Raw genomic sequence first — 114,603 nt, 5'->3', positions numbered from 1 at the left:
CTTCCGGTATCTTCTCTCTCTGTCATCCATAGTGCGGGGGATATGACAGTAACGGTCGACGAGGAAATATCGCCAGGGTACATGACAGTGAACACTCCTCCTCGATATTTTCAACTCTGCTTTCAATTTACGCTATCGGTTAAACACAGCATCTCCACGAACTGTTTCAATTTTTGTGCTCCGAGAGGCTTAGTCAATACATCGGCAATCATGAATTCCGATGAACGATAACGCAACAATACAACATTTTTCTCACAAAGATCTCTGGCATAGAACATTCGAGTGTCTATGTGTTTCGAACGCCTGGACTGACGATCAATTCCAGCAAACTCAATACAACTATTATTGTCTTCGTAGATTGTAGTCGGTCCTTCCTGTTTAAGGTCCATTTCATCCAAAAGCCTTCGTAGCCAAACGGTCTCTTTACATGCCTCTGAGAGAGCAATGTACTCTGCTTCCATGCTTGATAAAGATATCACAGACTGCTTACGACTCGTCCAGCACACTGTTGCTTGGCCCAACTGAAACACGTAGCCAGTCACTGACTTCCGATCAGTAGGATCACCACTCCAGTCTGCATCGCTGTAACCAACTAGCATCATCCTCTGCTGTCTATTTACTAAAAGTTTCAATTTATAATCACTAGCCCACAGCAAATAACGAACGACTCGTTTTAGCTCTGTCCAATCGGCTTCCGATGGCTGGCTTATCTTTCTGCTCAAAATTGACACAGATACTGCCACATCCGGCCGGGTATTAATCGACACATACAATAAAGCTCCGACTAAACTGCGGTATTCACTGTTATCCGTAAGTAATTTGCTACCTTCACGATTTCGATAATATCCAACATCTAACGGTATTTTAGATCCTTTCGCTTTATCAAGCCCGTATCGTATTGCTACCTTCGTAATGTAAGAGTGTTGATCTAAAGCGTAGATACCGTCGTTGTCTTTTGTGACGCGAATCCCGAGGAAATATGAAATGTCCCCAAGAGAAGTCAAACTGATACTGTTCATTAGCGATTTTTCAACATTATCGACTTCGGCTTTGTAAACACTCGCAACTATCATGTCATCAACATAAATCAGGATGTAAACCATTTCACCAGTCGACAATTTCTTGCTAAATAAACACGGATCCGCTTTGCCTTGTTTGAAACCCAGTTTTCCAAGAATTGCACATATGGTATCGTTCCATATCTTAGCTCCTTGCTTCAAGCCATACAAACTGCGCTGAAGTTTACAAACGAGGTGTTCCTTTCCAGGGATTACAAAACCTTTCGGCTGCTGCATAAATAATTCCTCTTGTAAACGCCCATGAAGGTAGGCACTTTTGACATCCAGGTGCCGTACAGTCATGCGTTTATAACCCGCAACTGTTAACAAGATTCTGAAAGTAGTCAGTGTTGCAACTGGTGCGAAAACGGTGTCATAATCTATGCCTGGTTGCTGGCTGAAACCTTGTGCAACAAGGCGCGCTTTAAACTTCGAAACCTTTCCATTAGCGTCCTCCTTACGTTTGTATACCCATTTGCAACCAATTGGTTTGCGACCGATGGGTAGCTCCACAAGAGTCCAGGTATTGTTCTTCATAAGTGAATTATACTCTTCTGTCATGGCTTCCTGCCATAAATCTTGTTCCGATCCTCGAATAGCTTCATCGTAGCTAACCGGCTCCTGCTGAACCACCTTCGCAATGTCTATCACATAATCTTGCAATCTTACTGGTAGAAGACCTTTTGTGCTTCTTTGCTCTCGTTGTCCAACTCGTTCAGTTTCCTGCTCAATGTTGATATCACCTGACGAGTCTAATTGCTCGTATCCCAAGAAATCATCGTCAGAATCGTCGACGGCGTCTAACGTCTCATTTTGTTGTTGGTCTACAACACCATTATTCTCCTCCTGCGTTGCATATTCACACTTATACCATGTATCATCACCTATAGTATCTACGGTTGAATGTGCATCGGATATTGCATTAAGCGAGCCATTGTTTAATTCGATAAAACGAACATCTCGACTTATCACTATTGTATTGTTTACCGGATTAAGAAAACGATATGCCTTGCGGCCTTCACAATAACCAACAAAAGTGAGTTTCACCGCCTTATTGTCAAATTTTAATCTTTTCTTGTCATTTATATGCACATAAGCAGTACTTCCGAAAATTCGCAGATGACTCAAAATTGGTTTTTTCAAGAACCATTTTTCATACGGCGTTCTATCAATCGAACGAGAGGGGAGCCTATTCTGAAGATAGGCAGCAGTCACAACAGCTTCACCCCAAAATTTTTTATCAAGCCTTGCATCAGCTAGCATGCACGTTGCCATTTCTTGCAACGAGCGATTCTTTCGCTCGGCGACCCCATTCTGCTGTGGAGAGTATGGCGCTGTTAATTGAGATTTTATTCCTTCTTTCTCATAGAATGACTTGAGCTCTGCATTAACATACTCCCCGCCGCCGTCAGAACGGATAACACAAGGTACTTTATCGTATTTTGTCTTCATTTCGGCAACAAATCGCTTAATGCAACTGACTGCATCAGATTTATGACGAAGCAAGCATACAATCGTGAATCTGCTAAAATCGTCGATCAAGGTCATCAAATATCGGGCTCCGCCGGGTGTTATAGTCGACATTGGACCACAAACATCAGTATGAATCAGCTCAAGAATACTGCTGGTTTTGCTATCAGAGGTGCGAGGAAATGGAATACGAGAGGATTTTCCTGCGAGACAGTGTTCACATACTTGTCTCAAACCGCAATCGTTTAACTGCAATCCGATCCCAAGCTGCTTCTTTGCCATTTGTTCCACAGCAGCCGGATCACGATGCCCGAAACGCCGATGCCATGTATGCTGGCAATTCGGCAAGTGTCCAATCTGCTTAGTTAGCTTCACGTATTCCACCGTCTTCAATACGAACAAATTTCCGTATAGTTCACCGAGAGCCACTTTTTCGCCACAAGCACTTACAATATCACAGTGGGAACCAGCGAAATTCACTTTTAATCCTCTTTGTGTCAGTTTCCGCACTGACAATAAAGCACTGTCCAACTTTGGAATGTACAATACATCCTTAAACAGGATTTTCTTCACATTTCCGGCACTATTCACACAGTTCACGTATCCATCACCGATTCCATCGGATTTTGTTGTAGAACCGTCTGCCAGAACCACTTCCGTTCTGACTTCTGCATCCAGCTTTATGAAGAACGAACGATCATTTGACATGTGGCTGGAACAACCACTGTCAATATACCAGCAACTGCGATTACGGACACTGGCAGCCGAAAAACACAACTGTGTATCTTTATCAGCATCCTTCTTTTCATCACTTTTTTTCTTTTCTTGCTTACCACCTTTTGAAACTTCATCACTTTTCTTTGATTGCTGCTGTTTCAATAATCGGCAATCCTTCCGAAAGTGTCCGGGTTTTTGACAGTGATAACACAATCTTTTATTCTTTCCTTTGAACTGCGCTTTTAGGACTTTTTCTCCCGGATCAGTGCATCGTTCCGATCTTCGTTGATATTCATCCAACACTCTTTGTTTTATGAACGGCAATGTTAAATCAGCCTCCGCTCGGTTCTCAAGGGCGGTTACCAGGTTGCTGTACGATTCCGGCAAGCTTCTTAGCATCATAGCGATTTTCAGCGGGTCTTCCAAGGCTTGTCCGGCACATGTTAGACGATCGAATAGTTCTTCAAGCTCAACTAAGTGTTTTTCAACATCACCGCTTTCATATAAATTCAGGCTACAAATTTTCTTTAACAATGAAACTCTAGATGTTATTGTTGCCTTTTCGTGGTAAATTTTAACTTTCTCCCACGCATCTTTTGCCGATTCCGCATCTTTAACCAGATTTAACTGACCATCCTCTAGGTAAAGAACAAGTGTTGCGTGACACTTCTGGTCCATTCTATTCCAATCTGCGGTCACAGGTTCCGGTTTGGGATTCACTACAACATCCCAAAAACCTTCCCGTTTCAGGAGCATTTCCATACGAAGTTTCCATGTCTGGTAATTTTGATTAGACAGTCGTGCGAAAAGAAACTTGTTATCTGACATTCTCGTTATCGGTTTGGCTTCCAACCATACTCAAAATTTCACCTGCACTGAAAGTATATTTCAACGATATGGCTTTTACCACCAACCGAGCCGAAATCCGATTGTTAAGACGACTGTTCCGTCGATTCAAGAACCAGCTCCAAGTAGAGGTTAGAATGCCTACACATTCGATAGCGTGGTCACAAAAGCACGACGCGTTAAAACTTCTCTATCAGCTTCTGGGCCCATAACCTGTGGGACAACGAAACAGGTTACGCAGGGACAGGCGAACAATAAACAACTCGAGGAAAGAACTTCGGAACACGCGACGATAAGAAAATTACACACGAATAGATTAACTGCGTCTTTATTAGCGAATGGTTACATGTGGAATAAAAGAACAAGTTTGTTTCTTCCGGTATCTTCTCTCTCTGTCATCCATAGTGCGGGGGATATGACAGTAACGGTCGACGAGGAAATATCGCCAGGGTACATGACAGTGAACAGATTATCGCTAAAAAAAATAACTTTTTCGTGAGAAAATTATTGTAACTCACTTACTCGCCATTATATATATTTCGGCCTGTTATGCTTCGGCTTTCCGAAATTTCGGCTTTCCGAAATTTCGGCTTTATGTGGTAGATAAGAACATCGTCGGCCTTATGTATTTCGGCCTTTCGTTATTCCGCCTTTCGTACTTCGGCCTTTTTTTAGACTCCCGTTTCAACCTCTTTGGTTATTGTGTAAATGCAACTACAATAAACAAACTGTTCTCAAGTTGACTTTTATGATTATGACCATTTTTCCATCACTGTGCATCATCAAAGTATTAGTGAGTTAATTTAAACAACATAAGTAACCGATCCCACACTTCCTTCTGTGTTTCAACTATTCCTTGTTTAGTATGGATTTATCAATCAACCTTATCGTTTATGGTGTGAAAACAAGTGGTTTTGCGATCAGCTGATGAACCGATTAGACCAGAACAGTTCTAATTGAGATAGAATTTTGGAAGTTTCTTATCGAATTTGTGACACACTTTTGTTATCAACATTTCTGATTGTTAGAACATACTACCTCATAGCCAAACTGTGAATGTATTGGCTCAGTGTCCTTCCGCGCATATAAAATAAATGCAAAGCTGATACGCATCATCAGTGCTGGAGTGTTTTTCTATAGGTTGTTTACACTTTCGTCTCTCTGTTTTGAATCGTTGTGTGTGTTCCCGAGGACAGTGCAGGGGAATGTAGTATACCCCAATATAATTTAGTAATTCAATTGATTGGATTGCGCATAGTGTCAGTATCTTATCTTAGCAATGCGTTGAGCTCCTGCTTTTTCTAAATACTGAAAGTCGATAATATTTAATTCAAATCAGCAGTGATTACCATTTTTGTCTATCGGAGTAAATCGCCACCGACCGTAGAAATAATGACGACGGAACAAAAATTAATCCAATTTCGAAACTGTCGTCTTCTGCGTAATCATCGATTAGTGGTGGACGATCTTTGGGTTCGCGCTGGCCAAATTATTGATCCGGAAAAGGTATTTTTCGATGAGAAAAGGCAAGCCCACCGACAGATTGACTGTAACAATGCCATTATCGCTCCAGGATTCATTGACTTGCAAATCAATGGTAGGTATCATATTTAAACTGAATTGAACATTTTGCTCTTATCGTCAACGACATCATCCCATTTGTAGGTGGTTATGGTATAGACTTTTCAAACGATATCAGAACGGTTGAAAGTGGTATTCGTAGAGTGTCCAAAGGATTGCTGACTCACGGAGTAACGTCGTTTTGTCCAACACTAGTCACATCGCCGCCCAGCACGTATCATGCGGTTTTACCGAGAATTCCCAAAAAAGCTGGTGGGTACCATGGTGCCTCGATTCTCGGTTGTCACGTGGAAGGTCCTTTTATTAACAGTAGTAAGAAAGGAGCACACCCGCAGGAATGTATAAAGGAATTTGAAAATGTAAATAGCAATCAATTCCGGGGGAATAGAATAATGAAGGTAACTTTTTCTCTAAAGGGAATACAAACCGTATCGGATATGTATGGTTCATTCGATAACATCAGCATAGTCACTTTGGCACCCGAAAAAGAGGGTGCTTCTGAAGTAATACAAGAGCTAAGTAGGCGAGGAGTTACCGTGTCCGTTGGGCATTCGATGGCTAATTTGCATGACGGTGAGATAGCGGTGCAACACGGTGCAAGATTGATAACGCATTTATTTAATGCGATGTTACCAGTAACTGAATTAGCAAGCCTATATTCAATCAATTGAATAAAAGGATTTCATTTTAGTTTCATCACCGCGACCCGGGGCTGGTGGGGTTGCTTACTAGTGACAACATTCCGTCGGATGCTATGGTTTACTTTGGTATCATTTCCGATGGGGTACATACACACCCGGCGGCGCTGAGAATTGCCTACCGAACGCACCCGGAAGGGCTTATTCTGGTTACGGACGCAATATCAGCGATGGGCTTGACGGAAGGCAGACATAGAATAGGACAGATGGATATGGAGGTACGCGGAGGAAAGGCGTACATAGCCGGTACAAATACCCTGTGCGGTAGTATTGCACCAATGGATGAATGCATTCGGTTCTTCAAGAAAGCAACTAGTAAGTTTGGATTCATTAGAAAAAAATGTACTCTCGCTTGAGCTGGATTAATTTCAGACTGTTCGATAGAATATGCGTTGGAGGCGGCCTCTCTACATCCCGCACTGTGCCTCGGAATAGAGAAGCACAAGGGAACATTGGAATACGGTGCTGACGCTGATTTCGTTATTCTTAACGACTCATTGAATGTTTTATCTACCTGGATCGCTGGCGATTGTGTTTTCGAAGTTAACACAGACGATAAACTATCTGCCGAAATTTTTAACTAGAAGATCTGATGTTTTCTCAATTCTGTAACTTTTGAATACCATTTAAAACAACATAGATTGAATTGATATTTTTATTGAAACGTTGTTTTAATGCATTTTTTTCTGTTTTGGCCTACCGAATGATATCCTCCGATGTGATCATAACTGTTTCCTCTTCATCAGTGCTAGAAATATCGATGTCATTCATACGAGAAATGGCTTCTTTAGATTTTTTCTTTTTCTTGTTTTTCTTCTTTTTGGCCGATTTTTTCTCCTGTTTGATTTCCGTCTCGAGTTTTACGTCATCTTCTGGAATCCATGCGTTATTTTCACTGCTAGTTTTCGGCAACAAAACTGCCGCATTCTCCGATAGCGACACAATCGTTTCATCCATGTCCATCGGCTCATCCTGCTCGGATTCGTTCTGGTCGACTTCTTGTTTCACTTCAGCATTTTCCATTGATTCATTTTGTTCCGTTTCTTCTTCTTCTTCGTCTCCTTCATCTTCTTCTGACTCCGTTCCGTCATTTTTGGCGGTCTTGTCTAATTTGAATCGCTTGAGACGAATAAAAAGTCTATCCTGGGCAGATGCGGTAATTTCACTAAGCCGAATGCACTCGCTGAAACCGATTGGGATATTTTTCTTACGTTTATCGGCATCTTCCTGAATGACGTCCTTGATCTTTTGAACAATAGTTCTAGCCCGCTTGGCAGACTTCGCCGCAGTTCTCAGCAATACATCCGAGCTGGTTAGCGTGATGCCACCCAAGTGTATTCCGCACAGTTCACCGTATGAGTTCATACCAAAAACGATTTTAGCTTCGGCAACACGCTCTTCCAGGTAGTTTGGATCGGCGATAGCCAGTTTTCCTTTGTTGAAAATGCCATAGCTAACACAGATCGGAAAATGATTAATTCCGATAGGAATAGGATCTCGTTCGTAGATCGTATGAATAACAACCTCCTCACCGTTCAGACTCACATCAGGTCGTTTGAAGTGTGCCAGAGCTGTCAATGCTGCAATCGAGGCACAATCGATCACGTTCCCCTCGTGGTTCAGCACATTTATGTCCACCCTCAGATTCCACACTTTTTCATCAGCGACCAAGCAAAGAGACTCCAAATCGACACAGCCGGAGTCTTTGATGGCTCGTTCTAAAATTCTGTTTAGCTGTACACCAGCCTCGGACTGGCGACCGGTTTCGAAATGGGCGGCTGCCATCGGACCCATTTCTACATTGATGAAGAGAGTTCCTTCGTTGGGCCGGGTTGCCCTGGGAGTCACCACCTCGCAGCTGACTTGTGCCAACACCCGGGTCTCTCCCAATGACACATGTACGCTTCCCCATTCAGAGCCAAAATTAATTCGCAATTTGCGGAATTCATCCAGGGAACGGCCATCCACGCGCTGAAAATGTATGATACGAATTCATGTTTGCTGATGCATTAAAACAGCGTCTCTTACCGTTGACTCGAGCACAGCTTTTTGAACAAAAGTTTTTTCACTAATAGATATCAAACGTTCTTTCATATTTGAAATATTCTTTTAACAACAAAACTTTTGCAAGTAATAATTGCGCAAAGTTATTGACCTACTCACGAGGATTCTGTTTGTTTTCAAAACAATATGACAGTTCGATAGAGGAATGGAGCAGGTAAATTATGCCGAATGAAATTATTCCGAAAGATATATGAATAGTGTCGGTACAATGCGGGGCTGCGTACACGAAAGTTCATACACTCTAAAATGAAAATAATATCGACAATGGATTTACGTGAACGAAAATTGACTATTCATGGTCATATCCACAAGTTTTTTTTTATGTTTCGTGATTCGTCCTGATCCGTAATATACACGAAATTGTACGAATGCATTGAGGTTGAGATGGTTACACGTTACAGAGAAGTAAAATTACTCAATTCATGACTAAGAATGAATTGTTATTTATCAAAACCAAAACAAAGGCTTATCAAAATCAAAAACGTCAGAGACATAACTGGAGGACGCGGATACGAATTAAACTGAAATGCTTCTTTCACACTTCCAATTCTATAATCGTTCGTATTAGTTTATTGATTGTGGTAATTTTGCAACTTTAAGTTTTTCGCTTCCAAAATTCTAACGGTGCAGCTATACTAAAGTACGACGAACATATTTTACCACATCAGACCCTGTCAGCTTGGAGCGATATCAATCTTCAGTTCAGCAACGCCATCGCACGGCATCACATTCAACATATCATGTCAGTTGTATGGGTGCGCAGTGCTGCTATTTTGGCGCGCATGAATTTGACATTTCTCTTCCCTACTTCTATGTACTAGATTCGATGCGGACTCGCCTGAGGGCGCCATGTTCGCAAAAAAGGATGTTGCCAATGATTTGTTCGGGAAATGTGAGAGCTGGCTATCTTGTTAATATGGTGTCTTTGACCACATGCTGATTGTAAACAAAACAACAAACAATGTTATTATTATTTTTTTTAAATTTTTTTTAGAGGAAAATTCCACATATTTCTCTGGGAATATTTAGATGGTTATAAAAAAACTAATAAGTAATCCTTGCCACCATTCATTTATCTACACTGGAACCTTCTAAACATTCAAGAGCTTAAACTGAATTAAAGAATTAAATTCGGAACCCGCGATAGACTCCGAATTCAGTTGAAGTATTCAGATTCGGAATCCAGATCAAGAATTCGGTTCATCAATTTAGTTCTAGAATTCTGGAACTAAAATGAATTCCATAGTCCAACAGGTTTCGAATTTAATTTTAGAACTGGATTCTGAACTTGAATTCCGAACCTGAAACAAGAAACTGAATTCAGTTCTAAAATGTAGTTCCAGAACCCAAGTTACGAAATCATTACCAACATGTAGGTTCTGAATTCAGGAAATGAATTATGATATTGAATCTAGGAATTCAATTCTGGTACTGAATTCAAGAAAAAAAATTCTGAATTTTGGTTTAGAAGTGATGTCCAAAATTATGGTTCGGAGTTCAGGTCTAAAATTTTATTCCAGATCTAGAATTCATATCTTAAAATTTGTTCCAGAATACTGAAGTTGAATTCTTGAATAAGAAATATGGACACGAATTCCAATAATAAATTAAGGCACTAAATTAAGTTCCAAATTCTAGTCAAGATACCATTTCCAAAGATCTAGTTTCGGAATCTAGAATTAGTATTCACTTCCAGAGTCTTAGCTTTAACTTTTGAAACTGTATTGTGGAACTAAATTATGAAACTGAATTCTGAAACAAAATTCCAATTCTTAAATTTAGCTCAGAATTCGGGTTTTGAATTCTGTTCCACAACTCAGCTCTAGAATGAAAAAGAATTCAAATGAGGCTATACAAATAGGAATAACCCTAAGCAATTTTAATTTCTTAGCTCAAGAATCACATGGATGTAGCATGTAGCAATCAGACGCTTGTTGTTTTGTTTCAAATGAAATGATGATTGAATTCAAACTGACAGTGAACCGAGTTCATCGAGGGGTCCTATTCAAACAATACCTGAAAATCGCAGACAACTCTATCTTGAGTTTATCTTTATTGAAACTACTTCAAAATAATCGTCCGAGTGCTAAAAAGGCATACAAGGGTTATGGATTTTCCACATTTTTTGCCAAAAGTTTGAGAAGCAATAACTTTCGAGTTATTAATGGTACTCTCACACTGTTGAAAATTCAACCATAAATTGCTGATCATATTTCTGACAGCATTGAGAAAGAATTATGTTGTTGCGTTTGGTCAAAGACATCATATTAACAAGATATCCAGCTCTCACATTTCCCGAACAAATCTTTGGCAACATCCTTTTTTGCGACCATGGCGCCCTCAAGCGAGTCCGCATTGAATCACGTATATAGAAGTAGGGGAGAGAAATGTCAAATTCGTACGCGCCAAAATAGCAGCACTGCGCACCCATACAATTGACATGACATGTTGAATGAGACGCCGTGCGATGGTGTTGCTGAACTGAAGATTGAGATCGCTCCAAGCTGACAGGGTCTGGTTTGGTACAACTCCAGATATTCACGATTGAATTCTATCCATTTTTCCACAGGACGAATTTTGAAACAGTGCACCATAGTAAAGAAAGACGTACTCACATAAATAAAATATTCGGACCAGCACTTCAAATGGTTCAACCGGAATTTATTTTCAAACCAGGATATTAAGTGCAAGCGATATATTTCGGTTTGTATCAATTTGGTACAAAGAACCGCGTTGAGAGCCAACATTGTATTAATACTGTATTTTTAATGATAACTTGTTGAATCATCATTTTGACGAAAAAAATCCAGAGTGGTATAATTGACAAAATGATTTGCCCAGATAGAAAACTTTTTTCGGTAACTTTTTCGCTAATTTTCATTTCTGCTGATTAATTCGCCGTCATATTTTTTGGTAACAATCATAATATTTAATCGACGTAAACATAATCGTATAATAATCATGTAGTCTCGTAAGCAAATGACAGTTCCTCTTCATTAACTTTGTTATTTTCAAAGAGAAAAAGACAGTACAATATTTCAAATAAAAATAACTCTTGTGCTAAAATTTTAAATTAGTAGCTGTAAAGTAGCTTGAGCCACTTTGAACTGATTTCTGCTATCATATCATTTATGCATAAACTTTATCTAAGCATAGATAAAAATTACTAGTGAATTGACAACAGAATGTGGTGATATTGGTAAATGAAGATGATGAAACTGAAATTTCTACTGTTATAAAATTGTATTGATTAAGTGTTCCATTCAAATATTTTTCTTTATTTTGAAAAATCCACATTAAACATAGCTCGACAGAAGCGTACAAAACACTCACTATGTTCACGCATTTCTCACCTATATACATTGACAGAGACGAAAAATTTATTTTGGGCGATTCTTTTCGGCTAGGAAAACTGTCTTTCATTATATATGTACGGTATTTTCATTTAATTTTAGAATTGCCTGCTCTCTTAGTCACCATGCAGGAATGAATGTTCTTTTCCACCGAGCGCTGCTCGTACGTCATGCACTCGGCCGTAATTGAGTTCGATCGAATCGTTTGGTTCGGTTGGGTTGTTTGTGTTTTTTCCCGTATATTGAAGTAAAGAATTATCTTTTCTTTCCGATCAAATGTTTACATTTTGGGTGGGCACAAAATTCACGCTATTTAATTTAGATTAGTGCTCGTCACTCTGACAAGACTGTCGCAAAAATTTGCAATGCTCATTTCGATGGGATGGGGAAAATTACTAGGAATGCTGCCAATTTGAATATTAATCGTGTGTGTGTGTTTTTTTTTATTTGGATTCATAAGTCAACTCAAATGAAATGTTAAAAAAGCGGGAGTACCAGTGTAATGATCTATGGACCAAAGAAAAAAGATTTAAAATATGCGAAGGGCATGTAATTTGATGTACGTTTTCTACAATCTTTATGTGGAAAGTTACCAGTAAAAGCCTATGATATTCCGAAAAATATCATTTTTCAACCCATTGCCGTTTTAGCAAAGCGTTTGAGCGAATTTGTATTTGTAATTTGTAATTTTATAGGAAAATGTTGAAAACATGAGCTCGTTTAAAAATTTCATGCCGATTTTTCGGATGTGAGCGGCGGCTCTGTAATGTGAGAGTGTCAATTGGTGTTGATAAAATATACGACTTTTTAAAAAGGGATATGCGAAACAATCTAAGAAAGTAATTACCCAACGTTTACTCATTTACCACAGATTTCTGGAAAAATTATGATGAATTCGTAGATTGTAGGACGTTCATCCGTAGGTCCATAGAGCACAAAGAAGTCCGTAAATCTACGGAAAATTCCGCAGAGTTGGCATCGCTGATTGCGGACGGTTAATTGTCATGTCTTCAACAAAACCAATGGTTATCAATGCTTGAAGTTTATGACCAAGAAACAAGTTTTACTTTCAGGCCCAATCATTATTGCAAAGCCAACAAGAGAAAGTGCATAGATTTTCGACAATTTTGATCAGAATTTTGACTTTTAACAACAATATTCAAAACTCTCGAAGTCCGTTATATTAAGTTACAGGTGGTAGTAAAAATATACTTTGTTTCAAGTGATGGCCTTAAAAATAGGGATTTTTAACCATTTTTTAAAACTTGAATGCAATCTAAATACCTGTCCATCAGATCAACTTCTGTAAAGTGAGAAAAACAGGACAGACGCAATTACGAACCCGGTTCGTAGTCGATAATTGTTAGAGCAAGTCTAAAAATATACCAACAGACTGTGTTTTTTAATTTGCACCGTACGATAATTTGATTTCATTCGGGGAAAAAAATCGACCGATTGTATTCGACTCCAATCGTTCCCCCAAAAAATTTACTGGCGAAAATTGTTCTGGTGAAAGACTTCGAACTTTTGAACCGTTTTGTTTGTCCGTGTGAAATAAATTTTCTTTCCCTGGCTACCGCACGCATCGGTAGGCACCGCTCCGAGTCCGTGATGTCTGTGGGTGTCGGTTTCAAGAAACGGCATCTAAAAATAGTGATAATAAGGATTTGCTGTGTCCGTGTTATCCGCACGCAGTGTGTGTTTCGGGGCCTGTTATGACATCATGCCTAGGTCTGGATTGAAATATAGTTTATGCTGAAAAAATCATAGTATTTATAATGTTTGCCATGTATTCGAATTGTCAGCGGTATAATTTTTGTGTTTTTTTTGTAAATGGGACATATTATTTCTCATAATCCATCCTGCGATTAATTCGCTTCCTTCAAAATCACGTTTATCAGAATTCTTTAGAAGGAATTTCAATCTGCATGACTTGCAGCTATCTGCGCAAAAAATCGAAGAAGAAAACCGGAAAAATAGGGAATAAGAAACGTATATTCAACTATATTTTGAATAGGTTTTGAAATAACTTTTCAGTAATTTTACACGAAGGTCGAGCTTCAAATACTTCACATTTAAAAAGGATGTCGCGCACGTAAAAAAATATGGTTCAAGTCCCACAAGAATTTACTCCAGATGGTCACAAATTTTTACGTCTATATGCAGTGGCGTTTGTTTTTTGCTCGCTAAATCAGCGAAGGGGGCGGCAAATCTTATTTTGCCCTGGACACCAATTTTCCTAGGTGCACTACAATAAGTTCTGTATGTATCTATATGTTTCGTAAGCTTAGATGACAGCGCTCGTAGGACTTCGGAATGACACTCAAATCGATTCATTTCCGGAATTTGGAAAATTCCAGGTAACCGACTGCCGGGAATTCTGCTTCATCATTTATATATTGATTGACCAAATTCGATAAATAATCGTAATTTTCACCAATTAATCGAACAACAAATGAAAGTCTTTTCCTGACAGCCCAACCATCATTTATCCATGAAATGCTACTCGATATAGCTTCATCCTAGGATTGTTTCCAGTTAAATATCAACATGAAAGTATCTAATACTAGCTGAATTACCCGGCGTTGCACGGAAATGTTTCATGAAGGCAAGGCCTCGAAAAATTCTAGAAATTGTCCTGCCTCTTGAAATACTCCGATTATAGTGAAACACAACCCGATTAAAAAAATACTTTCTGTGTCCAGTTGGGTTGCTTGCTGACCCGAAAAGAGCGAAACCCGCAGACGAATCCTTCATTGCAATATCATAAACCGACAGTCCAGCGAATTTGCCCTAATCGTTATCAACACCTTCAAATGCAGCTTCCGATTCTTATTTCCAAATTAATTTTCGGTAGCAGCTTTCAGGTATAACTTACAATAAATACAAAATGAATCGTTACAAACTTAAGCTGAAGCCGATTGATGGCACAGCAGATTAGGTTGAATTGCCAGTTAGTTTTCGTTTATAGTCCAATGGACTTTCTTTTCACTAGACTATCAACAAAAACTCTCGAAATAGGGTAACAGAGGTATTTTGGCCCACTTTAGGATTGATTTTATTTTGGCCCACTTTGTAAAAATATCCACCAAATGCTGTAATATCTTTGAAAACCCCTTCCGCAATAGATAATTTAATGTGATAAGCTTCAAATTGATGCAACATGGGTTACTTAACATCGATTAAATCCATAAAGTTTGGTCGATAAAGTTAGGTGGGCCAAAATATATGAAGTGGCCAAAATACCTCTGTTACCCTACTTGAATATCCATCGCACCAACACGAGCCGACGTACTCACTGAAAAAGGAAACATTTCAATCCAAACTTCTGCCAAAGCCATTCTAGATCTGATAACTAGAAACGTATCAGTAAAATAATCAGTGTGTCCAGATATTAAACGACCCAGCAATACCCAAGTAACCACAACGCATTATATTAATTCAACCTTATATAAATTCAGTGTGACTCTCTATAAATGTCATAAAACATTAAGAACTGGAAATGGGCACTTATACGACTAACAAAAGATTTTACGTGTATAACATGTTAATTGCATTCATAATGCTGAAATACAGTATATAATTCTTCTTTATCGATTTAATCATCGGATCCCAAATAACAATCAAACCTTTTATATACACTGCGAAAATTGAGCCGCCCATATTTTACTTCCCATTACACATGTGAAGTATTTTTTAGGATCGAACATTTAACTTTGTATATTTTTTTTAGTATATACTCATTTTCTGGAGTCACGGTATCATGCATTTGTAGTCCGGTTGCCTATACACTCTTCTCCGTAAATACATCAGTATGCTATCTGCGCTATTAGGTTTTTTACCGTCACTGCTAACCTCAATCGGATGAACACATTTTGACAGTTCAGCAGTACTGTTTGTAAACAGAAATTTCTTTTGTTTGTTTATTGACAAATTGGATCAGACCATTTACGATCCGTATCACCTAAATAAAGTTTTAAAACATTTGTTCACGATTGAATACGTTTCGTTTTTGATATTTATTAAATAAAAAAGACTAGTTGCAAAGTGTAAAGATGATTGTTTTAGATGTGCTCTTATATTTTTGTTTAAGCTTGTTTGTAAACAGTACCGCTGAACTGTCAAGGATAAATACTTGTTCATTTGTGTCGTCACGATAAAAAACCTAATGTAAGTGAATGTCGGTAATACATTTTACTTCTGTTTTACCGACAACTATTATATTTGTAAACAAAGCTAAATTTAGACTAGCTTTAAGTTGAAGAATTTTTCTACTTTTTTCAACCCTAATGCATTGATTTAATGTAGCAATGTAGTTTCTATGAGCTGTTATCGATAATGTTTGATTGACATAAAATATAGCATTAAATGACAATATTTAGCATGACCAAAAGCTGTTGTAAGATAATGCTTCATTATATTTTGAATGCAATTTTAATGCACTCTGCTTTCAACGATGTTATACTAAAGTTGTAAATGTGCAATGATATAAAGCATAAGGTTACTTGGGTAGATCACAGTTTTAAGAAAACATGCATTTTTCATCAATAATTTTTCAAACAAAGTTATAACCAAAAATTGGTCTGAAAGTCTGTTGAAAAAAAGTTTAAATTCCGTAATGGCCTGAGTAAATTTCTTGAACAATTTTGAACACTCAGGTATCGAAGGCTTCCTAGGGCATTAATTACAAATACATTTTGTATTACGTAAACAATTTATAAAGAACGTAGATTCCTGGATTTGATCCGGATCTAACTTCCGATTCCAGAATTAAAGGGTGATGCAATATCAGGCCATCGTATAAAGATTGTCCCAGAAAGTATGGACGCAACCAAAAACCGCTGCCATTTCGCAATGGTTCAGAATCTGTCAATTTCTATGGCTGCGTCCTGTTGTTTACACTCTTCTCTAATCACTTTTGCAGTTGTTTATTCGTTTTCATTAGTTTGTTTCGAAATGCTTGGACTTTCAGCAGAACAACGTCGAAAAATGGTGTTCAAATGGTGCACAGAACGCGAACTGTCACTGAGAAAGATAGCAAAAATGGAAGGAGCAAGTGAAAAAGCCGGGCAAAATGCAATCAGGAAGTTCGGTGAGGATAACACCTTTGAGGATAAACCGAAAACGGGTCGAAAAAATGGTCCTGCTAACCCTCAGTTGGATAAACGTATACTGAAGGCGTTCGAGCAAAAGAAGGAGGTTTCTGTTCAGAATGTGGCCAAAAAAGTGGGCACTTCGAAGTCAAATGTTCTTCGTGCTAAAGAACGTTCGAATATTCGCACCTATAAGAAGCAGAAACAACCAAAACGTAGTCCTAAACAAGAAGCATCGATCAGGCCGAGGGTTCGAAAGCTGTACAATACGATTCTTGCTGGAAATTTGAACTGCATAATCATGAACGACGAAACCTACGTGAAACACGATTACAAATCCTTGCCGGGACCACAATATTATACGGTGCGAGAAGGGCAAGTGTTACACCAGTCCGAGACATCGATTGTAGTCGAAAGAAGGTGGTAAGAAAGCTATGGTCTGGCAAGCAATTTGTAGCTGCGGTAAGATTTCGAAACCCTTCATCACCACTGCTTCAATGAACAGCGAAATATACATCAAGGAATGTTTACAAAAACGACTTCCACCCATGATTCGAAACCACATGGATCCTGTTGTGTTCTGGCCAGATCTTGCTTCTTGCCACTACTCGAAATCAACGGTAGAATGGTATACTACCAAAAATGTCACTTTCGTCCTAAATACATGAAACCACCAAATTGCCCACAACTTCGACCAATTGAAGAATTGTGGGCATTAACGAAGGCACATCTTAGGAAACATGTCTCGGCAGCCGAAACCATTCAACAGTTCGAAAAAGATTTGAAAAAAGTGTCAAAACTTGTCACCAAGAAGTCTGTACGGAATTTAATGAGGAACGTTCGCAAGAAGGTGCGCCAGCTAGTCTACAATGGCTAAGTAGTAAATGTTGAGAATATTATTCTGTTGTTGTTGTTTTAATATTATCAGTATATCGAATAAAACTTTCTGGGACAGTCTTCAATGCAACGATGCAAAAGTGGGAAAAAATATTCTAAATCGGACTCAAAACTGTTACAATTTGTAAGTCATGAAAGTTACTGACCATACGAACCGACTTTGACTATATCGGTCACCTGAATCCGGGGCCGGAAGTACCTACTATCACGTGACTACAAGTGACTACTATTGAGAAACTTAAAATGGAACTAACTCACTGTTCTTCGCGACGGCTCAATCGATTTTCCCAAACTTAGATTCAAATGAAAGGCCTTACCGGTCATTTACCAAATTTCTTAATTTGATCCGGATCAGAATCCCGATGCTAGAATTAAAGGGTTATGATTATTTGATAGTTCAAGCCATCATATGGTGCGGCGATGCAAAAAAGGAAACATTCTTCTAACTTGAGCTTAAAACTTCCAATTGATAGGTCATATTAGTTGCTAACCATACGAACTGACTTCGGACCAGAGACCGGTATTCTGGTCCATGGAAATTATGGCCAAAAATTTAAATATAGAATAAACTTACTTTTCTTCCCGACGGCTCAAACCATTTTTACAAATAAAAGCCCAAGATAAAAGGTCTTCCGGATCTACAGGGAGAACTGTGTTTGAAATTTCAAACCGTTGTTTGAACCAATGCAGCAAAACGTGAGCTGTTTGCTCAAGAGAATACCACAGTAATATTGCTGAGAACACCAGTCACATAAGAAAAGCATCATCACACTACTAGGTGGATTGAAACAGGTTTTATCGCTTGAGAAATATAAAAGAGTAGCTGAAAAAGGGCAGGTTTCTTCAAGAAATCAATTTTCTCAAAACTAAGTAACGGGGGTGTGAGCGAACTTAATAGAAATGTCAGGATTTGAACTGACCTGAATTTAAGAATAATTACGTAGAAACTAGGAATCAAACTGAAATCAACCGAACTGTTTGACAGTAGTTAGAGCTGGTTTAAGGCTTGGCACTAGTAAGTTCAATTCATGTATTAATTACACCTATGAGAATTTCCTACAAATACACAAAAAAGAAAAGACAAATTTAACCTAGAAATTGTTATCTTTTAGGAACCCAATTAACAACCAAACATCTCCGGTGTTTACAACAAAACATGTTTTTTAACTAATTCAGGGCCAGCTTGGATAATTAAAATAAATGAATTATAATGGTTAAACCGAGGGGGACGACAGATCTGGTTTTTTCAAATAAAATACAAAAAGTCAATGGAAAGTGAAAAAAACTACATCTATCCAAACATCTAGATCGATCCGTTTAAAAGCTTTTCTAACCGTGTAAAAGAAAGTCAAAGAACATGTGATCTCTTAAAAAGTTTCTGTTACTGGTCTTGACATTCACTGAGTGTCAACATTGATTCGTCAGCAGATTGGTAAAATGAAATTAGGGTTAAACAACATTGAAAATTTGTTTTCTTGGTAGCTGGGAGCATGAAGATGGAATATAATAATTTTTGGTTCGAGTTGAATATAGAAACTGTGGAAAATGACGCAGATATTAAACGAGAATGGCCAACATTCCGATAGGATATGGCAGATAATCCGGAGCATACGCTCTCGGTGTGTGGGTTAGCTATGCACCAGAATATAACAAAACTGATTTTACAGGACGATAGTTCACAACTTTCCGAACTGTCTGCATCTGGCATCTTCATGTGACATTTGCAACTTTCAGGTTTCATGGCCTATTACGATACATCATATCTCCATGATTATGTGTTTAACCAGCAAAAATCCATGAAAAGACGATCGATCCATATTCAACCGTTACTATGTGTAGCAAAGAGAAGCAAAGTGTGCATAATCGTATGCAGCGTGAAAAAGTCTAATCGAAGCGAAGTGCAGTTTTTTAGTGTCGTCCCCCTCGGGTTAAACCAGAATCGATTTTCTGACTAAAGTGCATTCGAACAGAAGGATTTAGAAGTAATGCACATCATTTCTTCGCTAAGGATGAAATTGTAGTACATACCATTGTCAAAGAAAATCGACTATCATTGAAGAATAACGAAGAAAAGTTCCACTGGCAAAACTGTATTTCGCGAAGATAAATTTGTTCAATTCAAAATTGTATAATATGCCACACACGCAACCCAATAAGCGTGGGTATATGTCCTCACTCCGAGAAACGGTGTCGCTTACGAGTGGTGGCGCATTCACGTTTTCCTCTCGTTACCTCACCGGTCATCCCGACGGCGCACCGGTCACTCATTGCGAACCACTGCAATGTCCTACGATCGCTATGTACTACATCGGTGCGATCCTTATTTACCGCACATGATCCACATACCAGCGCGATGGTGCTCTCTTTACCGTTGTGTGCGTGTCGGGTTGGAAAATTAAGACTTCAGAATAAGGCAGCTGGGTTTCCTCGATTCAGTCATCGCTGGCAGCAACACTGACTTCGACGACGGTCGACAGATCAGTGCGTGTTTTCATTTTCTTTTGAGAGCAGTAAGTTCCCTTCTTTGTACTAGCATTACTTGTGTTACTTGTTCGATTGGTTGCTTTGATTGTTCGACTGAAAAAAAAATGTTTTTCGTTTAACTTATAAGTTGCGATCGAGAAAGGAATAGTAAAATTTATCGAAAAAAAAACGAGTTTCAAGTGGTTGGAATTGACCCAATAATAGAAGAATTCGGGTATTTTCCTTGTCGTGAGTAATAATCTTGATTTTGAGAAAGATTTGTTTTTTTTTTGTAAAAGTGTTATGTAACTCAATAAGAGTTAGGAAGATCAAGATTGGGAATAAGTTCTTTTGTGAAAAATTTGTCGGAACTTTTCATTGTGAAGTGATATTGCTATCTCGAAATGTGATGTACCACACCAAGGAAATGAGGTTGATGCGACCGATTTTAGCTACAGCCATTACTAAAATTGGTTCCGATTTTCTGGGATCGTCTGCAGGAGACGAGCTTTTCACATGGTTTGTCGGTTGAAACGCATTTCAGGTGTTGAAATGTTACATGGCTGAAAACTAAACAGTAAAACATGACTTCTGTCGATTTGAGTAGTTGAATGCTATAAAAGAAATGATTTAGGAATAATTTAACTACCTCTAAAAATTATCCATATTTAACTACCTCTAAAAATTATCCATATTATTTCAAGTAAGGATTTGTCTTTTTACTAAAATTGTTTTCTTTCAACATGTTTTTCGACACTTTTAAGTCCTTCTCATAAGTGAAATAGATAAACAATTTCCAGTATTAAGAGTAACAAGCTCGGATTATACAATACTGTTAAAAGCAAAGCTCTCATGGTTAATTTAGATGATTACTTTAATCAAGATGTTTCGCTCTTATCATTCAATATGAAATTAAGTGTTATTCAACCGAAAGCAAGGAATTATCGAAAACAATTCGAATAAACAGTCAGTCAACCTCCCATGTAAATCTTTCAACAAATTTCACTTTTCCATTCCAAACGAACGCGCTTCGTTTTGAAAATGGCGAAAAATCAAACGAATATGCTCTAATTTCGCAAGATCTTTCGAAATCGTGGTTTCCGACGTCGAGTAAAACCAATATTTATAGCACGGTCGATCGCCTGCACCTACGTAGCAAACTGCTCAACTCGGAAAATCTAGGTCCGAACGATCTCCGTGTAGTGTCTTTCGCAGTCTTGTGTGACTGTACAGCAGAAACACATCCCGAACGTCTAACCACGCTCTGAGCTCAGTGGTTGAAATTTCTTCAGCATTGAATTGAATACTCTAAAAATAAACCTTTGGCACACACTAAGCCACCTCTGCAACAATAAAAAATCCTTCATCGCTGAGCGCGTTTCATTGCAGCAATCGGCCGAACCTTTTTTCGGATTCACAGTAGGCTGGGCCAAAACGCCTGCGCATTATTTTAGAGTGAAAAATGTTAACGGTGTAACAGAAATCACCATAACGGCACCGGCTGGTTACAATAAAAATAGTTTTGCTTCTCGGAATTGCTGCGGGTGTCCTATATGGCATGGCTTAGTTAATCTATGAATGAAACATTTCGAGGTTAAAACTTATAGCAAACGCCACGCGTAGGTGTAATGAAAGGTAAATACTGGCTGCCAGTGGCGGAATTTTTAGAAACCTGTTTGTTTGAAGAAAATTAGTTCGAACGCTTTGAGTATTAAATGATACTCCTATAGATTAGATTAAGCAGTATAAAATACCATGCGTTTGCATTAATTCGGAAAGAGAAAGGAACACCTGATAAATGGCTGTTAAAGCTGTACCTACACTACACATGCACATACTTCAACACTTCAGAATTAAATTTTGATGTTCAAAAACTGTTAGGAAAACCTAAGGCTCTTAATGTTTGGAATTATTAATAACAAATTGTTTGTGGTTTATGAGTAGTAATGAAAACGTGATATCAGTGTCTAGAACAAACAAAACTGGAGTAAATCCCACTTGTAACTAGTATTCATTCTCGTAATCCAAAATCTATTGGCTATTCTTTGCTCGCAACAATCAATACGGAAAAGTATGACTAAGGAAAGCTCTGTAATAATCATGAGTTGATTTTACAAAATTACGAACATATTAGAGTATTACTATACATTTGCTGAAAGATATTTGAGGATTTGATGAATTGGGTGAAACATTACTAAAGTAAAGGGTTATTGTAGAATCGAAATCCCCCATACTGTATTTATTTGAATTGTATTGAGGATGGATTTTGTTGATAATAATACGATAACGGAACGTGGGATAGGACAATTTTTGAAATTATATGATAGAATTGATCAAAATATTTGAAACAAATTGTTTTTCTCGCGCGATAATACGCTGACTTTACGTATGTGTTGTTCGTCAAAAGTAGTAGGATTAAAACCTACTGCAAAAATTATTTGCATAATCTCCATTAATGCTTTACCCAGAACCTCAATCGCTACTGGTCTGGAAACATTTTCTCATACACGACTCTTATCGATAAAATTGTTTAATATGTCGAAATATATTTTCGGTTTGCTAACAAAAAAATGGCATCGAAATTTCGAAACAGAACTGAAATTACTTTTCAAAAATCTTTCTAGACAAACTATCTTCACCACAAAACAATAAAACCTGTCTTACGCCCAAGAAAAAATCAAATATGATTATTCTTTCACTGAGACTCGAGATTTTTATATGCTTACACACTTAAATTCTATTACTGAATCTCTGCAAAAAAAAATGCCGAGATGTGCATAGCTCGGTAATCGTCTCGAAAAATATATAATTACTGAGAGTCTCTGCAATCCTAAATTTGTTAACTGTCAGTAGCAATTTTGTGGTTAGCTCGGCAAAGGCGATCAGGATTGAATCATGAATTGCCGAGTCATCAGTAATTGAACATACAAAGGATTTTTCTTTATTATTGAATGAAATGAATATCACAAAAGCTAAAGTTGGGGAGATCGGGTGTTTTATTAATGTTTATCTCAATCCAACATACGAATTCAGCTCATGATTTTTAGTGCTTCTCAAAGCCTATACCTGGAAACAAGCAGATATTTGTGAGTGTATATGAAAAAATAATGTTTTTTTTATTTTACTTACCTTTTCATAAAATATAAAAATCTTTTTCCTTCACTCAATTTATATGTTTTCCACTCGACAAACAATGGCGACGTGGTGCTTTGCGAAACCGGCAAGAGATATTAGATGACAAGTGTCTTACCGAGTTTCAGTGGAAGCTACCACACTGTTCGAAATCTCGGCAAACGGATTTGCTGATCTCGGTATATTTGTTGTTTGCTGACAAGTTCAGTATAATATTATGCCTACGGTAAAACAGACGCTTTACCGAGATATAAGAATATTACTTTGACGAATTTCGGAAAAGAGCATGTGGGCTACTGAAGAATCAGTAAAATGTCGTGTTGCGGATATATTTCGGCATTCCAATATGCCGAGCTCGAGAATCTGTTTTAAGTTTGTAGGACTCCAATCAGTTATTTATTTATTGTTATTTATTCCATGTATAATGTTGCGCTTTATTTCTTCAAAAAAAACTAGTTAATCTAGGAAAATGAGTGAACAAGAGATCTTCAAAAAAGAACACAAAAGAATGCACTCTCTATTATTGAATTTGGTCACTATAAAATATAACTTATGGTTCTCATATTTTTTTCAGAGGAACATACAAAATTTCATAAGAACGAAAGAACGGTTCAACAGCACTAGTTCTTATGGTAGAACTATCAAGTTCAGAATGGTTCTTTAACACGAACGGTTTTGCCTCTAGATGTAAACATTTTAAAAGGTCATATAAGCAAATAACAGTTTCTTTTGATTACTTCTGCGTTATTAAGGAGTGTATCGAAAAGTAGTTAGTATCATTGATTATTGAATAAAAATGCAAAAAACAACATATTTTGACATCAGTTTTCGATATATTGTAGAAAAACTACATTTTTATGCATTTCACTGATTATATTGAAGAAAATCTTAGTTTCTGTGAAACGCTCGCACTTTGGACTTGACATTCTTCATGAAATTCTGCACAGTTAATTTTGTGACTTTCCTGGTGGCAGCAGTCCAGTTTTTTTAAATCCTGCATGTTTTGGCACACTGTACCTTCCTTCCGAAAGTGCCGCTCGACAATTGCCCAATACCTTTCAATTGGCCGAAGATCCGGGCAGTTCGGTGGGTTGATGTCCTTTTCCACGAATTGTACATTTTGTTTTCTCTTCTTCAAACATTCTTCCTCGTACACCTTGGCGTTAATTGTGCCTTTCGTGAAGAAAATCGACGACCGCAAACCACAGGTACAAATTGCTTCCTTCTGCCCAAACTTTTCCATCGCCACCGTGGTGTCAGCGTCGTCCAGGTCCTGGTACACCGATTTCGTATAATATTGCGGTCCGGGCAGCGCTCGAGAGTTTTCCTTGGCGTAGGTTTCGTCGTCGATCAGGATGCATCCGTCTTCATTCTGTAGAATCCGGTTATAGAGTTTTCGCGCTCTTGTTTTAGCCTGAACTTGCTGTACCAGGGACTTTTTCGGCACCTTCTGTTTCTTGTACGTTTTCAGGGAGTTCCGAACTTTGATCCGTTGAATCATCCCGATGCTGGTGTTGAACTGCTTGGCCAAGTCCCGCGTCGACGCCGATGGGTTTTTCCTGATGTACTCAACCACTTTTAAGTCCCGGACGGGCTGACTGGGACCCGTTTTCCTACCGGATCGGGGCAAATCCTTCATGGAAGGGGTCTTACCGAACTTCTCGATAATATTTTTGCCACTGGTGTGGTGCATTTTCGCCCGTTTTGCAATTTCGTTGTACGTGACACCACGTTCTGAGCACCAAGTGTGCAGAATTTTCTTTCGCGTTTCCGAATCAATTCGACTCATCATTGAAACGATAAACCGTACCGAAACCAATCGATTGCGCAGCTGTTATTGACATGTAAATAAACATGTCACCGCAAAACACGCTGCAAAAAATTAAGCCATTTCAGAGTAATAACTGTTTGAATGTTGCTAACTACTTATCGATACACTCCTTATACAATCGTTCGTTAACTATCTAGTACTGATTGCAAAGTTATGAAAGGATCCAATTTTATAATTCCAGTCCAAATTCCAATTGTTTAAAATTATAAATTCAGGACAAATTTTCTTTACCTTTACTTTTGAGCTGCTGTGCACCATACCGCTTGGTAGTGTGACGCTCCCACTTACTTCCTATCTGTGTTCATTTTGTTCTAAATTGACCATTCTTCAGCACGTGGTTTGCATCGCTTACTGCGATGTTCTTCGTAGCCCGAAAATTTTCTGGTCTGGAATGCAATTGTGGGAAAAGCTTTACGCTTCTAAAAGAGCTTTGAAATAAATACGATCCAGTAACAAGCCTTGTTTCCATCCGGGTATTTCACTGTAGGTAAATTTAAGGTCTATTCATACCATTTCAATGCGGTTCAGTACCGGACATACTGCGAATATTCATACTTGCCCGCACTGTTTCGTGTGGGTACTGAGTCGGATAAAAAGTAGATACTGGTCTGCATGAAAATCCTTTCCCCAAAGATTTGCGATTTTTAAACAACTTTTAAAACCGATTTTTGAACAGAGATGGAGTATCATATAACATTCGACTCTGCTCGTCGATATAAGAAAATATTCGTGCGAGTATCTGGCAAAATGTGCAATTGAGTATCTCGGAGAAGGATTAACCGATTTTTACCAACATAGATACAAATGAATGGTCATGTGTTCCCATATACTGCTGTCGAATCATATCCGGAACCAATTCCGGAATAGAAGGGTGATGTGCAAACAATTTCCTCGAAAATAGGTGAACCAATTTTCACTAGGATTCAATTGAAAAATTCCTTTGCTTTGAAATATATTATTTAATATCTCACTTTGCGATGATATCGAATAGCTGAACAACACCAAATATTACCAACCATTATTATTCTATCAATTCAATCATTTATCGTTTTATTGATATTTTCTTTCGATTAATTTCCTAGGTTTAACCACATCCCACCACCATGTCTGATGATGAAGAATATTCGTAAGTATCGGGCGCTCGAGAAACAGGCCGTTCTCCCGACCTAAACATTTTGGAAAATGATTTAGTCGATTTTTTTGGTTACATATTTTTGATAACGAAATCGTTAATTTTTTGTAATTGTTTTTGTTAGTCAATTTTTAATGTTTACTCAGGACCTTCCGAACTCTTGTCGTTCGACATCCATAGTCCATAGTCCGTAGTCATGTCATCATGTTCCATGATTTCCTTTTTGTATTCAAACGTCACTATTCTTTGTTTCTTGTTTCCTGAACTTTACACAACTTTTCACTGTTTAGCCATATACGAAGAAAAAAACTACAGGACAATTTTACACACTGTTGTTTTGAGTGCCAGTTTTATTACAATATTTGCTTTGTTACTTTGTTACTATGTTATTAGTCATTGGTGTGAGCCATATTCCTAGCTTTTTGTTATTTTGAATACCCCGACGCTTCCATCAGAACATATTTTATCTCTGATACCATTTTAAATACCAAACAACGCATCTAGGATAAAACCGTTAGTTGGGTTATTTTTGAATTACACCCCACTATAGTTATTCGACCAATTTCAATGGCGCGTTAGAAAATGAATTGATCGGTACTGCTCACGGGGGTGTTGCAAGCGATTTCAGAAAGGATTACTCGTACTCAAAGAGACAATTTCATAGCGAAATTGGGCCCGACCGTTGAACAAAATTTTATGCTCCTGCCCCGCTCGTGTTAATCTATTTCTAAACATTTTTTAGCTCTGAAGAGGAGGTCGTCGAGGAGCAGCAGCCGGAACAGCAGGAACAGTAAGTGTGCTTGCCATGCCAACATACTATAGATTATTAGCAAAATAAATTATTGACAAGAAGCACTCTACTCTTTACGGCTATGTTACTTTCTATTCTAATACAATACGCTGAATAAATGCTAGTTTCAGGCGGATAGATGTTTAAATCGATATATTTGAATAAAGTAGTATTTTGAATAGTTTTTGTATAGATTCGATAGTTGACGTTTAATTGGCTGTAAATCGCGATTGACTAAGATTTTCTTTGTAAATAGACTTTTTTTTAATTACATTAACAAATTATTCTAAGTCAATGTAGGTTGTGCTTTTTCAATGGTATATCCGTTCTCCAGTGATACAGAAACACATTTGTAAAATTTCGAATACCATGTAGTTAAAAACGAACAACTTCTCATAGCTGCTTCTTTCAACACTGCCACCAAGTCAGCTCATAGACAATTCAAGCTCATCCAGTTCAGCACTGTTATTATGAAATTTCGCTCGCCTCTCCCAAACAGTTCGTCAGTCGCTAGCCGCTGCAAGCAGCATTATCGCAGTTACGAAAAACTAGCACGACATTGCTTCTAATTACCTATAATATTTTAAACTAACCCTTGCAGCCTGAGACATAAACTCTAAATGTAGAATTTTCTTTTCTTTTGCAGGAAGTAAGTGCGATTTAGTATCTAGTCCCATCCCTTATTAGTCATGTACAGAATAAAATGATTTACCTTAGCGCCAGATACAAACCATTTATCAGCTAACCAAAACAAGCGAAAAAGTTTTTTAAAAAGAAAGGGCAACAGCGAACAGTTTTTTTGGTTCTTGCAAGAAAATAGTAAGAATAAGTCCGAGCGGAGATAGATATTGAGAGAAAACAAGAATTTTTGTCGGTAACACTTTACTATTTAACTACAATTTAACAGTATTCTTTTTTACGACATTTTCCAGTAACAATGAGCGATTGTCGTCTAGGATTGTATGGACGAAAATCGCTCACCTGGACAAATGTTATTGTTTTTTCGAACAGCTTACTAGCTTTTTCCACCATTGAAAACACTCCAGCGTTTGCTTCCTATTAATGTTACTTAAGTCGTTACTTGAAACCAACAACAAAACAACAATATCTTTTCTTTTTCTCTCAAATATGGACACTTGTTTCGCCTTTTCATTCGGATAAAATTTCAAACGATAGTTTTTGTTGTCGCTTGTCTCTGCTTTACGACTAGTTTTTTTTTGTTCTTATCTCATTAATATCTTATTTTGATTGCAACAGGTTAACAGTGTTGCAAGCTTTTCGTTCTATGTTTATCTGTCTTCCGTCAAATTTAGTCAACATCAAATCTCATTAGCTTCTATTTAGTAAATGGTGCTTTTTGGTTTGTTATTAGCACTGGTTACAAGTAGTGTTTTGATCATCTATGCTTTCTATCAGTGATACATCTGCTTCTAATTGTTTGACCTTAAGATATTCGTTAAAACTTCTAATTATTATGTATAACAACAATCATATTTCCAAATATCATATCTAAAAAGGTTTATGACTGTAAACTAGACCAGTAACCAAACTATCATACTCGTACTTATTTCTGGAAACGTTAACGTATTCTTATACATACACTGCTTCTTATAACCACCTTAATCTATATATAATAAAACTGACGATTTGGCAATCGTTAATATTTTGTACTTGCTAGAATATGTGTAATTCTTCTTGGATCGCTACGATGGAAAGTAGTTTAAAATATGGCAATCTAAATCGTTCTGGAATACTCGGTTATGATGATCAAATGGTTTCCTTATCCCAAATTCTTACGGTTATCCCATCCATGGGTGCCAATGAGATGAATTTAACCACTGAATACTGAGTGATACAGAATGTTTGATGTTTGTAATTTATTTGATATTTCGCCATATTTTGAACCTTTCCTTCAGAATTCATGAAAAACCTGTGAATTATGTCGAACGATTTTTTTCAAACACATTATAAAAAAAATTTGTTTTTGATTTTTTTTTTTCATTTTTTTGTGTTGTTCGCCGTCAACCTTCAAAATTGGACCGAAAAACTGTGAAAACCCCAACAACTATTTTGTTTCTACCATCAACCATTCGTGCGCCCGTGATTTCCCCTGGCAATGGTCCATGTTATGTAAAAAAAAACAAAATCCATCCAATCATCACCACCAAACAACTCAAATCGTGTGTTAATTTTACTGAACATAAATCCACGTCACAACCCATACAAAAAAAAATACAAAACCATTATCCGTAACTGCGTAGGCCTGCAGCTAAGCCCGAGTAAGTGAAGAAAAACTCAACGGTTATGCCGTTGTTCACACACCCACACGCAGATACACACAACCCCCACTACAACTGTATGCAACTATTCTATTGCCTAAACAATCACTTTTTGCGCCAAAACTAATCGAATACTTCTCAGATTAGCACATACGTGAAAGCTAGCGGAAGAGATTCCTGTTATGTCTGTGATTTAGTGGCAACGTTTTCGTAAAAAAAAACAGATTGGAGGAACTAACCACAATTTATGAGTTTCCCGGCGTCTATTGCTAAGCCACTGAACACAATCGCTCTGTCCTACTGGTTGATTATCTATTAAAATCTAATAAAATTTCCCTAACGGTCGTGAATGATAGTAACATACTACCAGTTTCGAAAGGGCCGACAAACCGATGTGACGCTAAGGTCGAATTTGTACTGTCAGTTTCGAAAAAAAAATTCAAGCAAATCTCTTTCATCGGGTTCGTCGGTTTGTCGCTAAGTATCCCGCCATATCGCAATTTCGACGAGCCTATCGAAAAGTTCGAAGTTTTCTTTGTCCTATCGTAGGAACGGTCTGCTCAAAAACTAATACTGTGTGGTTGCAAATTTTACAGGGAACTGCTAGTGACACGATGATGATATGATGTTTGATTTCAATCCAAGCAGTCAATGAATTTGAAGACGTGGAGAAAACGTTAACTGCAAAATGCGAACCTTGATAGTATGATTTTTATCATATGTTAAATCTGTCTCTTTTAATCAGACCTTGTCAATTCGAAGCCCTTCAATTAGATGGTATTGTTTTTTTGTGTAAGTGAAATTATTGATTGTGATATTACAACATTTGATGAAATTTTCCATTTTGTCAGAAAATGTTCAAGCTGATGACCACCTGAAGATTTCTACCAGTGGCGAAAAACTTGTATCATAAAATAGAATAGGGTTTTCGAGCAATCAGCGGATAGATTTGATAAATCAAAATTAAAATTTGTGAGCTGGATTGTAAAAATGCTTCATCCTTGAACACCTGCTCGCAAGGGTTGCGATTCAGATTTACAATTCTTGTTACTAACCAGAAGAGTACCGTCATTTTGAATCATTTTGATCAATTAAATTAGAAACCGCAAAATTCCATTTTCTTCAAATGGCACTTCGAAGTGTTTTTTTTAATTTGTGGGCATGGAAAAATCATCATATCAAGAGATTTTTTAATACATTAGCCTCACAAAATAACTCACATCCAAATGATTTTTTAAATATTCCTTCATTATGAAGGCCCCCTGAAAAAGTCCGGGCCCTGATGGACTCACCCCTTTTCCCCTTCACTTTCGACGGCCCAGAAACTGATTACCTCAAGTGGAATATACCTTCAATTTTTTGTCCTGTTCAATTACTATTACTTTCATATGTAAAGCCACACAAACGAACGAACATGCAGTTCAAGGGTAAAATATGCAACTTATGTAGCAGTCGAATAATGCACGTTCCCCTGTCTTGTTTTGACGTACCATTAATAGATTGTCTGAATGTTTGTATCACTCTATCGTTAACTCAGCAAAACTCTATGCTTTGAAATGTTGTTTGAAAAATCGTGAATTTTTGTATGACACTTGAATTGAGTCCATGAATTGAAAAAAAAAGTTATTTTATGTATACAACTCTACCAAAATTTCATACAAAATTTCGATTCAATTGTATTCAAAACTTTACAAAAAAAAATACCAGTGAGTTGAGCTTCAAAGTGTTTCAAAATCGTCGAATTTTGGTCCCATACAGTTTTTCTGTTAATGGATTTGTTGGTTGTAGGATCGAAACGATTCGCCACTGATCCAATAAATTACTCAATTCCTGAAACTATATGAGACGGAAATTGAACGGTTAGGATACGGTTTTGTAAGACTTCTTACTTACTCTAATTCTTACGAAAAAATTGGCGCTATCTGTGGTTTGCTGCACTACCCGTACGAATACTCGGGCATTTGTTACATCACATCCTGTTCCAACCTAATCCCAACTTTATTCAATCCCATCATTTTTCACCGGACATCATATTATTATGAACTCAAATTTCCATCCACGAAAACTTCAGGAACAATCTGTAAAAAAAATCTGTTTTTTGTACGCCGAATACAACACACTTTCCGTGTTTCTGTTTTTTGACTAATTTTTGTATATCTTTGTATTTTGTACTGTAAGCATGTCTTGAATAGATGTTATTTTTTTTTGAATCTGTGCGTGCCTGCAACCTGAATGGAAAAACAGACTATTTTTGTCGATGATGTGTATTACTCCAGACACTATTAATCGCTTCTGAACAAACTTTCTAGGAATGTTGGGTACACGTGATCGAATCCTAATCTATTGTTTTACTTCATCTTTTCTCTTTACCGCCATATTCTTTCCCATGTCAATGAAAACCAATTTCCGTTTGGACTGCGTTTCATGACCTTCTAGGGGAGACGATCCCGAGTTCATCAAGCGCCAGGATCAGAAGCGTTCAGATTTAGATGAACAGCTGAAAGAGTACATCAACGAATGGCGCAAGCAGCGGTCCAAGGAAGAAGATGAACTCAAGAAGCTTAAGGAGAAACAGGCCAAGCGCAAGGTTTGAACTCGTCTTTGATTGACCATTTCTTTGAACAGTGAGACTTAATGTGCTCCGAATTCTAGGTTTCCCGAGCTGAAGAGGAACAGCGTATGGCTCAACGCAAGAAGGAAGAGGAGGAGCGTCGTGTTCGCGAGATTGAAGAGAAGAAACAACGCGAAATCGAAGAGAAGAGACGACGTCTCGAGGAGGCCGAGAAGAAACGTCAAGCCATGCTGCAAGCCATGAAGGACAAGGACAAGAAGGGACCCAACTTTACCATCACCAAAAAGGATAGCGCTGTAAGTGATTGAATCGTGTATGCTTGTTTGTTGTTGCATTGATAACCATTGTCAACTATCTTTTCGACAGTTTGGTATGTCTAACGCCCAGATGGAGCGCAACAAGACTAAGGAACAACTCGAGGAGGAGAAGAAAATCTCGCTATCTTTCCGTATTAAGCCCCTAGAAATCGATGGTTTGAGCGCCGATACCCTGCGGGCCAAGGCCACCGAGCTGTGGGAAACCATCGTCAAACTGGAGACGGAAAAGTACGATTTGGAGGAACGGCAAAAACGTCAGGACTACGATGTAAGTATTTTGACTGATGGTCTAGTAAATTCAAGCATGATCGCAATGACGCCGACTAATGTATGGTAATTTTTTTCTGTTCACAGTTAAAAGAGTTGAAGGAAAGACAGAAGCAACAGCTCAGACACAAAGCCCTGAAAAAGGGTCTTGACCCAGAAGCCTTGACTGGCAAATACCCGGTAAGTAGTGCTACTGGTTTACTGATGTTAGCCAAATTTCTTACAATTTATCATGTTTTCTCCGTAACAGCCCAAGATCCAAGTCGCCTCCAAATATGAACGTCGTGTCGATACCCGCTCCTACGATGACAAGAAGAAGCTGTTCGAAGGTGTAAGTATTTGATAATTTTGTACTTTCCAGAGTAGATCCTTGGTTTACGCGTATTTGCCAATATGCCCATGAATGGACAATTCTAATTTATTTTTTTCTGGCATCCTGAAGGGTTATAGCACGTACTATCTTGAAAAATTAAACAAAAAATGGTCGCAACGCCAAGAATTGTGGATGGGACGAACCAAATGTAAGAACCCATCGATTAAATTTTCACTGAAAGTAAACCCACGCAGTAAATAATGCATAGTGTAATTTCTTGGACAACATGTATTGTGCTACCATTCTTTGAATAACCCTAAAAGCGTCTTTTTGAAATAGTATCTATGTCGATAAGTACCTAACGACTTATGTTCATCATCTTTTGAATATTTACTTGTTTAGCTACAAACCGTGTCTCAATGGTTTGGCTATGATAGATTTTTTTTGTTCATTTCAAACAATATTCCACCAGGTAACTTTACTGGTGATCATTTGCACGTTACATCATGTACAACTCATGTGTGTTTTTCTGTCCATTTTTTGTTCTATTTCTAACAACCGATGTGTGTGTAGGGCTTTGACACTCTGAACAAAGAAGTCCTCGAGAAGCAATGGTCTGAGCGGAAGGAACAGTATGTTGGCCGCCAGAAATGTAAGTACTTTTGCTCACTAGTAGTAATGATCATGTGTCAAGAATTTTGGGAACCCCTGTAAAATCCTAAATCAATGACATTTCGTATGAGCAAAGAAATTCCCATCTTGATAAGTGTTCTGTACTAGGTGCAATACTCACACATTATGAACCAGTTTGAAATCAAGCAAAAGTGTTTCGAAATCGTTCAGTTTCTTACATTTATATTATATTCTTTAAATTAATCCATAATTTTGTAAAAAAATTATTTCCAATAACTAATTTTATGCGATCTAGACTACTATGTGAGCGATTGAATGCAAAAATCGACATAGCGTAACTTAGTTGGGAGAAGCAATTAACGTATTTTTGAATTAAAAAACCTGATATCAACATGGAGTGTAAAAGTCGGACACGGGCGAAAAAAAACATCAAATGCATAAAGCGTATGAACCCATAGCCGGTTCTTCCAGAGCAAACGTTTTTATATCTGGCTTTTATATTCAAAAATATTGAAACGGGGATTTTAAACTAAGTTGCACTTGTCCGGTTTTTGAATTCGGCCGTTCATGTACTTGGATACCGCAATAGCTTGAACGATTGGAACACTAAACTCAATTCTATCCATAGATGCACCAATTTCAATGTAGTTATCTGTACAATTGTACATAACCTGTTCTGCCGACATTCATTTTACCATTGCGGTCTATTTTATGATGCTTTTCTATTCTCATGCCATCAGCGAAACTGCCAAAATGGTTCGGTGAGCGACCTGGCAAGAAGGCCGGCGACCCAGAGACCCCCGAGGGCGAGGATGAGGTCAAACCAGAGGACGAAGAGATTGAAGAAGTCGAAGAAGAAGTCGTCGAAGAAGTTGTAAGTTTTGGCTGAGTAGCATGTAGCAGTTAATTGCATCTAATCCTAAACTATATTTACAATTCCATCAGGTTGAGGAAGAGGAGGAAGAAGAGGAAGAGGAAGAGGAGGAGGAAGAGGAGGAGGAAGAAGAAGAAGAAGAGGAGGAGGAGGAAGAAGAAGAAGAATAAATTCCCTAACATCAACGGTTTCCTTTTAGAACTTTTGATTAAGTCGGAAGCATTATTTTTCTACTACCATTTCCATACTATTCTTCCAGCCGGCAACAAAAGCAATTCGTGAAGATGTGGACGATGTGCACCAGTATCATCGAAACCGATGTTTGCAGTCAAAATTGGGACTATCCAATACACATCCTTCATGAATTATATTATTTATGATTATTTTATTATTTAAAGTCTCAAAACAAATAAAATTATTTATTAAAAACAAAATATTTCCTGGATCAAAACCACGCATTTTATCTAAATTGATTAATTCAGTAACAGTTACAGTATCTGAAACCCCTTGTTCGACCTGCGCAAGACCACAGGAAAAAAGAATGTCAGAGAAACATTCTAATCTAAGTGTGAATGGGCGTCATCTGACGCGGAGAATTTTAGCGAAAAAATGTCGAAAATAAGAAAAAAAATTCAGTCATGAAACATGCGATACAACTCAGAAAATGTTCTACTGTTTGTCTTTTTTAGATGTTTCATGATTTCTTGTAATCCGCGAGCTGTTGATTTTACGAATTTAAAAAAAGGAGGTTAACATTGGATTTCGGTTCGCACACATTTTTATTTTTTCATATTTTTACTGCCACGAGTCTTTGGTATCATCTCAAATCTACGGTTAAAGTCTCTTATTCCCATGTTGTGAGGTAAACTGTGTAACTAAATATCTAAGTGTGTACTGTTTCGTATAAAATGGATTGACGTTGATATTGGAGCTTTCGAGATATTTTATCACAGTTACTGTTTCAAACGGCGCATATGTTCTTTGATTTTCTCTCTTATTAATTTCCAAGCCTGTTCCACGTTGACCTCTCTGTATTAAGTTTTTCATCATTACAGTAACTGGCTATTGAATAAATAGTACTACTCTTTGTTTACTTTCTCTTTCTTCGTGTTGCAGTGTATAGCATCTGATGTAATTTCATGCAAAGAGTTAAAAGATAAATAAAATGAAACTGGTACTTTCTGATGCGACATTCAAAAAAAGTCACGGATAAATGAATACATTTTCAATAAAACTGTGACCACCTTACACTATTGCATTGTGTTAGCAATCAGTCATTTGGCCGATGAGGCTATAGCAGTCCTCACCAGTGTTACCATATTCACAGATTTTTCTGTAAAACCACAGATTTTTGTGCCTAGTTTGCCACACAGATTCTGTGTCACAGAACACAGATTTTATCAAAATACACAGATTTATGCAGTTTTTTTTATGAAAATTTAATAAAAATGGCAGATTTTCAAAATGTTTTCCACAGATTTCTGCAGATTATGATCGAAAATATGCAACACAGATGGTACACAGATTTTTCAAGTTGAAACACAGATTTTAAAATGGCAACTCTGGTCTTCACACGAGACAATTTTATCAGAGATGCTAGGTTAGCTGATTTGTTTGTAAATCTAAATGTAATTCTTTGTAAAAAAAGCAGCTTTCATTTTAGTGCTGAAGATATTTTTCCGTCTTCAGATTTGCACAGATTTACGTGTATTTTTGCAGATATTCTGCTCGTTGCCGGAGCTTTTTACTGGTATTCATTAATAGTGGCAGAATTTCAAATCTGTGGACCGTTTGCTTATTTTTTTTCTGCTCCCTACAGCTACAAAGTGGAGTCGATCTTTGGAGCATTTCGTTTGACATTTAAAAATTTGGCCTGTCATCTGTAAATAATGTTAATCCAAAGTATTAAAATTATCATGAATTCAATTGGCATATTGTCGCAAAACCGAAATGTAGAGGCGCTGCTTGTTTAGAGATGATAGATTTAGCAAGAGCTGTCAAATCGGAAGGAAAATTTCTAATCACTCCACCTTTTCAACAATTTCTTATGAAAACGGGCAAATTCATCTGAAAAATCATAGTAGAAGTTGAAGAAAAAGTTTTTACTCTGAGGTGGTAATGTTGACCTTAGTTTATTGTGCAAAATCGACCGTTTATTCGGAATAGAGCATTAAACTTAGTTTGATACCATTTTTCAAATGCCTGGAAATAACAAATAAAGTATCCAAAATAAATAGTAGTCGATCGCTATACATTCTAGTACTCGAGAAATCAACATTACACTGGTTTCTGTTTAAAAAAATGTTGATAAGAAAAAATCTAACCTTACCCAATTTCACACATTTCTGAAGATTTCCCATGTTTAATCGTAGTTTACACTAAAAAAAGTAGTAGTAATCACTTTGAAATCGATTTTCTTCTACTCCTAGTGTACTTTTATTACTGATATCTATTTGTACTACTGAATAAACGATAAAAATGTTGCAAATCACTACTGCCGATATGAAAATTTCCGAAAGAATCCTCCTTTTCTTGGTTCCATTTTTCATTGGCAGGTGTCGCTACCGGCAAATCAGCTTTGCGACAATGTGCCAATTGGCTAGGCAAGATTTTCTTTGCTTTTTTTTTTCGAACAAATAAAGTATTTGAAACATTTATTTCTTGTTAAACCGTTTACTCATTGGAGAAAAAATCTTCATTATTATTTACGTTTCGACTTCGATTTAGAGAAAATGTTATAGAATTGATAAGAACAAATTTTATCTGTACTTTGGCGACTCTACGTAGCCACAAAGCGAGATTTTCGCTTGTAGTCCAGTGAAAAAAAAAGTCCAACCAGAAGGAAGGAGGAATATTTTTATCAATCCGGTAAAGTTTCCACTGCACGATCCAAGTATTCTCAATAATATTATCTGTGTAGGACTTCAAATTCAACTGCCATGTACGTACTCCTGCACTCACGAGTTGAAGACGGAACGGAAAGAAACAAAACTTTGTTTTTGTTGCATGCTTCCAGATTCTGCCAGATTTTTTTTTGTATTTGGCATCTCTGCACATGACCTTGCTTAATTTACAAAGCACGTACACCATGAAATGAAGCAGGTGGTCTGAGAAAGGATGCCAGGTGTGCAGATTTGTGTGTAAACATGTTTCACCTGTATACTTTTTTCAGACTCGTGAACTTGATTTTTTTCGAAACATTCGTCAAAATTGAATGGAACTGTTTTAGAGCTAAGCCATAAAAGTGACTCTTACATTTTTTCGGAAATTTCTTACACCAAGCACGTTTCAGTGAGCGTGCTAATTAAATTTGTTTATCAATTAGATTTTCATTTTGTTTTTTTGTGTATACACGAGAAATATCAACGTCATTAGACTGATGATGATGATGAAGTATGCGACGACGCAGTGTGGCCAGTGGCATTTAAATAGTCCGCACGTTGAACTGAGCTTTCTTTTAAGTCGATTCTTGTGTAAAGACCAGCTCGTTGTCGAGTCTATGTTTGAGACTATGATAGTATCTTTCATCAACTTCTTATATCTTGTTCTATAAAACTGGTCCCAAATCTTTACCTAGCAGTACTCCAGTGTAGATGCTACCCACGTCACTTTCATGTTTTCCAATTAGTTTTTGGAGTAAGGTACTATATTTGAACATTTTACACGACATTCCTGGCAATGCCGAACTTGAAGGCAAACATAATAGATTTACAGAATTCTTCAGTCACGAGCTGTTTTCGCAGCAGCTCTAATAGGTTAGCAAACTTGAATACAAATGAAACTAATTGTTTGTGTAAATTACGGTAGATAACAAACAACTTGTTTTTTTTAAGAGACGGCTATTCGAGACTGTCATGACATTATTAACACAATTTAGAGTGACAATGCATACCACCTGTGCATCATTGAACCGTGTATACTTCACAGTGAATATAACGTCATGAATTCAGATAAGAATATTCCATACATGTCATTCCCTTCTTTGATCTCGTGAGTTTTGCAGAGAAAAATCAAAAAAAATATTTTTCATGAATTGGACTGAACTCGGATCCATAATTTTTGCAAAACTTAAATGCAAGGGAAGGTAACGTCAAAATTAATGCACGAATCAGAAAGCATACAATCCGAAAGTAACTTAGCTGTTGTATGGTAAACTCATGCAGTGGAAATCTAGGATTGCTCAAAGTACTTGAATACATTTGTGAAGTTTTATGAACAAACCAAGCCCAGTAAAATAATCAACGTTTCTATATTTACACTGCAAATATAAGTTACGCCTCATTGAAAGAAACGTGTTGAAATTATACGATCCGTGTCATACACTGATAGAAATTTACACGTAAGCATCATGTGCAGAGCATTTAAACTATCACTACATGTAAACCCCGAAACTCGTGGGCAATTCGAAACTCGTTCCACTCATGAACTGAGTAAAACTGGATTTCTAGTGTAAATCATGTTACATTTATTTTAAATGCACCTCAAAACCATAAGACATATCGTGGCCGCTAAATTCTGTATGAATTTTTTTGTATTCTATATAGGCTTCAATTGAATCACGATTGGCTGCAACTGAAATATTTAACACACGTGGTTCAATTCAATAGCAAAACACATCACATTCAAAGGCAAATTACATCTAGGGTAAGTGAAAAAGAAACTAAACTTGCAGCTTAGTGAATTTGCACATGAAATCTTAAAATAAATCGGATTGAAACGGAAAAGCACTATTTCTATCAGTGGACCACATTCGTCCCACGTATTGTAGTGTGCGTGTTGTGTTTTTATTTGATAGCATATGTGGCGATGAGTACGAGGTAGTAAACAAAAATGCAGTCTCTTTGGCCATCCTTCATTTCGCGGCAGTCCATTGATAAATTTCGTTGTGAATGGTTGGAATTGTGTTCTTGCTAGTGTTAAGATTTGTACAGTAGAACAAGTCAATAAATATTTCTTCAGTTTTGGTTCAACTATCGAGAAACAGTACTCAATTTAAAAACTTCATTGCACAAACAATTTAACTGAAGTAAAATAAATTGCAACGAAGGAAGAAATCTTTAGTTGTGAAAATGAGTAATCCTTTGAACGAAATTTGCGAAATGCTAGATACTTACACGGGACGGGATAAGGTAAGCTACACTCCTCGCAGCGGCTCCAGGAATGGCTTTCACTTTCGTTGACTTAACACGTCAGCAAACGAAACAAGACAGTTGGTTCAAGTTTATGGTTTTAAGCATAACAACAAAAAAAATCCGGTTTATGAAACTTGCATTTCCGTGTTCGAGCTTTTGATCACATTTCCGCGTGTATTGATGGTACATCGTCGTGTGCATTTTTCAGATCGTAAGGACACTGTGTTATACCGCCAAACTAGCCTCGGGATTGTCGTCGTCTAGGGATCCCGAATTATCTAAAAAGTTGGCTATATTCAGTTCCAAAATGTCACAGACGCGAGCAACGTTGCGACTGCTGGACGATCTCCCTATGATCAGCTACTCTCTCAACTATGGGCTTGGGAACAAGGTAAGTAAGTGAAAGTCTCGTGCGAATTGGATCTAATTCTTGATGAATTTTCGTATAGGAACCCGACCGCATAATCGGCCTCATAGGTTTCGTCACCAACATTATCGACCATGTGTACTATCCGGTGGACAAGATCTGTTGGATGGTGGAACATAAGATACTCAATGTGGAAAACCCGACCAAATGGGATGCTGCAAGTTCAATGCTTTGGCTTACCTCCATCTACCTGAACCTGATGAAGTAAGTCGTTCTCGTTTTATTTTATCTTGGTTACTGTCCAAAGCCGCCAGTGTTATCAGTTGAAATTGGTTAAATTTTTCAGTGGGGATTTAAGCTAGCACTAAATTTATCTATATCATATCGGTAAAGCCGGAAAAAAGATACAATTCTGGGTTATCTATCAACAACAAAAAATTTGCGAGAAAATAGGATTACCGGTGTTAGCCTAAGGTGTGCTTCGTTTGGCTTCTTAGCCCTGCAGATCGTATAATATAACTTAACATTGAACGGTCTCCAGTGCAAAAATATATTCGAGGTGACGAAGTAAGATGCACTGTAGACGACGGTCTTTGCCCCTTCCTTACGAATCGTATCTTATCGTATGATTATCTAAAAAAAAATGTTGATATGGGATACTCGTATAGGTGGTCTGAATATATTAAATATGGACAGTGAATTGACTATTATTCAACTTTTGAAAATGTTTCGATTGTTTATGTTTAAAATGTTTGATATTTCATATAAAAATGAATATTTAATTGTTAGCAAATGTATTCATAATGAAATATTAGGTTTTCGAATTCCACACCCAATGTAATAATTTTACAACATTGTCTTCGCTCAAATCAAATGCGCTGTGAAAATTGGTTTACAATACTTAATTTTTTCTTCTAATTTCAAGAACCGCCCGGAACTATACCGTCATGGAACAACACAAATTACACATGAATAAAACGGAAAACGAAACCAGGTAAATGGCGATTCGTTCAAATAGAATCTCGTTTTTTGTTATGCGTATCCAAACTAATCTCTGCTTCCATCTCTAGTCAATCATACAAAACGCTAATGCAGAAGCAACGCATGGAGTTAATCTCGATTGTTCGACTATCGTTGGATTTGGTGCATGCTGGTAGCACACTACCGAAGGGACTACTCTGGGGAGGCAAGTTCGAATCCTGGCAGGTCGGTCTAATAGGAACCGTCTCGTCCTTCATCGGTCTGTATCAGTATTTTGCGAAGAAAAGGATTGTAAGCCAAAGTTCCTAGTGTTCCGTTGTTAGAGTAAAATTATGAGTTAGCTCACAAACGTGTCTTCAAAAGACACCGGGACAATCAAAATCAAACGAAAAAGTGCTACTGAGTAAAACTATTTTATCGACAAGTTCATCAAAACTTGTTTGTAAGACAAACTGGGTTGAGGGAAAAAAATGTTATTTCTAGACTTACCTGTAGATAGAAAATAATAAATCGAAATTCTAGTCAGATACAGTTTTTACTCTTTCTAAACTATTACTACTCTTACTAACCCAACAGCCATAACATTAATTAAATGTAAATTTTGTGTTCTCATTATAGTTTTGCTTGTTATTTAAGTCCCCGCTATCGGAAACGCCGAACAATAGTTATGGAGGGTGCATTGATTGTGGTATCATCCTATCATATTCTGTCAGTTCCTTTAAGACACTTCACTTCACTTTTACAGAATTTCAATTCCTTGAAAAAGCATTCGTGAGGGCTTTTAAGGCATCGTAAAAATGTTTCAACGATATGCTCAATAACCCTACAACAACCCTACATAGCCCAGCAGGGTCCTTCAGTTAGACCATTCCGATATATGATTTAGAATGCTCAATGAGTTCCAAATTCCGTGTCGGATTATGATTGTCACTAATCCAAGCATTTGTTGCACGTGCTTCTTATATAAATTCTGCTTTTTACAACAGTACATCGCCTAACTCAAACACGAAAGCATGAAACCTTTGTTGATAAATTTATTGGTTTAAAATTTTTGCGCCCACCGTAAACGGATTAGTTTTTTCTTTGTTCGATGAAAAAGATAGTATACATTCTTGATAAAAGTATATGACTCTTGAAACCTGGGGCAGCATTGAATTAATGTTCAAAAACAACCACTGATAATCAACGGAGACAACAATGCGACAAGGTAGCACTAAGATGATGTGAAGATACCAACTCGGAATCATTTCTCGACTAAGACGCGTTCCGAATTCTGCAAGTCGTATCAGAACGCCTAAATACTATGGGAATGATTTAGAAGACCTAAAATTTGATCCTGTACGACTTTGAATCAAGAGATGTCGAACGCCGACTCTTTGCTAGCAAAACATTGTCCGAAATGTAAATGACACGCCAAAAAAAGTTGTTTTTATTGAACGACTTATAATTCCATGAAAAGTATAATTATATTTTCAATCTCCAGTAGGCATGTATCAACAGACTTGTATCAACAGACTATTTGCATTTTTGTGCTGGAAGTTATCTGTTGATACCAAAGACGAGGTGGTTATATGCCTGTTGTAGATAGAGATCAAATGAATTTGAGCAACATCGTACCTAATTAGGTTTTGCACGATGACGACACAAATGAACTGCCGATGAATCAAGTTCATCTTTGACAGTTGCCGTGTACTTGTTTTGTTTTGCGACTGCAAGTTAAAAATTGAAAAAATGACGAAAAAGTGCCTGTTAAAAGCGTATTCCACAATGAAAATAACTAAAAAGATTACGCTGTATGTGTTTCCAGCATCAAGGAGCGATTTATGTATGAATCTGTTGAGTGTGAGGCGACTTGCAATTTTTACATTCGAACGATGAACTTCTGATGAACTTTTAAACTGTAAACAAGTACACGTCGACTGTCAAAAAAAGTTCATTCTGTTCATTTTTGTGAGGTTATGTCATGTTCGTGCAAAACCTAATTAGGTTTTTTACCGTCACTGCTAACCTCAATCGGATGAACACATTTTGACAGTTCGGCGGTACTGTTTGTAAACAGACTTTTTTTGTTTGTCTGTTGACAAAATGGATGAGACCTTTTACGGTGCATATCACCTAAATATAGTATTAAAACATTTGTTCACGATTGGATACGGTTTGATTTTGAGATTTATTAAATAAAAGTGACTAGTTGCAAAGTGTATAGACGATTGTTTAAGATGTGTATTTCGATTTTTGTTTAAGCTTGTTTGTAAACAGTACCGCTGAACAGTCAAGGATGAATCTTTGTTCATTAGTGACGTCACGATAAAAAATCTAATTAGGTTTTACACGAACATGACATAACCTCACAAAATGAACAGAATGAACTTTTTTTGACAGCCGCCGGTGGTTTGTTTATAGTTTAAAAGTTCATCAGAGGCTCATCGTTTGCAAAATTGCCAGTCGCCTCTCACTAAACAGATTTATACAAATATCACTCCTTGATGCTGAAAACGCATACAGGACAATCTTTATAGTTCTTTTCATTGTGGAACACGTTTTCAACAGACACTTTTTCGCAATTTTTCGATTTTTTATTTGCAGTCGCAAAACAAAAAAATCCACCGGCAGCTGTCAAAGATGAACGTGATTCCTTGGATGGAGATGTTGGGAGTGCGCCTCTTTTTTCGACAGTTTTGCGACATTCGGCGTTTGATTTCAACCCCTCCCGATTCAGTCTTCCTGGCGATAGACAAACGTTCTCCGAATACTTCTATTACATTAGTAACAGTTAGTTTTGCCACATTTATCAAGGTAGACTACCTCGCATGCGAATAGCGCAGAATTTTGACACGCTACTACTCTTGCTTCGATGCCATTTCAACAATCGAGGAGTGAATACAAAATTAATCAGTAGACACGATGTTTGCAGGAATTTGCAAACATTTGTTGTGAACACTAACGGGATATATGAAACTGGCAGCTATTTTTGTCTCAGTCTTATGCCAAAATTTTAGAAAAGTACAATACTAGGAATATAATACACCGAAAAGCATATTGAAAAATGACTAATAAAATAAAAATAACAATATACGAATCCTAGCGACACCAATTCTCGAAGACAGTTATTAATTCGCAACCTTCTCCGATACGGGAAAATCGTTCTACCAATTGAACTACTCTGGATGTGATGAAACACAACTTAGAAGACTCCCCAGTAAAAAGAACTTGACATATGATTTGACAGTGCACGGCCGGTGTAGTTCAAATATTAGTCTCAACTCGATGAACTAATGCCGCATGCCAAAACTTATGAATCACACACCAATCGAATCTCTTTTTGATTCTCCGGCTGGGCTGTATGTCGCTATTATCGTCTATTTTTCTTACACATTGTTTGCTCGGAAGGATTTAGAAATAACATTCAATTTTAACTTTGTAGGATTGGATAAGAGCTAGTCTTTTTTACCATTTCTCTCTATTTTACATTGGAAACTCCAGCTCATGTGATTTTTCAAATGAATGTTATGGGATTTCTTGTTCCAGTGTACGATAACGTTGTGCGAACATGAACACGTGTTCAATGCGCGGTGAAGCAACAGTGACCTAATCAGGACTAGCGACCAAAAACTTTGCTTTGTATTTTGTGGGACTGTAAAGTAATAATTTATTATGAAGACTTGGCACCAAGCGATTACCTACTTTTTCTTGAATTGCAAAACTTTTTTAATTATATAAAATTAACATCAAGATTGAACTGTCAAAATTAATGAGTAGAGTTTTCGTCAATATGGACCAAGATTTCAAAAGACAGATATTGTGAAGCTATCTTAAAAATGGCAACAGATTACAGGAAAAAACTAATGATTCGGAAATCGTTCATTGAAATGATTACTAATTAACTAATGGCGTTTTGAAACTGAACACTGGTGTTGTGGATAGCTCTGATTTTGCATTTTCGATCTATTCGAAAGTGCGAAACGACTGCAATTCACGACACCACTATTTTCAGGGAAAAACGCCATAGGAGGTGATATTACTGACTACGCCTAGGACAACACAGCTTTTGAGAGAGTAGCTTTGATTGAGCTGTTTTGATGTTTAGTTGTTGCTTTATTCGGTATAATCATAGTAGGCATATGTTTCACAAACGTAAATACCCACAAATTCTGCTCTTTAGAATAGTTGTCATGTCGTGAAGTACCTAGCTCTAGCAAAAAAGGTCGCTGCACTGTTGCTGCCTTTACTGTGTGAATAATTCAGTTATGTTGTGGCGTATGAGAATGTAAAACAAACTGCAAGTTCTACGTTTACTTCAAAATATACCGATAAAAGTCGTTCCTCCAGTGTTGGTCTAGAGCTTTATTGTCTCGTGTATCTTTTCTCTCTAGTAATTGTTTTGTTTAAGTTTGGAATAAATTGAGTGTTAATGGTAGTTTGATAAGTCGAGTTCTTGGCCTCCTGGATGCACTATAAACGAGGTTTTCATGTAGTACTGCTGTTTATTGTGTCATTTCGTTTACGTATGTTCGGTTTTTACTGTTAGATTTGTGGGTGAGTATTTTTTTTTGCTCTTTAGATATTAACTTGTTCGGCTATATATGAATTATTATAAATAGTTTTTTTGTATATGTTTTTGCATTTGATTATCGTAGCTGAAACTCGTCCGTTTTTTTTTGTTTAATATATTTCTGCTGTCTTTCATGTTAAACACGTTTGTTGAATAATGCCTATGGGGAAAAGTTCTCTGCACACGTACTGTTGCCATTAGAACGTCCGAATCCAACCCGTGGCTATTGGTCCTACGTAAGTTTGTCGCACCCCGTGCATACATTCCCTTTTTTTAAGTGTTAATTTGATTTCAGCAATAAGCATATTGTAACATACATCAGTAAAAATATTAAACGTGATTATAATATAGACTTGCCAGCGTAATCGCCTTTAGTCAATATTCATACCGTATGTTGATCAATTCACGAGGCCTAAGTTTAGCCTTAAATCGGTTATATTGCTTTCATGTATAAAATATAATCTTTTCTATCTTTACTAATTTCAGTTATTAAGCATTGAAGCACTGGAATTAAAACTGTTGCCAGTGCTCTCAATGGGAGTGTTGATCTGAATTTAGTTTCACGATGCGTATGTAAATTTACTAATTAAAATGAGATTCAAACGCTATAAAAATTGTCTCTTAAAAAAATCTCATCCTTTTCCTAGCACCACAAACAAAACCCATAATTGTAATAAAAATTATGCACCTTAACGCTACTGTATTGTTAAAACTATATAAGTTAATTATTGCACTTTTACACCGGAAAATGATTGCTTACGATTTTCATATAAACTATACAATCCAAACCCAATCGAAGGGTTTCAACCTATGATTTAAATTAACTGAAATCTGTTTTCGGTCTAATATTTGCGATAAAATGTACTGGTTTTATAGTGAATTTTGAAAATATACACAGATTACCGTAAGATTTCATCTCAGATTGAATAGTAATAATTTAAATAATTCAAAACATGAACAATAAAATTTATTGTATTTCACCGATTTTAAACCCCCTCAGTCAAACATTATAAGCTTTCAGTTGATATACTGTTCGTTTGCTAAAATTTATTTACCGCCGTTAAAATTAACACTGTTAAAACAACATTAAAGGGAAATCGAAGATTACATTCACTGTCTTCCGTGTTTTTTTGATTTCTATTTTTAGTTAAAATGACAAGTAAGATTTGTTTTCCGACCAAACGAAATCGAGCTACAGATCATTATAGGGACTGACGTCGAATGAAATGAGTCACTGAGTTTTTTGTGACCACAAAACTGAACGCAATGCCAAGGTCAACTTCGTACGATTTGCCGCCAATCCACTGTTAAGTTCCATTCACCCATCTTTCCAGTGATATAGTTTCTAGGTTACACTAAAGGTTTGTGTTAAACGCTCTTTTCTTTTAAATACTCCATTGAACAAGAATCTGACAAAAAACTAGGCATAAAAAACAGATTACTTGGCCGTCGGTTGCTGCAATTTCAAATGTTCACTCTCATTTTGACAAATATTGTAACCTAAGTAAATTTTAATCACTTTATTCCCCATATAATGGTTCCTAGTTATCCTTGGATTTTCTATAGTGATTCTACGGTTTCGACCAAACCATTTCATTGTGAGGGTCACCTCATCGAAAGGGCCACTTCGTCGATTTCCCGTAAGTCATTTCGTCGAAGGCCATCCCAACTACTCAGCTGGTGTCTATGATATAGAAAAATAAATAATTTCGATAGATTAGTCGGCAAAGTGTTAGTTTTCAGCAAAATGGCGCATTCGGTGAAACAGCTTTCGGCAAAACGGTTCTTCCTGATTATTCTTAGTTAGTTCTTGGATTTTTGGCTTTCAATGAACAATTTATTGATTGTTTTTATACATATCTGTACATCATGAAAAACGTATATGAAAGCATATTATTTCTCTCAAATAATTACCCTGTTACTAGGAATGAACAGTCGAAATATTCTTCGAATGGGAATGAACTTTGAAGCAGGCAGCCTTCGACGGTTAAGCATTTCGTTAAATTAAAAAATAATGAAAAAAAAATCTTCTCGTCATTGCTTCAGTAATAAAAAAAAAGTTCCGAGACCGACTGGTTAAAATACATTTGCAACTTTTGTTTTTTTTTGTTCCCGCGAGAGCTGGTCGATAAAACATCTAAAATAATACAACTTTCTGGAGTACCAATATTGCCACCTAGGCGTTCTCGTGTTCGGTTTGCTAACTGCAGTTATCAGAATCATCCCAAAATGTTGTTTGGAAATAATGTAATAAAAACATATTAGATTGATGTTATTTCCTTTATCGAAAACTTTTGGTGTTGCTTTGTAGCATTTTATATGATATTCTGGTAGCGATTATTGCAACTTCGCGACTGTATCTCTTAGTTCATCTACGTTACTCTAGTTTCGATTCACGTTTCGAACGGTCCCATAAACTACGGACTGATTCGTTGGAATCATTCTAATGATGCATAGTTTAATAAATAGCATATATCTGTTTTTATACATTTTAAACAGGCTAGGCACATTTTCTTCATTTCAATAGTTTAAATATTGATAAATGTAATGTATTTTTTTGTTATTTTTAACTTTTTACAAACTTTGAATCATTGTCCTGCTATTATTGTTGCCAATTCAATTTTGTAACGATTTTTTTTTCAATAAATCAAGCTCGATTATTTTCACTATGCTTTAGTAACGCACGATTGTTCAGCGTCAAAATTGATGAAAGCGCTCAATTTTTTTTATATTTGGTTCACTTTGAAAAATTGGTTGTGTTCCGCCTTTTGATTTCATTTAACAATTTACTTGACATGATTTTAGAATGTAACAAAGTTCAATGTCGATTTTTCTTTTATAAATAACCTTGTCTGTAAAAAACGTACTAAAATGTCACAAACCGTAGAACTGGTATACTTTGGAAAAGGAATGTAAAAGGTGTATTCGATTTGGCTGCCATCTGCAATTATATGGCGCATCGTCATCATGGCTTGGTTATTGCAAAAAAAATCCATCATCTGAACTAGGCTACAGAAATGCTTCAATAGAGTAGCTTATTGTCTTTATTTATTGGTATTCTGCTGCATTTCTCAGTCAAATCTCAAGCAACCTGTAAGTTTTTGACATTCCTTTATGCTATACTGTGTTCGCTTCACCTATTGTTCCTGTTTCGTAATCCTTCTACAGTACTTATTACTGTACTTATATTATGTAAAGGGTGATTTTTTAAGAGCTTGAGAACTTTTTTAAACAATAAAACGCATAAAATTTGCAAAATCTCATCGGTTCTTTATTTTAAACGTTAGATTGGTACATGACATTTACTTTTTGAAGATAATTTCATTTAAATGTTGACCGCGGCTGCGTCTTAGGTGGTCCATTCGGAAAGTCCAATTTTGGGCAACTTTTTCGAGCATTTCGGCCGGAATAGCCCGAATTTCTTCGGAAATGTTGTCTTCCAAAGCTGGAATAGTTACTGGCTTATTTCTGTAGACTTTAGACTTGACGTAGCCCCACAAAAAATAGTCTAAAGGCGTCAAATCGCATGATATTGGTGGCCAACTTACCGGTCCATTTCTTGAGATGAATTGTTCTCCGAAGTTTTCCCTCAAAATGGCCATAGAATCGCGAGCTGTGTGGCATGTAGCGCCATCTTGTTGAAACCACATGTCAACCAAGTTCAGTTCTTCCATTTTTGGCAACAAAAAGTTTGTTAGCATCGAACGATAGCGATCGCCATTCACTGTAACGTTGCGTCCAACAGCATCTTTGAAAAAATACGGTCCAATGATTCCACCAGCGTACAAACCACACCAAACAGTGCATTTTTCGGGATGCATGGGCAGTTCTTGAACGGCTTCTGGTTGCTCTTCACTCCAAATGCGGCAATTTTGCTTATTTACGTAGCCATTCAACCAGAAATGAGCCTCATCGCTGAACAAAATTTGTCGATAAAAAAGCGGACTTTCCGAATGGACCACCTAAGACGCAGCCGCGGTCAACATTTAAATGAAATTATCTTCAAAAAGTAAATGTCATGTACCAATCTAACGTTTAAAATAAAGAACCGATGAGATTTTGCAAATTTTATGCGTTTTATTGTTTAAAAAAGTTCTCAAGCTCTTAAAAAATCACCCTGTATAAACAATGTACATAACCTGCTGTAATATATTTGGATTTGTATTAAATATAAAAATATAGACAACTTGCCGAGGAAAGCTATCTGTAGACGATAACACTAGTCTAGATTAGGTGCTGTTATAATTTTAAAATCAATTATTGGGTCCCTAGATATACTTTCTTTGAATGATTTGTTTTAGATAGTTTCTCTCTGTTCAGACAATTGATAACAAACAAACGGCAACAAACATATAACACTCGGTACTAAACTCAACGTTTTCCCAAACATATCTTAATTAACGCAAACTACAAACATTTGGAATGATGTGACGGCTTAGAGAAATGGTGCGTTGTTTAAGTACTGAGCTACTCAAATTACGAATCTTTTCGATGCTCCGAAATAATGTTTATGCGAATATTTCTTTGTTTTTCAAGCATTTTTAGGTTTGGTTGATCAATTTTGGAAAAACATTCGTTATTTTGACGTAGGACTATGTCTTGAATTTCTATATAGGGTACAAATCCAAATCACGGAAAATAAAACAGTACCTACAGTGGCCAACTTTGATCAGATTCTCGATGTCAGCACTGCTTTGCACTGCTTGGAAATATTTCGACGTATCCATTCATATACACGCTCGTTCAATGTTACTCTAAAGTGAGTAAAATTTTACTCACTTACGTTAGAAGTGGAACTATTCTATAGAGAGTAAAGCTTGTTTACTCACTTTTTAGTAAATATGCTAGTTGTCAAATTCTAAGTAACATTTACTCAGTGCTACAAATGGGAAAATTAGCTCGAGTGAGTATATATTACTCAATATCATTCGAATTATCTTAAAAATTATGCGTGTAAATTAAAAACAATGCAACTTTTTTTTAAAATATTGTCTCAAAAATTCTCTTATTTACATTTTGTAGTTTTTCCATAGAAAGTTGAAAATGATCTTTAAACTCTCTCACGTATCCTGGAACGAAGGTTGCACAAATGTGGCAGCAAAAACCTTTAATCATGGAAACAGCTGCACAAGTTTTTCTTATTAGGAGGTATGACAATATTACCTTTTTATTTTCGATAGACTACTTCTTCTACCATGTCTCCAACCTACTCCATTTTCCTTCAAATTCCTTTCAATAGATATACAAAAATCATTAGACGTAAATTTTCACCCAACGTTTTCAAAGCTCTGTGCGTAAAACTTGTTGTCAATTTAGAAACTGAGTAGAAGTTACTCAGTCTTCTAAATTAATATTACTCACTTTTTTGACATTTGAACTAAATAAGCAAAAGTGAGTACAAATTACTCACTTGAGAGTAACATTGAATGAGCGTGTAGATAGAGCTCTATATATCTGACGAGCAGTGGTCACTAATTCATCTAAACGAAAACAATGTCTTATTTTCCCTGCCTACTATCATGGCTTCTTCTAACAGAGATTTCGAGCGAAAAGGTTCTCTTAAAGATAAAATTTAAACTAGAAAGGCTGTTTTACGCAACGCAACACTCTGTGCGGATCGTTACCGTCATGGAAAAGGTTTGAATGATCCCAAAAAATGATAAAAGGTCATCAGACTTCACATACCAAGATTCGGATGTAACTTTTCATACATTTTCAGTATAGCACAGCACTTGTTTTGCACAAATGGAGAGACCGATTCGACTCAAGACTAAGTTTTCAAAAGAGCGTATGTGTTTTTGCTTTCACTTCCTTCATATCATTGTAACTCAAAAGCTATTAATTTTATCATATTGGTATCTTAGAAAAAGGAAATCGTGTGGGTACTTTAAAAAAACACACAATTGAAAATGTACAAAAAATTTTCAAGATCAAATTAAAATCAACACGAATTCAAATCCATTGCCGGTACCATGATAGAAATTATGAAAACCATGAAACATTCCTTCTAATGAAATCATGCCTATTACTGATAATTTTATGAGCAAAATGATTCATGTCATGAGCGATAACTCTGACTAAGAAAAATTGAATCTTAAAAAGGCGGAAGGGTAATATTAACGACATTACTGGCCGACGTGAGTACGAGCTCCAAATATCGATAATCGTTCTCATTAGTTGATGGATAGTATGAATCGTGTGACCTTTACTTCTTCGCTTCTAGAATGGTACCGGTGGACCAATATTAAAGTACCACTTATTCTGCCAGCCACTTGAATAAGAAGTAAAAAATTGCCCGGCCACTAAATTACAGATGGTGCTTATTAAAATAACTAGCATTTCATCAGAAGATAATATCGAATAGTTCTTCGGAAGTGATTTTGAGTTCTTACAACAATCTAATTGTTGAATTTCCTTTGCATATAACAAATTCAAGTGCATTTTCATTGTATGCATTGTATGAATATTGTAGGAAGTTATTGTCTGCGACTCGATGTCAACGGCGCTCAAAATACATTCTCAATGGAATAGCGATGCAATTGTCCAGCCATCGAACTGCACAATACTGACCCTAACTGAATGGAAAGGCTCTCTTTAAATATTGCGTTGTAATACGATTGCAGACAACAAGGCGGAACAAACGAGAGTAAAATTTTCTTCACATGTGAGACGTACGGCGCTCAAACAAATCGCCATAATACCTGTTTTTTTCTTTTAAACGGAAGAAAATATTGCACTTAAGTAGTTATTAAGTAATTGTTCAGAACGATTTAGAAAAATAAATTGTTTGCCCTGCTTGCCCCATGTAGGGGGCAAAGTGGGTGTACTTTATAAAACTTCATGATAATGCTGTTTACATCAACTAATATTTATGGATCAATGTTTGGGGAAAACATTCTTTCAAAAATTAAAGATTAGGAAATTATTTATTTTATTTGAAACCGTACCATTCTGTCGAAAAAATAAAATTAAAAGAAACAGTTACATCGAATACAATGAAAGTTAAATTCTTTTATGCGCGTCGGAATTGTATCAGTAAGACATACCAGAGTTTGTAGACGCACGGATAAGGTAAGGTTACTCGTTGCTAAGCACTGTGCAATACACCGCTTCGCCCCGAGAATACAAAAGAGAGCTCTTTTTTTTAATATGAATTGAGATAACTCACGTGCGATTCCAGATTTCGAAGGATTATGAGGCACCGAAACAAAAGCCTCGTATCATAAATATAATATTTCTACTAGAAAATTGATTGCGCTTTTTTCATCTCAATTGGTTTCGCAAAGTTGCCAAGTTATCTCATATTGTTACAAAAAATAAATTGTTTTTCTTCTTCAAATTACCATAAAAAAATATGTTTTTGGTATCCGTGACATTAGTTTAATTATATTATTGATATTAATATTTCAATAAAACTGTTTTTGCTTCGAATATTACCAGAAAGAACGTGTTAAATACTAATGAAATAACCATTGTGGCAAATCTAGTAGCACTGGTTTCATTCCGCTATACGCCAACATAACGCTGTGAAGTGTGTGTGTGTTTCATCGGCTGTGCACAGAGATGCCAGGTATTTTCATAGAAAATATGTATTACTTTGCATAGAAAGTCTATATCTGTTCTATCTGTTTTCACTAATAAAATGATGTTAAAAGATAGTTCTTTAAATCTCCGTAAGTCATTGCCCCATTAATTAGATAATTCAACGAGTAAAGTACGGTTGTATCGTTTGAGTTGTATATCTGGCAGCGGTAAGGCAGTCGGTCACCAGAATGTCTGCAAGCCATATTTTTCCAGCTGGCAGCGTTTAGTCAGCCATCTGGCAGCCATGCGAATGCGGGTGAGAGTGTAATAGTGGAATATTTTGTTTTGATTGCTGTCGCCATTGCTAATTTATAGGATGAATAAAAGATCAACGATAGGATGGATAAAAATCCATTGAGATGAAATTAGGAGCAGAGTAGTGAAAACATCATTAGTGTTTTTAGCTGTTTCATAAATATTAGTTGAATTTTCAAGAAATGTGAATCAATTATCAACGTGGAGCAAGGCGAATGAAGCAGTAATATGAAATAGTTACAGTGATTTTAGTGGCTAAATCGGGGTTCGAAGGCGACGTCCTTACAAATGAGATGAAATAGGGAGCCCTTACCCTATAATATTTCTACTAGAAAATTTCCAAAAGCAAAGTCTTGGCATTACATGGAATTTTGTGGAATTTCTGTTTCTGAAGCTGAAGTTTGGATCTGGAACTGAATTCTGGTACACAGTCAACTGCACAAACTTGAATGAACGGAACGTATCTAATATCAAGTTCGAGAAAAGTGAACACGAGTCATGAGTTTTCCTCTTTGATCCTCCTCAATACAAAGCATTCTATAAACTTGAATTTTGAGGTATTTCTGTTGATTAAGTACTACTGAAAATTTTATCCCAAAATTGTTGACCATTTTGCTGAAGGCTTCAATGAATAATTTCGTTGTTGAACACAAAAAGAAATATTCACGATAAAGTTTTACCCATTCTTGCACAGCGTAAATCTCTACTTATGAGATGACTATTGGTGCAATATCTATAGTTTTATTTAAATTAGAGTAGTTCTGAAAAAAGGATATTATTTAGGTGACGTGCATAGAGTAATGAATAAGACGTTCGCTTCTCACACTGCCTACTTGGATTTGATTCCCAGCCCGGCCAAATAACGGGTGGCAACTAAAATTTTGGAATTTTTTCGAGGCCTGTATGCTTAGCAACAAACGAGCTCAGAGAAAAATAAGAGTGTGTATGTGTTAGCTCTCTTTCTCCTCTTTCTGCTAGTATTTTTCGTTTTGTTCATGCTTGCTCAGTTTTACTCAAAATGCGGTCGAAACAAGAAGTATTTCACGAGCGCATTGTATAGTTCTACGAACTGCACAGAAATCTCGGCAAATAGTATACGGTACAACATTTTAAAAGCAAAAATGTAGCGGCTTCGACAGTTTAGAATATCCTAAGATGCCCAACAACTGCTTCCCTCTTTCGAAGACGCCTATTCTACTGTACATCCGAACATAAAATATTATTTTAAACATAAGTTTGAACAGAAAGTGATGCTGTACATTGTCATTTCCGAGAAAGGCATTTCTAAGCCATGGTTCAAGCCATCTGGGTTGGCAATCAATCAAGATGTGTACTACCAGAACGAATGTTTGTAGAAAGTTTTGATCCCGTTTTTTCAAATACATCATGCTGATGGACAATACGTGTTTTTGCCAGATAAAGCGTCATCGCATTGCGCCAAAAACACAATCGTTCCTGAATACCCATTCGAACCCATTTGTACCCAGTGTCGCCTAATCGAAGATTTCTTCGGGGTTTTGAGCTCCTTGGTGTACAAAAATAACTGGAGAGCCACGAATTGTTAACAGTAGATTGGTAGAATCAAGAGATGCATTCGCAAAGTTGACATGAAGGCCGTACAACGCTCCTGTTCCGACATCAAACGGAAGCTTCGCCGAACATCCGATTTCGGACCGTTTTCAAATGTTCACTAATTTTTTTTCAACAACGAACAATGTATCTTTAATTTCAATAAATCAGATCTTCTCCAAGTATGTTTGTCTTTTTTGACAGCTTGAGAAAGAAATTCCAAAATTTTAGTTTCCACCCTGGTCGGACAGGCGAATGTCCAGAAAACTATTTGTGTCGTTCCTAAATTACATTCAATAGCATTATACCTTGTTCGTTTCCTGTTCGCAAATTAAAATTATTGATGTGTTCAATGATACTCCAGCTAAGCCACATGATCAACCAGTTTGTTCCGGTATTTTTTGTTTTTGTCGCACACCATTATTTCACAAACGCATCCGGTTCATTACCTTCTCTAGCATCGATGTAATTCCCAATAACCAAAATTTCTACGTATAAAACAAATCCACCTCACTTCCAAATGGATGGTAAAATTAATCGTGGAATATTTAAAAACACTCAAACACTAAACTAAAATTCCTCTAGTTAAAATGCATGTAAAATGAGAGTAAAATATGTCAAAACAACAATACATTTAAAAAGAACAAAACAAATACGGTTGCAATTAAAATGCCCACTGAAAATGATTAGTGCCTCTATAAAACAGTAAAAAACAAGTGTGATGTGCTGGTGAACAAAGTTTATGCAATAATAAATATATGTATACTAGAAGTTATCATTCTGGGAATGTATGGTTCACAAAAAGAAAATAATAAATAACATAAACACAAGCCAAGCAGCTTCTATCGCGAATCGATAATATAACATTCGATAGATAGAGAAATTTAAATGCATTTCGAAGTGCGTAAATGCAATTTAACGAAATAGTGAGATAGCATGTTACCTTTTCTCGGTAATTGTACAATAAATCACTCTACAAAAAAAAGCTCATCTAGAGACTACCAAATTCCCTATCGTTAAACAAAGTCTGCCGAAGCAGTGGAAATAAATAAACAATAAATATAAGAGACGAAAAGTATAAACAATAATGTAGAATAATACAACTGCTGGTTGAGATTACTTTCGAAAAACAACATTCCTCAGAAAGTGTTAAAAATCTAATTCTGCATTCACTCCGGTAGCCATTCTTTCTTTCTTTCTTTTGCGCTGATGAAGGCAACAGCGTTGGTTTTTTTTCACCCTAACTAAAAACGACATTTTTTTTGTTTGGTTCTGCCTTCTAGCATTACTGGCATTCGACGTTTAAAATTTTTATGTATAAAAGGAGCTTTCCCTCACTGTGTGTTCTTTTTTTACTTTTGTTGGCCTGTTATTCACCTGTCTTGTTGTTTTTATTTTAATATTTTGTGTGTGTGTTCTAAACGGGTTTTAACTGCTTTTAGCTTAAAAGTAATCAAAAACGTATCAGTTCCTAGCCTAGTGCCACGTGCCTTCCTTCCGTTAGATGCTGTATACGCTTTTTCGGTCTAACCTATGGCATTAACCAACTATTTTTTTCTCTATTTTCCATCGCCTGATTTTTTTTGTGTGCAATCATTTAACAAATGCCATGCGCGCCTATTGAACTGAAATCATCTTAAATCGGTGCAATTTAAATAATAATAGCACGGTATTAGTATTAAATTAGCCCATTCAGTTGAGTCTAATGGAAATATTGCAAAATAGTTGTGCATGTGTAGGAGGATTTTTAGAAATCCAGACCCATCTGGCGGAATTCCTTTGTGCATAGGAAATTTCTAACGAGGAAATATCTCAAAGCGATTCCGTGAAGATGTGTTTCTTTGCCCCACGTACCAAAATAGCATCTGACGGAATGGTTGGGCTGCCGCAAGCTACTTACTATGTATTGATAAATATCTAAAAGATGTGATAAGGAGGTTGCAAACAATCAACAATTGCATCTGGGAGATAACAATGATCGAAGTAAACTTTGAGCTCGCAGTGTCGGCAGAATGACAGACACCCCTGTATCCGATTACCGTTGATAGGGAAGATGTTTCTAACGTGTGAAGTTTCGAAAGGCAAATAAAAGTAACTCACGAGTTGACTTAGAGGCTTCCAAACTGTTGCTGCAGCTGTTGGTGCAAATTTGCCGGTCCATGGCAGGAGACCGGTGATGAATCTGCTGAACTATTGCTGCTAGTGCACGGCGGAGAAGGCGACTTTGGCGAACTGTGCAGCGAATTGTAAGAATGATGCTGATGATGGGAGTGACCATGGTGATGTTGCTGCTGTTGTTGTTGTTGTTGCTGGTTGTGATAGTTGTGATGATACTGAATCTGTAACTGTGAATGATGCTGCTGCTGCTGTTGTTGCTGCTGCTGCTGCTGAGGGCCAACACCCACGATCGCCGTGGATTTCGAATTGCGCGTCAGTGGTTTGTGATTCTGGAGTGAGCTGTCCCGATTGTGCTGAAACTGCCAGCAAGATCGGCAGAAATATCTGTAGATGAGATAAACGGAATGTTAGAAATATGTTAGATCCGATCTCTCTGGTACCGACTTTTTTCTGCTTCAGCCGTAACCGAAGCAGGGTGACTAATTTAAGAGACATAACAGGATGACATGAATACAAATAAAATTAAAGTGTGTTTTTCACACTTCCAAATAGTAATAATCATACGTACTAGTTTTTTTTTTCAATCATATAATTTATTAAGGCACACTGCTTAAGCTCTAAGATGCCAAGGGCTTTTTCTAATTTTAATTTACAAATAACTTAAAACTAGGATAGTATATTAAGATAATGTAATGACTTTGGCAGATCCCGCCTTCAGCTAGCAATCGGCACCGGCCGGCGTACTGAATGTAACACGTTGGTAAGTATCTTGGTATTAGCCGCTTCTTTCTGTCCGTGTGGGTTCGCGGAGGACACCCCCAGGCTACGAATACCAGGCGGGTAGCTTACGTACTAGTTGATAAATACAATACAAGAAATACATTGTTCAAATTCATTCACAAAATACATTTAGATTAGAACAATCCACAACAAAACGTTTGTGGCCATCTAGGATTTCCAAATATGAATTAGGAATTAATACGACATTAATTTCAATAACATACTTATCAACCCCGTCTCGAAAATATTCGAAAATGATATATTCAGTGGATACACAAGAAAAGTGGGAAAAAAGTGTAAAGTTAAAAGATAAACCAACAGTTCATCGAATTATCTAAAATTGATCTGAAAATATACGATGATTTCTAAATAAGAATTGAAACCAAAGTCGAAACATTCATCGATGTTTTTATCCATTTACTGTCAATGTTAGTTTTGTCCACCTTTGAGAAACACTGTGCTAGCGAATCGTCAATGTTTGAAGGCCGGTGCGCATTGCAACGCGATCGGAAAAGTAGGCATTGAATTTTCACAATAATCGCTCATCAGAGCTGACATTTTGAAATCTGTGTTTCAACTTGAAATAAACTGTTTATCATCTGTGATGCATATTTTGGTTTTAAATCTGCGAAAATCTGTGAATTTCGAAAACAAACTGTGATCTGTGACGCAGAATCTGTTTAGCAAAAAAGATGGAAAAATCTATGGTTTTATAGAAAATTCAGTGAATGTGAATGTCAAAATGTTTCTTAATGGTGATATAAGATTGTAACAAACAACGAGCAACCACCTTTATTTCTCGGAAACAACTTGATCTTTGTAATGTCACTAATTATCTCACGTGTCCCACTTCCCGTCTCTTCACCATCTCAGCAGTTAACTTAATAACATCTTTTGCCAATTCTAAACTCCCTTCGCACTCCTCCCCCTGTTTCAATCCTTATTGCTACAATATGTACTGTACACGGATAAAAATCTATTCCCGGAACAATGATTAAAAATCATGAAATTATGAATCATATCTATCATGGATAATAAGTCATGATTTCATGATCAAAAAGATTGATATCATGAACAATAACACATCTTTCATGAGAATTTTCGTGATATCAATCATTTTGCTCATGAAATTTCATAAAAAGACATGGTTGATGATTTCATGATTAAAAAATCATGGTACCGGCAATAGATTTTTACCCGTGTAGAGGTAGTTTTTGTGGATCGGGTTCGGGTTAAAAAATTTGTTCTGGTTTCGGTTTTTTTTGAGTTTCAGAACTTTTTTCTTGTTTAGGTCGGGTACGGGTAACGATGTTTGTTGTTTCAACGGGTACAGGTCGGGTTTGGGTTTGGAAGAAAAATTAATCTCGGGCTCGGCTACGGATAAGTTTTTTATTGTCTATCGGGTACGGGTCGAGTTCGGATTTGAAAAAACCCCTTACCCAACCATCTCTAATGTACTGCTCTCCTTTCTTGTTGCTATCTTTTTCAAAATTATCAACCACCCAAACGGGCAGAAGGAAGCTTCAATCCGCCAACCATTGCCGACCACCACCTAGACGCAAGCTCCACCAGAGTAGATCACAGTTATTCCAACATTGCGATATTAGCACAGTGAATGAACTTAACGTAGTTTTAGATAAATAGTAAATTTCAATTAGAAACTACCCTCGGCATCCCTGAGCTTAAGCAGTGTGCCTCAAAAATTATACCCGGGGAGACCGGGGTAAAGCCAGACAGCTCAAATATCAGCAATTATTTCGAACCATGGATTGATCTTGTAAACGCACTTTCATGTGACATTATTATTGACATGTATATTTGATTTCTGTGCATTGTAATGCCGGTCTTTTTAGTGCTTTCAAATGTTCATTTCATGCTGAATCTAGTGATTATTGAGTGCGTTCGATTACGTAGAAAATAAAACTATTATTGCACCTAGAAAATTAACTGTCTGTGCGGGATTAAACCAGACACATAATTTTCGATATGAAATTTTAAACGGACTCTTGAAACGTACCTATAAATTGATATCTATATTTCCATTCTATTTCTTATCACTTATTAAAACTAGATTCACTATAAATTCAAGTAAAACGTTCATTATATGTAGCGAAACAAGCAAGCAGTTTTCAAAACAGACTATAAAGTCAGTTTCAACATCAATTATTTTGTACTGCAGGGCGTTAAGTTCCGAGAAATCAAAAAACAATTCATTCGAACACGGTTTCATTTCATTTTCGCTCATTAGGTCATCTTAAGATTTGGCGCCCGACTGTGTTCGATCTTCATTTTTGCGCGAAACTTTATAGTCCCGTGGTTCCTAAATTTTGAATTTTGGGTTGGTCAAATTTATCGTGATTTGGTACAAAAACTAATGCATGTATTTCCCAGTCACAAATCGGTGAAGGTTGAAGCTATTTAGTTGTAATGGATGCTTTTTTCAATTTCCTAACAGTGTTCGGCTTAGCCCCGGTCTCCTCTATTAAATAAAAAAAATCCACCTTCGAACATCAAATTCCATTGAACAAACTACTATATATATTCGAATTTTAACCGTTGCAAAACGAATAAACGTCTTCCAGTGAATGCGATAATTCTAGATTTTATAATTCTTGGTACTGAGATTTTCCCAATTTTATCAGAAATAAAAACTGTAAATGTCGAACGTAAGTAATGGGTTCAGAAGGGTCACAACTGTCTTCTGCAGTAAACAACTGAAAAATAATACAAATTTTACTCAATTAATCTCAATTCCAGTACACCTGTTAATATTGTCTAGAGATTATGAAAAAATCAAAGTTCGGAAGGAATAAGAAATTAATTAAAGTAACTGCTTGAATTTTCTCTTTCTTCTAAAATTGCTTTTTTGCAATTTTAAATTTCCAACGAACTGTGTTGAACGGGTATCGTTGGCAACTAAGCTTAAGGGGAGTTCTTATGTAGGAGTTTCCAAACCCTAAAAGAAACTATTGTTATTGATTTACAAAGGAAAATAGTTTTAATGACTCGCGTTGCAGCCAATCATCTTCTAAGGACGTGCGTGCGCATTGCTCTCTGTCAATTATTCCACCCAGTATTCAACTATATCCGAGAGTCACGTAGTGCGTTCCCACTCACCTGAAACAAACGATCTCCCGGCAGAAGTATGGTCCGTGTTGTACTCCGCACATCGAGCATAGCGAGTCCTCCAGATAGGGATCCACTTGCAGTTTTTTCGTGAATTTAGCCGTTTTGATTTCGATAAACGCTGCCACCACGGCCTTCATGTACGAGCGAGAGTTGTTGAAGGTGACGCGAGCCGAACCCAGTGGGTACTTGTATTTGTCCGTGTCGATGCCAACGTAAACCACGCCATCGAACAGATCGTTCATGATTTTTGCCAATCCTTCGGCTGTGAGCTGACCGTGTAGTGCCCCAACGAATACGGTCTTTGTCGGATCGAGCTTCTGTGAAGTGGACTTGACGTAATTCGAGTCAGCAATGTTCCACGGAATCACTTCCACGTCTTTCGATTTGATTCGCTTCGAAGAAATCTTGAAGTTGATTTTTGCTCCCGGTTGAGGCAGCATTTTATTGTGTAACACCAACTGTCCCGATTGTTGATGTTGAAGCTGTTGATCGTCGCTATTTGCTGACGAGTAAGTCAAAGCTCCGGAAGATGTCGAATTGTTTCCACGACTAGAACCGTTGTAGCTATTCGCGTCTGTGTAGGTACAGGTTTGAAGCAACGCTTTGACCTGCTTGTCCGATTCGAAAATAATATAAACATATCCCTTGGGTTGAATCGCTTGCTGTTCCTTACCAGGCCACTCGACCCTATCAGAGAAAAATAGATGTTGCAGTAAAATGCAGTTTCTTAAAACATTCAAGTCCGTTCAGTTCAATTCAGGCACTCACTTGATGGAGCCGAAAGGCTTGAAAATCTGCACCAGCGATTGTTCGCTTATATCCCAAGGCATTCCACCGAGGAAAATTTTTGACGAATAAGTTACCAGCCGATGGGACCGCGGTGGAAGCACACCACTCCACGTACACGTTGCATCGTAATGAGCTGTAATGAAAGATGTGAAAAACATTATCAAAGCGAGATGAAGAAGGACACCACGGGAAATTGAATCAACGTGTTGCCTCAGTGTGTCTGTTGGTTGGCGAGGGACAAACAAGTAAGAATGGCGGAAATGAATTACCAGCAGATGAACGATGAAAACGTGCAATCCGGTCAAGATTGATATCGTTGCCACTGCTACTGGTGGACGATGGAGATGAGTTTTGCAGCGTCCAGTTCTTAAGCTATAGAAAAATAATGTTAGGTTAGTAGTAGTAATCAACAGTAAGGTGTCGATTGAAACACTTTCGCCCTACCTGATTGTTGTTGTAACTGGGTAGCAGTTGATTGAATTGATATTGTTGCAATTGGAATTGAGATAACTGCTGTGACTGTTGCAGAAGACGCAAAGTACTAAGCGCCTGTAGGTTCTGCAACCGTTCATAGTCACTTGCTAAACTGCTGCCACCATTGCCAATGGAGTCTCTGGTGCAGTTTCCATTCCCGAAGGACGATCCTCCTTGTAATTGGTGTTGCTGGTAAAATTGATTGAAATGCGGAAGCGAACTATACTGCGAATGTGAGCTCACATTGTTGTTACTGCTACTGTTGTTGTTGTTATTGTTGTTATTGCTGCTGTTGTTGTTGTTGTTGTGATTATTGTTGTTACTGTTGCCATAGTTATGATGGTTGTGTCCATTTTGTTGCTGCTGCTGCTGCTGGCTGATGGTGAGGTAACTAATCATGTCCAAAATGTTGGTACTATCTAAACTGGACAGCAGACTGGAGTCATTGTCGGGCGGGGAATTGGAACGTGACAGAGACTGATTAACACCAAAGAGAGAGGGGGTGTTGTTAGGTTCGTAGTTATGATTCAGGTCGCTGAGTTGCTGCGATCCGCGAAAATATCTCGTGCTGGGTCCGGTGGATGATGCGTTCGGCGACGTCGGCAGGGAGCAGTCATAACCACTCATGTTACGCTGAAGCAATTTCAGTGCCTCCGAAGTCAGATTGCTTGCACTGTTCGAACCGGGCAGACTGATGTCGTCGAACTGGGAAATAAAAAAGAAACATTTTCAATAGTTTGTGTAAATCCAAAGATTCTTTTAAGCCAATATGAATTGAAAAATTTATGATGGCATTTTTTCTCATATCAACGAAAAATTACCAAATTAAAGATTATCTCGATGCTAGGCTTAAACATTAATCTTTGCCCTATGAAATCACATTAGGTGTCTTGTTCAACGAGCCAAATCGACTTCCTCTAACTATCTATGCACTTCAGTCTATAAATAACGCATTACCCGGAAAGTCATAAGTGAGCGCAACAGTTTCGATAATAAAAGTTTGGAAACTATTTGTGGTCGTTTCGCAGCTGGCCAGGTTCCAAGATATGAACTAAAGAAAGCTAGTGAGAAAACTTTCGACATCTCTTGTGCCAGCCAGTTACATTTATACTTCCTAATCACCTTTTTGTCTCAATTGAACTTTTCCCTTCCCCATAATTGACTTTTACCCCGAAAATTGTGTTTCACTTACCCGAAAGTCGTCGTAATTTTTTGCCGAATGAGCACTGCCACTGCCGTAGTAAGTTGGCGATTGGCCACCACCGCTGCCGCTACCACCACCACCACCACCGCCTCCTCCTCCTCCACCGCAGCTTCCGTTTCCACCGATCTCGGGTGAGTTGAGGCTGGAACTGGACATGGACAGTCCGGAGAAATTGAACGGATTGCTGGTGTTGATAGCTGGCGAGGAGCCCGTATTCGGTCCGCTCAGGTTCGACCCGAGTATGCTGGCACTTTCCGGACAACCGAGGGAAGAAATCGACGAGAACGATGCCAACGGAGACTGTTGGTTATTGATGCTACTGTTGGTGCCCAGCGACGATGAGGTGGAGGTAGATTGCGATGATTGTGATGAACCCAAGATATCCGAGAAGGATACATTTTCTGCTGAAACGATACGGGGAATGGCGAACGAAATACGATGAGATATCATTTCGAAATTTGACGGTAGCATTGTATTGATGTATGTCACAAACGGATTCGATGTGGACCAAAAATAACGACTGATGCTGGCTGATAGGGAGTGTATTTATTTCAAAAGAAATTGCTCTGCTTGGTGAGAAGTAAACTACGTCTTGGTTATTTTTTGAGAAGTTAATTAAGTTAGTTAGGATATATAGTTTTCAAATTACACCGAACAAACGCATTAGCTTTCGGGGCGTGGAGAAAAATCAGTTAAAATTAGTTGCATCTTGTAAAGCTTTCAACCATAATTCGATCAATATTTCTGTTCAAATATTCATACACTTCAAATTTCTCATGTTTCGATTAAATAAATTTAAATAAATAAATAAATAAACAAGACTCTGAAACGATGACAGAGTATTACAATGCCTTTTTTGTAACAACGTCCAGAACTACGCATATCAAAATCCAAATGAAATGAAATTGTCTCACATAATCGACACAAATCGAATCGAACCAACAATTCATACAAAATACTACGCGGTTCCATTAGAACCTGAATTGAAGAATCAAAAACAGCTTTTTACTAACTACTTGTCACTACCCAACGACAAGGAACAAAAATATGCAATAAAGTAGGCTTTGATAAGATCAGGACTTATGAACCAAGTGGAAATCAATCTCAGTAAGAGGTAGAGATTGCCATAAATGGTCTTATGATTTTCTTAATTGCTTTCTATACATGGTATCAGGCGCGTATGCAAGAGGGGGTTTTAGAGGTTCAAACCCCTCCCGAAACCTATAAAAATAATAAAATCCAGAGATGCCAAGTGAAAATTTCACATATCTGCAGGCAGGGTTGCAGAAGTCTGTGTATCTGAAAAAAATCTGCAGTCAGTATGTCTTGCTGGTAGCAATTTCTCTATAAAGTATGACACGCAGAACTGACTTGGCGAGCAAAAAAAAGGTCGCGCCAATTTCAAAAGTATGTAAATTTGGACGAAAGTCGGCGAAAACCTCGATTTTCAAAAGTCTGCAAAATTGATTAAATTTCTTCTTAAATTAAATATGACGAATTTCGCGCTAACTCGGTTTGTTGTCCCAAGAAGTCACTTTGCATACTTTGTTTTCTCAAAATTGATCCAGACTGTCTTTTGAGAAGGGCCAAACATTTTTAACCAATTTTTTTCAAAGAGTTATTGTTGGAAATGATGTCTTACAAAAAGTGTTATTGCAGTGTTCTCCACAAAATCAGTCAAATTTTTCAATAATAATACTGTAAAAATCTTTACCGAGTCCTACACTGCCGAGTCCTACATCGGTTGCCCGATATTAGCGAAAAGTATAAGTTTTTTTTAACAAAAACTTTTTTTCCTTTCAAAACGGCCATCTTATAATATATGGAAGGTTAGCAGGGAACATGATTATCGATGTTGGAACAAACTTTTATTCGAATAAAGAATGGCGTTCAAATTTTTAAGATCGATTTTTTCCAGTGTAAAATTCGATTAGTATTTTTTTCAGTATTTCAATTGGAAAATTAGACTTATTTTGAGAACATCAACAGCACAACTATTTTTTGTAGGATTTGTCATTTCTCTGCTCTAATTATTTGCACAAAAAAATTGGTAAAGATGTCTAGTCCTTTTCAAAAGATAGAGTAGAAAAATAAAGTGAGCTTTTGGTGAAAAACTCTATACGCTGCCAACTCCGAATACGGTTTTGCGCGAAACTCGTCTATTCGATTCCCGTACTGAAAAAAAAATCGGGTTTCAAAATTTGAAGCCCATTTACAAAAAAAAATGCCACTTTCAAATTCAACGTAACTTTGTCCCAAGGTAGATTATTATGTTCCCTTTTAACCGTCCAGATATTGTAAGGCGGGCAATTTTTAGAAAAAAAGTGTTGTAGTGTTAACTAAAACTTTTTCTAGTCCATTATTGATATTTTTTGCAAACATTGGGCAACCAGTATTCTATGAAATCTTCTCTCAAATTAAGATTCATTGAATTTTTGGATAATAATAATTTTCAGTTTAGTTTAGTTTTTTTATAAAAAAGACACTGTAGACACTTTTTATTAAAATAATAAAATTTTTTTTTCTGCTGAATTGATTTTAATTTTTAAAAGTCAATTCAATATAGAAGTTAGACAGTCTACGTCAATACAACAAATCATATTCAGTGAGCGTTTCTAGCAAATCAAGTGCTTTTATGGTCAAAAAATTTTTGTTTGTGTTATGACTTCACTAAATCAAAACGAAGCGGTGGGGCGAAAATGTCCGCTTTTTGGCGGGCGAAAACGACCACTAGACATCAGATAAACGGGAGTATCGCTACTCTAATTTTCAGAAATTAGATTATAACCTACAATATACTTCAATCCGTAAAATTGGAATCCACGGGTAGGAGTAAGAAAAAACCAATCTATCATTTTAACGTAAACTTGAAGTCTTTATATTTCAATGTTCTTTTAGAAGTCTTAATCCTTGCCAAAAATTCTAGTAATAGATTTTCACGGTCTTCTTTTTATGCCAATTTCTTATTACTAAGAAAAGTTTTATATTTCAGAAAAAATAGGTAATTGCTTGGTTTCAGGTCCGGATTATATGATGGATGCATTGAAACTTGCCAACTAAACTTCAGGAACTTATGGCGTGTGTGGCCTAGCGTTGTCCGGATGAAACACGACTGTTTTTCTGTAACCCAAAATCCGATATAGAATTAACTCATAACAAATTATCTCTTTCCATTCTTATCAAATGCACAACACCTTTCGGTTTAGCTCCAAAACAAGATGAGACTTGGGACAAAAACTTACCTCTTGTTTTTCTTGCAATTAATGTTGCCTGCCAAAATCATTATTGATAGTTGACTGTATGTAGTTAGTGCAGCCAATTTCTCTGACAAATTCAAATTTGTGATTTTTATTTCAAAATTTAAATAATAGTTATATCCGTTATATTTACCAAAATTTCGTCATATGTTGCATGGTGCTTAATCGTTCATTAAAAAAATTGTATTTTTATAGCACTAATTAAGCTTTTACAGTATACACACGGATCAGGGTCATTTCGTCGAAGGAGTTGCTTCACCGAAAGTCATTTCGACGTAGGGATCATTTTGCCGAAAACGTTATTTCGCCGAATCATATCTCAATTTTAGAGTTGGTGGAGTACCAACACGCTGCTTTTCATTCGGATTGAACTTAGACAAAGGAATCTGTTTTGGGTAAGCCGAACAAAACGAATTAACCTAAACAGACCGACGCTTCTGACGACGGAGCGTCCGTGCACTTTTGATGAAGATCCTTTGTCTGTTGAAGGAAGTATATTTTTTTTATACTTATAACACTACTAATAGTTTTAGTACATGACGACTTTCAGGTTACAGGTTTGTATGCAAGAGACCACCGCTGCCGACTGAACATTGGGCAACCCGGACTTAGTCACCTCGGCAAAGGATAGATAAAACTTACGTAAAATCTTATTTTAGTATCCCGCATCACGTGTAGGATGCGTATACTACGAACTACTTCCAAGTAGCCCAAATATCAAAATTGAATGAAACTCGATTAATTTTTTTGATGTCGATATTCCAAGGAAAAAGGCCAGAATATTAGACCAATCACCATTCCGAAAATTTTAATCTCGACAACGCACGATGATTCATTCGTGAGCTCAAAGAAGAGAGTTTTTTCCATTTTGATGAACCCGATTTTTGTTATCGGGTCCAAATATGCCGATTTCATAAAACTTCACTTGAACATTTTTGTTACATTCAAACTGAGTAGGCTTCAAAAACGAGTGGATTACTGGCAGGGTTGTCACATATATAGATTAATCTGTATTTTACAGATTTTTTAGACAGATTTTTGACCTAGACTCTGTATATACAGTAATACAGGTTTTACAGATTTTTGATAGCGTGGATTAAAATTTGAAGAAAAATAAAAAATAAATAATGATAAAATATGTTAAATAATGGTACTGTTTTTTCTCGAAGTAACACATATTTCGAAACTTCGGCAAACACATTTGCTGGATTCGGGATAATAGTTGATCATCGATGAATTGAGAACAAGTTTTGGTCAAATCTCGGCAAGAAAATGCACTTTGTAGAAAAATCAATAAATCTGCTAATTTCGGAATAGGAAATATTTTTTTCTGAGCAATCAGCACAATTGTGTGTTGTATGATCTGTCTCGCCATTTTACTTTACAGAGCTCGAGAATTGGTTTTAAGTGTGAATGCGCCGCATTGATAAACATATGGAGAACAAAATGGTTTACTTATTTTCTTACTAACAACCTATTTCCAAGCGACTACGGTGACATTTTATTCAATCAGTCAGTCAGACGAACGTCCAAAACAATACCACATCGACTTAAGTTGGTTTGTAAATTTCACGGCCTTCTATTTTAACTGTGCTAGCCTTCCCTGGTCAAGACTATTTGAACCCACTTCGCATACTGTACCCTAGACGATTCCCCTCTCGTCATAATCTTAAGCACCCTCTTCTCACTGGAGCAGAACCATTTTTATTACTTTACATGATCCGCCGCCGCGAAAGAAAAAATAGCGAAATAAGGTGCAAGCGTGTTGTATGAATAAATAGAAAATAAAACCCGGTGAGAGAAATTTGAAAAAGCAAAAAAAAAGTGGTGTTGATATGGGCAGCCAGTAACCGTGACAACCATCTTCCGGACGGGCATATGAGCGATGAGCGTGTGGTTCTTTTTCCATTTCCACCTGTTTAACCGTTTCTGTTGTTACACTGCGCTAAATGTTTCTGTCGGACAGCTCTTCCTGTGTGCCATCATTACCGCTCGCCACTGGCGGAATGATCTTTTCTCGTGCGCGCCACGCAGGGATCGAGTGAACAATCAGGCAGTTATGGCAGGTGTGCGGTCGAGCGCCTTCCGCGCAAGTGCCACCTCCGTAAGGGGGCACACCGCACGTCAATTTGGTCAAGCTTTTCTTGGAGTCCGAAAAGAAGAGTGGCGAAGCGAGATAAAAATACCATATATTGTACTGATTAATTAATTAATTACACGGCAAATCATAAAACACAAAAAAAAACGAAGTAGAAGCGTGTGCCAGTGTGGCCGTGGATTAGCAAATAAATACGTGGCCAGTTAGAAAGGCAACCAACGAGATGCGTAAAAAGGTGTTTACTACGATGTCTGAAAGGTTACAGTTCATGCGCGCACAGGAACTACGTTGAGACGCAGACGTCGTTAATGAGTAATATAAATGCATAAGATTGATTTGGTTCAGTAGATTTCATTTGTATAACACTGCAATCAATCACGTTAGTAATCATATGTAATTAAAAAACAATCAATTCATTTGTCAAGCACACAAAATAGATCAAGAAAATTTTTTTTCTAGAAATCATAGCTTGCTGTGGGTCTCGCAACGATAGTGATTTTATCTCCATCGTAAGCAAGTTCCATTGTTCAAACTTGCTCGGAAATTTTGTTTCAAATCATTCAGAATTAGGAATCAATATCCAGGTGCATGTCAGGGAGATGGAAACGTTAGCTAACAAGTAGAAAAACAAAATGTGGTGTCTGATATTGAAATTTAACTAAAATTCGTTTATAACATCTGTTTAAAATATAAACAAAACGTTGGAAACAGCATAATATAGATGTATTTTTGACATTTATAAATTCAGAACAAGCATTTATTACAGCACTGCGAATAATGTCAACGTAATAACTAATCACGAATTTTTTTCACAATGTTGCCCATCTTGAGCTCAGATTTTAGAAATCCATATTATTCATGAATTCATAAGTCATATTCAATAATAAACGCTTCCCGTGAATGACGCTTTTTCGGCCATAATTTCCCATGAACAAGTATATCCCTTTGTTCCTAAAACCAAAGTTCAGCGGAGAGAAAAATCGTAGTTGTGGTAACGTGATATACATAACCAACATTTTAGCACCACTTGCATTTAAATTTGTGTGCGAGTGACGTTCAACGTTCGAGCTAATATTCAATTATTAAACTACTCGAATAATTTGAAAAGTCGAGTATGAGTCATCGATTTACAACCTAACATAGATAACCGATTCAAATTCAATCTATTAGTTTAAAAAATTATACCAGATTATCGAGTAATTCGAAATATCTCACATCTCTATTTTTGAACTAGGTTCAACCCCGTTAGAAAAATAAACCATGACAACTTAGGAGGTCCCGGCCACCAGAATTGCAGGTTTGTCAACAGATTTAAATATTTCTCTTGAGGATGCAAAATTTTTCCCAATTCCCGACGATTCTACAAACATTTTGCATATTTCCGGAACTTTACAGACATTTAGCAAATTTTTTTAAACTCTTTGTTTGGCGGTCGCTAAATCTCTTCCATTGGAATATTCCGTGTGCTCAGATTATTTAAAACAGGTCTATAGAAATTAGAAAATTTCGGCAGCTGTCAAAATTTTGCAGGCGAAAGTGTGTCATTCTCTCGCCACGTCACGTCTTGCAAGATCGCTCTTCATTCTTTTCTTCTGTTCGACTCCATTTGATATTTATCAACCCTACGTGCACATCCAAAAATGAAAACGAGTCTTGAGACCAGGTAAATGAGATGAAAATACTGGTATATTGAGAGAAGGAACTTTGCCTACCATGTTTGGCAGTGCAAAAACAATTCATTTGTACTTCTAATGGAATAAATTAAACCAAATGCGCTAAAAATGAAGAACCGATTCAAAACGGTTCTACCAGTCTTGTATGGCAAGAATCCGGCAGAAACAGAACCGGTAATATCTGTTAGGCGAAATTCTCTACCGGAAGCGGTTGTTGCCAGATGCTGGAATTCTGTCAGCATTCCGATAAAACCTTCTGGAAGACGTTGCCAGGTATCTGACTGGATGGAACAATCAACTTCTTACTTACATTGTTATTGCTCAATTTGCCAGGTTAATACAGACGTTTTAGATGTTAACGAACGATCATATATACTATGAATAAACTTTCCTTGGAAAAGTATTGAAAATCATTACGGAAACGTGCAAAAAGTATGAACAACCTAACGTCAATTTAGTTCTCTATTTATCACTGAGCCGGATTGTCAGTGAAATTATAAGTGTCATTCAATTTGCTCTCACTTTATGTATGTGTTAGTGTAAAAATCAGACGACTAACGCAAATTTATCACACTCGAGCTGAACGATTGGACAATGCAAACCAAGGTAGGCCGTTTTTTAACTTCTTGGAAATTTCAACAGTTTCAGCTGGAATTCTAGAAAGAACTGGTCATTTGCTAGTTGTATACATCCGATAAACTTGAAGATTGAATTTTATATATTCAACAAAATAATTTTTTTGAGAATCGAATTGAGAGAATTGACAATTCAGTTCGCTTTTTCTCATTAAATTCAGATAAATTTCTGAATCAATCGTTTGGAGGCAAAATTCATTCGGAATCGGTTGTTGCACTGGAGTCCGCACTGATTCGAAGTTCAGACAGAATTACACATGGATTTCTAAATGAAAATGATTCGCCCACTCGAATTGATTCGGAATTCTATAATAATAATGAATTTCGCTTTTTCTTATTCAATTTCGACAGATTCGGTATCGGTAGTCGCGCTGGAGTTCGGAATTCATTCGGAACTCATTACAAACTGAAAGTGCGTAATCATTAAATTAGAATTCTTCCATAATTCCATAATATCGATTTGACCCCAGTTTTACTGCAGTTTTGTACTGAAAAAGCAATATTTCAGTAAGAAAACTTTATAATTATGAAGCGATATTAGCCTATTTAGCTATTTCAACTTCATTTTCTTAGTAGACACAGATATGGAAAAATCACGACCGTCACAATCGAATTTTCATAAATGCACATAGAAGAAGCACCGCAGTTCACTTATTTTTACAACTTAAAGCATGCGAAAATAAATCATGTAACACCTAAACAGGCACAAAATATAATTTCACATGTTAATAATACGGCATGCTTGGATTTACATCATGGTTTTTCGTATGTAGTTTTCGTTTATTTTCTCTTAGAGTCCAGAGAGTTATTGATTTTTAACTGAAAACCATTTCAATAAATTATCGCGAGAGAACATAAAAAGGACATTGTAGGAAATAAGTGCCTAATGTTGGCATTCAAACAACTCAAGCACAATATTGGCGAGGGATCGAAAAACGGGATGCACATGCACCATCCACAATGATTTAATTGGCCTTTCTCGAAGCTAACCATTATTGTCGTACGATGTCCATTTTCCAGCTTGCCTCAGTCTCAAACAGAAAAACAAATCATTTGCAACGAGACAAGCTGCCAGCCATATTTTCAACAATCGCCAAAATACAACTGAAGGCTATCATTCATGCTATTTATTTTTGTTTTATTTCTTAAAACTATGCTCCGGACTGTTCAAGTAAAGAATCACGGATGTAATGAGCACTTCATTTTAAATGAATGGACTGACTTCGGTCACTCCTGCAGTATGCTTCATAACAAAAAACCAATTTCTAGTGATTGAATTAGTCTCGCTTTTAGCAAATAGTACTACACGAATCCGAGTACAAGTGAAAAGTTCCCTTATAGCAAACTCCACACGTGTAGGAAGCACATCGAATCTCATGTTCAGCCCAGACGTTGACAAAATAAAAGTAAAGTCGTGTAATGGAAGGAAAAGTTGAGATGTGGAGTGTAGATAAACATGAAACGAATTCTCAAGCTAGAATTTTAGTCGAATCATTTTCACAAAGAAATTTTCACATTACAGTAGCAATCCATAATACAAAGCTAATAACTGAAACTCACTGACGCGTTAATCACAAATGACATCATTCAGAATCGATATATGCACGATTCCAGACCAAGCTTTTTACTCTTCACGCTCGTATGGACACTGACATTTTTATTTTTCTTTCTGCGCTCATTTCGAATCCGAATGTACCAACAATGTTTTTTTTCCTTTCCTCAGTTCTATTAACATTTATGCCTTCCGCTAACCTTCCCCTACCATGATTACCACCGCAACGCTAGTTATCTCCGCCCGTGCCACGGTTCTATGCCAGTGTGTACGTAGTATGCAATTTTCCTCCCTTGCCTGATAACAGCGGTACCTAGTAAAAGCCTTTCCGCTTCCACTAACCGATGTTCAAATCAAACCAGACAGCCCAACCCAGGGTTGAATGGAATCAATCCACCTGATAGTTATTTCAGGTCTTTCTCGTGTCAAAACTCTTACAAAACTGTTACTGTTTGTCGACAGTATCACAAAGAAGGCTATGATTGAGCAAGCGATTTGCAGATGTGTCATGAAAATGGAGCCTCTCGTCACATCCTCAACGATGACTTCCCAAATTTACATCAACCCAGTTAAATATGATTTGCAAACCAATAGTAAATTTTATTATCAAAACCAAATATCTCAATGTTAGCCCTTAACATTATTCTGTTTGAAATAGTTAAAATATCTACATGAGTAAATAGCAACAAAATATACAATTCTGTCATTGTAATATCAAAGAAAGAACATTCATAATAGATTAATACACTATCATCTTTCATTTGTCTTTATTTTAAATCAATTCTAATTACGATTTTAAGACGATTTCAGGATTCGTCGAAATGACCCTCTCGGCGAAATGGCATTCGGCAAAATAGCATTCGGCGAAATGGCTTTCGGCAAAATGACCCTGATCCCTCATCGCATACCACAAATTCGAAAATGATCCATTTACACTTGCTGGCGATAACTAGGGATGTCGTAGTATTGATCGATTATTCGAGTAATCGAATAATAACCCAAATAATCGAGTAATATTTATTCGATTACTTTGAACTAATGTTCGATTATTGAGCCAATCGAATTATTCGAAAAATTGCATAATAATAATCGAATAACTAATCGAGTAATCTATTAATAACCCAGATAATCGAACAAAATAATCGATTAGTTTGAAAATTATACTCGATTATTGAATAATCGAGTAATTCGAAAAATTCGACATCCCTAGCGAAAACTGTGAACTCAAATGAAAACCGTCACATTTTGTTTATTGTACTGGTCGGAATAATTTTCTGTCATCGAGCTGATGTTCATGCCTATTCATGCGAACTTGTTCACTGTCGGCGGCTCAGACAGGTGGGTTCATTCGCTCTTGAAATGGAGCAAACGAAACTTCAAATGACTGGGTATGGTTAATCAATTGAAGATGATTCCAGTGGATCTCATTTGATTATGAACACAAAAGTCAATTGGACGATTTGAAATATACTGACAGTGAAAGGCCACACACTTTTTTTTTCACTGAATCTCGGCAAAATAATTGCCGCGATTTGCACAACCGAGTACTCGGTAATCATCTCGGCAAAAAAAATTGCGGAGTCTGGGCAATTTCGAGTTTGAGAAACGTCAGTTATTACCGAAATTGTCGGTAAAATGTTTTATGTACATTCGGAAAAACTTTTACTGTATGTTCAGGAAGTGGAATCTATGAATTACCGAGATTCCACCTATTGAAATTGAACAAAAAAAAAACGGCTCTATTTTTTCGAAATATTCAATGTGTGGTTAAAGTTTCGCTTTATTGTCGTATAAACGTAAAAAAAATACAAAAAATGCAATTTTTTCGAGTGATCATCGGAAAACTTCAGCAAAATATTGCATCAGAAAATAACTGATTCTTTCCAAACATAAATGACAGTTGTCTTGCCGAATATCGGCAAAAGCTAGCACTTATTTCGAAATTTCGGCAAACGTATTTGCTGATTCTGGCAAATTCGTTATTCACTGATGAGTTCAGTAAAAAGTTATGCCAAATTTCGGCAAAAAGATGCACTTTGCAAAAATTCAGTAAATATTTCAAGCGAATCTCGGAAAACACAATACTAGCAAAATTGTGTATTGCCGATCTGTCTCGGCATTTTACTTTACCGAGCTCGACAATTTGTTTTAAGTGTGCAGAAATTTCATTGTCATCAAAATAGTTTCATTTGAAAATAGTATTCATCTTTTTGTCACTTTTCAATATGGGACTGATATGCAAGTTTAAGCAGTTCAGCTAAGTTACAAAGAGAGAGAAGCCAAACTTTTTTAACAAATACTACACAAAAAGCGTCGTAGGGTAATCCCGATCAGATGCACATAACAAAATCATAACACACGTATATCAACAGTTGATATGTATAACAATTTGAGTTATTTTGAGATATTTTACAAATGAAAACAGTTGAAAGTTAAAACTTATGATAACAATATAATAACAAAATCAGTTATGATGTTTTATTTTTATCTACAAGACTCATGATAAAGTTCATCAATTGAAAAAATGAGTTTTTCCGTTGCTTTTATCGAAATATATTGGTCAGAATTTCAAGAAACTAAAAGAAAAAATTGGATCACTAAATAAATTATTCATTTAATAAAAAAAATCATTCAACAATTTTGAATTGAAACGATGCTAAAAGTTAGCTGTGATATAGTTTTTCTGTGTTAAATTTGCTATTCAATTTATTACAACTATTGTTATAAATTTCTGCTTTCGGACTTCTGTAGGTTATATCAAATTCAATAATAATTGTGATACAAACGTTTCAAAATCTGTTACGATTTTGTTCCCGTTAGAGTCTTTTTTGTTATAATTTTTGTTATTTTAACAGCTTACCAACCAAAAATATTTCAAAATTTGTTACAAAATATTTCTGAAATAAATTACTTCAGTTGTTATAATTCTGTTATTACCATCTGATCGGGATGGTATCCCCATTCATCTCAGCTCCAGTAGTTATTTCAAATATGAAAACCATCAGCTGGAGTGAGATGTGTTGTCTCTGTTCGATGAATTAACTTTAAGGGTAAGATGCATTCGTGAGTTTTCGTCTCGTTATTACAGCAGTTGTGAACAATCTTCGAACTATTATTTCTGCGAAATTACTTCTTAGAGCCGAAGCGAAAATCGGTACTAACATGTGATTAGGGCAAATCGTGCGATATGCCCTTCTGAAAGTTACGAAAAAGAATGCTCATTACTCAAGTTTTAAACATGAAATTCAAGCATATTGCGCACAATTTCGTAGATTGGGCTTCTATCTACGAGATTATATCGATTATTGTGTAAATGAAGGTTGTAGAGCCGAGCAATGAGCATTATATTTTGTAACATTCGCAAGGGCCTATCGTGCGATATGCCCTAATCACATGTTACTACCGAAATATTGTATTCAATTTTACCACAATTCGTTGATTGAAAGTCGACTAATCGGCAAAATAACATTGCGACTCTACTGATGAGAAAACTATTGGAACAATTGTCCAGTTATACAAAATCAGTTAAATTGTCAAATAAAAAAAATGAAAATCCGTATGTAGTCCTACAATAAAAAAATTTAATTTACAATTTTAAAATTGATTTACAAAAAATGCGGCCAACATTTGTTTGAGTTGGCGCTAAATTCGTCTAGAGCAAACATATAGGGATGCAGGAAACGAATATACATGTTCGTGTTGTAGGCGACGAAAATCTTCTTAAGTTGGACGATTTTTCACTCGATGCATGCCCTTTCTCCGACGACGATTTCCAACGAGAAAGGAAAAATATTGAAAATATGTTCAATACCATCATAATCGGCGCCTAACTAACCGTAAATGACCAAACAGCAATGCAGCGCATCAGCCCAGTCCGTTGAGGGCAGTGCGAATAGTCGGGCAGCAGCATGCAGAAGAAGATTTCTTGCATGCAACAGAGTTAGAATAGTTGTTCGTCCGCGCCTGGCTGAGCAATCGTGTCTTTCGACTAATAATGCGTCTGTTGGCTATATTTCCGCTTCGGTTAGACACGCTGTACGTCAAATATAGTGGAAAGGAGGGAATGCATCGGACACGTGCTCGTGCTGAAGGCGATAGCACAGTTAAAAAATTGTCTAGAGTGATCCCGCCCGATGTTACCGGACTCACAAGCAGTCAGTCTGTTCCAGTAATTAAATATTGAAAATTTCACTGCATTGTACTCACCTTCGATCGGAGATGGTAACCCTCGGCTGATGATTTCATTGTGCTCCAGAAGTAGTGAATTGATCGAATGTTTCTGCAGTATATCTGGGCCGGTCAATGATCGTGCAATGTCTGGACTGGGCCAATCCTTAAAGCTAGTCTGAAAAAGAAACGAAAAAAAAAAGAATAGAAAAGCTTTTACGTTATTGTCCCTGACTGTATCATATCTACATTCTTTAGAAGAAATGCGTTAATTATAACATTACACAGTAACTCCCGGTTCAGCTAAATCCTGTGGAACTAACTAATGAACCAGCAAATCCTACACTTTTCAGTAGATACCGCGCTTCCAACCGCGGTGAACTGCCCCGATGTGAGAGACTGGCGATAAACAGCTTCATTTTATTCAACACAAACGCTAATTCCCACCGAGACTGACAGCCAAACAGCCGCCAGTTAAGGATGTGCAGCGGATTCCGCTCGAATCACGAAAACGGAAGCCACATTGAAACCGGTAAAACAATACCGCCAACGACCGCATCGCATCGCATCGCGTTTGCTCGAAAAGAGGGGAAAATTATCTCTGGCACAAACAGGTGCGCTTTTCAATCTCGCATCACACCGAGCAAGCAGCGTTGGTTGCTTTGAGCAATCAGGAAAACTATCAACGTCGCTTTGGAGAATTTATTAAATTCATAAAACAATTGAGTAAAGAATATTTATATACAAAGAACCTGCTCGAGTGACCCCAGGGCGACGTATGAAGATATTTTTAATTACTCGGTTCGTTTAGTTCACGGCTCGTACAGCAGGATACGGGATGAAACCTTCCAACACCGAGAACAAACTGTGACGGTAACTGCGCAGCTTTGGTGATTGTCGTTTTGTGCCCCACTGTAAAATTTAGCGCTAGATGAATGTTACCCGGATCGCAACGACGTTGCACCGATTAACCGAGATTTTCAAAGTCTTATTGTTTGATTATTCAATCGATGCCTCTGTCATTACTGATGTCTCGGACGTAAACAAGAATCGCTATTAGGTGATGAGCCGAAGATGAAACATGAAAGCATACATTGTTTTGACCAAGTTTTCGGCTGTAGTTATTGTGTGTCTTATTTCTCGAAAGGACAATGTATGGAACATTTGTAGAACTAATTTAATACTATTATTTTGCTGAATAAAGTATGTTGATACGTTAAGGCGTTTAGGAGTTATGCAATGTTTTTGAGTTTTTTTAATGTATTTTTAAAACTAATTCAAATAAGTTAAAAAAAAAACACCCTTTCAATTTCCTTTGAAATTTTTTACTTATATTATGACCTTTCAGGAACCGCATAGGATACATTTTTATAGATCTGGCATCTAATGAATATTGATATTTGAAGCTGGACTAATTTTTAACAAAAAAAACAATCATAACTTTTCACTGGTAGCTCATAAGAAAAGTTTGGTTGAGCAAAATTATGCGCAATGATTAGTTCAATAACTCTTCTGAAGACAACTTTTCGGTGGAACGTTTCACATAAAAGTTAGAATAAAAAAAAGTGATTTTTCAGGAGCAGGGGAAAATTCATGTAACTCGATCAAATGAAGAGCTAGAGAGGTGCTTTTTTCAACAAAGTTGCTCGGGTTAAAATTTCCTACAACTTTATTTTACAACGAAATCATTTTTGAGTTCAATTAAGAAAATTAGATTTCAGATGTCAATCTAAATGAGGACCACCCTAGTAACTTTTTTCATCAAAAGGATCGCCATTTGATTACAAACAACTTTTGTGACGACACAAAATATTTAATAGTGAAATTTAATAGTGAAAACATTTTTGTCACGCTAATTTCCCCTTTCGGACCATAGTGCACTAGAAGATTCTGTAAAGATTTTTTTCAAACCTGAATAAAATCAAAAACTTTCTTTGGTATGAACTACCTTTTCTTTCTATAAACAGTTATGTTAAATTAATATAGATTTAAATGTGGCAACCCTGCACGCTGTGTGCTAGGCGATGGCGTTTTCTTCTTCCGTACCAGCACGTACCGATGCGGACCGATTTTGCATCCTTTTTGTATGACAGTTTGGAAATTTTGATTTGGGAACCGGATGTCGGATCTGGATGAAATTGCACAGTATCTTTTAAGACATTGGGAGATTTAATTTGAATCATGATTTGTAAAAATCGGTTTAACCGCTGCTGAGAAATCGAAGTGAGTTTCGTTTTTGGAGCTTATCTTCACTATTAACGGTGCGTTTGGAAGCGGAAACCGGACACTAGTAGTCCTAAAGTAGATTTATATATCCACCAACTAACAAGGTCTACTAGATGAATACACCAGCAAATTTTATAAAAATGTGCACCTCGTTTCGCCGTCGCTTTTGAAAAAATACTCATAAAATTGAAAATTTTTACCAATCGCATTGTAATACCGGAACCGGAAGTCGGATCTGGATCAACTTTTCGGGGACTTTTAAAAAAATTTCAAGACCTTTCGTTTGCATCTTAGTTTGTAAAAATCGGTTGATAAATTTCCGAGAAAATTTATTGCGTATTTTCTCATAGATTTGCACATATTGCCTTGTAATTCCGGAACCGGAAGTCGGATAGTGAAAAAAATCAATAGCGATCTGTAAGACCATAAGATCTTTCGTTTGAATCTAAGTTTGTGAAAATCGGTCACGCCATCTCTGAGAAAAGTGGTTGACATTTTTTTCCTTTTTTTGGTGCATATTACCTTGTAGTTCCGGAACCGGAAATTGGATCAGAATAAAATTTAATCACGATCTATGGGACCGTAAGACCTTTCATTCTGAGTTTGTGAAAATCGATTGACATTATTTGTCACATACACACATACAGACACACAGACACTTACTCAGTTCGTCGATCTGAGTCGAATGGTATATAACATTCGGCCCTCCGGACTTCGGTTCAAACGTCGGATTTCACAGTGATTGTATAGCCTTTCTATATGAGAAAGGCAAAAAACTAGCTAACCAATAATGTTCCAATTTTTATTACACTTCTTCTCCAATCAATTCACCTATGAAAAGTATTCAGAAAATGTGATTTTATATTGGACATAATTTTTTTGCTCTCTGTCAAATTTTCTAGATCTGAAAATAACTTTCGGAAAAACTTCTTCTATGTGGCAACAGAAAAAAAATACCACTGAAATGATATATTTTAACTACTACGACGAAGGATTCTACTTAATCTCAAAGCCCAAATAATTCCTATCCTCCCATCTGAACAAAAAAGCTGATTTTACATGTTTTGAAGTGTTACTTTTATAACTTGAGCACGAAGAAAGGGTTGGCGGAAAATACTCATATTTTAGTGGAATTGTATGATGAATATAATCTCGCTAAGTAAATATGCAGAAAATGGTTTGCTTGGTTTAAAAGATGAAAATTTCGACATGTGAGACAAGGAATGCCCTTGACAAACGAAAAAGTTCGAAGACGAAGATTTGGTGACGTTACTTTTGAACAAAGCATTGCAATAAACTGCCGCAATGTAAACATCGTCCCGACAGAGTAATTTGACAATGAGGACTCCTTGTTTTAAATGTCGTAAAAACTTTTATTTGAATACACTTATATGGGAAGCTTTGCCCCACCCGCTATATTCCCCAAGCACTGATCCAATCAATTAAGGAGTGTATCGAAAATAAGCTATCCACATACATTCGTGTTGTACGCATGTATTTGTGATGGTTTTTTATGCTCAGATCGCAGCATGCTGTGCGTTTGGCTGTCAGCTTTCGATTCTTTACTTGTTTGTGCGGTTGAAATTCTGCGTTTTAAAAATGTCGCGTATTGAAAAGGAAGTGGAAATTAAAGATCTGGACACATGGCTAAGTGAGAAGGGTATTATTATGCAAAAATTGGCGAAGCGTTTTGGAATTCATCATGCCAGTGTTAAAAACATAATTAATAAGTTTGGGGAACATTATTCTTAGGATGAGCTACCAGGAAGAGGCAGAAAACCCGGTTCTTCCAACCCGACCAACTGGACCAGAAAGTGGTATCTCTAATCATGAAGAACAAATCAATGTCAATGCGTGATTTGGCCAAAACAGCAGGAACGAATGGTCCAGCGTATCAAGAGGCGAGATCACCTAAAGACCTTTGCAGGGTCCGGATGCATGCGTTTTGATGGACGATGAGATTTATGTAAAAGAGGACTCAAAAACCCTTCCAGGTCCACAACACTTTACTGTCGTCGTTGGGGAGGATGTGAGCGATGCGGACAGGTCGATTCAAGTGGAGAAACTCGGTCGAAAGGTACTGGTATGGCAAGCAATATGTTCCTGTGGTTTGAAGTCAACCATTTTTTACACTACCGGAACTATAAATGCAGAAACCTATCGATCTAAGTGTTTCCAGAACAGCTGCAGTAGCAGAGACAAGACGTGATGCATCTACTGACAATATAGTTGATCATCAAATAGCCTATTGCCTGAGAGAACATCCTTTTCTAATTCATTCTTCTCAGTTCTTCTGAATTAAGTCATTGATCATTGAAATAATTATGAATGTTCAACACTTAAGAAATGTTGGCATTACATTCCTTTTGTGGAAATTGACCTTTCTGTTTCAACAGTACTACAGTACTACGATCCTACTGACCCTAAGAATTCTTCCAAGTTCTCGAACATACAACAACTTGCTTGTAAGACCAGTGCCCAACCACCAACTCGGTTTGGTTATCATACTAGAAGAGCAATTGCAATATCGAATGTGTGAAATATGCCGATGAACTATGCACGAAGCATTTCACGTGGATTCAGCATGCTGATCCTATTTGAAGCAACAAAGAAAGATTCCAACTAAATAGATGAATTAAAACCTGGGAAACATGTTTTGATTGTCGAAAATTCTATATTCAAACAATTATTTAGCAACTTATCGTTTAATACATGTTATAAATGTTGGTCAATTATGGAAAAATCTCGAAACAATATAAAAATTAAATTTCATCTTGCCTTCTATTCACTACATGCTGATATTATAACACAAGAAAATCAGGTCCAGAAGTATTATCTTCGTACCGATTAATATGTTTTGGTAGCATGTTTAATATGAAATTTAAAACATGAAACATATTTTCGAATCAAATTGAACAGTATCAAAAATACAATACAAAAAATATCACAATGTTCTGTGGTTATTTTGTATGCTACTATCTATCATGAAAATCGGATGAGACACCGGAACAAATTTTCCTTCTTTTGCAGGTGGAAAAGAGGCAAAGTTGAGTTCGGTACCGAATGAAATATAACTCGAGCTAGACACAACATAGTTGTTGAGCAGGAATACTGTCGGTATATGCTGGGGCTGATATATAAACAGTGGTACCCAATTTATGTGGAAGGAAAATGCGAGGGAAGAAGTATTTGCTTTTACTCTTGTTTTCATCAGCGTTGTCATTTGCTTTTAGACGTTCTGCAGCAACAATTTCCACTTTCCTTCTCGTTCCTTATGATGCGCTGACCGTGACTATTCTCCACCGTTTTCAGTTCTGTGTTTTTGGTATGAGACTAGTCATTTTAATGAATGTGAAGAGAGTATCCTGCCAAGGTATTTCTTTTTTGTGTTTGTTGTTGTTGCATTGCAATAATGCTACGAGTTCGAGAATAACCATGAATCCTTCATACTATCGAAAGCAGCCCAAGCCCCGAAATCCGAAGGTTCGATCAAAAGTGACCATAGCAGTAGAATAATTTTTGTTTTACTATTTATCTTGAAATGTACCGATTGCTCAAATGATCAAAATGAAGTAATTTTACGTAAGTCTCGTTCAAGCATCGATTGCGAGACGGAGGGAGACTCTATCATGTCTCATACACACTTTCGTTCAGTGCACCATAAAGCCCGAAACCATCAACATTTCAAATTAGCTCTGGCGTCATTATTTTTTCTCGAATCATGGACCGTGAAAATTTATACAAAATCCACGAAAAAAAAACACTACCAGTTTAACTGGACTGAGACTTATTAAATTCGTATGAGGCCGAAATGCTGCTGCTGTAAATATTTTGCCATCGTTCGACTTTCACGAACTCTTTATTTTTGGTGGTTCGTTTTTTTTCTCGAGTGAAACGTTCCTTGTCTGCCCGCTGTTATCTATGATTCTGGACAGTTTCAAATCTACCCCAAAGTGCTTGGTTAACGGAGAAAAAAAGCCAACCGGTTGGTTTCTGGAACACACTAGCTCTGTGTACCGTTAGTGGATGTTCTAACAGAGTACTGAAAGATTAGCTTGATTATTGCAATAGTTTACACCAATGGCATCCAACGGAACATTATATATTGTTGGCCGAATTCTATCATTTTTCCTAACTGGGATTGGGTGGTTGTAGCACGGTGTTCTTTTTAAACTTCAGGTTTAATCAACTGTCGTAAGAAATCGTAAAGTAGAATTACAGACGATTGCTACAATGTTAACGAAGAAACTGTCGACTAGATATACTTCTACTACCAACATCAGAGAAATAACGATGAAAGATACTGGTCAGAATTTGTACAATGGCCAAGGAAAAAGATGACAACTCACATTTTTGTTCAAATATTGAAAAACATTTAACAGATTTAAAGCGATGGGACTCGAACCCGTAGCTAGCTCCTAACCGGGAAAATTGTTTTCCAAATAAACTACCCTGCATATGAAAACACATGCAGAGAAAGTCTAATTGACTGGAAGAATCAAGTAGGCCTCGCTTTACTAGGCCACCACAGCATTCCATTATAGTCATATATCTATGGAAATACAGTCAACAGAAAGCTACGCTAGCTACGGGTTCGAGTCTCGTTTTTCCGAAAAATGAGATTTTATTTTATCTTTTCAACAAAGCTATATTATCTTTTGATTATTTGTTAATATTGTCATATTTGAATAAATGTTTGTCACATTAAAAAGGTTAATACATCGAAAGTGGAATGCACTAAGAATCAAGGTTTGTTTAAACCAAATCTTGTGAAACGCACATGAATGAAGCGTCGTCTTATGAATGCACATGAATGAAGCGTCGTCAATCACGTAAATTTACGTTCAAGAACATGTAGATTAAATTCTTTGAAATGAAAAAAAAAACAGATAGCAAGGCCTTCAACCGAGAATCATTGGATCACAAAGTACACCTGTTAATCGACTGAGCCACGGAAGCACACATCTTGGTGGTTGATAAATGATGCATAAATTCATACAGTCGCACTAGCTAGTAGAATGCAAATTACAGTCGAAATCCGCAAAATTCATGCTAATCCAACGTGAGGTCATTACTAATTAAATTTTGCGTAATTCTACTTATTAGGTTTTCATGAATTGTACCGTATATGGGATTAGGTCAACTGTAAAATTCAGTTTTTTTTTGGTGTGTTCGTTTTTTTTCGAAGAATGCTTAGCAGTTTGAACCCCCAAACCCCCGGGTATACGCGCCTGCCTACCGATTGAATTTCATAGAAAGCATAATAAACAAAAAATAGAAATGAGCAATTCCATACGAAATCGTCGATTTTTTCTTGTAATTTTTAATTTGGTTTAAATTTTATGTATGTATTCTTTATGATCAAAAGAGACAATTTGAAGACTGTCCCAGAAAGTATGGACGCACTTTGATTTCGCTGTAAATAATTTACAAGTGTTAGATATTCAAATTTTATTCGATATACTGATAATATAGACTACAACAACAGAATATTATTCTCAACATTTGCTACTTAGCCATTGTAGACTAGCTGGCGCACCTTCTGGCGAACATTCCTCATTAAATTCCGTACAAACTTCCTGGCGACAAGTTTTGACACTTTTTTCCAATCATTTTCGAACTGTTGAATGGTTTCGGCTGCCGAGACATGTTTCCTAAGATGTGCCTTCGTTAATGCTTAAAATTCCTCAATTGGTAGAAGTTGTGGGCAATTTGGTGGATTCATGTCTTTTTGGACAAAAGTGACATTTTTGGTAGTATACCATTCTACCGTTGATTTCGAGTAGTGGCAAGAAGCAAGATCTAACCAGAAGACAACAGGATCCTTGTGGCTTCGAATCATGGGTAGAAGTCGTTTTTGTAAACATTCCTTGATGTAAATTTCGCTGTTCATTGAAGCAGTGGTGATGAAGGGTATCGAAATCTTACCGCAGCTACAAATTGCTTGCCAGACCATAGCTTTCTTCCAGTAACTCAGTGTCCGCGTTCTGTGCACCATTTGTACACAATTTTTCGACGTTGTTCTGCTGAAAGTCCACGCATTTCGAAACAAACTAATGAAAACGAATAAACAAGAGAAGAGTGTAAGCAACAGGACGCAACCATAAAAATTGACAGATTCTGAACCATTGCGAAATGGCAGCGGTTGCGTCTATACTTTCTGGGACAGTCTTTACATCAGAAGTTTGTCATTTTTATTCTAGCCTTACTTTTGAGAAGCGACTAAGTAAAAATCCCTTAAAAATTTTCAATAATATATGTTTCAGAAACGGAGGGTCCGATCGATTTGGTGTTTCCTGCAATGTTTTAGATAATAATAAATAAGGACTATGTAAAAAGAAAGATTTTTATTTGAAAAAGTACATAAATAATATCTCAAAAAAGGGAAAATACTTTATGATTTATTTTGTTATATATTGTAGCTGAAGTTCAAATTAAAATACTTTTCTAGATTTTCTAGAATGGAGAAATAATATTTGAAACCGTTACATATTTCCAAAATAATATAAAGTTTAGAAAATCATCAAATTTTTTTAATTCATTTTTCTACAAAATTTTATGTAAGAATGCTAAATTTCCAATTGAAACAATGTTAATCAAAATTTTGCTATACCGTTACCTTTCTCGAAATACAGCGGTTTTAAAAAATATATATCGGCAAATTTTTATTTGTTTGTCATGATTTTCAAAAATTTCAAATGGAACTTTTTCAAATATTATTTCTCCATTCTAGAAATTTGACAGTGTTTTAACTGCGTATAACTATGACTTGTTGATAGCTGTAAAAAACGCATGTCCTTATAACTGCAAAACCTTTATTCAAAAAAACTAGCAGTGGCAGTGCACACAAAATGAATTCTGTATTAACGAATGTGAAGCACGTTCGGACCTTGGAGGAACATTCTAAAGGGTGATTTTTTAAGAGCTTGAGAACTTTTTTAAACAATAAAACGCATAAAATTTGCAAAATCTCATCGGTTCTTTATTTTAAACGTTAGATTGGTACATGACATTTACTTTTTGAAGATAATTTCATTTAAATGTTGACCGCGGCTGCGTCTTAGGTGGTCCATTCGGAAAATCCGCTTTTTTATCGACAAATTTTGTTCAGCGATGAGGCTCATTTCTGGTTGAATGGCTACGTAAATAAGCAAAATTGCCGCATTTGGAGTGAAGAGCAACCAGAAGCCGTTCAAGAACTGCCCATGCATCCCGAAAAATGCACTGTTTGGTGTGGTTTGTACGCTGGTGGAATCATTGGACCGTATTTTTTCAAAGATGCTGTTGGACGCAACGTTACAGTGAATGGCGATCGCTATCGTTCGATGCTAACAAACTTTTTGTTGCCAAAAATGGAAGAACTGAACTTGGTTGACATGTGGTTTCAACAAGATGGCGCTACATGCCACACAGCTCGCGATTCTATGGCCATTTTGAGGGAAAACTTCGGAGAACAATTCATCTCAAGAAATGGACCGGTAAGTTGGCCACCAAGATCATGCGATTTGACGCCTTTAGACTATTTTTTGTGGGGCTACGTCAAGTCTAAAGTCTACAGAAATAAGCCAGTAACTATTCCCGCTTTGGAAGACAACATTTCCGAAGAAATTCGGGCTATTCCGGCCGAAATGCTCGAAAAAGTTGCCCAAAATTGGACTTTCCGAATGGACCACCTAAGACGCAGCCGCGGTCAACATTTAAATGAAATTATCTTCAAAAAGTAAATGTCATGTACCAATCTAACGTTTAAAATAAAGAACCGATGAGATTTTGCAAATTTTATGCGTTTTATTGTTTAAAAAAGTTCTCAAGCTCTTAAAAAATCACCCTTTACAATTAAGAGCCAGTCATCTGTCTGTTAGCAAATACTGAATATATAATCTTCAGCACTATCCTAATTTTAGTCTAGTGAAGATAGTTGCTTGCTATGAATTGTGGGGTTGTTGGTTCTCTGTTACCGAGAGAAGGAGAAACGGTGGTATGGGTGCACATTTTTCGCTCTCTTCCATTCTCGTGCACGGACAGCCATTTTAATGAAACAACAAAGCTTATGCTTTCTCAAAAGCGCTCATAGTTCATAAAGCAGGTATATTTATGAATATCACACGCCGTGAACCGTGTCTGCACATAGAGCAAATCACTTTATGTACCCTGATCAAATATCAGCATCACTGTCACCAAGAAGTGAGTAGCAAACGTGTGCTTAAACATGTTGAAACTGTATTCTTATTTTCTTTTCTCGTGCTATAAAATCGGCGCACGTGAACTGCACTAAGAGAGAAACAGTTCAAGGACAATGTTTGAACATCAGAACCATTGTCAGTCACCAAAAAAAGGCGGAGCTAACGAGAGTGAAAATATAACCACCCCAGATTGAAATATTTCTTGATTTCTTGAGAATTTTAGTTCATTTCAGTAGATGTTCTTTAGGATTCTTTCACCAAAGATTATGTGCAATTGAAAAAAAACAAATTTGTAGGGGAAGGTTTTCCGGTGCCGGCACCCCACCGTAACTTTTGACAGAAAGTAGATAGCGTCATTCCAACAATTGTCATGTGTGTGTGTATGTATTTGTGTGTAATAGCAGCACGTTTTTTTGTGCCGAATACCGAAGCAAACAGACGCTTGTATTTTTTTAGCGCTCAAAATAAATTTTAATCACATGAAAATTAACACAAAAGTTTTTTCTGACTTTTTTTAGAGTATCATAAATTGAAGAGCATCAATCGAAAAGGTGAGTGGATTGAATATCTATGAAGTGAAATCGATCTATTTCGCGATTTAATACCGGATGCTATGAAAATTTTCGCAACCAAATTGTAGTAATTTTCAAAATGTCTACCGATTTCGGTTACCGGCACCCCATTTTTTGCGACAAATCGTGCAAAATTGTCAGTGATATGCAGAGATGCCAAATCTGCAAATTTGTCTGTAAATCATCAAATTTCGTGTTAACCTGCGAACCTTTTCTCGTCTGAAGACTTTTTGCATACTTTTGAAACATCGATTGTTTGCCGGCATTCGTCAGAATTAACATTTTTTTTTGTTTTTGCTAGCTAAACTTGTTGTACTAACTGGCATCACTGGTGATATACAACACGTGGACAAATTAACAGCTTTAAAACATCCGTCATATAAGTAAAAACTTGGGTTCTCTGATTCCGTTAGCCATGGCGACTCCAAACAAATCATCAAAGTCAAGGAAAATGAACTTCAATGCACTGATAAATGCCATTAATTAGTGGATAAGAAGCCAATAAATTCTACTGCAGTAACGTATGCATTCCCGCGAAGCCGGTGGAAGGCCAACCAATCAACGCCAAAGGCATCACCATCCAAATCATCGGTCAAGAAAGCCAAGGCGAAGTCACCATTAGGCAATGAAGACTTTTGTCCAAAACGCCTCCGAAACAAATAAATTCCGTTTTATTATATATACAAAAATAGGTATAGAATTCGCTCAAACTTTAGACAAATTTTCCGAGGCCCGGAGGGCCGAATGTCATATACCAATCGATTCAGCTCGACGAACTGAACAAATGTGTGTGTGTGTGTCTGTATGTGTGTTGTCAACTAAGAGGTCGAGATCTCAGAGATGGCTGGACCGATTTTGATCAAACTAGTCGCAAATGAAGGGTCTTCCCGTCACCCAGAACGCTATTGAATGGTTTTGAGATCGGATGTTTACTTTTTGAGTTATACGAAGTTTTATGTCAAAATTTTCAGTTTTTTGACAGTATCTGTCACAATTGACCTTGAAAACAGAATATATTTTCAGACTTAGATTCCGCACGATGATACCTATCAAACAAGCCATAGATTGTTAAAATCCGTCCATTTTTAACGGAGATATCGACATTTTTGTATAAGCGACTTTTCCCCCTATTCCAGCAGTAGGAGTTTTGAGCGCTGTATGACAAAGCAATGCTTGGGAGCAACATAAAACACGATTTTTTATACTGTTACATACAATTGTTTCTAATTACCAAAAAGACTGTGTACAGCATTCTTTTTTATGACAATTTGCCTCGGACCGATTTTAGCACGGTTCATTTTTGGCAACATAATCGTTCGAATATGGCATATGTAAACCAGATGATATCAGCATTTTCGAGTTGAAAGTAATTCCATAATTATATTGATTTAAACTACTTACAGCAACAAATGCTGGAAGAACATAATTTCCATATACCATACGACTCAGTTCGTCGAGATCAGCGAATGCGTGTGTGACAAATAATTTCACTCAATTTTTTTCGGAGATGACTCAACCGTTTTCTACAAACTCCGATTCATATGAAAAGTCGTATGCTCCTAAACAAGATTCCTGAATTATGTTTGGATCCGACTTCTGGTTCCGGAACTACAGGATAATATGTGAGACGAAATTAAAATAATGCAATTCATTTTTCTCGTAAATGGCTGAACCGATCTAAGATTCAAATGAAATCTAAGAATCATCTATGATTAAAATGAGAGGTCTTAAATTTCTATAAAACATCTTTCTTTTTAGTCACATCCGACTTCTGGTTTAGGAGATACAGGGTGATTAGTATAAAAATGTCCATTTCACATAAATTAAACAGGTTTATCGGGTTTGCAGATTTGGATAGTCGATTACCAAATAAATATATTTCAGTTTGAGCGGTATTCGTTTTTGGATTCGGAATGAACCCCCCGAATTTTAATTCGCACTACAATTTCTCAAAGATGTCTTCACACTCCTCAGGTGAATTTAACTGATTTCGGCTACACCGATTTTAGAATTCCGGTTCCAGTATCGAATCGTTTATCAAAGCTCAATCATTTTCTCAAAATGGCCAAATCGAACTTCAGAAACAAAAATTCAAATTAAAGGACTTAAGGTCCCTTACAAAATTGGTGAATTTTATCCGATTCTGGAATTACAGATGATGAGTTTTTAAAATTCATACCGATATAGAAGATGTAAATTGTTTGGCGTATTAATGTATGGCCATTCGAATCATTTTGGGTTATGCTAGTTCCTGAATACCGGCTCTGGAAGTACCAAAAATAATGACGAAAAACTCTAAAGTGAAACTTACTTCGACATCTCATGGAATGTTCAATCGATTGTCACACGTTAAGATTGAAATTCGATACGATTTGCAGTTTCATTACATGAGTGATTAAAATCTCAGATTGTCGTTTAAAACGACGATAATTAAAATAATGTCATGAGAACTAAAACACCTAAGAATATCCATGCAAAAAAAACACATGCGGATTGATAAAAAAAGGTATAATCTCACTGCTAGGTGGATTAATCACATTTTTCTTTAAATAATTGCAGTCTTTACTTATATTTTCCCATTTTTAGTCAAAATTCTTGGGGTACCGGTAACCGAACACCTTTTTTGAAATGGCCAAAATTTATCACTTTGTAATAAAGTTTTCCCAATCAAATAAATCAACTTAGTTGCTTAATCAGTTGTTAGCTAGGGACTTTAGCTTTCCATTGATATCCGCATAATGTGCACTTAGTCAGAAGTTATAAGCTTAAAACAAAAGGGTGTCGGTTACTGAACACTCTCCCCTATAACAACTTGCTCCTCCAAGAAAAATTAAAAAAAAATTTCTCGCCGTTCCTAAAATTATTTTCTCACTTCGACAAAAGAATATATTCAGATATTCTAAATCGAATTAAACATGAACAATTTCGAATTCATGATTTCGAAACAATAAGTATTGAGTTTTCTAACAACTCCCTATTCCAGAGCACCAATTCGAAGTTTAAACACATTTGCATGATGTCGGCATTCCCACCAAATACACGTTCGTATATTTGCTTCCGGCCAGAGTAATTACGACCAGCATAGGTAAGAAAATAAAAAAAAAACTGGTCCTAGGTCAACTTCATCCGAACCCGTCATCTCGCAGAATCGGGAGAAAAATCTGCCAGCATGAAGACAATGATGACAGCTATAGCACGTGATGGTGACGCTTGGTTGGTTGTTGGATCATAATGCCTCACTTCCTTACTCACCGCAACACAATGGAAACGACAAACACAACCACAGTTGCGCTAGCAATGCAATGTCAGTTAACATGGAATGTCAAATGAACTTCTTCTGTTTATCCCGTCGCCCGCTGCTCCCATTGGCCTCCTCCTGTTGCTGACAGGAACTTTTCTCCTATGCCGAAGTTGCACCGGAAAAATACTCATAATGTCAGTTTCCTCTTATTACTATTGTTTTCAATGAATACTTTCGTATTTTTATGACTTATCCGTTGTTTTTTTCCCTTCAAATACTCAGCAACAGTTGGCAACTTAGCGTCCAGTCTTTAGCCATGGTAGAATGCCGCTCGACTCGTAGCAATTCATTAGATAAATTAGAAACACAGAGTAATTTTGCTAATAAACTTCATTCCGAGGTGCTATCGATTACAGATTCAAGACGAAGCAGTATCTTGGTACTACGATCCCATTGGGAACTTAACTCATCATACTCTAATATATTCGTAAGCAGTTCAGAAATAATGGTCCAAAAATTCATTCAATTTGTATTTCTTCGTGGATTTCCCTAAAAAATTAGACCAAATGCTGCGAAAATATTTGACTAAGTAATAATTTAGCCATTACTGAACGCATTCTCTTCGTTGAAAGAAAAAAAATGAAAATTACATTCGCATATTCAACCGAACTTCAAATAAACACGGCGACCGTTTCAGTGGAACAGTACCCTATATACGCAAATGCCTGGCATTCGAAGCAACAGGATGTTAGACAGCCGGAAGACAGCCCCATATCGGTTCTATTCCAAGTGTGTCTTCTAGCGAAACAGTAGCAAACTTTCGAGGCAGAATGTGTGGGCCAGGCCAGCTAAATGCCACCCACCGAAAGGATACACAACACAGAGCAGGAGAATGTATCTCCCCCCCAGTATGGTTGAAGCACATTCAAGTGAAATACATACCTAAACAGTTACTCCTGTACAAGTGAGGTGTCACATTTCCTTCTTTTTTTTTGTTGAGATTCAAACATTCAACCATTGAGAGTATGGTGTAACTATTCAGGGAGCTTCGTATCATTCATCCCATTCATCAGGTGCTCAACTGAACTGTCAGTTAACTAAATCAGGCAAAGACGCATAACTAAATACTTTCGTTTCATTGCATTGCACTGCCAATGGAGAGAGCCCTGTTCATTCTGTTAGAACTATTTCCACCACGTAACACCGAGTGCCAGGCATTTTATATGATAATAACTTCATGCGCTTTTGAATTCTCCTCCCTTTTCCTATAGCCTGGCCTGGCAGTTTGATGCAGTTGAAATGAAGTGCGCTGCAGGAATCAGGATGACAATACGGAAAGTGCCGCGTTCACTCAGACACGAATACTGCTGACATACACACATACGACGCTTGTCAAACGCGGTAAAAAGCTTTCCGGTTTCGCTTTGTGCTTCGACTTACATCCGCTTCGAAGCGAGACCGTAGTTTGGTACACACTCAGGATATACCAATAGAAAATATGCGCTATCGACTGATGGGAATGTGACGGATGCGGCGGAAGGTTGCCTTTTCGATCGTCCTACGGGTCTTTTTCTTCCAATTCTATTTCGAGCAAGCAACGATCGGTGGCTTAACGTTGAAAACTGTTTCGAATAATGTGTCCTTCACCTGGTCGAAACGATTTTCGGGTCCAACAGCTACATGGTCCGTCGTAAGTGTCTCTCGAGTGCGGATCCAAAAGAATTCAAGCTCGAACAACAATTGCAATTCATTTTTGGGTAGCTTTCGACTTCGATTTTTCAATGCATAGCAGCTCAAATTAAACCGCTAATGTAACTTGAACCGCTCCGCAGGCATAAAAAGTTTACCCTACTAAATTTCACAATTTTAACGCAATATCTTTTCCGATGTCTTGAACATCATATCATGGTTGCCTTAACCCAAACTGGCAAATCCTTTCGCAATGCATGTCAAATTTAAGCTGTTTTTTTAAATGAATTTTACAAAAATAAACAAATCGAGCTTCTCTTTACTGCGAATAAATGCTTCAAAATTCTGCAATGTTGAATATAAACCTTAGTATCTCCATATTTCTTGCCAACAAACAGAGTGATTCTTCAATTGCTATGGAATGAAGGGAGAAATTATTTCCTTTTCGTAATGTTAGATGGTTTCCGAACTTTCACTCTTGAAAATAATATATGAGATGAAAAAATTAGCAGCAGATTTGTCTTGATCGCGAAAACCAACCAATTTCAAGAGGAATGCACGCGAGCGCAACTTCATTTTCCACAAAAAAAAGCAAAGAAGTAAACTAGTCGAAAAAGGACTTATTCGGGGGATATAGGAGCAAAGTGGAAAATTTTGCTGACCTTCTAAGAAGTGTATCGAAAATAAGCTATCCACAATTTTTTTTCAAATTATGATCAAAAACGATATTTATTGTACGAGGTGAAACTTGATCATAATGAGAACCGGATGAAATTTAAGTTATTCCTTCACGAATTTTCGAACTTTTGATCGAACGCTCTTCATCAAGTTCCGGACAAGTGTTGCATCGCATTTTTTTGGACGCTTGAGCCCAAAATTTTTTGAACTCCTGCATGTTCGCCGCTGCATTACCAGTCTTCTTGAGGACCCTCTTCACGATTGCCCAGTAACGTTCGATGGGTCTAAGCTAAGGGCAATTTGGTGGATTGATATTTTTCTCAACGAAATTTATACCCTTTTTCGCAAGCCAATTGAGAGTAGTTTTGGCATAGTGAGCCGACGCTAAATCCGGCAAAAACAGTGGACCGTTACTATGCTTCTTATATAAAGGCAGCAATCTTTTCTGGATCTCAGATCGATATATTTGTGCATTTATAGTTCCGGTAGTGCAAAAATGGTTGACTTCAAACCACAGGAACATATTGCTTGCCACACCAGTACCTTTCGACCGAATTTCTCCACTTGAATCGACCTGTCCGCATCGCTCACATCCTCCCCAACGACGACAGTAAAGTATTGTGGACCTGGGTTTTTGAGTCCTCCTTTACATAAGTCTCATCGTCAATCAAAACGCATGCATTCGGACACTGCAAAAGACGCGAATACAATTTCCGGGCCCTTGCTGCTGCTCGCTTCTTCTGTTCTACACTTTGTTTCGAGATTTTCTGCTTCTTGTAGTTCTTCAGGTGATTTCGTCTCTTGATACGCTGGATCATTCCGACACTCATTCCTGCTTTTTTGGCCAAATCACGTATTGACATTGATTTGTTCTTCATGATTAGAGATATCACTTTCTGGTCCAGTTTCGAGTTGAAAGAATCGGGTTTTCTGCCTTTTTCTGGTAGCTCAACCATAGAATAGTGTTCCCCAATCTTTTTTTTTTTTAAATAACTATTTATTGGAATATGAGTTAAAATTAAATTATTAAGATTTAAATTGGGTGTTCAGCCACAAGTGGTGACTTTTCAGCCCTATTATATATATGATTTGGTTATTACCATGAGGACATTATTTGCTTCCGCAATTCTGAGATTTTTGTGTAGGGAAAATTCTAAACCTATCTGTATTGTGTAATGGGGAAAAGGAACTTATATACTAACTTACTAACTAATACAGAGAGCGAATCGATTCAATTGGAGATTGCATCGATTTTTGTCGGAATTTGCTTATAATATTATGTGACATTACATCTAATGGTTCTATATTTGTAAGTCTGTGTAACTCATTTGTACTAAACCAGGGAGGACGTTTCAAAATCATTTTCAGAATTTTATTCTGAATCCTTTGAAGCGTTTTCTTCCTGGTGGAACAACAGCTTGACCAAATTGGTACCGCATAAAGCATGGCTGGTCTGAAAATTTGTTTATAAATTAACAATTTGTTTTTTAGACAGAGCTTAGAATTTCTGTTTATAAGAGGACATAAACATTTAATATATTTATTACACTTTGCCTGGATTCCTTCAATGTGATCCTTGAAAGTGAGTTTTTTGTCATACGTTAAACCTAAGTATTTAGCTTGATCAGACCATGTCAATTCAAAGCCATTCAATTTTAGAATGTGATTATTGTTTGGTTTAAGAAAAGAAGCTCTTGGCTTATGAGGAAATATAATTAATTGAGTTTTTGCAGCATTTGGTTTAATTTTCCATTTTGACAGATAATCACTGAAAATATTTAAACTTCTTTGTAGGCGACTGCAGATCACTCTTAGATTTCTACCCGTGGCTAACAGACTTGTGTCGTCACAGAATAGCGATTTCTGACAACCAACGGGTAGATTTGAAAGATCAGAAGTGAAAATATTATACAAGATTGGAGCTACGCTCGAACCCTGCGGAACACCGGCTCGTACGGGTAGCAATTCAGATTTACAATTCTGATAGCTAACCTGAAGAGTACGATCAGTTAAATAATTTTGAATCATTTTGATCAAATAAATAGGAAACTGGAAATCAGACATTTTTGCTATTAAACCTTTGTGCCAAACACTGTCGAATGCTTTTTCTATGTCTAGAAGAGCAACTCCAGTGGATAACCCAGAAGATTTATTTGATTTTATCATGTTCGTTACTCTGACAAGTTGATGAGTAGTTGAATGTTCATGACGAAATCCAAACTGCTCTGGTAAAAAAATTGAATTCTCATTTATATGAGACATCATTCTCAACAAGATAATTTTTTCAAAAAGTTTACTGATAGAAGAAAGTAAGCTAATTGGTCGATAACTTGATGTTTCTGCTGGGTTTTTATCAGGTTTGAGGATAGGAATTACTTTAGCGTTTTTCCATCTTTTTGGGAAGTAAGCTAATGAAAAACACTTGTTGAAAATTTTAACCAGGAGTCTCAAGGCAACATCGGGAAGATTTTTAATAAGAATATTAAAAATTCCATCATTACCGGGAGCCTTCATGTTTCTAAGTTTTCTAATAATTGATTTAATTTCATCAAAATTCGTCTCAATAATGTCATCGTGTGATAACACTTGGGTTGAAATATGATCATATTTCAGTGAGACTTCATTTTCAATAGGACTCACAACGTTCAAATTAAAATTGTGGACACTCTCGAATTGCTGAGCAAGTTTTTGAGCTTTTTCGCCATTTGTAAGAAGTATTTGATTTCCTTCCTTGAGAGCAGGAATTGGTTTCTGAGGTTTCTTAAGAACCTTAGAAAGTTTCCAGAAAGGTTTAGAATATGGTTTAATTTGTTCAACTTCTTTAGCGAAATTTTCATTTCGCAAAAGAGTAAATCTATGTTTAATTTCTTTTTGTAAATCCTTAACTATATTTTTCATAGCAGGATCACGAGAACGTTGATATTGTCGTCGACGAACATTCTTCAACCGAATGAGCAGTTGAAGATTGTCATCGATGATAGGAGAATTTAATTTAGTTTGAGCTTTGGGAACTGAAAGATTTCTAGCTTCGATAATATAATGATTCAAATTATCAATTGCTGTGTCGATGTCCGCAGAATTTTCTAAAATAGTTTCATGATCCACATGATTTTCAATGTGAGATCTGTAATCCAACCAATTTGCTCTATGATAGTTGAAAATAGAACTAATTGGATTATTTATAGCTTCGTTGGAAAGTCTGAATGTTACTGGAAGATGATCTGAGTCAAAGTCAGCATGTGTAATCGGTTCACTACAAATGTGACTTTGATCTGTTAGAACCAGATCAATTGTAGACGGGTTTTTCACTGAAGAGAAACAAGTCGGATTACTGGGATAAAGAACTGTGAAGTAACCAGCTGAGAGTTGATTATGAAGTATTTTACCATTACTGTTATTTTGCCTACAATTCCACTGGACATGCTTAGCATTTAAGTCCCCTATTACGAAAAATTTCGATCGATATCTTGTAAGTTTTTGCAAATCGCCTTTAAAGAAATTTAATTGTTCGCCGGTGCATTGAAATGGCAAATATGCTCCAGCGATGAAATAAATTCCATGAATGGTTTCAACTTCGATTCCCAAGCTTTCAATAACTTTAGTATTGAAAGAAGGTAAAATTCGATGTTTAATTTGCCGTTGGACAAAAATGGCAACTCCACCACCCATTCCAGTAAACCTGTCAAATCGATGAACCACATAATGTGGATTACTTTTCAATTTGACATTTGGTTTAAGAAAAGTTTCTGTCACAATGGCAATATGGATTTTGTGAACTTCGAGAAAATTATAAAATTCTCCCCAATCTTATTAATGATAGATTCAACACTGGCATGATGAATTTCAAACCGCTTCGCCAATTTTCGCATAGTAGTACCCTTTTCGCTTCTACTTCCTTTTCAATACGCGACGTTTTGAAACGCAGAATTTCAACCGCACAAACAAGTAAACAAACGAAAACTGACAGCTAAACGCATGCATGCTGTGATCTGAGCATATAAAACCATCACAAATACATGCGTACAACACAAATGTGTGTGGTTAGCTTATTTTCGATACACTCCTTAAAGGTTAACCAACAATCCATCGACTCATCAAATTTGGATCTGAGAGTATGCGATTTTTTTTAAATCGAAAATGAAACCTTATTCGAAACATTCATTGATGTTTTTCTCAATTTGCTTGATCAAAAAGTTCCCGGAATCACCACCGTGTTGCGTTCCGGGAGTCACCCGATTAGATATTTTTTAAATTTTTTTAGGTTGCCACATTTGTAATTGATTTTCTATCAAATTTTCAGCTTGAGACCTGGACATTTGTAAAAGTTACGCTGTATTGAGTACATCTGCGTTTGTGTGTGTCCTCGATTTTGTACAATTTTGAAAATGGAATTAAATTTGCAACAACAAGTTTACATTAAATTTTGCGTTAAAATCGGTTTCAATGGTGCGACGACATTACAAATGTTAGAAGAGTGTTTCGGCAAAGATACTCCGAAGAAATCAGTCGTTTATCAGTGGCACGAAGAGAGAGTTTTCAGTCGAAAAAAAGGCGATGCTCACAGTTTTCATTGATTACAAGGGTGTTATGTATCGTGAGTTCCTTACACAAGGCCAGACCGTCAACAAGGAGTATTATTTGGGCATTTGTATGAGACACTTGCGTGAAGCAATTCACCGTGGGCAAACAACTCGTGGATCTTGCACCATGATAACGCATCGTCACACAATGCCATCGTTATCCGTGAACAATTGGCTAAAAACGAAACGAATATCATTCAGCAACCACCGAATTCATCTGATTTGGCTCCCTGCGGTTTTTTTTTCTATTCGGTCGACTCAAGAAACCGCTCCGTGGAACGCGTTTCAGCACCCTAGATGAGATTAAAGAAAAATCGCAGATGGCTCTGATCGCCATACCGAAAACTAAGTATAAAAAAATGTTTCGAGGATTCTTTCAAGCGCCGGCAAAAGTGTGTTGCAGTCGATGGGAAGTACTTTGAACGGCACAATATCGATTTTGATGAATAATCTTGTATTTTTGAATTTGTATTTCTTGAGGTACCCCTAAAACATGGTTTTTGAACGCTTCAACAGCTTTTCGGCGAGTGGCTCATCAACGACGTTTCGGTGCTCAAATATTCAGTTGTTTGAGCTGATGTGTGAGACTATAAGAACCCACATAAGTGTAAATATTTTTCTTTTTACAGACTGGTTGATTTTACAAGAAATATTTGCTCTTCGCACATAACTATGACAAATTATATCAAATATCAAGCGAAATATATGGTTACAATAAACATGTAATATTCCAATAAACGGCAACATCTACAGGGTGTCCTTTAAAAAAAACGAATTGAAAAATGCAATAATAAAAAAAAACCGGTTTGATAGATTTCAATGATTATTCATTGGTTGGTTGATTCATGAAATTTACTTATGAAAAATATTTGGTTTCAACAGGACAGCGCTACGTGCCATCCAGGCAACGAAACAATCGATGTTATGCGAACAATCTTTGAAAATTGAATAATCAACAGAAATGGTGATGTGAATTGGCCTCCGAGAAGCTGCGATATGATGCCGCCGTCCTGTTGAAACCATTTTTGATCAATAAATTTCATGAATCAAGCACTTATCACAGATCTACGAGTTGGAACAGTTCTCAGTACAGTTTCCCAGAATTTTGACATTCTTCGGATCGCTAGTTTAAGTGACGGTTTGAAATTTTTACAGTTTACCGGAAGTCGAACCGAATGAAATTCAGAATATGTTCATAGTACTGTAATACCTTTCCTCTTAATTTCAGCATGTGGAACCCGATCTAGCCCAAAGCCATTTCGCCGAAAGAGTCATTTCGCCGAAAGAGTAATTTCGCCGAATTCGTCATTAGTCTTAATATCGACCTAACTGAAGCAAAGAAACCTAGCTTTGAGTAGACCGGGCAAACGAGGCGGTTACAGGTTTGTATGCAAGAGGCCGCCGCTTAGTGAATAGCATTTGCTGTGTTGATTCATCACTTTGTTATAGAAAAGTGCATCTGAGACCCATCGAATCCTTTTTTGAAGCTTACGAACAATATGTTCTGTAAGTTGCGGCTTGTGAATGTTGGTTTAAACAATACAAAAGGGGGAGATTTTAGTGTGAAAGACGAAAAACGCACACGTCAAGCCAATGATACCGAATTTCGGAGATATTAAACACTAGTCACCAAGCCATCATCTGATCGTCTACACGTAACGGGAAAAATCAGAAGGTGGGAAAATCGGTTCCTCGTGAGCCGAACGATAAACAGCAGGAAAAGTGAAAAAAACGGTGAACAAAATTTTGCTTTCTCGGCATGAAACAATGGGATTTCTGCACCAGGTCGTAAGTGGCAATGAAAAATGGATTTATTTCGAGAATCTCAAGCGCAGAAAAAATGGATTGTCCCTGACCATCGATGTTAACTTTGAGCAACTCTTCACTAGTTATGGAGATGTAGTAAAATGGCTTCACTTCGAAAGATGAACAGTTCTTTCGACGTGGTATTCGTGAGTTGGTGAAACTATTTGGATTAAAGTATTTTGAACTGATTATTTATAATCAACATGCATTTTCTTAAAGCAAAAACTACCAAACAGTTAGTGGTACGAGTACTGCTTCTTTCAGTGATAGTTTCACGAAAATTTTAATGTTCTCTAATATTTTCATTTATTCTAAAAAAAACCGTCTGTTTGATTAACTCATCTTTCAGTGCTTCGCAGAGATCGTAGCTTTTAAGCTCACAAATCTAAAAGGCCTTTTGAAAATGTTCTGATTTTATGTGAGAGTTTCGCTACGCTTCTGTTGCTGTGTAAAACAGGACTATATTAAGATAGCAATTGAAGCGAAAGTGATTTGGGCGATGAAGTTTAGAAGATTTTCTATTCTAAAAATATCTTGAAAATCGATGAAAGTAAAAGGAAATGGAAGTAAGTTATTTACGTAACATAAATTCTTTAATATTATATCGGTCCGGGTTCAAACGAAACTGTTCGTTAACTGTAGAAAGAGGAACATTTAACATACCCTCGTTTTGCACAACCAGAACCGGGAGAAGCCGTAAGCTAAAATCTACAGAGAATACCATAAGAAGTAGAGAAAACCCAGACACATTCTACGTGACTCATCATCTGTCGCTAGAACTAGGATGTGCTAACACCACCGCTAGTAGATTGCGAAGGAAACAGAAATGCGTGAAGTGAGCATTGTGTATTGACATAGGACAAAAAGATTTGTGACACTACACAAAAGCATGGCATACCGAGATGTACTATTTTCGCAAGCATGCAGAAATGCAATTAAATACGAAACTATCCCGGAATTATACTGTTGAGATTCGGATGCACAACAATCCCGGTTATCAAGTCGGCTGTGAAAATTTTGGTCACCATAACAAAATGTTTACTGAGATGGCTCAGCACCTCCCAGTGACACATACTTTCATCCTTATGTTTTGTGAAGAGTGAAATCAAAACACGAAGGAGCACAAGTCTTCGAAAGATCAAACCCTGCTCCGATTTCCGGTGATTGATGCGAGACACTGCATTTCCCGAACCATCGAACGGGGTAATCCTTTCCACTTTAATCAATATTGCACTTGAATTGCTAAAACGAGTCCATCATGACGTCATTCATCGACGTGAGTAAACACATCCCGCCCATCAAGAGCACGTGCAAATTTAATCAAAACAACCACAAGATTAAATTAGACAACTCACCTGTTGCAGCGAGGGCATCTCTCCCAATCGGTACAGCGTCAGTTTTCCTCTCGTAGTAGTGTGCGTTGCTTCCAGAACCCAAAGCTCCTCCGTCTGCTGCTGTTCACTCACAAACTCACTCACTTACTCGTTCGCTAACTTTCCCTGCTGCTACTACTACTCAACCAGCCGCACACGGGATAACACTTTAATGTCCTTAAAGCTGTATTCGGTGCGAACCAGTTCAGCACTTCATTCACGAAGAGTCTTGAATCCCTAGGCCTTTTTTTCTGCAAGTGCGCTACTCTTCCGAAGAATGTTTTTAATTTACTCAAGAAGCTTTTCACTTTCGTCTTGTGCTTCCTTTGTTTCCTTTACAGACGAAAATTCCTTGTCGCCACTGAAGATGTCTTCCGCGCACAAATCCACACCCCGGTGTCACAGAACGGAATCGGAAGCGAGAAAAAGATGTACGAAAATATGAACGGCAAGATGAGAAGCAACTATTATGCGCATTCAACCGGCTCCAGAGTTCCCCCACAAGAATTTCCAACCGTCGTCGCTCGCTTCGGGAAAGCCACTGTGTTTTTCGTAGCATCGACTTCAAAATACTTTAGTGGCAAGCACACGAGACGAGAGGCTTTGTCAGAACATAATTTACATATGATTCTCTCCGACCTTCTACGGCTGATGGTGATGCTGATGATATCGAACATGTTGTCGTCCGTGGAGGGAGGGACAGGGATGGGAAAACAAGGTGGCGAGTGAAATTGCGAAGCTTTTCGGGTGCAACAACAAGGGAGAAACAAGCAGGCAGAAGGTGAGAGAGTGAGACTTGTTGTACATCGGAGAGCGGAAAAAAGGATATTTTTTTCCTGCTCCCGAACTAGGCGTTAAACCACGTTGTCGGGTTACTGTTCTGGTTGGAAAAACGAACGTCAGAAAATTATTGTATTCCAAGGAAATGTTCCGAAACGGTGACATTGCATCATTTCGTTTCGTCAATGATTGATGTAAAATTAAGTAGCTTCCCTACACTTTCTTTCGAAGTAACCCTGTGATTTTACATCATATGAGACGCGCATAAATGGTGCGTCGCAGTTCAGGCAAATTTACGTGGAAAAACATTAAATATTGTGTCTTAAATTCCATGAAATGACATTTTATTGAAATAAAAAAAAAAGAAAGTACGTCTGTTAATCGACTGAGCCACAGAAGCACTGCTTGGCTGGCAAAAAGTGCATTTAAATGCATACAGTCGCACCTGCTAGCAGAATGCAAGTTAAAGTCGAAACCAGTAAAATTCATGCTAATCGTACATTAAGTCATTACAAATTAATTTTTCCGTGAATTGACAAGTTAGGTATTTATGAATTACATCGTATGAGGGATTATGTTAAGTCACTTGTAAAATTCAATTTTTTTTTGTGTGAAGTTTGATGACTTTTGCGAATTATTACATTATGAGTATAACGATAAAACAGTGATTTATTTATTTTAGTTGTTTGACGTAAAGCCGCCATAACTAAGTTCAGTTTTGCAATGACTGAGCGGAAACATATATTGGAGAAGTCAAATGAATGAAAAACTGACAGAAAAGATGAATTTTTGGAAAAAGATACACTCAGAGACAGGACTCGCATTAGCACGCAGGTTCGAGTCCTGTCTCTGAGCGTCTCTGTCCTATTTAAATTTCAAAGTTAATCTACATTCACATTTGATAGATGGCGACATTCTTTAAACAGGTCTCACCATTCCTTTCGCTCGAATTGCCGTGTCGCAATCAAATAGTCACCTCACTTCCATCTGTTTAATTGAAGAGTAATTTCAAATGAGGTGAAATTTTGGTGGTGCTTGAACTAAAGTCAATGTATGAATAATAGTAATAATAATTTCAATATCTTTTGAAGTTCTAAGAAACGATGCCGGATTCGCATGAAAAACGATCGAAATTTCTAAAATCTGGAATCGAGATATTTACTATAGATTGCTTCATTTGATCTATGCATCGTAGCCTGCATCATTAGCTTGCTAGGTTCCAAAACTTTCCGGAACCTTCTTGAAAATGAATGATTGAATCACGGTGGTTCTCTTTCCACAACTTCAGATTTCTTGCCAAATCATAACCTTGAGATCGGATTTATTAGCTCAAACTTAGAGTTGCTTGAAGCTTATAGCACCTTTCATACATATATCATGCAAAAATATTGTGCCTAGCCAAAGTGTTTCAAAGCGTTTAAGTTATCTACTCCTAGAATCGTTCCATTCAACCATTATTTTCATTTCAACTGAAGTAAACTCGAGCAAATTGATCAATCTAATCTAGGTTGAAGTATTATAATATTCCACATGGAATATAAATAAGAGAACAATGATGCTCATTGATGCTCTAAAACACATTCCCTAAAATTGATTAACAACAGGAATTCCATATGAGCCGTAAGGCTTTTTATTTGAACCGGATTGAAGTTTGTGAAAATCGGTTTAGCTAACTTACTTTTTACTACTTTTTTTTACCACACAGACATTTGCTCAGTTCGTCGAGCTGAACTGATTGGTATATGACACTCGGCCTTTCGGGCCTCGGAAATTTTTTCCAAAGTTTGAGCGAATTCTATACCTATTTATTATGTATAAATATAAAATAGGTACAGAATTCTTTCAAACTTTAGAAAAATATTCCGAAGCCGAATGTCATGTACCAATCCAATTCAGCTCGACGACCTGAGCAAATGTCCGTGTGTTTATGTGTGTACAGAGGCGGACCGCTGGACTGGCTGGACCGATTTTGATCAGACTAGTTTCAAATGAAAGGTCTTTTGATCAGCCAGAACGCTATTGTTTTCCTTCTTTGATCCGTTTGTTTAATTTGCAATTTTTGACAATAATGGTCACAATTGACCTCAAAAACAAAACAGATTTCAAAATTTAGAAATCTCGTTATAATACCTTTCAAACAAGCCATAGTTTGTTGAAAACCGTCAATTTTTGAAGGAGATATTGGCATTTTTGTGAAAATAACTTTTCCTCTCTATCACAGTAAAAGGAGTTTTGAGCGTTTCATGATAGATCGATGTTTGGAAGCAAAGTGAAAAACGATTTCTATATGCACTTGAAAAACTGTGTACAGCACCTAAAAGACAGGGGACAACACCTAATTCAAACTAACATTAATGTGCTGTTATTAAAACAATTTTAATGATATCCACAAAGTGTTTCATGCAGCAATTTTAAAAAAATTAACATTATTTACTTGAATTTCATACAGAGAAGTAACAGGAGCGCAGGAGCGAACAAAAAAAGAGTGCTAGTTCAAACACTGCGACATTTATTATCGGGGATGATAGTAGATTTTTGATTGTTTTGAGAATGATAATGCCAACACTGATTAATGGTTCGGTCCAATTTTTTTAGTTCGATGCACTATTCGAGATGACACTTCCAGCATGCTTGGACGGAAAGGTTAGGGTTCCGAATGAAAAATCCGTTCACACTATACGACATTTGTGTGGCCTCCGGCTTTCGATTCATCTCCGATTCATGAACCAGTCTTTCAATAAACAAGTGTCAATAAACGCACTCCGAACGCTTTTAATACGTTGGTGACAATTAAATTGGCCGCATTCAACAATTTTGCCAACTATGTAAGCGAGTAGCTCGGATTTTCGCAACGCGCAGGAAAATTTTTGGCGCGTTACTCTTCTTGTAGTCATTTTCACAACTGAAGAATCAACATTAATATCAAATAGTTCTCACCAACCAAAAGTTCGTATGATTTGGCTACAGCATTCTGTGAAGATGAAAATTTGACAGCAGTTGGGGTCGAAACTGAGCTTCGAAAGTTCACTTGACATAATCGAATGGACTTTTATGCAGCTTGTAGAATACATTGGATCTGCACTTTAGAATTAGTTGGAAAATACAGGAACATATCGTATTAATTGAAAAAGGAAATGTCATTTGCCCTTGGGACTTTTCCTAATGTTTATCGAGAATTGTGAACTTTTGGTTATTTGGGGTAGGGATGATGCAAATTTCCTAAAAACGATGATGCACCATGATAAAAAAATGTATCGCAGTTGTCCACTGTTTTATCAGTTTTGCAATGACTGAGCGGAAACATATATTGGAGAAGTCAAATGAATGAAAAACTGACAGAAAAGATGAATTTTTGGAAAAAGATACACTCAGAGACAGGACTCGCATTAGCACGCAGGTTCGAGTCCTGTCTCTGAGCGTATCTTTTTCCAAAAATTCATCTTTTCTGTCAGTTTTTCATTCATTTGGCTTCTCCAATATATGTTTCCGCTCAGTCATTGCAAAACTGATAAAACAGTGGACAACTGCGATACATTTTTTTATCATGGTGCATCATCGTTTTTAGGAAATTTGCATCATCCCTACCCCAAATAACCAAAAGTTCACAATTCTCGATAAACATTAGGAAAAGTCCCAAGGGCAAATGACATTTCCTTTTTCAATTAATACGATATGTTCCTGTATTTTCCAACTAATTCTAAAGTGCAGATCCAATGTATTCTACAAGCTGCATAAAAGTCCATTCGATTATGTCAAGTGAACTTTCGAAGCTCAGTTTCGACCCCAACTGCTGTCAAATTTTCATCTTCACAGAATGCTGTAGCCAAATCATACGAACTTTTGGTTGGTGAGAACTATTTGATATTAATGTTGATTCTTCAGTTGTGAAAATGACTACAAGAAGAGTAACGCGCCAAAAATTTTCCTGCGCGTTGCGAAAATCCGAGCTACTCGCTTACATAGTTGGCAAAATTGTTGAATGCGGCCAATTTAATTGTCACCAACGTATTAAAAGCGTTCGGAGTGCGTTTATTGACACTTGTTTATTGAAAGACTGGTTCATGAATCGGAGATGAATCGAAAGCCGGAGGCCACACAAATGTCGTATAGTGTGAACGGATTTTTCATTCGGAACCCTAACCTTTCCGTCCAAGCATGCTGGAAGTGTCATCTCGAATAGTGCATCGAACTAAAAAAATTGGACCGAACCATTAATCAGTGTTGGCATTATCATTCTCAAAACAATCAAAAATCTACTATCATCCCCGATAATAAATGTCGCAGTGTTTGAACTAGCACTCTTTTTTTGTTCGCTCCTGCGCTCCTGTTACTTCTCTGTATGAAATTCAAGTAAATAATGTTAATTTTTTTAAAATTGCTGCATGAAACACTTTGTGGATATCATTAAAATTGTTTTAATAACAGCACATTAATGTTAGTTTGAATTAGGTGTTGTCCCCTGTCTTTTAGGTGCTGTACACAGTTTTTCAAGTGCATATAGAAATCGTTTTTCACTTTGCTTCCAAACATCGATCTATCATGAAACGCTCAAAACTCCTTTTACTGTGATAGAGAGGAAAAGTTATTTTCACAAAAATGCCAATATCTCCTTCAAAAATTGACGGTTTTCAACAAACTATGGCTTGTTTGAAAGGTATTATAACGAGATTTCTAAATTTTGAAATCTGTTTTGTTTTTGAGGTCAATTGTGACCATTATTGTCAAAAATTGCAAATTAAACAAACGGATCAAAGAAGGAAAACAATAGCGTTCTGGCTGATCAAAAGACCTTTCATTTGAAACTAGTCTGATCAAAATCGGTCCAGCCAGTCCAGCGGTCCGCCTCTGTACACACATAAACACACGGACATTTGCTCAGGTCGTCGAGCTGAATTGGATTGGTACATGACATTCGGCTTCGGAATATTTTTCTAAAGTTTGAAAGAATTCTGTACCTATTTTATATTTATACATAATAAATAGGTATAGAATTCGCTCAAACTTTGGAAAAAATTTCCGAGGCCCGAAAGGCCGAGTGTCATATACCAATCAGTTCAGCTCGACGAACTGAGCAAATGTCTGTGTGGTAAAAAAAAGTAGTAAAAAGTAAGTTAGCTAAACCGATTTTCACAAACTTCAATCCGGTTCAAATAAAAAGCCTTACGGCTCATATGGAATTCCTGTTGTTAATCAATTTTAGGGAATGTGTTTTAGAGCATCAATGAGCATCATTGTTCTCTTATTTATATTCCATGTGGAATATTATAATACTTCAACCTAGATTAGATTGATCAATTTGCTCGAGTTTACTTCAGTTGAAATGAAAATAATGGTTGAATGGAACGATTCTAGGAGTAGATAACTTAAACGCTTTGAAACACTTTGGCTAGGCACAATATTTTTGCATGATATATGTATGAAAGGTGCTATAAGCTTCAAGCAACTCTAAGTTTGAGCTAATAAATCCGATCTCAAGGTTATGATTTGGCAAGAAATCTGAAGTTGTGGAAAGAGAACCACCGTGATTCAATCATTCATTTTCAAGAAGGTTCCGGAAAGTTTTGGAACCTAGCAAGCTAATGATGCAGGCTACGATGCATAGATCAAATGAAGCAATCTATAGTAAATATCTCGATTCCAGATTTTAGAAATTTCGATCGTTTTTCATGCGAATCCGGCATCGTTTCTTAGAACTTCAAAAGATATTGAAATTATTATTACTATTATTCATACATTGACTTTAGTTCAAGCACCACCAAAATTTCACCTCATTTGAAATTACTCTTCAATTAAACAGATGGAAGTGAGGTGACTATTTGATTGCGACACGGCAATTCGAGCGAAAGGAATGGTGAGACCTGTTTAAAGAATGTCGCCATCTATCAAATGTGAATGTAGATTAACTTTGAAATTTAAATAGGACAATAAAATTAAATTTAAATTGCATATTCGGTTACTAAGATAGGAAATAAAATTTGGCTAGAGTTTTATTTACGACATAAGTGCAAATGACAGATTCTCTTCGATTACATTCTCCTTTGATTATCACGGTACTCTTGCTAGGATTGCTTCTCTCAAACTTTTTGCAGAGAATAAGAACTAGAACTATCATCTTGTAATATAAATTGAAGAGATTATCTAATATTTCAGGACTGACTCGTAATAAAGTAAACGAACGATAAAGCAAAAAAAGAGAATCTGTCATTTGCACTTAGGTCGTGATGAAAACTTTATACAGACATTGTTTAAAGGAAAATAGTTTTGTTAAATTTTTCGAATGTGTAAAATGGTCAACACTTTTTCCATAGAGATACTGAAAATTCGAAGCGAATGAAACAATTTCAATTAAAACAATTATAATCCTGCAATGCCATTTTTCTACAGAGATCTCAATCCTAGTAATACAAAGAACTATACTACATGGAATAAAAATCCCCAGGACTCTCACAGAAAAGACGTGAATAGTCTCAAACCGTGTATATCTTTGTTGAGAACAAACCTCTAGATGGCCAAATACCAAATTTCATGACAATCTATCCACTATTGTAGCTACGGAAAAAACGCACCAGAGCATAAAAGCAACAGAGAAATAAAAGCAACAGAGAAATTGAATGGTCCACTACCCCCGTATTCTTCAGACCTGGCCCCCATCGACTATTATCTATTTTCAAACCGGAAAAGGTTTCTCCCGGGAAAGAAATTTTCGTCGAATGCTGAGGTCATAGCAGAAATTTTGAAGGGTTTGACAAATCTTTTTTTTTTTTGTTGAAGAACCGATGGGAAAAGTGTATCGCTCTAGATGAAGATGATACTAAATAATACAAAAGTTTTCACAGTAAAAAACCGACTTTTTCATTGTTAGACCCGGGACTTCTCATTCCATGTAGTAAAGAGCGAAACTGTCATTCCATTTGTCTTTGTAGAAGGGTGAAATTTTCTTTTCGTCTTTTTAAGAGAACTTCCGAACTTTTCCAAACTGATAATGTTGAATGAGACGATAAAATTAGCCGCAGATTTGTCTCAATCGCGAAAGCCAGGCAATTTCATGAAAAATTTCACTTCATTATTCACACAAGTAGCATAGAAGTAAACAAATCGAAAAAAGGGCGAAACTGTTATTATGTTGATTTATTCATTGGATATAGAAGAAAGGTGGAAGATTTTGTATTCCTTTTGAATAAAAATCAACAAATCATCAACTTATCAAAAATTGTTCTCAGATCAATTACGATAATTTCTAAATAGAAATTGAAATTAAATTGAAAACATTCATCGATTTCATCATTTCTCCATTTACTGTCAATGTAAGTTTCGCCCTCCTGTGAAAAAAAAACCTGATAAAAGATGCCTAGTGGAGGAGAGGTGATTAAACGTATGGCTACCGTAATATTACTATTCAGGAAGTCATGAAAAGATAGTGTCCAGCGAAAACCAAGTTATTTCAAGGAAAATCATTCAAAAGGAGAGACACTACAAATAACACTTCCTTCCTACACACTTAAAACTTAATTTTTATCTCGGCGAAAAATAATGCTAAAAACGAACGGCAAAGCGATATTTTACTGAAATTTCGACTAAGATAACTCTTGCCAAAATTCTTGGTTTATTATTTCCGATTTCTTGGCAATTGAAAATGTTATAGTGATATTCGGTTTTATAAATTACCGTGTTTACATGTTTACATGTTTTTAATTTAATTTCAATTTCTGTTTACAAATTATCGTAATTGACCTGAGAACAATTTTTGATAAGTTGATGATTTGATGATTTTTATTCAAAAGGAATACAAAATCTTCCACCTTTCTTCTATATCCAATCGTTTTGCCATTTTTCCTCAGTGCAAAACTGAGTGATGTGAATAAGTGCATGTGGAATTAGTTTCAAATAAAAATTGAATCCAAATATAACGATATGCGTCGGGATATCAAGAACAAATTTGTTCAATGTTTGACAATTATTCGTGACAAGAAATCCCCCAGAGCATTCTTACGGGATAAAGATTCTCGCAACGCTAATCTACTGCATGACATTGAATAAACTCCGGTATGATATATTTCATTAAATATCCAATGTTTTATTGAGCCATTACTTCCGTTGAAGCCGGAATCTGATTTTGTGCGGAAAATCGAATTGTATTCTCTACTCTAAATAACATTGAGGTGCATCCATTCTACGGCGTTTAGGAATATTTTCTTCATGGGACATATTTATTAGGACTATTAGTTCAACAGCCAAAATAATGTTGAAATAAATAAATCATTGATTACGAGTTTTAACTGGAAAGTTTATTTTATATTTAAAATTTTATTTTAATTAATTGCTTAAAATCTCGGCATTAGCACACATACCTGAACACCGATAATTTCGGTAATTTGTTTCCAAAACCGATGAAGATCTCGGTAATTTCTTGTTTTCTCGAAACCGAAAACCTCGGTCAAAAAAGCAAAGTATCAGTCAAACAAAAAACATTTCTGTTATTCTAATGTTTTGCCGAGACTCGGAATAAAAATCCAAGTGTGTAGGTTCAATTCGCTTTTGATCTGTCACCGTAAATTATTTACTGTACCGAAGTAATTGTTGAACAATAAGATGATCGAATCATAAGCTATATAAAATTATCAGAATCTCAGATCCTGGCGAGTCACAGAAAAAAAGGACAGACGCACTTATTTTCTGCTCAAACACTGACAATAAAGCAAAGAATGGCCTACTTTAAAATTTATTTACGGCCCGGACTTTAAAATTTAATCGAAAGCGAAGACATTTTTGAACAGTATTTTTTATCTGATTTGACCGTAGCTGAACATAGATGAACTATAGGCTCTAAAGATTAAACACGATTATTGGTAAACGCAATCGAGGATGATGAATACCTTCGTCGGTAGATAGTAAAAAAATCGTCTACTTGAAAAATCAATCATCGTCATGCACCACCCGTATTTGATTAGGATACCGGTCGACAACCCAACGGAATTGTTCTCGAAACTTTTCCGGCAGACACAAGAACGGTATATTTTTGCATCAATATCGTTAAGGTTGAAGATATAGCGTGATGCTCTACTACCATCAAAACACACGCAGTTTACTTGAGCTCAGCGACTCATCCTTCGTGGAATTAGAAAATTTTTTTTCTGGTTTGAAAGACGAAGATGATTTAATTGAAAAAAAAAATCAATAGATGATTCTTGAAGTACTTTTTCAAACAATACTCAAAATACCGGATATGAAAATTAATTGTAAACTTAGTTGTACTATTGGAAGTCTGGATGAAAGCTCTCGATTTCTCCCACACAAACTTGCCAAAACTATCTGTTGTTCTTGAACAATTACGCTCTGCTAAGTGATCTCGCAAACCAAATGCATGAAGTTGACATCACCTGCCCCAGCTTCGTCGTCTAGTTGTGGCTATCTACCTACTCCGATAGCGATTTCACGACATTCCGATATCACTCTTGATTGTCCACAAATGTTCGTAAATATATCCACAATAGCAAAGCGGAGTTCACCACAACTGTCCTATTGTCTCCAGCGGACAACCTATTGTGTACCCTATTGAACACTCCGGCACATTATAACCCCGGTATGGTTACAAACGGAGGCAACGGTAGAGATACGAAGAGGGGGGGCCTTTGAAATATTTTTTTTTATCTGTTCTCCCCATCCGATTGCCATATAGTCGCACTTTAATAATCTGGGGGGAAAAGGATGCAAAGATACCCAACAGCATCAGCATGTCTAGGATGATAAAACGATTGCACACGAAAAAAAAAATAGAAAATTGCCAGAGCGCCGCCACGAAGGAATCTTCGTCGCGCTATCTCTCTTCCTGATGTTGTGTGTGAGCGTGTTACTCGCTCTCCCTGTCTCTCCTTTTCGACATGTATAATTCGCAATATGCCACTGGAACAGAATTTTAATCAACCAGACCTACCGGCATTCAAACTCACTATAATATTTTGAGGTTAAATCCAATTTCGTCCTGATTGTCCTTGTGTCGACCAAGTAGACCGACCGAGAAACGAAATAGCTAGAAATTATCGGGTTTCGTGATCCGTAGCACCGATTGTACCGCATAATAAGTGACTAATTTGAATGTACACAATCCACCGAATATTCACAAAATTTGAAGATAGGAATTGCCGACATTAGGCCCTTCGTTACTGATGGATTCGTACACCCTTTATTTCGCTTCCCAACACGGAACACGGTTGTGCACGGAAGATGTAACGACAGACGGGCACCCTAACGAAAAAAAATGCGGAACACTGAATCGAACAGGAACAAACTGTGTCTTCAACTGTTAACAATCACTCACTGTACGAGGCGTGTTCCCGTCTAAGAAGTTCCACACCGCTCTCTTCAAACTTTACTTCACAATTTACTGATACTGATTACTGTTCCTCACTCTTCACGACGGGTTCTCCGCACTAGAAGAGGAAATATTTCTGATGCTACTCGTCGAAGCGACACGGACGAACTGACCGAGCCCAACGTACAACGGATAGATCACCCACCCAGGCTGCTAGGAAGATAAATATCACACCAAAGCTGCAGCGCGGAACCGATGGCGAGGACGGATTCATTTGAGAGCGATGAGTGGTCGCTTATGCTCATGAGACAGACAAACTTCCGGGTGCCCAAAAACTACGACACAAATCAGCCGAAAGGATAAATCCGTTCGGGTCCTATTAAAATGGAAAACTCGACACTAGAGAAGCATTTTCCAAATCAAGTTATACATTTCCCTTCATACCTACTTTCTACGCTTGACTTAGTAAATGCTCCCTGCTCTTGAAGCTTAGCAGCAGGTTAAGCAAAATTCCGGTACTAACTAATGGTCTTGTACATCTATTTCACTCGTACTTGTGGATAGGCCAATTTTTGTTTGACAGTCGCTACCACAGCGAAGGCAATGGTTGCATAGAAGCTGTATTGATGTTGTCCAACTGTTTTTTCGTCTTTCTGGTAGAGTTGCACTATTTCAATTTTGTTTGTTGATAATAAAACCGCTGTTCGTATGCGAAGAAATCTTCATAAAAGGTTGAGCTTTGATTTGTTCTTATGCAGAATCCATTACTTACTTCGGTGACATGTGGTTACTCAATTTCCAAATCCGAAAACAGGGTTTTCACTCCAGACTGTCCACTTCGGAGAAAAGCTTTGCTTGTTTCGTAATGTTGATAAAACGATAGCAATAGATAAACAGAAAGCGTTAGCACACTTCTATGACAGTAACATTTATGAAACAAATTCATGGCCTACTTACTGAGGGATGTCAAACAAATTCTCAGTAACGAATATTTGATTTGATCCAGCGCACATCAGACACAATGAAACCGAAAAATATACATTTGTGACAATTTAGAGTTTGGTGATGGTTTTGCCTTTCTCGTATAGAAATGCTATGCACTAACTATGAAAACCGACTGTTGAACCGAGAGACCTGGAGAGCCGACAACTCGACTCAGTTCGTCGAGTACGCGAAATGTCTGTGAAAAAAATATGCACTTACTTGATGGATCTGACTTCCGAATTCGATATTACATTGGAAAATGAGCGAAAATCTGCACAAAATATGCTCAAAGAGTACTTTTCTCTGAAGTGGCTAAAACGATTTTAACTAACTTAGGCTCAAACGAAAGATACTGTTGTCCCATCAGCACCGCTTTTACGTATTGATGGGCTCGAAGGCAAGATTTATTTTTTGTGTCTCTAACGTGTTCCCATTGCCCTCTGTAAAAGCGGCCCTGCGTCCCATAGAAATATTTCAAGTTTGGTATGAATCTGACTTCTGGTTCCGGAATTATAGGGTGATGAATAAAAAAACTGCAAATTCAAAGGTTTTCCATCATAGAGAAAGATGTAAAAATGATCTTGGATTTTTCAAAAAGTAGTAAATTAATTCCTCTAGTTTACAGGTCTTGCACGTTGAAGACCACACAAACTAACATTGGATATACCGGTCTCCTGAATCCGGTTCCGGAAGTACCGGAAATAGTGGTCAAAATCTTCAAAATGGAACTAATTCCGTTTTCTTCACGACGGCTTAATCGATTTTCTCAAACTTTAAATTAAATAAAAGGGCTTACGATCCTTTTTAGAGTTGCTCAATTAGATCTTGATTTGACGTCTGGATTTGGCCCTGGTCCCTCCCGAAATCAAAAACATATAATTATTTAGAATGTCTCAGACACGTGGTACAGAAATAACAAGACAGTAAACGTAATGAAATGTAATACAATATCAGTTCCAATGGAGAAGTTTAAAGTGTATGTTAAAAACAGCCGTAAAAGGAACACCGAGAATAAGGTACATAAGCAATCTTCAGTAACATTATTTTTTATTCTTTGGGCCCCTCCCGAAATGAAATCCTGGGTACGGGACTGCATGTAAGTTACTGCCCATATGAATCGATTTCGGCTATACCGGACCCCGAAATCAGGTTCTGGAAGTACCGAAAATAGTAGTTAAAAGATGGCTCAACCAATTTTCTCAATCAAATAAAAGGGCTTTTTAGAGTTGCTAAATTTGATCTGGATCTGACTTCCGGTTCCGGAACCACAGGGTGATGAGTATTTCAAACCGTCTAGCAACGGCTAAACCGATTTTCTTAAACTTAGATTCAAATAAAAGGCCTTACGGTCATTTACAGAATTTCAAAATTAGATCGAGATCTGAATTCCGGTACAGGAATTAAAAGGTGATTAGTGTTTGAAACTTTGAACTATATGATGATATGGTGCGACGATGAAAAGTAAGGAAACAATCTTCTAACTTGG

General features: G+C 36.9%; 5 protein-coding genes across 19 annotated transcripts; 3 read left to right on the top strand and 2 right to left on the bottom strand.

The window, feature by feature from the left end:
* Window positions 1–4,806: 4,806 nt before the first annotated feature.
* LOC131436234 (N-acetylglucosamine-6-phosphate deacetylase) lies at window positions 4,807–7,034 on the top strand. 2 transcript variants are annotated; one of them, XM_058604867.1, is made up of 6 exons: window positions 4,807–5,350; window positions 5,434–5,688; window positions 5,757–6,031; window positions 6,089–6,307; window positions 6,364–6,685; window positions 6,743–7,034. In XM_058604867.1, exons 2-6 carry the CDS (start codon window positions 5,484–5,486, stop codon window positions 6,952–6,954), a joined length of 1,233 nt encoding a protein of 410 aa, XP_058460850.1. In that variant the 5' UTR covers window positions 4,807–5,350; window positions 5,434–5,483; the 3' UTR covers window positions 6,955–7,034. The 2 variants fall into 2 exon arrangements, with proteins under 2 accessions (XP_058460850.1, XP_058460842.1); XM_058604859.1 differs by having other exon boundaries at window positions 4,807–5,688.
* On the bottom strand, window positions 7,012–8,554 carry LOC131436225 (uncharacterized). The gene is made up of 2 exons (XM_058604847.1): window positions 8,399–8,554; window positions 7,012–8,341 (listed from the first exon to the last, which is right to left on the bottom strand). Exons 1-2 carry the CDS (start codon window positions 8,462–8,464, stop codon window positions 7,067–7,069), a joined length of 1,341 nt encoding a protein of 446 aa, XP_058460830.1. The 5' UTR covers window positions 8,465–8,554; the 3' UTR covers window positions 7,012–7,066.
* Window positions 8,555–20,143: 11,589 nt separating this feature from the next.
* Window positions 20,144–34,814, top strand: LOC131436194 (troponin T, skeletal muscle). 6 transcript variants are annotated; one of them, XM_058604788.1, is made up of 12 exons: window positions 20,144–20,287; window positions 26,286–26,329; window positions 27,078–27,125; window positions 29,387–29,404; window positions 31,841–31,991; window positions 32,057–32,272; window positions 32,343–32,561; window positions 32,648–32,740; window positions 32,811–32,891; window positions 33,003–33,081; window positions 34,247–34,380; window positions 34,452–34,814. In XM_058604788.1, the coding sequence occupies exons 2-12, from the start codon at window positions 26,307–26,309 to the stop codon at window positions 34,548–34,550; spliced, it is 1,161 nt and encodes a 386-aa protein (XP_058460771.1). In that variant the 5' UTR covers window positions 20,144–20,287; window positions 26,286–26,306; the 3' UTR covers window positions 34,551–34,814. The 6 variants fall into 6 exon arrangements, with proteins under 6 accessions (XP_058460771.1, XP_058460807.1, XP_058460796.1 ...); XM_058604779.1 differs by lacking the exon at window positions 33,003–33,081 and adding an exon at window positions 33,447–33,525 and having other exon boundaries at window positions 20,146–20,287; XM_058604824.1 differs by lacking the exon at window positions 29,387–29,404.
* Window positions 34,815–39,189: 4,375 nt separating this feature from the next.
* LOC131436217 (peroxisomal membrane protein 11C) lies at window positions 39,190–41,385 on the top strand. Its single transcript, XM_058604836.1, has 5 exons — window positions 39,190–39,509; window positions 39,721–39,903; window positions 39,962–40,143; window positions 40,805–40,873; window positions 40,950–41,385. The coding sequence occupies exons 1-5, from the start codon at window positions 39,450–39,452 to the stop codon at window positions 41,167–41,169; spliced, it is 714 nt and encodes a 237-aa protein (XP_058460819.1). The 5' UTR covers window positions 39,190–39,449; the 3' UTR covers window positions 41,170–41,385.
* Window positions 41,386–44,906: 3,521 nt separating this feature from the next.
* Window positions 44,907–112,334, bottom strand: LOC131436156 (putative uncharacterized protein DDB_G0282133). 9 transcript variants are annotated; one of them, XM_058604755.1, is made up of 9 exons: window positions 112,195–112,334; window positions 101,027–101,306; window positions 76,736–76,874; window positions 63,303–63,718; window positions 62,081–62,815; window positions 61,906–62,008; window positions 61,616–61,769; window positions 60,836–61,534; window positions 44,907–57,322 (listed from the first exon to the last, which is right to left on the bottom strand). In XM_058604755.1, the coding sequence occupies exons 2-9, from the start codon at window positions 101,042–101,044 to the stop codon at window positions 56,929–56,931; spliced, it is 2,658 nt and encodes an 885-aa protein (XP_058460738.1). In that variant the 5' UTR covers window positions 101,045–101,306; window positions 112,195–112,334; the 3' UTR covers window positions 44,907–56,928. The 9 variants fall into 9 exon arrangements, with proteins under 9 accessions (XP_058460738.1, XP_058460701.1, XP_058460693.1 ...); XM_058604718.1 differs by having other exon boundaries at window positions 101,027–101,377; window positions 112,101–112,316; XM_058604710.1 differs by having other exon boundaries at window positions 101,027–101,415; window positions 112,140–112,316.
* Between the last annotated feature and the right edge of the window lie 2,269 nt (window positions 112,335–114,603).

The sequence above is a fragment of the Malaya genurostris genome, chromosome 1 (assembly GCF_030247185.1).
Source record: "Malaya genurostris strain Urasoe2022 chromosome 1, Malgen_1.1, whole genome shotgun sequence".
Taxonomy (NCBI): Eukaryota; Metazoa; Arthropoda; class Insecta; order Diptera; family Culicidae; genus Malaya; species Malaya genurostris.
This window is presented reverse-complemented; position numbering and strand designations above follow the sequence as displayed.

Coding starts and splice junctions, on each gene's coding strand:
- LOC131436234 (XM_058604867.1), top strand. CDS start 5,484: ATGACGACGGAACAAAAATTAATCCAATTTCGAAACTGTCGTCTTCTG. Junction 6,308..6,363: donor TATTTAATGCGATGTTACCA/GTAACTGAATTA, acceptor ATTTCATTTTAG/TTTCATCACCGCGACCCGGG. Junction 6,686..6,742: donor GTTCTTCAAGAAAGCAACTA/GTAAGTTTGGAT, acceptor GATTAATTTCAG/ACTGTTCGATAGAATATGCG.
- LOC131436225 (XM_058604847.1), bottom strand. CDS start 8,464: ATGAAAGAACGTTTGATATCTATTAGTGAAAAAACTTTTGTTCAAAAA. Junction 8,342..8,398: donor AAGCTGTGCTCGAGTCAACG/GTAAGAGACGCT, acceptor ATACATTTTCAG/CGCGTGGATGGCCGTTCCCT.
- LOC131436194 (XM_058604788.1), top strand. CDS start 26,307: ATGTCTGATGATGAAGAATATTC. Junction 32,273..32,342: donor TCACCAAAAAGGATAGCGCT/GTAAGTGATTGA, acceptor TCTTTTCGACAG/TTTGGTATGTCTAACGCCCA. Junction 32,562..32,647: donor AAAAACGTCAGGACTACGAT/GTAAGTATTTTG, acceptor TTCTGTTCACAG/TTAAAAGAGTTGAAGGAAAG.
- LOC131436217 (XM_058604836.1), top strand. CDS start 39,450: ATGAGTAATCCTTTGAACGAAATTTGCGAAATGCTAGATACTTACACG. Junction 39,510..39,720: donor CTTACACGGGACGGGATAAG/GTAAGCTACACT, acceptor TGCATTTTTCAG/ATCGTAAGGACACTGTGTTA. Junction 40,144..40,804: donor ATCTACCTGAACCTGATGAA/GTAAGTCGTTCT, acceptor TCTAATTTCAAG/AACCGCCCGGAACTATACCG.
- LOC131436156 (XM_058604755.1), bottom strand. Junction 62,816..63,302: donor AAAATTACGACGACTTTCGG/GTAAGTGAAACA, acceptor TTTATTTCCCAG/TTCGACGACATCAGTCTGCC. Junction 61,535..61,615: donor AAGCCTTTCGGCTCCATCAA/GTGAGTGCCTGA, acceptor TTTCTCTGATAG/GGTCGAGTGGCCTGGTAAGG.